We start from the raw sequence: 144179 nt of genomic DNA on the forward strand, positions 1-144179 counted from the left end.
TTGCCATCCTTTTTCTTAACCAAGACGACCGGAGCGCCCCATGGGCTGTTAGATGGCGATATAATGTCCGCAGCCAACATGTCTTCCACTGCCCCCCGCACGTGTTCTCGCTCCGCAGGACTCATCCGATGCGAATTTAATCGAATAGGGGCAGCATCGCCCGTCTCAATGTGATGGTAAAGCAACGATGTGCGGCCCAAATCCAAATCATCGGAGCTGAACACATCGGAATATGTCAACAACAATTTACGCAGCGCACCACGTTGCTCCATGGACAGGGAAGAATTTCCGTCACATAAATCAGCAACCCAACGATTATCCGAACCCCTTGGCTCGGAAACCCCAGCAACCACTCCCCGGCTATGCGGACAATCATGCGTCGCAAACGCCGTAGTGGCATGTGCCACAACCGTACCGGCCGGAACACGGATGTTTTCCCCCCCCGCATTAAGCACCTGTAAAAACGGTAATTGATCCGGCCGGACGATGGTCTGTGCCCCCACTAACGCCAACCCGGTTGTTATCGTGGCGGACGGTGACAACAAGACCCCTACTGCTCCTAGCCGATCAGGCAGGGGCTTCCGATACCGCAAGGGTATAAGCATCTGTGTACCAGGTGGGATGTCCACAGATGCGACGGACAGCGCCTGCACTTGTACGGCCGAAGCAGGTCGCCCCCAGGGCGACGGCAGAAACGAGATTTGACGGCCCACCCGCAGTTCAATACAATTCTCATTGATTTTGATCAAAATGGGCATCTTAGCTAAAAAATCGGTGCCTAACAAACAAGGAACCGCCAAAGATCTCGATATTAACACAACGCCCGAGGCCGACACATCCCCAATAGATATCTTAGCATCCACCTGGCCCACGATACCCATGCTACCCCCGTTCGCAGCGACGCACGACCCATAAACCGGACGCACAGCCCCCGGCGGGATGCCCAACAGATGGAAAATGACATCCGAAATAATAGTCGCAGACGCGCCGGAGTCGACCAAAATGCGTACGTCCACCCCTTGTATAGACCCCGGTACAGTGGACGAACCCGTAGCGGCCGCGACGACTCTCCGTGCCAACTTGCGCCACTGCGTGACCGAGCGACAAGGCCCCATCGAAGGGCTTTCTTTAACAACAACATTAGGATGGTGCAACGAAGGCGATGGGTGAGGTGTAAAGCCTTGCCGGGTGTCTGGTGCGTGCCGACATGCCTGTTTCGGAGGATCTTTAGTCGACTTGTCCGGTACCGAGGCCTCCTGCTGCGGCGGAGCCGGGAAGCGGGCCCAGCAGTCTCTGGCGTAGTGGCCCCTACGCCCGCAGCGGAAACATTCGGCCTCGTTGCGCCGAAGCGCAGGCCTTGCCTCCTGACGGCCCCGTTCCGGTAGCGCCGCGCGCGGCCTCGGCCCGCCGCGTCCCGTCCATGGAGCGGAGGCGGCCGTCAGCTGTTGAGGGCCCCGGTCATCCGGAACGTAGACAGCCTGCGCAGGGTTCCACCCCAGCGCATCCCCTTCTTTGACGGGCCCCCCCGTCCACGCCGTCACTTGTTTCCAGCGATGGAGGTTGAATTGCGCATCGAGACACTTAGCAGCCGTCCGGGAAGTTAGCTTCTCATGCCCACACACAGGCATGGGGATCCCTAGATCCCGAGACAGCTCCAACATTTTCCCTAATATGAGAGGCTCGAGCAGGTCCTGTGGCGTCTCAGGATAAGCTGCCATGGCCAGCTCCAGCACCGCACCCCTGAACGCCACGGGCGACTCCTCTGGTGCTCGTTGTCGTTGAGCGAATCGCCGATGCGCATCATCTGGTGGCTCATAAGCGTCGGCCATTTCTTGAAAAACACCACGTAAAGTTGCCTTCTTATCGGTCGTTATGGAACGGAAAAATCGGACAGATTCGTCGTCCAGGAGAGTCGGCAACACCTCCAAAGCCTCCGCATCGGTCCATCTTGCTGTGCGTACCGCCGCCAAGAAGCGGCAGGCAAACGCGCTCCAGTCCCCACCGACGGAAAATTCTTTAACTGTGGTAAGGTGGCGACTCCGACTCCTCTTCCCGCCGTCTTCCAATGGTGGTGGTTGTGGTGGCAAATTCAAAATGGCGTCGGCCCGCGGCGTGGCCAAGATGGCGGTTTGGCGCTGCGGAGCGCGCAAGATGGCGGCTTCTTGCCGCGTGGCCAATGGCGGCGGCAGGACAGGCAACGTGGCGGCCCGCGGAGCACCAACTGCGTCCTCCATCGTCCCTGGCGCGACGAGATGGCATAAATGCGTCAGGACGTCCTTAAGTGCCTCCAGTTGTACCGCCATCGCTTGCCATCGTTGATCAGCGTCTGATTATGTCGACGGACCCGCCACCGCGCCGACATCCTCCACTCTCGTTCCCGTGCTCGCCTCAGCAGGGCTCTCCTCCACCACCCCAATAGAAACCGTGGTTGGAGGGAGTTCGTCGTCGTCGGACGAAGAAGCCGATGCAGGCGCCGGATTAACTTTCTTCCTCACTTGTTTCGACATGCCGTTGCACTTCCGACACCAGTGTAATAAACGACTGGACCACGATGTCTGGCTCAGTGTCCTTTATTCGGTTCGTACTGTATTCCCACACGGCTGTCTCTACTCTGTAGCTTCTCCACGGTGCTGACTCCGATGTCGGCCCGATCCACAACAGCAGCCCCGCTGCTGTTACTCTCACACAGCCCCCCTTGGCAGTACTCGCTGCAACTCCTCTCTCCTTCGTCCTCTCTGCAGCTCTGACAGCCTCGTGCTGTCTCTCCCTCTCCTCTCCTGCTACACCTGGCAGCCACACCGCTGCCTCTAACACGCAGCTCTTCTGGCTGTCTTCTCCGCAGCTGCACACCACTCCGTAGCTTCCGCCTGTCTTCGGGGTTGGCTCCCGATGGCCGTCGGTGCCCCCCCCCTCTTCTCACTCGCCCGCGTGGCCTCTCTCTTTTCCGCTCACACCCCGACTGACTTCCCCTTCCGGTTTACCCGCTTAAGGACCCGAACCTTCCACCCACGTCACATGGCTCCACCCCCCGTGACGTCACATCCGGAAGGTCGCTTACGCCCGCATTACACAAATATACAAACACAGACATCATTTAAACCGTGATGATGGTTACAAACTGAGTAATCATTGGAAGGATGTGATTAACCATGCAAAAAATATTTAACTACACATATTTTGACCATCTTATTTGACAGACAACTATTCTTGAGTTACTGTACAGGTTACTGATAGACAGCCAGTTTTGTTTTACCAGGTTTAGCTTCTTTTTTCACACACTGGTTTCCTGCTATAAGTTTTACCCACCAAACAACATAGCAGGAGGCTGTTTCTTCCTGACCTGCTTTTGTGCTTTTACCATCTACATGGCAGAGGCTCGGTCTCATTTGCAGCAGTTTGTTATGTAGGCTAGCCCTAGTCTCAAGCCGCACCTCACCATAATAAAGGCTCAGTCCTTTGTTATGTAGTCTAGCCGTAGTCTCAAGCCGCACCTTACCATAATAATAAAAAGTGGGCCGTTCCTGGCCCATCCCCCCCCCCCTCAACCATTATATATACGGAGTGGTATCTCTTGTAATCTCTCATTTACTTGATACAGCCATCGTGCTGTGACGGTTCCACCTGAAGACGGAAGCTTGTGTTGCCTCCGAAACGTCGTGATTTTTATTTATATTTTATTATAATTTCACTTTTATTAATTTTAATTTTAATTTTTTACCTACGTGACTTTACCGAAAAAACCTAAGAATATGAATCCTTGCAGTCACGAAAGCTTCAAATCTAGAACATATTCCAGGACTTCAACAGTTAACAGAAATACCAATACTTTGACTATCCAGCCACTTAAGCAGCCATTTCTCAGTATCCACCTGCATGGGGTCGAAAGAGGAATTGTTGTCAGGGATCATTACATCCAGCCATCTCTCGGGATCCAACTGCATGGGGTCGAAAGAGGAATTGTTGTCAGGACTCATTAAATGCACTACATCCATCCATCTCTCAGGATCCACATGTATAGGGTCGTAAGATGCATTTTTTTCAGGACTAATTGCAGCATTTTGCATTACGTCTTTTGATTTCACGGTCCTCTCCAATGGAGAACAATTGAATGGATTCTCACCCAAGTGACTGTTAAGCGTTGATTGCCGTGCAAATGCCTTCCCACACACAGAGCAATTGAATTGCTTCTCGCCCGTGTGTGTTTTCTGATGACTGTGAATAATTGAATTCCGTGCAAATCCTTTCCCACACAAAGAGCAATTGAATGGCTTCTCACCCGAGTGTGTTTTCTGGTGACTGTGAAGATGTGCCGATTGTGCAAATGCCTTCCCACAGACAGAGCAATTGAATGGCTTCTCGCCAGTGTGTGTTTTCTGGTGACTGTGAAGATGTGCCGATTGTGCAAACGCCTTCCCACAGACAGAGCAATTGAATGACTTCTCATCCGTGTGTATTTTATGGTGACTGTTAAGATGTGATTTGCGTGAAAATGTCTTCCCACACACAGAACAATGAAGGAAGGGGTTTTTTTTTGCAAAACTTTACTCGTGGCACGGGAATGACAAACAACATGGAGTGACTCATTCAGAGAAACAAAAAACGAATGAAGGGGGTGTAGGAGCGTGGTGTAAGGTGCAGAAAGCTGTAAGTCACAGGTATTATTCGAATTGGGACAATGACATTAGCACCCAATGGTGGGGTCGTTTGGAATTATGTTGTGTTGATAAAAGATGAAGTTCTCGACGTTGCATTTCATACACTTTACATTCAATTGTTATTTTTGGAATTTTCAATCTGCGTGTCTAGCAACAGAGCTTCGCTAATCTAGCCATTGAGCTGAAGCCTGAATAAAAATGTTAATGTCACCGCATAATTCGAGTTAATTTGCTAATATTCACCCTGAATGTGCTGCAAGCTGCTTCCAGTTGAAAGGCGTTACAAGGGAAATGCAGTATTAAAATTGTGATTTGTACTTTGAGGTGCAAGTTTATAACGTGCTGATCTTGTTTTATAAATTATTTAAGGACACTCGTGTTGATATGGGCGCGTCAGAACAACCGAGGTGATTTGTTATATTTAATCCACGAAATTTTTTACAATTGCTGTAATACACTTTAATGATTATCGAAATGGTAAAGCTTGTAAGAGTGTGTGTAATTACACTGCTGTGTATGTACACGTGTCTTTGAATCGTGTGTGTACATGTGTTTGTTGTAAGCATTGTACAGTTAGCGAACGATCAGATGACTTTTAAAAATCTGATTTGTATTAATCTGCAAACAAATATTAACGTTAATATTGCTGTGCATGCACACTCGCGGGTGTGTATGTATTTCTGCGTTTATGTATACCATAAACCATAACATAGGAAACACCACAACAAGACTAGCACTCGTGTGTGTACGTACACGTATGTTTGTGTATATGTGTAGTGGTGGTGTTGACGTGGGCCGACTGTGACAGTGATGGATCACGGGGCGGCGCGGGGTGCGAGGTTGGGCACGCGTTGTGGGCGTGGTGTGGACGCGCGCGCCGGGAGTGACAGATGACGGGCGGCGCCGCGTGGGTGGTGAGGCACGCTGAGATGTGGGAAAACAGGATCGTAGCCAGCGCCCAGTGATTGGTCGAATAGGATGGGTGCTCGCAGCGACGTCCGCAGGTGGGGTATAAAGGGGGACGCGCGAGAGCACTCGGGGAGAGTTACCCAGTTGAAGACCAGAAGACGGAGCTGAAGACCTAGTGCCCCGAGACCCCTAGTCCCGCCGTCCTTGTAGGGACCGGGGCCTTGTGTGGCTCGGAGGCGAGACTGTGGGACCCGGGGTCCGACGCCCACGTGGGTCGGGCTGGGGACCCACAGTCAAGACGGACACCCCGGGCAGGGAGTGTCCCGAGTAGCTCAGTGGGCGTTAGTCGCCAGGGTAGCTAAGTGGGTGTTGGTCACCCGAGTAGCTCAGGGGCGTTAGTCGCCGAGTAGCTAAGTGGGTGTTGGTCACCCGAGTAGCTCAGTGGGCGTTAGTCGCCGAGTAGCTAAGTGGGTGTTGGTCACCCGAGTAGCTCAGTGGGCGTTAGTCGCCAGGGTAGCTAAGTGGGTGTTTGTCACCCGAGATACTAAGTGGGTGTTTGTCACCCGAGATACTAAGTGGGTGTTGGTCACCCGAGATACTAAGTGGGTGTTAGTCACCTGTGAACGAGTTTGGTAAAATAAAGAGTGTGTTACCCGTGAAGTCGTCTCCCGCCGAGTTACTACATTACAACTGGCGTCAGAAGTAAACCTGTCTTCAAGAAGAATGGACACGAGGAAGACTACCCGTACCCACGAGCGAGGTCGGGACGACGACGGTGTACCGGGGACACCAACCTCGGGAGGAGAGGACGAGGAGTTGCCGCCGATGCAGCACTTCGCGGTGATGGCCGACGCTCCGCTCGCCTCCGACACCAGCCTCCAAGACGCACACTCCCGGTTGGCGGAGTTGCTACTCGCCGCCGCCGCTGTCTTGGCGGACATCTCCATTCCGGCGAGCGGAAAAACGGCTGCGGGAGTGGTGGAGAAAGCGACGTTGGAGGGATCCCGCCAAAAGGCGCTTCGCGCCAAAAGTCTGGAAGTTGCCGCCGTTTTTGAGGGGCCGCCATCGATTGGCGGGAAGCACGGACACCACGTGGCCGGAGACCTCCGCTCAGCGCAGCCCACGTCATCAGCGCGCCGGAGCTCTCCATTTTGCGCCTGACAACCGAGCCGACATTTTACACAACTACAGCGGAGCGCGGGAAAATCTCTCCGACGTCGACGACGATCGGGTCCTCCAGCAAAGATTGCCCGCGCTGTCGGCGTTCAAGGCGGATGGGGGCGACTGGGGAGCCTTCCAACGAAGGTTCCTCGCTCATCAGGAAATGTCGGGGTGGTCCGACACCACTGCCCTGCGTGCGTTGCCAGCGATGCTCGACGACGACGCGCTTGCAGCCTTCACATCTGCTGCAAGGTCGTCCCGCTCTATGCTCCAGGCCGCACTACACCTGATGGCGAAGGTGTTCGGACCGCCCTCCACCTGTCGCCACCAGTTCTACGATCGGCGGAAGGTGGCTGGAGAAACGACGCTCGCCTATCGCACGGCACTGCTCGCCTTGGCGGACGCAGCTTTTCCCCGCATGGACAAGGAGGGGAAGGACGCCATGGTGACGGAGCAGCTGCTGGCGTTGGCCCACGAGTTGGGGGTCCCCATCAATGTGGCGGACGAAATGGATATCTGCTCCCTGGCGATCGCCACGAGCATTCACGCGTACGAGGTCCTCAAACGCAAGCCGGGGGTCGTCTGCAAATGGGCGGGGAACGCGGCACTGGCCGCCACGATCGCCGAACCTCAGCCAGCTGCGGATCAGGAACAGGCCTTCGCTGCATCGCGTCCGGGGGAGTGGAGAACGGGAGGTCGTTCGCCCACACGTTCATCCCGCAAGCTGGAGCAACCGAAACCTACGACGTCCCTCGTCGTCTGCTACAACTGCGGCCTTCGGGGTCACGTCGCAGCCGGGTGCCGGGCCCCGCGTCAGCGCGCCACAGGACCACGTCGGGACGACGACCAGGCCCACAAGTCATCCCAACAAAACCCGGCAAGTCGCGGCACCTCACACGCTCGGTCCACAAACACGGCACATTCGGGTCGCCGCTTGGCGGTGGGGGGTTCGCGGCTGGGTGCCGGGGGTTCACTTCGGCGATGGGGGTCCGTACACGGCCCGCAAGCAGTCGAGTGGTCCGAATTGGCCCACAGGATAGTGGCTGCGTCGGCCGGGTCGTCCGTGGTAACGGGGTTTATTGACGGGGTTGAGGTCCGGGTGCTTGTGGACACGGGTGCGTCGGCCACTATCATCTCGGACCTTATTTATAACATTCTTCCCGTCCAAAGTAGACCCCTTCTGCCAGTGGACGTGCCATTTTATGCGGCGAATGGGGGATCCCTGGGGATCATCGGCCAGATTCGGGCGACTATTTGCATTGGTGACATCAAATTGGCGGGCCCTATTTTTGTATCATCATCGCTGGCCGTTCCCTGTTTGCTAGGTACGGACTTTTTGTCCAAAATGCCCATCAAAATTCTCATAGATCAGGCCTGCATTGAGCTTCCGTCAGGTCGGCGGGTTGCGTTCTTGACGAGCCCTACCAAAGTACGCACGGTTTGTGCGACGGTGCAGGCGCTGGCAACTCAGACTGTACGGGTGCCCCCGGGATCGCAAATGTTGGTACCCCTTCGGTTGAGGAAACCACTCGAGGTGGGTGCGGAGGCACAGGGGGTGCTGTTGGGGCCGTCTAACAGGGCCAGAAGGGGCCTCGACTTAGCGGTTGCTCAAACCATGGTGAGAGGGGACAGTGAGCCGTTCGTAATGGTCCTGAATACGGGGTCGCGGCCGGCCGTAATTGCGCAGGGAACGGTGCTGGCTCACGCCGCGCCGCTGCCCGTTGAGGAACGGCTCGTGGCTCAAGCAGATTTCACTGTCGAGTCGCATCCTCCAAGTGATGAGGGGACAGAGTGGTTGGACTCGTTGTGTGCCGGTTCTGCTAACTTGTCCAAAGTGCAATTGGGAGCATTGAGGGGTTTGCTACTTGAGTTTGCTGACGTGTTCAGCAAACATAAGTACGATATCGGCTGCACTGACCTGTTGCGCCACCACATAGCTACAGGGGACGCGGCCCCTATTCGTCAGAATCCCTTCCGGCTCAGCCCAGCCGAGAAGGAGCATGTGCAATCGGCGGTTAATGATATGTTGGCGGCCGATATCATTTCGCCCTCTTCTAGTCCGTGGGGTGCTCCTATTGTGTTAGTTAAAAAACAGGACGGGTCCTTGCGGTTTTGTGTCGATTTCCGCCGCTTAAACAAAATCTCGATGGCGGATGCGTATCCGCTCCCCAGGATGGATGAGTCGCTGGATGCCTTGGCGGGAGCACAGTTTTTTTTCCACACTCGATCTGCTTTCCGGATTTTGGCAATTGCCACTCGATAACGAGTCTAAACCTAAAACCGCTTTCCGGACACCTGGTGGCCTATTTGAATTCAACCGTTTGCCCATGGGCTTACATTCCGCTCCCGCCACGTTCCAGAGACTCATGGAATTGGTTTTGTCGGGCCTCCAATGGGATACCTGTTTGATTTATCTCGACGATATCATCGTCTTCAGTCGGACTTTTGAGGAGCACCTCCAGCGACTGAGAGCGGTGTTCCTCAGGATGCGTTCCGCTAAGCTTAAATTTAAACCGGCTAAATGTTTTCTGCTTCGGGAATCGGTCAGGTATTTGGGCCATATCGTGAGTCGTTCAGGGATCTCGCCGGACCCTGCTAAGACGCACTGCGTCGGCTCATGGCCAACGCCAACCTCGGTCACGGAGGTTCGCAGTTTTATTGGTTTCGCCTCCTATTACCGTCGTTTTGTCAAGCAGTTTGCCACCATAGCCAGGCCCCTGCACGCTTTGACGGCTAAGGGTGTGCGGTTTCACTGGGGGGCAGAAGAGGAGGCTGCGTTCTGCTCCCTTCGTGACGCCTTGGTGCAGGCTCCCCCCTTGTGTTACCCCGATTTCACACAACCGTTTTTGCTTGACACAGATGCCAGCAACACGGGTATCGGGGGAGTGCCCTCGCAGGTGGTCGGGGGGGTTGAACGGGTGGTCGTCTACGGAAGTAGAGTTCTTTCCCCCGCCGAACAACGCTATTGCGTGACTCGTCGTGAATTGTTAGCGATTGTGTTTTTTACACAGCAATTCAGGTCCTATCTTTACGGCCGTCATTTTACGGTCCGTACGGACCATGCGGCTCTACAATACGCTATGCGCGTGGCACAGCCATTGGGCCAATTGTCCCGATGGTTGGTGGTCCTTCAGGACTACCAATTCACGACGATTTACCGCAAGGGATTGCGACACTCAAATGCGGACGCCTTGTCGCGGTTGCCACCGTGCACGGACTGCACATGTTTGTTGGGATCGGCGCGGTGCAAACCCCCGGTCGCCGACACCCCGGGAGTTTCGCTCGCCGCCACTGACACCCCGGGGGTCGACGCCCCCACGGGGAGGGATTCGCTGTTGTCGTTGCCCCTCATTGAGTGGGGCCGTCTCCAAATGTCCGACAGCTCCCTACTTACGCTACGTCGAAAAGTTGGCGCTCCCGAGGTAGGGGATGCGCGGGTCGGTTCCTGGGTGTGCAGACAGGGCCTTTTGATGAGGTGGGACAACATGTCCCGGCGTCACGTGCTCGTTGTGCCTGTTGCTATGCGGGGTAGGGTCGTTCTGGCAGCTCATGAACGGCTCATGCATCTGGGTTTTCACAAAACGCTCGCCCTAATCCAGCGAGACTATTATTGGCCGGGGATGGGTAACGACGTGGCGAATATTCTTAAGGGATGCGTAGGGTGCGCCAAAAGAAAACCGCCACCATTGGCAGCTAATCCACCGCTGCAATCCATTCAAGTTTCGCGCACAAACGAATTGGTTGCGTTGGACATCTTGGGGCCCTTTCCTGCTACACCGAGGGGAAATAGGTTCCTGCTGGTTGGCGTGGAATACTTCACCCGATGGCCCATGGCATGGCCACTCGCCAACCAGTCGGCTGCAGCGGTGGCGGACGCCTTCGTCCAGGGTTATGTTTTGGACAAGGGCGCCCCCGAACGCTTGCTGACGGATCAAGGAAATAATTTTTCGAGCGTTTTGTTGCGCGAGGTGTGCGACCTGTTGGGTACAAAGAAAGTGCGTACTTCCCCCTACCACCCGCAGACTGACGGGATGGTTGAGCGTCTGAACAGGACGATTACGTCTATGTTGTGCCAACAGGTCTGCGACGATCAGGTTGATTGGGACTTACAGGTGCCAGGGGTACTCGCGGCCTATCGAATGGCCCCTCATGCGGCGACGGGGTTTTCCCCATTTTTTCTTATGTATGGGCGGGAGGCCGATCCGGCCATGGACGTCCAACTGGGGATTTCCCAGCCACGTGCAAAATCAAAATTGGCAGACCACATCAAATTTAATATCGCCAAATTGACTGAAGCGCGGGAGGCGGCGAGGTTGAATTCGCGGTCTCGGCAAATCGCGAACGAGAGATTGCATGGGCGGAGGGTGCATACGCATGATTGGAAACCAGGCGATAAAGCCTGGCTGCATTGTCCACATGCACCGTTGGCTACGTCCCCCAAATTGTTGAGACCTTGGAGGGGACCGGTGGAAATTGTGCGGGTTGCACGACCCCAGAGTATACAGATTAAATGGGAAAAACGCCGTTGGTACGTGCACCCCTCCCGACTGAAGCCCTATGCGGCACCGTGTGACCCCGTTCTGTGCCGTAACGACCGGGCGTGTGATGTGACCGTCGACTTGGGGAGGGAGGTGTCGCAGGCTGATCCTCACGTGTCTCCACCTGACCCACCCCCAGGTGCCTCGGGCTTGACGGCTGCTGACCGTCGGGAACCTGAACCCCGCGGCACGCACGGGTCCTCGATGCCTGGCCAATGTCTTCCTGAACTGCCGGCGCCACCGGACGTTCAACCGCGTCTGGTGCCGTACGACGGACCGGCAAGGCGGACTCGGGCTAGGGCACAACAATTTTCATGAAGACATTTTTTTTCGACACCGAGCTCGCCCGGTGTTCCCCTCTGCCGGGGTAATGTCCCGTTGTAGGGGCGCTCGGAAAGAATGCTGCACGAGTCGAGAGAGAAAAAAAAAAAATTTCCATTTATTTTTCTTTCTGCATACACATTGCTATTGTCACTCGCCGGATTGTATATATTGTTCTGTTGTCGCGGTGGCATTGGTTGATGGTTGCAGATGGTAGTGTTCGCGTTGTGTTGTGTTGTTACGTTAGTTGTTGTTCTTGTTGTTGTGTTGTGTTACGGGGCACACAGGGGGGTTTGTATATTTTTATAGCAGCCGGGTCGGCTGCGAGCCGACCCGTGTTGACGTGCGCCGACTGTGACAGTGATGGATCACGGGGCGGCGCGGGGTGCGAGGTTGGGCACGCGTTGTGGGCGTGGTGTGGACGCGCGCGCCGGGAGTGACAGATGACGGGGCGGCGCCGCGTGGGTGGTGAGGCACGCTGAGATGTGGGAAAACAGGATCGTAGCCAGCGCCCAGTGATTGGTCGAATAGAATGGGTGCTCGCAGCGACGTCCGCAGGTGGGGTATAAAGGGGGACGCGCGAGAGCACTCGGGGAGAGTTACCCAGTTGAAGACCAGAAGACGGAGCTGAAGACCTAGTGCCCCGAGACCCCTAGTCCCGCCGTCCTTGTAGGGACCGGGGCCCTGTGTGGCTCGGAGGCGAGACTGTGGGACCCGGGGTCCGACGCCCACGTGGGTCGGGCTGGGGACCCACAGTCAAGACGGACACCCCGGGCAGGGAGTGTCCCGAGTAGCTCAGTGGGCGTTAGTCGCCAGGGTAGCTAAGTGGGTGTTGGTCACCCGAGTAGCTCAGGGGCGTTAGTCGCCGAGTAGCTAAGTGGGTGTTGGTCACCCGAGTAGCTCAGTGGGCGTTAGTCGCCGAGTAGCTAAGTGGGTGTTGGTCACCCGAGTAGCTCAGTGGGCGTTAGTCGCCAGGGTAGCTAAGTGGGTGTTTGTCACCCGAGATACTAAGTGGGTGTTTGTCACCCGAGATACTAAGTGGGTGTTGGTCACCTGAGATACTAAGTGGGTGTTAGTCACCTGTGAACGAGTTTGGTAAAATAAAGAGTGTGTTACCCGTGAAGTCGTCTCCCGCCGAGTTACTACATTACATATGTATGCAGGTACAAACGTTCGTGTTCGCAATATAACGCAATCCTTGTGTACATACACTTATGTGTACACTGCTGTGTATGTGTAGGACTCGTACTGACGCGACAACTTCTTTGTCTTTCTCGTTCCTTTATTACGCAAATAGTTCACATCTCCGACAGCATCACTCAATGTTCCTCCATATTCTTCAATGCACAACTTTTTATCGACCTCACTCAACGTCCCTCCGATCGCTCGCTCCGCTGCTTCACTCGCTCTCTCTCCACCAAGGTCCGTTACTCTGCTGCTTCACTATGCTGTACTCGCTCTGTCCTTGCTAATCTGTCCGTACTCTCTATATCCACTGCTACCGTATACTGTATTCTCTTTATCCACTGCTACCTTATACTATACACTCTTGTCCACTGCTACCTTATACTATACAATCTTGTTCCAGGCACCAACTCCAACGCTAACTCCAACTTCGACTCCAACACTAACAATGACTCCTGTATCTCTATACGCTCACTGCCTTTATCCCCGAACCAATCAGCCCCAATTAATTATGTCATCCCCCGCTTCGCTACTCGCCCCCAGGCCCTCAGCCTCACGTGATACTGTTATCGTAGACACCCCGGCGCCAGTCATCAACCACTCACCCTCTCGACCAATCACCCGCCAGCGTCCTCAGTTACCCCTAACACCTGCAGCGTCCCTTAATTACCTCGCTCCCTTAATTGGCGCAATAACAACTGTATCGCGCGCCCCACTGTCCGTGTCCCCGGTTGCCCCCACTGTTCGCTGCATGTTCGTATCACAACCAAACGTGTGACGCGTGTTATCTCAAGTCCTACATATGTACACTGCGTTGTATTTCTGTATGTATATACACCCCTATATATGCACACTCGTATGAATGCCCACCGCTGTATATACACAGTCGTGATTGGATACACACTCGTGTGTGCATGTCTACTCGTCCGTGTTTTTTAAGGAAGGATATGGTATCAATAACGTACGATCAGTCATCTTTCAAACAAATCAGGTCTTTATTAATCTGCAATAATGTTTACGTTAAAACCCCCATGACATCTTTATTAATTCGCTTGGTCAAACAGTTAAGGAACTAGGAAAATTATTTCACTTTCAAGAATTCAACAGTTATAACAGTTTTAACAACAGTTATAAAATATTCTCAAATCAAACACGTAACCGTCGATTAATCATTCCCAATTGACGTCCTTTTCAATGGGACTACAACGGACCACAAAAAACACCTTAACGTGACGAGGTCTAAAATAAACTTAAACACTCAAGAGACGGAACTCAACACAAAACACCACGACAAAATGAATAACAGAAATGGGCAAATCCTAAAACAAGAGAGTACACATAGGTATTAGCATAATGACCACATTAGCTTAGGAACGCTGATAAATATGCGGATTGTAAATGACCTAAATCAACAATTGAATGCAACGTTCATGAAAGGCGAAGTCGAGAACTAAGGATTTTGATCCCCAGGATTATGAGAGATATTTTACAAATGCGAAGGGTAATCTGAACCAGTACGCCATAGCACATGCAAATTAATGGAAGTATGAACTTGAAAAAGACTTGACGCACATCAACAATATTAATTACATCGCTACACTCATTGAACATTTGGTGCTGATTGATCTTAAACAACGAGTGTACCAAGAGTTATCAAACTGAACCTGAGGCCAAGTTTCTCAATATCAGTTGTAATTCAATGCAGAATACATTAGAATGTCATGCTTTATTGTCATCATTATAAAGTACTTCAGTGTTATAATAGTGGCGGCGTTAAAGTAAGCCTGAAAAAGTAGGCACTAACCAAAAGCGCTACATTTCTATCCCCGCGGTAACCCCACAGTCCTGCCGAGCTGCTACTTAGAGCTGGAAGGTTTCAGGAATTCAACAGCTAAAAAATCAATACATAAACGTCAAATAATCATAATGTGTATATATTGATATATATATTAATCCATTGAGAGGGCAGATCCAGCAGTGGATAGTGTGATTCTAATACGACCACAATGTGATACTAGTGATTATAATGCAATTCAAATCCCGCAGCCCGCAGTTCGCATATAGATACATACAAAATGTATTCATTCGAGCACAGTGTGATTCTAATATTGCATATTATGCAAGGCATATGACTAATCGGCCTTGCTCGCATCCCTACACTGATGTTCACCTTCAGTGCAGCAGCTGTCATTGAGGGAGGCGACGGAATGGATGGAGGGACATGAGCCTGGAAATGGAGCTGTTGATGTTGCTGGAGTACGGAAGGCGGTACAAGGTGGAATGTGATGGTGAGTGAGTGAGTCTGATGGGTGCAACGTGGATGAGAGGTAGTGGGTTATGGGGGCACATGCGTGAAGTGGTAAAATGGGCATGGCTGAGGATAAGTGAATGGTGGTATGGACAGAGGTCTGGTGGCCGAATAGTTGAGTTGAATGAGGAGCACAGCATAGGGCTGGGGTATAGATGTAGTTAGATGCATATGGAAAGCGAGACTACAGCGCCTGGTCAGAATTAGGGTCGTAAGATGAAGAGGATCGGGGGATTGGGAGTGGGATAGAGGCTGCGGAATGAACCGGAAGGATGGTGGAGACAGTGGAAGAGAAAAAGCAATGGAAAAGAAAATGGACCTGTGGGCAGATCGAAAGGAGGAAAGCAAGGATGAGAGTCTAATGTGGAGAGGGAGTTTGCTCCTTGGTGCAACGGGGCAAAAAGAGAGAAAGAACGGAAGCGAAACTGGGCGTAAGGAGGCGAAGGAACAGATAGGAAACGGGAATATTAAATTGTGTGTGGGTGTATGTACATGCGAGTGTATGTGTGTACTCGTGTGTGTGTAGTGGAACGCACTACTTATTCGAGTATAGCCTCGTGTGCAAAGACATTGAGGGGATACGTGGTAAAGGATGCGCCACCACAACAGGGAACTACAGGGAAGACTCCCCACTTGTGGTGCTGACTGAATGCAACAATCGGCATGGAGTGGACAGAGCCCCTACAGCTCGTGGCTGTGACGTAGTGAGCCACAGCCACGAGTTGCCAGGTGAGGGTAGAAGTATGAACTTGAAAATGACTTCATGCAAATCAACTAAACTAATGTCTTCACTACACTCATTGAATATTCCCTGTGTACGTACAGTGCTGTGTATGTAAACTCGTGTGTGTATGCGCATTCGTGTATGCATGTGCACTCGTGTGTGTATGTGTAGGACTTGAGAAAACACGCGTCACGCGTTGGGTTGTGGTACGAACACGCAGGGGGACAGTGAGGGCAAACGGGGACACAGGGAGCGGGGCGCCATACTGTTAGTATTGTGCCAATTAAGGTGTTAAGGTAATTAAGGGAGGCCTGCAGGTGTTCGGGGTAATCGAGGACGCAGGCCGGTGATTGGTCGAGAGGTGTGAGTGTCTGAGATTGGCACCGCGGTGTCTACAACAACAACATCACGTGATGCTGGGGGCTGGGGGCAAGTAGCGAAGCGGGGGATGATCTAATTGATTGGGGCAAATTGGTTCGGGGATAAAGGCAAAGAGCGTGGGGAGAAACGGGAGTTGGTTGTTGCCTGGGACAAGAGACAGAGAGAGGAAGAGACGGAGCAGCAGACAAGAAAGTATAGTATACGGTAGCAGTAGACAAGGAAGTATAGTATACGGTAGCAGTAGACAAGAGAGTATAATATAAGGTAGCAGTGGACAGAGGGAGATAGTGTATGGTAGCAATGGATAAAGAGAATACAGTATAGGATAGCAGCGGAGTAACGGACCTTGGAGGATAAGCTACGACGGAGTGAGACGGCAGGGAGAACAAAGAGCGACCGAGCTGGAGAGAGAGAGCAGAGGGGGAGGTCGCTGGAGGAGAGAAGCAGAGGGAGAGCGAGCGAAGCGAGTGAACGGAGGGACATTGAGTGGTGTGGATGGGGAGTTGTGCGTTGGAGAGAATGGAGGGACATTGTGTGATGCCGATGGAGGAGATGTAAACTATACGCGTTAATAAAGAACCAAGAAAGACAAATAAGCTGTCGCGTCAGTACGAGTCCTACAACTGGAGTCAGAAGTGATCAAAAGAACTACACCGATATGTCGAAGAAAGTTACAAAAAGAAGAACTTACCGGCAGACTCGTCGGCCGACAGCAGCGACACGGACGTGATACCCCCGTCAGGATTGGAGGCTCCCGCTCCCCCGGTGGACACGGCTGACGGGGCGCCGCCATGGGACAAGGGCGTCCCGAACGACGAAGCTGAGCCGAGCCCACCTCACGTATGGAGAGCTGCAATGGCCTGCGTGGGAGGCCAGGATGGCGGCGAAGGAATTTGAACAGTTTATGCAAACGATACGGACGGCGCCGACGGGATCGGATCAGCGGCCGCACGAGCTCGTCACATCTGCGGAAGCTGGCGGTGCAGCGGTATCTCCCGATGCGCCAGGTGCAGGTCTGGACGCCGAGGAGGAGCCGGAGTCGCTGACTTCGAGCACGCGACGCCGACTGCATGTGGAACGCTTTGAGGTTCAAGTCGGCGACTGGACGGCATTTACACGACGGTTTCGGGCAGCGTACGAGTCGCTCGAGTGGACGGAAGCTGAAGCGCTACTTTATTTGAAGCTTTTGTGACTGCAGGATCCATACTCTTTGGCCTTCCAAAAATCCACAAAGTAGGTACCCCGCTCTGTCCTATCGTCTAAACGATTAACTCACCCACCTACAAACTGACCAGATTTCTGTCTAAGACCCTGCTTCCTTTCACTGACAAGTCCACCTCAACACACGGCAGATCTGAAACACGGTAGGACCAATACCTCTGCCGTTGCTGATCATTGTTTTAACGCTGTGGGCTGACACGAAATAGATTTTTCCAAGACGGAGGTACTCTGCAAACCTACCGGCTCCCTTCAATGCTTTGTTCATGAAGCCATCCAGATATGTAAACAGACACACCTTCAACTGAGAGGATGGGTACAAACTGAGCAATCATTAAAAGGACGTTATTAACCATTATTAACCGTTATTAAGCATAACTGACTGTGTTTCCATCCAACCTGCCTATGTCAGCTGTTATTTCGACTCTCTGTCTCTCTCTCTCTATGCATCTCTCTTAGATCTCTCAAGCTCACATGTCCGTTGCATCGCACTCTCATTCTCGCATGTCCTTTGGATTACACCCGTTGGGTTGCACTCCCTCGTTGAGGAGGCCGCTCTACTTCTCCTTGTTTTCTACAGTTACATGCTAATGTCTCACATTAACATCATGCTAATCCATCATATTAACATAGCCACTTCCGTGCCCTCATTGAGGAGGCTGCTTTCCTATCTTACATTTACATGCTAATTTCTCACATTAACATCACTAGCCCCGGCCACTTCTTTATGACCCTTGAGCTACACCCATTTCAAACCTTTTAAAACAGTCTGCCTGAGCAGGAGACCATGCTTTCCCCACCTCATTATGGATGCTTGTGTTACGCCCGAAACGTCGTGATTTATTTTAAACCTATGTGACTTTACCGAAAGAACCAAAGAGTATATATACAGTACGTAATACAACATTTACCGCACGAACCAAATCAAAGCGCGTGAGTCTGTTAATCGTTACAGTTATATAAAATTATACGTCTACGTTACTGTCTCCGTTAGATTACAAAATATGTTACAATCATTATATCAGTGTTTTTAAGTAAATCCCCGAGCTAGCGGGCCTGAATTCTTCCACTGATGTTCACCTTCGGTTGAGGCAAAGGTAACGACCACTCCTCGCCTCCAGTTGATGGGGTGGCGAGCCCACAGTAGCCTGGGGCTGACAACTTCCACATCTCACTGCCACGTTCCTATGAAAAAATACGGCATGGGATCTTTATGTTCACTCTGAAGCAGACAACGCATCGTATTGTACGGTTCATGCACCTGCAGCAATAACCAGGATCAAACCATGACCTCCTCAACCTGACCCCCGTGAAGTTTTTTTTTGAAAGTGCAAATGCTTTAGCCCACAGAGCAATTGAAGGGCTTCTCGCCCGTGTATTTTCTTTTAACTATTAGCAAATGAACACGATGCACACAACATTATGCAGAGAGATGCAAATTTTTATTCAAACGGAAGCGTACAACTATGCAGTGAAATGTAAATACGTATTAAGGTATAAGTACAATGGCCAGATTAGCTAAGCTATGTTGCTAGATATGCGGATTGTAAATGTAAAAATTAACAATTGAATGCAGAGTTCAATTTAGGCCAAGTCAAGAACAAAGAATTTTGATGCAATAGCGGAGTTATAAGAGGCTTAAAATCAGACCTCAAGACCATTTTGAGAGCATTTTACTGTGGATAGACGCTCGATTCATCCCTCTTCAGATTACCCTTGTCCTGCGAGACCCAGCCGAGCGAGCACGATTGCGTGGCGACTGATTGTCGACTTTGATTCGGGAGAGTTAGTGGCGATCTCTTCAGACAGGTTACATGGACATCGATAAGCTCTGCATCACCAAGTAAGTGTCTATGTTAGTTCATGAACTGGTAATCGGGTGTGTAGTCCGACTTATGAGACCTTAATTTGTCTTGGTTATAAGTGAGTGAGTTCGTCTGGCGATTAGCAACGCCAGACATCTACGCATCTGAGAATGGTCATTTAACTCTCACAACACCAGCGACTTTTACACTGCTCTGAAGAATCAGTCACATAGAGCAAAGACATTCACAACAGCGCCACGCACACACGGACGAGACGCCATTCAATTGTTCGGTGTGTGGGAAGGCATTTGCATGGAAATCAAATCTTCACACTCTGTTTGTGAAAAAATAAGAGTCGTCTGTGGATGTCATTGCGTTATTCTTATTCACACACTGGTAACTCAGAAGTGTTTGCTTATTTCAGGATTATAACAATTTTAAACTTCGAAAGATCGTTGGCATCGTCTAGTAGTTTGTTTATTGGAATGTGTGGTCTATAATGGAGTAGTGTTATGTTCTCAAAGCTAATAACGTGGGTGTATTGCCTTGTTTTAGGATTTGTGGTCCTATTGGATTACTTGTTGACGTGGTGTGATGGGCAGTGGTTATGAGAGGGTTCACTGATTGATTTTACTGTCGTGGTCATGTTGAGCTCATATTTCTTAAAGTTAGATTTCATGTTATTTAATAATTAAACTATTTCAGATATTTTTTTCAGGATGTACGTGGATGTCGCCTTCGTTTGTCCAATGTGTGATGGCTTGGATATGTGGACGAATGGCTTCAATCGATAAGCAAGTCAATGTTCAATCATAATTTTATGTTTCCGTATTGATTTTGATTTTTTAACTGAATTCGTGGACGTGAAAGGCTTTGCCTAGTAATGAATAAAGATTTCGATATTAATTTCAACGCTAATATTCTTGCATATCAATAAAGAACTGATTTAGTTTTCAAGATGACTGATCGTCCGTTGTTGCTACAATTTTCATAAGAAAATATTGCGGAGCCGAGTTTCACGTGAAGCATCTCCATCACACAAGTCTATCCTCACTGACAGCTCCTCCACCCAACCATCCGAAGTAGAATAGAATACACAGCGGTGTTCAAATACACACGCACGAGTGTACACACCGGTGTGGAGATGCACAAATGAGTGTAAATACATAGTGGTTTAGATACATACACAAGTGTAAGTACACACAGAAAAGTACATAAACACAAGTGCACATAAACGCCAGTGTCCATACACAGGTATTGCGTTCCACCACACACATGTGAGAACACGCACGATTGTTCATACATATGTAACGGTGTAAAGACTGCAGGAGACGAGTTGACGGAGGCAGCACGTATTTATTATAACACTCTACAGAAACAATCAGCTATACATCTTCTTGGTTCTTTCGGTAAAGTCACGTAGAAGGGAAGTAATAAAATAATAAAAATAAAACATAATAAAATAATTCTCACGACGTTTCGGCTACAACGCAAGCAGCCGTCTTCAGGTGAAGAATGAGACACTGCCAAGCTTGGAGCTTATATATAAGCTGGGTTGGAGGTGGAAGAAGAGCGCCTTAACAAAAGAATGTGCACACCAAGAGGAACCCAGCATATTCATGGGAAATGCGTAGGAGGTGGGCGGGTTCAAAGTCATATTATGCCCATGCATTATGTAGGATTAGCAGCATCAAAGGGGGGGGGGGGGTAGGGGTAGCATTAACAAAGGGAGGGAATGTTAATAGTATGTAGAAGCAATAAAACATGTCAATGAGAGCGGTGGCAGGAGACCCGCAGCGGAGCAAATAATTCATTCCCTGTGGAGAACACAAGATACACAGTCAATGCCAATGAGTGGACTACGGTCTGAAAGTCACCGTAAACGTGAACACAATCAGTTAAGATCCGAAATGGTTTATTACATCCTTCCAATGATTGTTGAGCCAGAATCCATCTTCTCGGTTGAAATTGTCTCTGTATATGTGGATCGCCTCATGAACGAATCTCTCATGGTAGCCACATGGCTTGCAGAGAACATCTGTCTTGGAGAAGTCAATGTCATGTGAGCCCACTGAATTGTAACAGTGATCTGCCACGGCTGAGGTGTTTGTCCTACCGTGTTTCAGGTCTGCTTTATGTTCACGGATGCGGTCCGAGACATGTCGTTTGGTTTCTCCAATGTAACTGCTACCACAGAGGCAACTTAGTTTATAGACGCCAGGGTACTGTATGTCTGGAACCACATCTTTTACAGACGGGACCAGATCACGGATTTTATGTACTGTGTTGAATCGGACCTGGATCTTGTGTTTAATTAGGATTTTGGAGATATTTTTTGTGACCCCAGCAATGTAGGGTAAGGTCATGGTTTTGAAAGGCTCATCAACAGGATCCTTCTTGATGGTTGGAGTGATGGCTTTGCGGATTGTGTAGTCGGCGTAACCATTAGCCTTAAGAGCTTGGCGTACGTGTTTGAGTTCACTGGCAATGTGTTCCTGGTCGGAGATGCATTGGGCTCTATGGTATAGAGTCTTGATGAGGGAGTTCTTCTGGGATAGATGGTTTTAGGTAGGCATCCGTATGGGTGGCTTTCCTGTAGACAGAATGGATCATTGAACCATCAGGTCTCCTTTTAATTAGGACATCCAAAAAGGGTAGCTTGCCATCTTTTTCGACTTCCATGGTGAATCTGATGGCTGGGTGTATGGAGTTGATGTGGTCGAGAAATTGGTCTAGAGCAGGCCGGCCATGTGGCCAGATGACAAAAGTGTCATCTACGTACCTCTTCCATAAGGTTGGGTGTAGAGTGGCAGTCTGGATGGCGCCAGTCTCAAATTTCTCCATGAAAATGTTGGCCACAACCGGAGATAGAGGGGAGCCCATTGGGGTGCCCTCAGTTTGTTTGTAGAAAGTTCCATTCCAGGTGAAGTATGTATTGGTTAAGCAGTGTCTCACCAGGGGGGTACCCCAGTATTCAGTCCTTGATGAACCAAGTCTTCAATGATTGCGATGGTGTCAGGTACATGAACTTTGGTGAATAAGGAAACCACATCAAAACTGACAAGCAGGTCGTCTGGGGACAGGGAAATCCCCTTGATTGTCGATACCAGGTCAGTAGAGTTTAGTACCGCAGAGGTGGTTTTTCCAGTGAAAGGCCGTAGGATTTCAGACAAAAAACGAGCCAGTTTGTAGGTGGGGGAGTTGATAGTAGAGACAATGGGACGAAGAGGTGTATCTTCTTTATGTATCTTTGGCAAGCCGTATAATCTTGGTGGCCTGGCTGCAGAAGGTTTCAACGAGAACTGTTTGGTCTGATCAATTAATACGGTTGAAGCAGAAATGATTTTGTTAGTTTTGGAGACGAGGCTGTTGGTGGGGTCTCTTTTTATTTTTGTATAGCTGCCATCGTTGAGTAGCTCTTGAATTTTATTGTTGTATTCTATTTTGTCCATGATGACAGTGGCATTGCCTTTGTCGGCTGAGAGGATGACAATGTCATCCCTCTTTTTTAATTGAGCTAATTCAAAACGCTCATCTTTGCTGATGTTGCTAGCAGGCATCTTAGCGTTTTTGAGGGTTGCAGAGATTTCAGATCTTGCTACGTCTGCAGCGATGTGACTCATGCCCTTGAGAGCTACATCTACTCGGGCAATTATATCATTAACTGGTATGTGTCTAGGTGTGACTGCAAAGTTTAGTCCTTTAGCTAAAACGGATTTCAGACCTTCAGAAATAATTTTGATAATGTTGAAGTTTTCTGCCAAGATAATCTGTCGAAATTGAGAGAAAATAAAAATAATGTTAACCTTTCGGATAGCTAAAGGCTTAGTGCTGCTTGGAAGCGAGTCAACAAAAAATGATGTCCCTTTAAATGCATGCCTATACAGGTCACCATTCGCCAATTGGGAATAGCTGTGAGCAGACAAAAACAGGTACTATTTTAGTGCACGCAAACGACGGAAGGTTAAAAAACATGTGCATGCATAATGTGCATACATAATGTGCATGCATAATGTGCATGATCATAATGTACGTTGATTTAAATATGGATACATCGATTGTTAATTGATACCCTTTGTGCCCCCTCCGACCTTCGCTCGTGAAGGGCTCACAAGTGACGCCAACACATCTATCCCTCTATTTAAGAACCAAAACAGGATTTCTCAACATATCTGGCAATCTTCTGATGTTGCTAGTTGTAATTACTGGAAAAACGTCGTACTCAGATTGTAAATGATGTGGATTTACTCTCCAACACACCGGTATGCCAAACTATTAACGAATTGGAATGTTCTGTTTAAGTGACATACCTTAATCATTGCCTGTGTCGGGTTGTGACCGGTTTAACGATACATTTATATTAAGTGATCTAACCAAAACAAACCCTGTATAATGGTTTTGGTCGCGAGAGCCTATGTGTTAAAATTACACACGCGTATGTACTGTATATGCACTCGTGTGTACGTTCAAGTATGTTTGAATATGTATTAAAATCGTGTTTATTCGCACATTCTTGCGTGTGTATGTGGAACGCAATCCTTGTGTACGTACACTGCCGTGTATGTAAAATCGTGTGGACGTACACTACTGTGTATGTCTGTATGTGCACTGCTCTTTATGTACACTGGTGTGTGTATACACTTCTGCGTTTAAGCACATTCCTGTATGTATGTGTAGTGGTGGTATTGACGTGCGCCGACTGTGACAGTGATGGATCACGGGGCGGCGCGGGGTGCGGGGTTGGGCACGCGTTGTGGGCGTGGTGTGGACGCGCGCGCCGGGAGTGACAGATGACGGGGCGGCGCGGCGTGGGTGGTGAGGCACGATGAGATGTGGGGAAACAGGATCGTAGCCAGCGCCGAGTGATTGGTCGGATAAGTGGGTGCTCGCAGCGACGTCCGCAGGTGGGGTATAAAGGGGGACGCGCGAGAGCACTCGGGGAGAGTTACCCAGTTGAAGACCCGAAGACGGAGCTGAAGACCTAGTGCCCCGAGACCCCTAGTCCCGCCGTCCTTGTGGGGACCGGGGCCCTGTGTGGCTCGGAGGCGAGGCTGTGGGACCCGGGGTCCGACGCCCCCGTGGGTCGGGCTGGGGACCCACAGTCGAGACGGATACCCCGGGCAGGGAGTGTCCCGAGTAGCTCAGTGGCGTTAGTCGCCGAGTAGCTAAGTGGATGTTGGTCATCCGAGTAGCTCAGTGGCGTTAGTCGCCGAGTAGCTAAGTGGGTGTTTGTCACCCGAGATACTAAGTGGATGTTGGTCATCCGAGTAGCTCAGTGGGCGTTAGTCGCCAAGTAGCTAAGTGGGTGTTTGTCACCCGAGATACTAAGTGGGTGTTTGTCACCCGAGATACTAAGTGGGTGTTTGTCACCCGAGATACAAAGTAGGTGTAAGTCACCTGTGAACGAGTTTGATAAAATAAAGAGTGTGTTACCCGTGAAGTCGTCTCCCGCCGAGTTACTACATTACAACTGGCGTCAGAAGTGAACCTGTCTTCAAGAAGAATGGACACGAGGAAGACTACCCGTACCCACGAGCGAGGTCGGGAAGACGACGGCGTACCGGGGACACCAACCTCGGGAGGAGAGGACGAGGAGTTGCCGCCGATGCAGCCCTTCGCGGAGATGGCCGGCGCTCCGCTCGCCTCCGACACCAGCCTGCAGGACGCACACTCCCGGATGGCGGAGTTGCTGCTCGCCGCCGCTGCAATCTTGGCGGAGATCTCCGTTCCAGCGGGCGAGAAAACGGCTGCGGGGTTGGAGGAAGGAGCGAGGCTGGCGGGATCCCGCCAAAAGGCGCTTCGCGCCAAAAGTCTGGAAGTTGCCGCCGTTTTCGAGGGGCCGCCATCGATTGGCGGGAAACACGGACACCACGTGACCGGAGACCTCCGCTCAGCGCAGCCCACATCATCAGCGCGCACCGGAGCTCTCCATTTTGCGCCTGACAACCGAGCCGACATTTTACACAACTACAGCGGAGCGCGGGAAAATCTCTCCGACGTCGACGACGATCGGGTCCTCCAGCAAAGATTGCCCGCGCTGTCGGCGTTCAAGGCGGATGGGGGCGACTGGGGAGCCTTCCAACGAAGGTTCCTCGCTCATCAGGAGATGTCGGGGTGGTCCGACACCACTGCCCTGCGTGCGTTGCCAGCGATGCTCGACGACGACGCGCTTGCAGCTTTCACATCTGCTGCAAGGTCGTCCCGCTCTACGCTCCAGGCCGCACTACACCTGATGGCGAAGGTGTTCGGACCGCCCTCCACGTGTCGCCACCAGTTCTACGATCGGCGGAAGGTGGCTGGAGAAACGACGCTCGCCTATCGCACGGCACTAATCGCCTTGGCGGACGCAGCTTTTCCCCGCATGGATAAGGAGGGGAAGGACGCCATGGTGACGGAGCAGCTGCTGGCGTTGGCCCACGAGTTGGGGGTCCCCATCAATGTGGCGGACGAGATGGATATCTGCTCCCTGGCGATCGCCACGAGCATTCACGCGTACGAGGTCCTCAAACGCAGGCCGGGGGTCGTCTGCAATTTGGCGGGGAACGCGGTACTGGCAGCCACGATCGCCGAACCTCAGCCAGCTGCGGATCAGGAGCAGGCCTTCGCTGCATCGCGTCCGGGGGAGTGGAGAACGGGAGGTCGTTCGCCCACACGTTCACCCCGCAAGCTGGAGCAACCGAAACCAACGACGTCCGTCGTCTGCTACAACTGCGGCCTTCGGGGTCACGTCGCAGCCGGGTGCCGGGCCCCGCGTCAGCGCGCCACAGGACCACGTCGGGACGACGACCAGGCCCACAAGTCATCCCAACAAAACCCAGCAAGTCGCGGCACCTCACACGTTCGGTCCACAAACACGGCACATTCGGGTCGCCGCTTGGCGGTGGGGGGTTCGCGGCTGGGTGCCGGGGGTTCATTTCGGCGAGGGGGGTCCGTACGCGGCCCGCAAGCAGTCGAGTGGTCCGAATTGGCCCACAGGATCGTGGCTGCGTCGGCCGGGTCGTCCGTGGTAACGGGGTTTATTGACGGGGTTGAGGTCCGGGTGCTTGTGGACACGGGTGCGTCGGCCACCATCATCTCGGACCTTATTTATAACATTCTTCCCGTCCAAAGTAGACCCCTTCTGCCAGTAGACGTGCCATTTAATGCGGCGAATGGGGGATCCCTGGGGATCATCGGCCAGATTCGGGCGACTATTTGCATTGGTGACATCAAATTGGCGGGCCCTATTTTTGTATCATCATCGCTGGCCGTTCCCTGTTTGCTAGGTACGAACTTTTTGTCCAAAATGCCCATCAAAATTCTCATAGATCAGGCCTGCATTGAGCTTCCGTCAGGTCGGCGGCTTGCGTTCTTGACGAGCCCTACCAAAATACGCACGGTTTGTGCGACGGTGCAGGCGCTGGCAACTCAGACTGTAAGGGTGCCCCCGGGATCGAAAATGTTGGTACCCCGTCGGTGGAGGAAGCCACTCGAGGTGGGCGCGGTGGCACAGGGGGTGCCGTTGGGGCCGTCTAACAGGGCCAGAAGGGGCCTCGACTTAGCGGTTGCTCAAACCATGGTGAGAGGGGACAGTGAGCCGTTCGTAAGGGTCCTGAATACGGGGTCGCGGCCGGCCGAAATTGCGCAGGGAACGGTGCTGGCTCACGCCGCGCCGCTACCCGTTGAGGAACGGCTCGTGTCTCAAGCGAATTTCACTGTCGAGTCGCATCCTCCAAGTGATGAGGGGACAGAGTGGTTGGACTCGTTGTGTGCCGGTTCTGCTAACTTGTCCAAAGTGCAATTGGGAGTCGACGCTCCCACGGGGAGGGATTCGCTGTTGTCATTGCCCCTCATTGAGTGGGGCCGTCTCCAAATGTCCGACAGCTCCCTACTTACGCTACGTCGAAAAGTTGGCGCTCCCGAGGTAGGGGATGCGCGGGTCGGTTCCTGGGTGTGCAGACAGGGCCTTTTGATGAAGTGGGACAACATGTCCCGGGGTCACGTGCTCGTTGTGCCTGTTGCTATGCGGGGTAAGGTCGTTCTGGCAGCTCATGAACGGCTCATGCATCTGGGTTTTCACAAAACGCTCGCCCTAATCCAGCGAGACTATTATTGGCCGGGGATGGGTAACGACGTGGCGAACATTCTTAAGGGATGCGTAGGGTGCGCCGAAAGAAAACCGCCACCATTGGCAGCTAATCCACCGCTGCAATCCATTCAAGTTTCGCGCACGAACGAATTGGTTGCGTTGGACATCTTGGGGCCCTTTCCTGCTACACCGAGGGGAAATAGGTTCCTGCTGGTTGGCGTAGAATACTTCACCCGATGGCCCATGGCATGGCCACTCGCCAACCAGTCGGCTGCAGCGGTGGCGGACGCCTTCGTCCAGGGTTATGTTTTGGACAAGGGCGCCCCCGAACGCTTGCTGACGGATCAAGGAAATAATTTTTCGAGCGGTTTGTTGCGTGAGGTGTGCGACCTGTTGGGTACAATGAAAGTGCGTACTTCCCCCTACCACCCGCAGACTGACGGGATGGTTGAGCGTCTGAACAGGACGATTACGTCTATGTTGTGCCAACAGGTCTGCGACGATCAGGTTGATTGGGACTTACAGGTGCCGGGGGTACTCGCGGCCTATCGAATGGCCCCTCATGCGGCGACGGGGTTTTCCCCATTTTTTCTTATGTATGGGCGGGAGGCCGATCCGGCCATGGACGTCCAACTGGGGATTTCCCAGCCACGTGCAAAATCTAAATTGGCAGACCACATCAAATTTAATATCGCCAAATTGACTGAAGCACGGGAGGCGGCGAGGTTGAATTCGCGGTCGCGGCAAATTGCGAACGAGAGATTGCATGAGCGGAGGGTGCATACGCATGATTGGAAACCAGGCGATAAGGCCTGGCTGCATTGTCCACATGCACCGTTGGCTACGTCCCCCAAGTTGTTGAGACCTTGGAGGGGACCGGTGGAAATTGTGCGGGTTGCACGACCCCAGAGTATACAGATTAAATGGGAAAAACGCCGTTGGTACGTGCACCCCTCCCGACTGAAGCCCTATACGGCACCGTGTGACCCTGTTCTGTGCCGTAACGACCGGGCGTGTGATGTGACCGTCGACTCGGGGAGGGAGGTGTCGCAGGCTGCTCCTCACGTGTTTCCACCTGACCCACCCCCAGGTGCCTCGGGCTTGACGGCTGCTGACCGTCGGGAGCCTGAACCCCGCGGCACGCACGGGTCCTCGGTGCCTGGCCGATGTCTTTCTGAACCGCCGGCACCACCGGACGTTCAACCGCGTCTGGTGCCGTACGACGGACCGGCAAGGCGGACTCGGGCTAGGGCACAAAAATTTTCATGAAGACGTTTTTTTCTCAACACCGAGCTCGCCCGGTGTTCCCCTCTGCCGGGGTAATGTCCCGTTGTAGGGACGCTCGGAAAGGATGGGACACTGCACGAGTCGAAAGAAAATTTTTTTTTTTCCATTTATTTTCCTTTCTGCATACACATTGCTATTGTCACTCGCCGGTTTGTATATATTGTTCTATTGTCGCGGTGGCATTGGTTGATGGTTGCGGATGGTAGTGTTCGCGTCGTGTTGTGTTGTTACGTTAGTTGTTGTGTTGTGTTACGGGGCACACAGGGCGGTTTGTATATTTTTATAGCAGCCGGGTCGGCTGCGAGCTATGTGGTAGGGGGTGATGTAGTGGTGGTATTGACGTGCGCCGACTGTGACAGTGATGGATCACGGGGCGGCGCGGGGTGCGGGGTTGGGCACGCGTTGTGGGCGTGGTGTGGACGCGCGCGCCGGGAGTGACAGATGACGGGGCGGCACGGCGTGGGTGGTGAGGCACGATGAGATGTGGGGAAACAGGATCGTAGCCAGCGCCGAGTGATTGGTCGGATAAGTGGGTGCTCGCAGCGACGTCCGCAGGTGGGGTATAAAGGGGGACGCGCGAGAGCACTCGGGGAGAGTTACCCAGTTGAAGACCCGAAGACGGAGCTGAAGACCTAGTGCCCCGAGACCCCTAGTCCCGCCGTCCTTGTGGGGACCGGGGCCCTGTGTGGCTCGGAGGCGAGGCTGTGGGACCCGGGGTCCGACGCCCCCGTGGGTCGGGCTGGGGACCCACAGTCGAGACGGATACCCCGGGCAGGGAGTGTCCCGAGTAGCTCAGTGGCGTTAGTCGCCGAGTAGCTAAGTGGATGTTGGTCATCCGAGTAGCTCAGTGGCGTTAGTCGCCGAGTAGCTAAGTGGGTGTTTGTCACCCGAGATACTAAGTGGATGTTGGTCATCCGAGTAGCTCAGTGGGCGTTAGTCGCCAAGTAGCTAAGTGGGTGTTTGTCACCCGAGATACTAAGTGGGTGTTTGTCACCCGAGATACTAAGTGGGTGTTTGTCACCCGAGATACAAAGTAGGTGTTAGTCACCTGTGAACGAGTTTGATAAAATAAAGAGTGTGTTACCCGTGAAGTCGTCTCCCGCCGAGTTACTACATTACATATGTATAGTGGTTCAACTTGGAGGCAGTAAAAATATTTAGGCACTTCTTTTATTATACTGACAATCTCCCTCCACACACTATCCAGTCGCGCTTAGGCTATACACACCCTAGCGGCCTAGCCTATACACAACAGCTTCGATGTACGTGGTCGAAAGTTTGAGTGACTGGGCACTTAGGCTGCAGTCGGCTAGGCTCTTCTCGCAAAATATTCCCCCAGGGAGTGTGTATTTGCGCCGCGAATAGATACAGAGCATCGGTGTGGTGTCTGTAATTTGTGGAGCGACTGCGTGGGGGAACGCACTGCGAGGGTGGATGCGGACCCGCGGCACGGGCGCGCGGTGAGGTCATCGCTCGCAGGTGGGGAGCGCGAGCGTGCTGCTGGAGGCTGCGTTAGCGACAGCTGTGGTGTGCGCGGGGTAACTCCGTGCGGCCGTGAGCCAGCAGCGCGAACATGTCTCTCAGAGCGGGCGCTAGCGCGGGGGGCCCGCTCACTCGGTCGGCGGGTGCCTGGCGACAGGCGGCCGACGAGGGGGAGGAGGGAGCGGAAGAGGCCGACGTCGCGCCCCCCCTGCCTGGTGAGGGCGGTGGGGTGGACGTCGGCCTCCATAACTCTCCACAGCGCCACACACACACTGACAAGAAGGCAATTGCACGTAAATTGCATCTTCACAGGCACCAAAAAGCACCTGGGCTAGAATGCATTCATTTGTTATGTGTGTATTAAGGCATTTGCACGAAAACAAATTATATTATGCTGAATACAGCAATGCATGCGATTCTAATTCATTCTCTACTAATGCTCCAGACGGATTCAATTGCTAATACTATTTTGCTCGTTTTCAGCTTGGCCTCACATGCAGCTTAACTCTTCGAACACGCGTTCTCGGAGATCTAGGAGCACCGTATGTTCAATGAGTAGTGAATTCACAAGTGTATTTAATGTGCATTAAGTCTTATTCAAGTGCATAGTATTTACTTGCCTTTTCCAGAGCACCACGGTTCGGATTTTCCTTCCCATTTGTGATATATCTCTCAATCCCTTCTGGGGATCCAAATCCTTCGTTTTCGACATTGCCTTTCAAGAAGTTTACATTCAATTGATTATTTTTTAATTTACAATAATATTTATCAACATACCTTGCCAAATGTAGGCATTGTGCTTATTACTACATACTGCACAATTATACGCTTCCATTTAAATAAGGATGCGCATTTCCCTGCATAATTACATGCTTCTTGTTCGATTGGACATTACAGGACATTCCACAGTGGAACACTGCTGCCAGTTAACAGGTAATACCAGCGAAATACAGTCGCAGAATAACAATGGCGATCTCGAGTCTGCATTGCAAATTGTGATTTTCACAAATTTCTGAATGATCCACCAACCCTTGCCTCCCAAAACAGTGCATCACAGGTGCGGTCCGTCTGGAATAGAATGAAACAAAATGAATAGAATGAAGTTACTATAATGGAATTAATAGAGTGGAATCCAGATGGGGTTGCTGTATATGGGGGCTTTCCATAGAGGGATTGTGTTTGCAATTCAAAGACAAAGACCACCCATACAGCTTTAATAGACTGTTAGCGAGCACCGCCTATGAAGGCCGGCACGGCACACCAGGGTTTGCATGGTCAACACCACGCCAGCCTGGCCACCGTTGTCTTCCCATTGCTGATGTTTAATACAATCGTTTAAGACTGAGTCGAACAGGGCCGTTTGGATATAGAACTTGGTTGCTAATAAAGTGAGGTTGCCGTATTCGTGACTCTGGAAAACAACGCACTGGCGACTGCACCCCGACAACAACCGCCGTTCACCACTAAGTGCACCGAGCACGGCACAAGCACCTGATGCGAGGTGCAGTGGTGGTGACGTCACCACGGTGCTTGTGCCGTGGTGACATCACCACCACTGCACCTCGCATCATAGAGCCTCATGCACCGTGCCGAGGCATGAAGTCTTCATGCCTTGCAATCAGTGTGTCTACTTGGTGTTAAACATCTCAACACCTCCTGTGTTATTGCCAAAAAGGGTAAAACAATGTCCTTCTTGTGGTATGAGTGTATGTAGCCATTCATGCATCAACCAGTGTACGCAAGTGACAAAAATTGACATTCATCACGAACAATCAGTATTCTATTCTAGACGTCAGAATAATTCCTTCTGTCAGCCACTAATATCTGCTACAGAATCTCCTGTTAATGTAATGTGACCCAATAACAGCATGCATGGATTGAGAATATAAGAGTAACACAGAAAATAAAACGTCTATAGGGGGTGCAGAGCCCAGGGCAAATCTCACTGTGGACCCCGAATGCCTTCATGACTCAATCTGCTTTGCCCCCTCCCCGCCTTCTTACGTTCACCTGCCCCGCCTGGCAGAGACCTGCTAGATGGCAGATATAACTTGACAGAGGAAATTTGTGTGTTTGGTTCATTGTTAGTTTTACGTCAACTGTGACTGGACTGAAAGGATTTGAAGATCAGGCAATATTTAACTTCCCAGCTTCAACAGCTTTTCTGATGACGTGCACATTTACAGCCCTCTCCGCACGCATCGCGCCGTGGTGTTTATTTGACCCTAATGTTCACAATGGTTGAGTGAAGATTGGGAGCACTGGCGTTGGAGGAGAGTACAGTACATATACATGGGGTGTGTTTGTGTGCACACGCTTGTCTTTGTAGGCACATTTATTCTATTACAAGTGTAGTGAGTCTAACTGAGTCGCATACCTTGTCTTGGGAGCAACACTATTTATTTCACCAACTCAACATAACACAACACAACCTACACTTGGGTGTTGAATGCCTAACTAGCCACGCTACGGCAAAAATAGACACGGTTCGCTATCCCAGCCCGGACCACAAGCTGGGTCCTGGACCACATGGCTAGAGGCTTCTTTAACCCGACGTGGATTTTCTTCACCAGCAATTTGAAGAACCTCGAGCCCCTCACGGGGCCCCTGTTATATCGGCTTGGGCTGGGGCTGGCTCCGCCCCTTGCCCCGCCCACCTGCTAGATTTCTCGAGCTCTTTCCTGAAGGCTCCCGAGAGCTCTTTTATACCACGTGACCGCCCAGCGGCCCCCGTCCACCGGTGGCCACCCTCCAATATTCCAATATCATCCGGTCACGTATCGGCAGGTCAATCAGCGTATCATGTCCCAACGTGACCCTGGCTGGCTGACACTACCTCTCGCTCCCTCACCGGGAGCCCGCACCGCACACTGCACGTGGTGCCTCCTTGCTGACCAGCGCTCACCCAAATCTCGCTAGGACTGGTACTATGCCCAGTAAGCGGGCTACACATAATGCAAACACATTATATGCGTGGCTTCGAAAGCCCGGGACCACACAGTGACATTCACAGACACTACATCACCCTCCACTCCGTAGCTTCCAGACGTCCCGGCTGCCAGCTCCCCCGCAAGTAAGCAACCGACGTACAATTATACAGAACAACAAACAAGTGTGCTCCAACAATAACAGAACAGCGCAATAAATTACCCAAACCCAGCTGTACAGTATATACACCGAGAGAAAAAAAAAACACACACAACAGCGAGAGAAAAAGAATGAACAACCCAACAATCGCGTCGTACAAGATCCATAAAATCAACATCTCCCACCCACAACGCGTAACAACGCCCGGTGAGCTCGATGGCGAGCAGAATCAGCCAAATACTCGCCACGACTCATGCGAGCGCGACAACCCATGATGGTGTGGGAGTGTGCAATACGCGGGGATCACGCGATTCGAGTCTTTGAACGAGTCCGTGATGCCATCCCTCCAGGCAGGTTGGGCTCGACCACCCTGGAAGGGCCAGGGGGAACAAGATATCAACCCGACGAAGCCAGCTCTTCATGAACAGCAGTAGGCCGGGTCGTCGGGTCCTTCACGTCCAGAGCACGCGAGGCCGACATGAGCGGCCGCGTGCGAGGCATTAGTTGCTCGGCGCCTGGGGGCGGAACAGAAACACTTTCCTAAGGACCCACGCCCTAGCTCATGGGGCACACCCGACACTCGGCCCCTGTGATATGGAGATGAAACAAACTCACACAGCGCAATAAACAGCTTCAGACGAGAGGGGTGTACAAACCAGCTCCACATACCAAACCGAATCTGGACACATTGTGGCCGCACGACCCGAACCACATCAACCTGCCCTCTCCATGGTTGCAGCAATTTGGGAGATGTGCCCACCGGCACTTGCGGACAATGCAACCAGGCCCTGTCCCCCGGCGACCAGTCGCACAGGGAAACACAGGCACCTTTGAGCCGCTCGTTGGACAACTGTCTGGCCCAAGAGTTAACACAGCAGCTTCCCGCGCCTCGGAAAGTTTGGCAAGCATGAACGGAATTGAATCAGCAGTTTTGGACACCTTCGGAGCGGGCGCGGCTTGTAACTGCACATCAATGGGATGGTCATACTCCCTCCCATACATCAAAAAGAAGGGAGAGTAGCCGGTGGACGTGTGAGGGGTCATCCTATAAGGGGCGAAAACCGCAGGAATATGCAAGTCCCAATCGACCTGTGACTCGCTGACCAAGTGACTCAATATGGAAGTAAGAGTCCGGTGTAGGCATTCGACCATGCCATCCATTTGCGGATGGTATGGCGACGTGCATACCTTTTTCATCCCCAGCAATTTGCAAACCTCTCACAGCAGCTTGGACGATTTAGTTTTGCCTTGATCTGTTAAGAGGCGCTCGGGGGCACCCTTATCCAGAACATAGCCATTGAGGAATGCCTCGGTAATTGTCACCGCTGATTGATTCGGGAGTGGCCAGGCCATAGGCCAGCGTGAGAAATACTTAACGCCCACGAGCAAGTACCTATTTCCACGCGCGGAAGTAGGAAACAGCCCGAGAATATCGAGGGCAACAATTTCATTTACACGCGACACCTGGATGGATTTCAGTGGAGGGCAACATGATCTCGCTGGCGGCTTCCGCTGGGCAAATTGCACACACCCCTTAAGCAGATCCTCGACGTTGGAGGCCATGGCCAGCCAATACAAATCCAACTTAAGAGCGTCCAGCGTCTTTTGCACTCTGAGATGCAACAACCGTTTATGCACAATCTCTTTGGTTCTTTTGGTAAAGTCACGTAGATAGAATAATAATAGATCAAGACGTTTCGATCGCAACACAAGCAATTGTCATCAGGTGGGACAACCACAGCAAGAAAAAACTGCTCAAATAGGTGAGAGATCTGTCGTGGCATGAGGTTATATATGCCTCTGCTGTAGGGGGGAGAGAGAAGGGGGGAGAAGGCGGGGCAGAAAGTGGACCCCGCGGCAGCACCCGGGTCACTGGACTAAAGTGGAAGACCGTGGCAGCACTGAAGAGATTGGCTGCAGGGGGGAGAGAGAAGGGGGCGGGAGGTAAGAGGCGGGGCAGAAAGTGGACCCCGCGGCAGCACCCTGGTCACTGGAGTATAGATCGGAGAGAGATGCACAGAGAGATAGAGAGAAAGACACACAGAGAGTCGGAAATAACAGCTGACATAGGTAGGATAGAAACATCACAGTCAGTTAAGACTTTACCTGGTTAATAACGTCTTTGCAATGATTGCTCAGTTTGTACCCATCTTCTCGGTTGAAGTTGTGTCTGTGTTTATATATCTGGATGGCTTCATGAACAATCTCTGATAATAGCCGGTGGGTTTGCGGAGTACCTTCAAACAACCTCGCCACGCAGGGCGGTATGGACAACAATAGCATAACGGCGCAATCCTCCGTCCCAATACATGAGCAGCCCGCCCCACAGGACAAACGAGGTGACACCTCGTGGAGCCATGCCATCGGCAGTCTCTTTGACACGCCGGTGCAACTTAAGGAGGGACGCGTCCTCCGCCTGCCGGAGTCCCCACAACTCATAGTCCAACCCCAAAATCGCATCCCGTGTCCGCGGCTGACGCAACAAGATGGGAGGGGGAGGTTGAGTCGGCCGGTCGACAACAACCCGCACGAAAAATCCTGCAGGATTTCAAGCCAGCGTGACAATTGATCGCAGGGCTGATCCACGCTCACCGTGTACTGGAGCGCCGCGTGATCAGAGCGCACCTCGAAATGTCGCCCGTACAAGCACGGCCGATACTGTTGCACAAAAACCACAATGGTCAATAGCTCCCGGCACGTTACGTAGTACCGCTGCTCGGCCGGAGACAACACCCTGCTGCCATACGCTACCAGGTGCTTCCACGCCATTTACAACTTGGGATAACACCGCAACAATGCCGGTATTACTGTTGTCCATGTCCAACACGAATGGCAACGAAAAGTCGGGATAACGCAGGGGAGGGGTGTTAACCAGCCCATCACAAATAGAGCAGAATGCAGCTTCCTTCTACCCCTAATAAAATGTTTGGCCCTTACAGTGAGGGAAAAAAGTATTTGATCCCCTGCTGACTTTGTACGTTTGCCCACTGACAAAGAAATGATCAGTCTATAATTTTAATGGTAGGTTTATTTGAACAGTGAGAGACAAAATAACAACAACAAAATCCAGAAAAACGCATGTCAAAAATGTTATAAATTGATTTGCATTTTAATGACGGAAATAAGTATTTGATCCTCTCTCAATCAGAAAGATTTCTGGCTCTCAGGTGTCTTTTATACAGGTAACGAGCTGAGATTATGAGCACACTCTTAAAGGGAGTGCTCCTAATCTCATCTTGTTACCTGTATAAAAGACACCTGATCACAGAAGAAATCAATCAATCAGATTCCAAACTCTCCACCATGGCCAAGACCAGAGCTCTCTAAGAATGTCAGGGACAAGATTGTAGACCTACACAAGGCTGGAATGGGCTACAAGACCATCGCCAAGCAGCTTGGTGAGAAGGTGACAACAGTTGGTGAGATTATTCGCAAATGGAAGAAACACAAAAGAACTGTCAAAATCCCTCGGCCTGGGGCTCCATGAACTACACGGGAGGGTCTTGTCAATGATCTAAAGGCAGCTGGGACCATAGTCGCCAAGAAAACAATTGGTAACACACTACGCCGTGAAGGACTGAAATCCTGCAGCGCCCACAAGGTCCCCCTGCTCAAGAAAGCACATATACATGCCCGTCTGAAGTTTGCCAATGAACATCTGAATGATTCAGAGGACAACTGGGTGAAAGTGTTGTGGTCAGATGAGACCAAAATGGAGCTCTTTGGCATCAACTCAACTCGCCGTGTTTAAAGGAGGAGGAATGCTGCCTATGACCACAAGAACACCATCCCCACCGTCAAACATGGAGGTGGAAACATTATGCTTTGGGGGTGTTTTTTCTGCTAAGGGGACAGGACAACTTCACGGCATCAAAGGGACGATGGACGGGGCCATGTACCGTCAAATCTTGGGTGAGAACCTCCTTCCCTCAGCCAGGGCATTGAAAATGGGTCGTGGATGGGTATTCCAGCATGACAATGACCCAAAACACACGGCCAAGGCAACAAAGGAGTGGCTCAAGAAGAAGCACATTAAGGTCCTGGAGTGGTCTAGCCAGTCTCCAGACCTTAATCCAATAGAAAATCTGTGGAGGGAGCTGAAGGTTCGAGTTGCCAAACGTCAGCCTCGAAACCTTAATGACTTGGAGAAAATCTGCAAAGAGGAGTGGGACAAAATCCCACCTGAGATGTGTGCTAACCTGGTGGCCAACTAGAAGAAACGTCTGACCTCTGTGATTGCCAACAAGGGTTTTGCCACCAAGAACTAAGTCATGTTTTTCAGAGGGGTCAAATACTTATTTACTTCATTAACATGCAAATCAATTTATATCATTTTAGATATGCGTTTTTCTGGATTTTATATTCTTAGGTTTTTTCGGTAAAGTCACGTAGGTAAAAACATTAAAAAGTAAAATAAAATAAAAATCACGACGTTTCGGAGGCAACACAAACGTCGTGATTTTTTATTTTATTTTACTTTTTAATGTTTTTACCTACGTGACTTTACCAAAAAAACCTAAGAAAATGAATCCTTGCAGTCACGAAAGCTTCAAATCTAGAATTAATGCCCTCTACAGGGAGGAATTCCACCTATCTGTTAGAGTTTTTAACAGACAACGAGACGAGAAGTCACAGCTTCTCGAGACGCTGGCCTTCCTCAAGAGATGCCGAGATAACAAGGTAATACCCATCGACGGAGTGGTAGCTCCTGCAATCTCTCATTTACTTGATACAGCTGTCGTGGCTGTGACGGTACCACCTGAAGACGGAAGCTTGTGTTGCCTCCGAAACGTCGTGATTTTTATTTTATTTTACTTTTTAATGTTTTTACCTACGTGACTTTACCGAAAAAACATAAGAATATGAATCCTTGCAGTCACGAAAGCTTCAAATCTAGAATTAATGCCTTCTAAGGGGAGGAATTCCACCTATCTGTTAGAGTTTTTAACAGACAACGAGACAAGAAGACACAGCTTCTCGAGACGCTGGCCTTTCTCAAGAGATGCCGAGATAACAAGGTAATACCCATCGACGGAGTGGTAGCTCCTGCAATCTCTCATATACTTGATACAGCTGTCGTGGCTGTGACGGTACCACCTGAAGACGGAAGCTTGTGTTGCTTCCGAAACGTCGTGATTTTTATTTTAATTTACTTTTTAATGTTTTTACTTACGTGACTTTACCGAAAAAACCTAAGAATATGAATCCTTGCAGTCACGAAAGCTTCAAATCTAGAATTTCTGGATTTTGTTGTTGTTATTCTGTCTCTCACTGTTCAAATAAACCTACCATTAAAATTATAGACTGATAATTTCTTTGTCAGTGGGCAAACGTACAAAATCAGCAGGGGATCAAATACTTTTTTCCCTCACTGTAGCTCTCAAGGCATGGAGAGGTGTTTGCTATAGATGCGAACCCCGTGACAAATCGGTGATAATAAGAGGCAAAGCCGATAAAACTGCGCACCTCACTGGCCGAGGTGGGGGTCAGCCACGTCCGAACACAAGCAGTTTTTTCCGGGTTTGTCATGATTCCCGATTCGCTGACTATATGGCCCAAGTATCGAACCAATTTTTGGAGTAGGTGACATTTTGGGGCTTGAATTTCAGGTCAGCAGCACGCATCTTAACGAAAACAGCCCGCAGGCGATCCAAATACTCATCTAACGTGTGACCGAAAACAATGACTAGAGGCCCGCCAAAACCAATTCCATCAAACACTGAAAGGTGGCCGGCGTGGAGTGGAGCCCCATCGGAAGTCGGTTAAACTCGAACAATCCTTTTAGTGTTCGAAAAGCCGTCTTGGGCCTTGAAGCCTCGTCAAGCTTCAACTACCAAAAGCCCGACAGAAGGTCAAGGGTGGAATCGTCCATATGAGGCAAGGGGTATGCATCCAAAACAGAAACCTTGTTAAGCTTGCGGAAATCGACACAAAACCACAAACTGCTGTCGTGCTTCTTAACAAGGACAATCGGAGCACCCCATGGACTGGTGGATGGCGAGATGATATCTGCGGCCAACATCTCATCAACCACCACCTGAACGTGTTCCTTAGGCGGTAACGAAAGTTTGTCAACCCATAGCAACTGGGTGTGTTCCGTGACCTCCTGCCAGCGAGCGTTCAACACTTCACGTATTCCTAAAAGAGCACAAGCGCCATAGTAATGTCACCATCACTGCACCCCAGCTCACATAGATAATGTTTTTATTCCATAATGTTGATACCGGCAATATCAGTTTCAAATGCATAACTGCCTATCCCACGCTATTGATGATTTGATATTTGCATTGACCTTGTGCTGTTCACTTGTTGGCGTTGTTCTCTCGTCTAGAACTGGTCAGACAATGAAGACATACAGGATACTGTAGTTCTGGTGAATGTCAATCAATTGCAAGGACAATTTGAACATTATGTGTTTTAATGTTTTACTACACTCATGATATGTGATGAAATCAGCCTTGTAATAGGTGCCTATTTGGTATTTGAAAATATTAGCACCTCCTTTGTTCTTGCCTAAAAAAAAAAAAATACCTTTCTTCTTTCATCAGAATGTGTAGAAGCTTGTGGTTCAACCAGTTTAAAGTGCTCACCTAAGTAACAGAAGCTGACATTCACCACAGACAATCAGTGTTCTAGTCAAGATGTCAGAGACGTTCCATCTGTCAGCCACGAAGACCTGGAACAGAATTTCGCATTAATGTTGCATGCCCAGTAACAACATGGATAGAGAATATAAGAGTAAGAAAGAAAATAAAAACTTGTTTACTGGTTTGCTGCACCCAACGCTCTGCATAGGGTCTGCGGGGCCCAGGGCAAATCTCACTGCAGGCCCCTCAATGCCTTTAAACGAATTCAGAAATATTACATCTGATAGCCTGATGTCAAAAGGAAGCTCTCTCTCATCCCTACTATTTACCTTGACTCTGGAACCATTTTCTGAAAGGGTCAGGAATAGCCAGAACATTTCCGGAATATGGTATGGCCAACGTGAAAAATAATAAAATAACTTCTACGCAGATAACATCCTGATAATGCTTACCTACCTGGAGGAGTCAGTCCCTGCTGTTTTGGATCTGATGGATGAATACGGTAGAGTATCGGGATACCAGCTGAACGTGGCTAAATCAGAGCTGATGCCCCTCTCACTATCATCCCCAAAACACCCGAGTGCTTGTTGTCCTTCAAGTGGTGCCCAATCCAAATCATATACCTAGGCGTCGCAATCCCATCTTCATTTAATTAAATCTTCCAGAAAAAAATGTCTGACCCCTGCTGCAAGAGATTGAAGCCTCACTGTTTGCTTGGACAGCAGTCCACCTCTTGCTCTTTAACAGACTGCACCTGATAAAATGATGGTCCTCTCCACCTAAGGATAGTCCCCCTCCCGCATGCTGAGAATCTACTTTAAGACTCTCCACTCCGGATCTCTTCCTTCATATGGAACTGAAGACTTGTATGTATCGACTACCTCTGCCTCACACTACCGGTTATAAAGCGGATTAGCTCTCCCAAACTTTGAAAAATACTACAAACAGTGGGACTGCAAAATATGAAACGCTGACTAAGAGATGGGAAGAAGAGTTGGCAAACCATGCTCTCTTGTAAGATTAGCCATCGCTGCAACCAGTAAGAGAACTAAAGGGATAAAACCAATACGGATGGTCGCCAATACTTTGGGAGTCTGTGAAGACAAAATCAATCTCTTCGCGCCCCCCCCCCCCTACACAGTAAATAGAGCCTTTGGGTTAACATGACGCTGAGATTAGGGGGGAAATACATTGTAAGGACCAGCTGGAAGGAATCAGGTATAGAGAGGGTCGGATACCTTTTAACTGGAGAGAGAGGTGCTGTCTTTGAATCATGTGGAAGCTAAATAAAAAATCCTCGTCCCCACTTTTCCAGTCTACCTTCCTGGCGTGGAAATTTCACAAATATCCGTGTGATTCACCGGCCCTTGCCTCAACAACACTGGATCACTTGCGTGCATGATCACCCTGACTGAATAACAATACAGTCACTTAAGGAAATAATATTGTTGGAGCATATCTATCGCCAGTGAAATGTCTATGCTCTCCACGATCAACAACTGACCAGTGTGGGAAGGAATGGTCAAATAGCATCCATGACCAACATTGTCTGTGGAAGCCATAATCAGGCAGTGAATTGGGACATGCGTACGAGTGCACAAACTTGTGTTTGTAGATACGTATTTATTATGTGTTGTCACAGATGCCATGTTAACGCAGCCATCTCACATTCAAATTTTGTAATACCTTTTTAATTTCCTCTTCTGCACAATTACAGAACCGGAACAGAACATCAATTAGCACAGCATTCTTAACAACAGAGTGTGTCCCATCGGCCTTGATTCACGCCTAAGGTTCCTTATACATTTTTAAGGAAATTACCTGGAACGGGGTGGGGGGAGGGCAGTGTCGGCAGGCTGGTGGAAAGTAGACTTGGCTTGAATGAGAATGATTTCCCAGATTTAGAAAAATTCCAGCCGTTTCCTCCCCACTTAAAGCTTTCGTGACTGCATGAATTCATATTATTTGGGTATTTCGGTAAAATTACGTAGATGGGTTCAAATAAAAATAACAAAAAACTACGACGTTTCGATAATAACACAAGCGTTCGTCATCAGGAAGATAAACGACAAACGATTGTGTTGCGATCGAAACGTCGTAGTTTTTTTGTTATACTTTTGTTATTTTCTTTGAACCCATCTACGTGGCTTAACCGAAAAACCCAAATAATATGATTTCCCTCCCCACTTATGTCCGAGGTGTTGTAGACAGGCGAGTTAGAATATCCAACTGGCCCAGTGCGTTGTCGATGGTTTACAAAACTGAATGTAATGCGAAATACATTTACGACGTGTATAAGGCCACCCATTTATTGATTTACGACACAATGTTCATTTACGAACCATCTTTGCACATAACTGAACACATTTGGACAGTGATGTTTCGACTTTGCAAGGTAGTAGAAAGTCAGTGAGTTATTTTTCAAAAGGGCACATAAGCACAGCGAAGAACAAGACATGTTAACGATACATAATTTTAAACATTAATAAAATATATATTTTGTCAATTTATGTAAACATTTCATACTCAGTCTAGCCCATGGTCAGTAACTTAACCCCCATGTATAAAATTGCGTCTATAACAACATAGCATCTGAAACATGATTATAATTTACGATGGGGTTTATAGGGACTCATTGTGTCCTGAACGCGGCGACCGTCTGTGATACTATTTTAGTTTATGAACATATAATTAGCCAAAATGTGATATTAACGGCAAACTTTGAATTTTATTGAGATTTCGGATATTTACGGCAATCTTCAAATATATTCTTCCCCGACTTCTAAGACTTTAAGCTTCACTTCAAAACCAGTGATATTTACCGACTTCCATCTAAGAACTTCAGTAATCTCTGTAATTTCCTCTTTTATAGCCTGAATGATAACTTCAGTGATGCACCATGCATTGAAAACCATGCCATCGTTGCTTCTACAAAGTACTGTTGATTTGATCAATTCAATGACGATGAACAGTTGCCCTGGTGAAGAGAGTATACAACACTTCAAAAACAGTGGATAATTAATTCATCAACTGGCTCAATCCTTCTGGATAACCGCCTCACTTACTCAAATTGAAGGCTGGCTCGTGCATTACGCTGTTTCATAATTTCAATTCAAGTAATGGACTCTGCAATGAAGCACGCTATACCATCTGGACAAGGAAGAATTACATCATCAAACCAATGGTTGCAAATTGACCTCACTACCAGAAGGAGCTATTCATCACTCAAATTTATCTGGCTCCAGATGAAAATAAACAACTTCTTGATTACACAAAACAATTCCAATTTCGCACTTTTTGTCACTGCTGACAAGTCAAGTACAAACGCTGCAGACAATTGTTTATAGGCTTTATCCGTAACTTAATCTTCATGCAAAGTCCTTAGAGGCATTGTGCAAATTGTGCTTTGGAAAATTTAGTTCATTATTTTTAATATAGCAGTTAATTTATATGGCTGTGGGGAAGTTGATTGTTGTAAAGCCCACATGTATGGGCTATAAAGAAGTACCATTGTCCTAAACGTTGTCAATAACTTTTCCTGTAAAGGCGGTGTTAGAAATGAATGTGAGTTTGTTATGGCACACAAAATAACTCAAGTGCACGAGCGTTTTCAAAAAATAATAATTATACATTGTTCCAACTAATTTATGTATATCCATGTGCCTTCTTCACGTGCTGGTCGTGACACTCTTACAGGATTGACGCCACTTGTGCACACACTCTGGAGGGGAAAAACATTCGTCAAAGTGGAGAGACTTTATTCTGTGTTGAACATTATCACAACGGGCTTCTCCTGAGCAATGCATGTTGGGCGACACGATCTTAAGAATGCATTCCACACAACGCTGTTTCCAATAATATTTGCACCGTTAATTAAATCCCACTCGTATAGTATGTGGATAAATGAAAGCTCGACCAGATGCAGAGTAAACACAAATAATTGTCAAAGAAGCATGCACCAAATGCAAATAAATTTACAATTAGAAGTCTATCGATATAAATGCGATGTAAATAGCAAACTAAGGACATATGGCAACCGCAAAAAAACATTTATACGTTTTAAATTTAAAAGAGTAAATGTGTAATCATTATAAATCAAACCAAATTACTATATACTATCGCTTTATACTTTCCAGGCAAACGCATCGACTCCATCTACCAGCTATTGGTGAAAACACAAAGCCGACTCTTGCGTCCTCAAGATGCGAAACGGTTTCCTGCTCTATGACTTAACATCCCACCTCAGATACTTTCCTCAGCCAACATCATTTGCAAAATGTAAAAAAAAAAACAATTCACACATTCGATATTTGAGAGTGGTGGTGCACACTTTTAGTTCAGCACTTTGGAAGCAAGAGTTGGGGGATCACGCAGGTGCATGACAATATCCATCCCACAAGTCTGCGAGGTGACCAGGATAAAGGATTGCCACAATGAGGCTTGCAGACTTTTGAAGGCTAACCCCTCATATGCGTGGCTTCTATCGGATTCTTCATTTTCGTTCAACAGCAAAACAAACATCCGAATGTGGGAAGCTTCTAAAAAGTGGGGAAAGTCAGCGAGGCTTCATAGAGCAAATTCACCGAGTATGCATTTATATATGTGTAGTGATACAGCGCCGACTGCTGTCCAGCAGCGGCAACTGCAGTGGACAGTTAGAGCACTCGCCGTTGACCATATACACGGCTGTGTGTGCCTGCAGGGCGGAGGAACTGGGGCAAGACTCACGGAAGACCTCAGCTGGAAGCCCCTGGAACCCGCTAGTGGGTTCAAGAAGGGAGGCGCGGCCAGGGCAGAGCCAGGCCGCGCCAAGTATAATAAAAGGGCCAATCAGTAAAAAAAGTGTCACGTTGACAAAAGACAAATAGTTCACTGCTTTAGCCCACCGGTGTGTTGAAGCGTGAAACCACAACATTTACAATTTGAGTACGACGTTTCGCTGGTAATTGCATCCAGCATCATCGGGCAATTCGCCAGAATGGTGAGGCTCTGCTGTGTCTCCCGTTCTTATATAGAGCAGCAGCAGGGTGACGTCATCATTAACTCATTAACTCATCAGGTGCAAAGATTTGAGGGGGGGGGTTATTGTAATTATATACTTGATTAGTAATAAGGCTATTGTTACGATGCGAGTTGTAGATTAGTACTCATTTGGAATGTGTTCTATTGTGATTATGCTACATTAATAATCAGTTAGTGCTTGTTTCCCTTATAAGGAATTGTAATGCATCTTATTTAATAATACGCTTCCAGGCCGCACTAAGCCTGTAGCTGTCTGAGCGATTAAAGTTATTTCTGTTTCTCTCAATCTCAATGGATTCTCTAATTAGTCTTTGCCAGTAGTAACTAGTTTTACACAACACTTCAACGTTGTCAAAATCAATTGAGTGTCCCTGTTGACAAGCATGTTCTGCCACTGCCGACAGTTGTGTTTGCGATAGTTTAATATTTCTCTGGTGTTCTTTTAGTCTTACACTAACGTTACGCCCTGTCTGTCCAATATAGCATCTGCCACATACACAATTAATCCGATATACACCTTCTGTTGATAATTTAGGTAATTCGTCTTTAGTGCACGTTACTAATTGTTGAATTTTGTGTACTGTACCAAATCTTACTGTAATGTTTTGCTTTTGCAAAACACGGGCTAATTTGTCAGTTACTCCTGAGATAAATGGTATTTTTATTGTTTTAATAATCTGATCGCTTTCAGCAGTGTTGCTTTGCGATCGTGATTTGGCATTTAGTGCTCTGTTAATTTGAGCATTATTGTAGCCATTCTGTCTTAGTGCTTCTTTAACATGTTTAATCTCTCTCACTAGACTTTCATCATCTGACACTGTTTTAGCCCGATGTATGAGCGTCTTGATTAGAGAGGATTTCTGAGCTGGGTGATGATGCGATTTCGCATTAGTAACGTGCACTAAAGACGAATTACCTAAATTATCAACAGAAGGTGTATATCGGATTAATTGTGTATGTGGCAGATGCTATATTGGACAGACAGGGCGTAACGTTAGTGTAAGACTAAAAGAACACCAGAGAAATATTAAACTATCGCAAACACAACTGTCGGCAGTGGCAGAACATGCTTGTCAACAGGGACACTCAATTGATTTTGACAACGTTGAAGTGTTGTGTAAAACTAGTTACTACTGGCAAAGACTAATTAGAGAATCCATTGAGATTGAGAGAAACAGAAATAACTTTAATCGCTCAGACAGCTACAGGCTTAGTGCGGCCTGGAAGCGTATTATTAAATAAGATGCATTACAATTCCTTATAAGGGAAACAAGCACTAACTGATTATTAATGTAGCATAATCACAATAGAACACATTCCAAATGATTACTAATCTACAACTCGCATCGTAACAATAGCCTTATTACTAATCAAGTATATAATTACAATAACCCCCCCCCTCAAATCTTTGCACCTGATGAGTTAATGAGTTAATGATGACGTCACCCTGCTGCTGCTCTATATAAGAACGGGAGACACAGCAGAGCCTCACCATTCTGGCGAATTGCCCGATGATGCTGGATGCAATTACCAGCGAAACGTCGTACTCAAATTGTAAATGTTGTGGTTTCACGCTTCAACACACCGGTGGGCTAAAGCAGTGAACTATTTGTCTTTTGTCAACGTGACACTTTTTTTACTGATTGGCCGTGTCGGGTGGTGGAGGGTTACGACACATTTATAAATAACGCGATCTAAACCCAAAAATCGTTGATTATGAACAATATTGGTCGCGAAAGCCTACGTGTTAAACTATAATAAAAGGATCGAAGAGCAAGAGCTCGGGGCTGCCGGTTCTGGGAGTGAACTTGTCTCATTGTCTCTGTCGTCATCGCCGCTTTCATCGCTGCCACCTTCACTAGATAATTGTGCAGCCGGACAGTTATTGGCTCTGTCGGTCGATGCCGTCAGTGCAACACGGTTAGGGTTGTGTCTAGGCCGGGCTGTACAGCAACGTGAGCGAGAGAGGAGGCGACCCTGTGTGCGAACGGTCGGAAAGGTGTAACAATAAAGAAGGTGCTTCTTGCAACGGCCTTGTCTCCGACTTGTGCTAAACTATATATGTATTCTAGATTTGAAGCTTTCGTGACTGCAAGGATCATACTCTTTGGTTTTTTCGGTAAAGGCACGTAGGTAAAACAATCAATAACATAAAATAAATGAAAACAACTAAATTAAATTACGACGTTTCGGAGGCAACACACGCCTCCCTCATCAGGTGTAAAAAAGGGCACAGCAAAATAACTGTAGTGAGAGTTATTTGTGATGAGACATTGATATATAGGGTAAGAGGAGGGGGAGGAGCCAAGGAGGATGGGCGCAGGATGGGGGGGGGGGGGATAGAGCCAGGAAGGTGATAGAGAAGGAGGACGGAGCCCCGGATGGGGGAGGGGGGACGCAGAGCGGGGGAGAGTCGCGGTTGAGGATTAACATGGTTAATCACATCTTTCCAATGATTGCTCAATTTGAATCCATCTTCTCGGTTGAAGTTATGTCTATGTTTGTATATCTGTATGGCCTCATGAACAAATCTTTGGTGGTATCCAGATGGCTTGCAGAGTACCTTGATATCTTGTGTTGCCTCCGTAATGTCGTGATTTAAGTTAGTTGTTTTCATTTATTTTATTTTATTGATTGTTTTTCCTACGTGTCTTTACCGAAAAAAACAAAAAAGTATATATGTATTGTTCACTTTATTTTCAACATTGATGCTTTTATGTATTTACCACTTTATTTTTATGTTCTGTAGACCTAATATTTATCCACTGATGTTTTTTTTGTATAGCCATGTGACATTATGCCCATATTATCTATTGATAATCACAGCTGTGTGATCAGGAAAGATGTTGAGCCTCAGAGTGCCTGAACAATTTAATGACATCAGTTAGTCAAATAAACCACTGAACAATTCCACATATATTCTTGGTTCTTTCGGTAAAGTCACGAAGAAGGGAAATAACAAAATAATACAAATATAAAACAATACAAAATTCCCACGACGTTTCGACTGCAACACAAGCAATCATCATCAGGTGTGAAATCCACAGCAAGAAATTTTGAAAAAAGTGGCGGGTTTTTCTAACGTCAGCACCACAGACAGCGATTTGGCAGTTATCCAGATGGACGAATCCATCTATGTTCGGAAAAGAGGAGGGGGGAGCAGAAAATGGAATACGGTCTGAAAGTCACTGTAAGCGTGAACACAATCAATTAAGACCTGAAATGGTTTATCAAATCCTTCCAATGATTGCTAAGCCAGAATCCATCTTCTGTATTGAAATTGTCTCTGTTTTTATATGTGAATAGCCTCATGAACGAACCTCTCATGGTAGCCAGATGGCTTGCAGAGAACCTCTGTCTTGGAGAAATCACATATAGTTTAGGAACCTGATTATTGTTCTGTACTCTGTAGATCAACTGGTTGGCCTGCTGGTCAATCACTGTCACACACAATTTAATGTTTTACCCACCACCCGTGCCTCAAAAGCTCTTAGTGTCAGACGTGCACAGTAATTTATATAAAGATTCTAGATTTGAAGCTTTTGTGACTGCAAGGATTCATATTCTTAGGTTTTTTCGGTAAAGTCACGTAGGTAAAACATTAAAATTAATAAAAGTAAAATAAAATAAAAATCACGACGTTTCGGAGGCAACACAAGCTTCCGTCTTCAGGTGGAACCGTCACAGCCACGACAGCTGTATCAAGTAAATGAGAGGTTGCAAGAGCTACCACTCCGTATATACAATGGTTGGAGAGGGGGGAAGGGCCAAGTACGGCACACTTTTTATTCATATGGTAAGGTGAGGCTTAAGAGGGTGAGCCTTTGTTATGGAGAGGTACGGTTTGTGACTAAGCCTGGCCTACATAACACCCACACAGATTCCTACTTGAAACCGGATTCCCACCACCACCCATCTCAAAAGAATTCTCTCATCAAAACGCTATACCACAGAGCCCATGGCATTTCTGACCAACACCACCTGGCCGGTGAATTAAGACATGTACATCGGGCCCTCAGGATGAACGGATACTCTGACCGCACTATCCGCCAAGCTGTTTCTCCCACCACACAGAAACAGCCACATGAAACTCCAACCAAAACTATCACGTTACCATACATAGCAGGCGTGACCAAAAAGATCTCCAAAATTCTAAACAAACATAAGATCCAAGTCCGATTCAGTACAGTGCATAAAATCCGTGATCATGTTTTCATCTGTGAAGGATGTCGTTCCTAACTTACAGTATCCTGGAGTCTACAAATTTAGTTGCATTTGTGGTGATTGCTACATTGGAGAAACGAAACGTCATGTTTCTGATCGTGTCCGCGAGCACAAGTCAGATCTGAAACACGGCAGAACTGATTCTTCGGCCGTTGCCGATAATTGCTACAACTCTGTGGGCTCTCATGAAATTGTCTTTTCCGAGACCAAGGTTCTCTGCAAACCTCCTGGCTACCATCAAAGGTTTGTACACGAAGCCATACAAATATACAAACACAGACATAATTTCAACCGTGATGATGGTTACAAACTGAGTAATCATTGGAAAGATGTGATTAACCATGCAAAAAAGATTTAACTACACTTATTTGGCCAATCTTATTTGACACAACTATTACAGGTTATTGATAGACAGCCAGGCTTGTTTTACCATGTTTAGTTGTTTCTTTTTTCACACTATTGTTATGTAGGCCAGGCTTAGTCACAAACCGTACCTCTCCACAACAAAGGCTCACCCTCTTAAGCCTCACCTTACCATATGAATAAAACGTGTGCCGTTCTTGGCCCTTCCCCTCTCTCCAACCATTATATATACGGAGTGGTAGCTCTTGCAATCTCTCATTTACTTGATACAGCTGTCGTGGCTGTGACGGTTCCACCTGAAGACGGAAGCTTGTGTTGCCTCCGAAACGTCGTGATTTTTATTTTATTTTACTTTCATTAATTTTAATGTTTTACCTACGTGACTTTACCGAAAAAACCTAAGAATTATATAAAGATGTTTTCAGAGTAATGCTGCAGTGACTCGGAGGTCTTAAACATACCCCTCACCCCATATATATCCAGTGAATGGGCTCTCATCCACAGAGCCCAATCAATGCATGAACTCCAATTTAGAGAAACGTTGTTGTCCTATTACAACAGTATTTTAATAACAGCGCAACCTTGTCCGGCTATCAACATGGGCACGTGGGAGCTCTGGTCCTTGAATACAATGGTCTCAGTGTGTCAATGACGCCTCCCCTGTTTGAACCAACTGGTGATATCTGGATTCAGTGCTTTTTTTCGCCAGTCTGTATGTGCTGTCCACTGTCTCAGTGGTGATTATCCATATCTGTCCACTCTAAACCCATGTCTTCACGATGTACTCGCTTTGATTTTGTAATGTCTATATGGGTTGATGGAGCAAAAGGTTGACTTCACAGTAATACGATCTTGTGGTCAAGGTAGAACAGATAGACGTGATCGTGCAGTGCTGTTTCATGGTTCTTATATCTTGGACGTTAATTTGGTGTATTGTTGTAGATATCTGTACTTTGCCCTCTTGCAAAAAAACGCTTGTATGGATATAGTTGAGGACAGTTTAACACGGAGGCTATCGTGACCAATATCATTCATAATACACGTTTTTTGTTTGGGTTAGATCACGTAAAATAAATGTGTCGTTAAACCCACCACCACCCGACACAGCCAATTAGTAAGGTTTGTCACGCAAACAGATCATGCTAATTCGTTACTGCAGGGGAGCGCTTCGGACGATCAATGGTGTCTCCAACCATCACCATGTAACAACACCCGCAAACACAAAAAAGGCTAGGTTCAGCCAATAACTAATATGGCCTGCCGAGTGCGACAACCAACTGATGGTGTCGGAGTGTGTGTGCATGGGGATCAGGAAAACCGAAGAGTATTTGATCAAGTCCTTGTGGCCAGGGCCCCGGGGGAATTTGCAAATGTCCCGTCGAACCCGGATCCTCACGAAGAGCAGTCGGCTGGGCAGACGGGCTCTCCTCTCCTGAATCCAGTGGAGATGGCACAGGTGGCAGCTTGGGGGAAGTTAAACACGTTGCACCTTCGGGTATAGTAGAGTGGAGAACGGTCAGGCGGATGATGGCTGTGGACCGGGGAGGCGTCGTTGCGCTACGCGGCAGCCCGACGAGACGTGTCTCGGCAGGCCACAGTTGTAGCAACACTACGAGTCTGTTCCCAGGACGAGTAGAGGTCTCCCGCCATCGTTGTTGTTCATCTCGTCGCACTATGCCATCCCCTCGCCATCCTCCGCTTTGAGTTCAAGCACAGGTTTGAATCGATGGGCTCCACATCTTCGGGTGTGTCCTGCGCCTCACGAGGCACGGTACACGCCGCCAACCCCTTATGCCGTTGCAAGAGCATGTGCGCCTTGATGCATCTTGCATCCTTGAGATAAGACAAGTCGTCTTCATCGACAACCGGCAGGATGATGTTGAGGTCCTTTGCCAACGTCAACAATCTCTCGAGGACCAGCAGGTCGACTCCGTCGTGGTCCATCTTCGGGAAGGCAGCCTTTGCTAGCGCCAATATTGAACTATGAAAGGCGAGGGGTGTTTCGGCCTCCCCCCTCCTCCGTGCAGCAAACTTATGGTGCACATTTGACGGCGGTTCGTAGATTGCCGCCATTTGCGCAAAGGCGTGATATAACGTGGCCCTCTCTGATGGCAGGATGGTGAGAAACGCCGCCAAGGCATCGTCGTCAAGTGCAGCGGGCAGTGCTCTCAGTGCCTCTGCCTCTGTCCACCCCGCCAAGTCACAATTCATCTGGAACCGGCGTTTGAAGGAACACACAGTTGCCTCTGGTGGATGTAAATTATTTAACAAAGGGCAGTCTTCGTCTTGAGAGATGGAATGTCCACATGCGAGATCAACGCAGTCTCAGATTTGGCAGGCTCTTCGATCTGCTCAGCCATAAAAATGGCGGCCGTTTGCGTGGGCTGCATCATGAAGGTTCCCCATAGGCGGTAAATAGCGACGGGATGTTCAGTGTTACGCGGCTCCTGTTGCAGTCTCCTCCACCACTGGCTCTTCGCAGTGTAGCCCCGCAACGATCGACGACATGGCTTGGAGGAGTTCTGCGAGGTGGGAGTTAGCTGTGCGGCGCTCCCTCCCCGACAGCGGTGAGCTGTCGCTTGGATGGTCTATGTGATGCTCCGCCGACGGCGCCTCACTCCCTTTTTCTAGCGTTGCCACCCCCGGGGCTGTTTGAGGGATAACTTCGTCGTCTTCATCATCCGAGGTCCTGGTATGTAGTCTGCGTCGCGTAAACATAACCTAACTCAGCTAGCTTACTAATAAAATAATGTTTGGCCACTGAAGACACCAGTGGTAGTGAGTTCAACTGAGTTGCAGACGTACTCTTGGAGGCAATACATGTATTTAACACCAACATAAACCTATGACGTTTCCATCGCAACACAAGTGATCGCAACATAACACACTTGTGTTGCGATCGAAATGTCGTAGTTTTTAGTAGGTTTTCATTATTTTCTTTGAACCTATCTAAGACCCAAATAATATGAATTCCTGCAGCCACGACAGCTTTAAGTCAAGACTCTTTTTTAACTTATGGTGAGTGGACACCGGCCACTAAAGTGTGGCTGTAGATTCGATTTGAATGTCCACCAATGTGTTTAATGGGGTGGTGACGTGGAAGAGCAAGAGCACGTTTGCTTCCAGTGGTATTCCCTGTTAAGTATGAAAACGTGACAAATGTCATCAAATTGGCAACATAACGGTGGTAAGTATCCTCACAGTCAGAATATCAGCAGCAATATCAGAAACAACCTTCAAATCATCAAAGCCAAAATGTAAATCGGATCATCGCTGAGCATCATGCAGCTAAACATTGAAGGGATATATCATGAAATAAAGACTACCTCACAAAGGCGCTGAAAATCGATTCATATTGAAGCAATCGTGCTCCAAGATACACGCATGGAGGATGAGGGCGACCGTTTAAAGATCAATTAATATATTAAATGCCAAGCATGGAATCGCTACTTATGTCAAGGACGACCTTCAAACATCTCTGTAATATATATCAACATCAGCGACACCACAGTGGTGAATGTGTACAAGGCGCCAAGCATGGAATGGCCTTGCCCTGCACTGCCACCACTACACCTGACAGTCCACATTGGGGACATCAAGATAGATACACCCTGCAAGTGTGAATCTATACAACTCATTGACCTAAAAGTAAACGTATAAAAGGTTTCATCGTGCGTTAAATAAATTAACTTGCTTTGACGTGAATGGATAACCAGGATGCAGCTACGTTTTGTATTTGTCGAGCTCAGTACAAACAATCAGAGAAGGTTGCGATGGCACCACCACTGATCCGTGAACGCGTCATGTTAAACAACCCAAAGAAGTCGGAATCACGAAGGGAATCCACTCACTATTGTAACACACGAGGACACGCACACACTTTATGACTGTACGGATCTGAATTCAGTCTTATCGCCATGAAAACACCTGCAATAAAAAAAGAGTGTGGGTAGCAGGGGAGTTAGCGGGGGGGGGGGGGGGGATCGGAGAGCGTTGCGGCAAGGGGTATTGAGTAAGATTAGAGGAGGTGAGAGGAGCAGGAAGCCAGGTGTTTAAATAGCGGTAGCGGACAGACACGGAAACCCGAGACCTTCAGAGGCAAATATGTGCACGGTGAACATCTTCAGCCTCCTGCTGGTCCTGCTGCTCAGTGAGGGTGAGTATCTCGCAGACTCACAGACTCACACAGACAAAGACAATCGTTCTAATATAGCCTTACCGGTGTTGCACGTGAGCGGGTATCGAATTTCGATTCATAGCACAGAGTGCTAACCGCTACTATATCGCTCTCCCCAGACATTAACACACAAAGACATACACACACAGACAGATTCAAACGCAATCACACACATACACTGTGTCATATATATACAAATATACTAAGTAACTTGCACATACACATACAGACACTCACACACCACTTAATTTCTCAGACTCATAAATACAAACGACACGAACACAGAGAAAGACTCAAAACAACTTACACGCATACAAACAGACACAATGACAAAGATTCCCCCATATAGCCTGTAACAGACTATTGGAGCAAGTGCTGTTAGCGAACACCTATGGAGGCCTGCACGTCACACGAGGTGGTGGGTGGCCAGTACCATGGCGATGTTTACACACAACACCAGGTACTCATTTGAGGCTGAGTCGACCTTGGGGAGGTCCATGACCGGTTCAGAAAATCGTCACTGGTGTTGCCCGTGAGCGAGAATCGAACTCGGGTCATCAGGTTTGTAGCGCAGTGCGCTAACCACTACAATACCACTCCCCACTAGACATACACATATATTGACACAAACATACGTACACAATGGAATTCTGATTCACCCCAATGCATAAACACTTATACATGGAGTTGGCGAAACATCGCAATATATGACCACAGAGCTTGGGAAATTGTTGGAGATTGAGTGTTACCTTTCCTGCGCGCATTGGTTTTCTGCGGGCACTCCAGTTTCCTCCCAAATGTATAAACACGAATTTAAAGAGTTCGTCCAACATACAACTATAGGACCTTGCGTAATTATTAACGTCGGTACTGGCTGCTCTTCGCACTTGTCTGTTGTTCCCCGCACCTCTAAATCACCCTCTCTTTAATAAATAAAAAAGTGGGTTACACATTCTGAATTATGAGATTAATATCATGTTGCTTTCTCCGTGTCCCAGGTCTTATCTCAGCCCAGGAGGATGGAGCTGTGTTACGGCGCAACCTGAAGCTTCAAGGAATCAAAATTAACCTCCAGCAGGGCCGTATCGTCAACGGTGAAGAGACGGCACGCAACAGCTGGCCCTGGCAGGTGAGAGTACACCCCCACCCCCAAACCTCCGGTGTGCTGCGTGGTGACATGGCCCTTTATTAATGCTACCCCTATCCCCTCCCTTTGATGCTGCTAATCCTGCATAATGCACGGGCATAATATGATTTTAAAGCCCCCGCCCACCTCCTACGCATTTCACAAGTAGTACTAATCGCATATCTGCATTTCCCATAAATATGCTAAAATCCTATTGATATGCAAATTATTTTGTCAAGGCGCTCTTCCCCCCCCCAACCCAGCTTAAATAGACGCTCCAAGCCTGGGGTGTGTCATTCAGACTCTGTCTTCTCGACAGACCTGTTCTTCACCTGAAGACGGCTGCTTGCGTTGTAGCCGAAACGTCGTGAGAATGATTTTATTATGTTTTATTTTTTATTATTTTTATTGTTTCAATTCTACGTGACTTTACCGAAAGAACCAACCCTGCAGTCACGAAAGCTTTAAATCGAAATTTAACTATGTTTCGCTTGAATCCAGGGGCCTGAAGACTGAACAGGGTTGATAACCAATAACACGTGTAAATCAGGAAGCGTTTTAAGGATCCTTAATGGAAGTTTTTGTGTTAGCATAAATATATAAATGTGTCGTTAAAACCCACCACCACCCGACACAGCCAACTAGTAAGGGTTGTCACGTAAAGAGAACATGCCAATTCGTCACTAGTACAGCACACCGGTGTGTTGGAGAGCCAAGCCACAAAATGTACAAACTGAGTACGACGTTTCGCCAGTAATTACAACTAGCTTCATCAGGTGGCAGCAAGATTTGTGAAGTCGTACTGTTTCGTTCCTTATATAGATGCGTAGATGTATTGACCACCCTTCTACGCTCTTGCACACTGTGGGGGGTGGGAGGATTACTGAGTCAAGGTACATTATGCATGTGCATTATGCGAGTCCTTTGAACTTGTCCTTCCTGTCTATTGTGTCTATTAAAATAGCACTACCAATGGTAATCCCTATTGAAGTACGCTGCCCTTTGTCGGCTTGTATTTAAACAATATATTATTTGATTATTCGCTTCCACGCAGCACTAAAACGGAAGCTATATGAATGGTTAAAGTTATTTTGATTTATTTTAATTTGGATAGATTCTCGAACTAGTCTTGGCCAGTCGTAGCTAGTTTTGCACAAAACTTCAACATTATCAAAATCAATTGAGTGTCCTTGTTGGCACGCGTGTTCTGCTACTGCTGACAGTTGCATTTGGGAGAATTTAATATTTTTCTGATGTTCTTTTAGTCTCGAGCTGATCATTCGTCCTGTTTGCCCAACATAACATTTACCACACGTACAGTTATTCCTGCACACACTTTCTGTTCATAGCGTTGGTAATACATCTTTAGTACAGAGATATTAAATTCTGCATTTTATGTACCGTGCCAAATCTGACTCGGATCTTTTGTTTTTCAAAACATCTGGCTAGTTTAATAAATGCCAACAAAGGGCAGCGTACTTAAACAGGGATTGCCGTTGGTAGGGATATTTTAATTAATACAATAGACAGGATGGACAAGTTCAAAGTGGTCGCATAATGCACATGCATAATGTACGTTGGCTCAGTCCATCCACCATCCCACACATTGTGCAAGAACACAGAAGGGTGGTCATACATCTACGCCTCTATATTATATAAGGAATGAAACAGTAAGACTTCTCGACAAATATGGCTGTCACATGATGAAGCGAGTTGTAATTACTGGCGAAACGTCGTACTCGGTTTGTAAATGTTGGCATGTTCTGTTTACGTGACAACCCTTACTACTTGGCTGTGTCGGGTGGTGGCGGGTTTTAATGACACATTTATATATTTACGCGATCTAACCCAAAAACCTCTATTCTGGCTGACATTGGTCGCGAAAGCCTACGTGTTTTCAGGATCATTTACCGTTTCTCAATATCAGGAACCCATTACCGATGCCAATGTAATTTTGGTAATAAATGCACTTATTGTGAGTGGTACTATTGTTTCAATTGCCGCGCTAGGAGATGGAATAGATTGATGGCCCGTGGATGGCAGGTTCTGTGTGCTAACCTTTACATGGTGAATTATTTTAGTGCTGGTTTTTCGTCGCCAAGTTTTGCATAAATACCCCTGTGAGCAAAGTGACCTTATTTATCTAGGCTAAGTTCATGGTCACAATTTAAACCTCTTACTCGAGTTTTGTTTATAGTTTAGAGATGTATCGCTGCCCTCAATTACAGACAGATGGACAGAGCTAAAAAGTTAATACTTCATTGAATCTTAATCAAAGCTTCTTAAAATTATTTGTGCACCAAACGCAATGCATGGTTTAAGCTGCGTCTCACAGCCGCTTGTGTTGTACACGTGTACACATCATGCAGATGCCATACTTCTTCCTCTTTTTGTTAACACAGCTGCTAAGCACAGACACAAAGGCCCAACATATCAAGAGGTCAGGAATGAACAGCAGCGTGAACGAGTTTTTTTGTTTTGAGCAAGGTTGTTATTATAAGCGCTTGGAAGGAGAGACAATTATGGGAGGGAGTTCCAAAGAGGAATGCGAGCGAAATAGCAAAAAGTGTTGTGGGGGAGTGGGTCAGTGAATAGGTGGGTGAGTTAGAGGGTTGTAGGAGCTAGTGAGTGAATGTGTTTTTATTATGATACGATCATCTTCTTTGGGTCTTTCGGTAAAGTCATGTAGATAAGTTAAAATAAAATAACCAAAAATAACAAAAAACTACGACGTTTCGACCGCAACACAAGCGATCGTCATCAGGAAGTATAAAGAGGGGGAAAGCTGCTGAGGCAGACTATTTTTTAAATGGTTAAAATGGGTGTAGCCCAAGGGTCATAAACGAAGTGGGCAGGGCTGGTGAATTCAGGTTATCTAGTTCAAATTTGAACTAGATAATTTAGACAAGACTCTCCTGAAACCACACTTAACATTGACGGAAAAAAATGTCTACATCTGATTGGGAACATGTAGATAACAGGACAGCCTCTTCAGCCGCACTCAATGTCAGCTAAATGCAAAGATAACCTGATTTCCACGTTCAACCTCCTTTCCAAGAAGAAGCCTGATCCCCACGTTAAAAAGTTAAATATTGACAAGAATATTATCAATCAGAATAACAGTCTAATTTCTGACAGCCTAAAATCGGTTCTAGCTAAAGGGCTAAATTTCGCAGTCACCCCTAAACACATCCCAGTTGATGATATAATTGCCCAGGTTGACGTAGACCATAAGGGTTTGGGACACATCACTGCAGACGTGGCAAGATTGGAAATTGCTGCAATCCTCAAAAACGCTAAAACACCTATTAGCAACATCAGTAAGGATGAGCGCTTTGAGCTTTCCTAATTAAAAAAGAGAAATTACATCGTCATCATCTCAGCTGACAAGAGCAATGCCACAGTCGGCATGGACAAAACAATACAATAACAACATTGAGCACCTACTTAATGATGGTAGCTATAAAATAATAAAAATAGATCCCACCAACAGCCTCGTTACGAAAACCGTCAATATCATCACTGATTCGACATCTTTAATCGAACCAAGCGATTTTCTTTAAAACCCTCTGCTGCCAAACCACACAGATTGTATGGCTTATCAAAAATCCATAAACAGGGTACACCCCTTCGTCTATCGTCTCCACTATTGACTCACCCACCTACCATTGGCCCGATTTCTGTCTGAGACCCTGCAGCCATTCACTGACAAGACCACCTCAGCTGTACTTATCTCAGCTCACTTGGTATCGTTAATTAAGGACATCTCACTATCTCCAGGTGATGTGCTCGTTAGTTTCGATGTAGTCTCTTTTTTACCAAAGTTCCTGTGCCAGCCACCATTGCAATTATTGAAGACTTGGTCCAACAAGGACTGAATGTTCATGTACCGGCCCTGGTGAGACCCTGCCACACCAACACTTACTTCACCTAGAATAGAACTTTCTACAAACAAGTTGAAAGCACCCCATTGGGTTCTCCCTTATCTCCAGTTGTAGCCAATGTTTTCATGGAAAAATTTGAGACAGATTCCATCTAGGTATCCACTCTACGTCCGTCCTTGTGGAAGAGGTACGTAGATGACACGTTTGTCATCTGGCCACATGGCCGACCAGCTCTGAACCAATTCCTCAACACATCAATTCCATACACCATCAAATTCACCATGGAGGTGAAAAGGATGGCAAGCTACCATTATTGGATGTTTCAATCGAAAGGAGACCAATTGGCTCAATGGGACACTCTGTCTACAGGAAAGCCACCCGTACAGATGCATATCTAAAACCTGACACCCACTACCATCCTTCCCAGAAGAATTCCATCATCAAAACTCTACACCATAGAGCTCGATGTATTTCCGACCATCATCACCTAGCCAATGAACTGAAACATGTGTAGTGACATAGAATGGTCACTACTGTGTCGGCCTGTACGAGGGCTGGGGGCCCCAAGGGGGTGCCTGGGGGGTCACGTGCTGGAGGGATCCGGACCTTCCCAGAGGTGGGGGAAGTGAGGCGTGTCCTGGGAAGGGAGGCGTGGCCTGAAGAGAGCCAGCCACGCCGGGGCGGAGCCAGCCATGCCAAACCAGATATAAGCGTGGTGTGAACGCAGAGCGAGGCTGTTGTACTGTACTCCAAAGTGAAGACATCATCGGTCGTCAAGTCCCGAGTCGTCGTCCTGGGCCAGGCAGGCCGTTGCCTGCCTGGTCCAGTCTGTGTCGTGTTCCAGAGTGTTAGTGAGTTGAGGAAGGTGGTTACCACCTTATGTACAGTGTTATATTACTTACCGTTTAATAAATAGTGTTGCCTCCAAGCTGCGTGTGTGTGCACCTAATTCGGTCTTACTACACATGTACACCAAGCTCTCAAGATGAATGGATATTCAGACTATACAATCCGTAAAGCTATCACCCCAACCATTTGAGGACCCAATCAAAACCATCACCTTGCCATACATAGCAGGGGTCACCAAAAAGATCTCCAAAATCATGAGCAAACACAAGAACCAGGTTCGATTTAACACAGTACATCAAATTCATGATCTGATCCCATCTGTGAAGCATGGGATTCCTCTTCTTGGTTCTTTCGGTAAAGTCACGTAGAAGGGAAGTAATAAAATAATAAAAATAAAACATAATAAAATAATTCTCACGACGTTTCAGCCACAACGCAAGCAGCCGTCCTCAGGTGAAGAACATGTCTGTCGATAAGACAGAGTCTGAATGACACGTCCTAGGCTTGGAGCGTCTATTTTAGCAGCTTAGGTGAAGAACATGTCTGTCGATAAGACAGAGTCTGAATGACACGTCCTAGGCTTGGAGCGTCTATTTAAGCAGCTTATCAACAGACATGTTCTTCACCTGAGGACGGCTGCTTGAGTTGTGGCCGAAACGCCGTGATAATTATTTTATTATGTTTTATTTTTATTATTTTATTACTTCCCTTCTACGTGACTTTACCGAAAGAACCAAGAAGATGAATCCTTGCAGTCACGAAAGCTTTAAATCGAAATCATGTGATTCCTGACATACAATACATACCACAGCATCTACAAACTAAGCTGTGTCTGCGACAGTAGTTACATTGGGGAAACTAAGCGATATGTCTTGGACTATGTTCATGAACATAAGGCAGATCTGAAAAACGGTAGGCCCAATACCTTGGCCATGGCTGATCATTGTTTTAATGTGGTGGGCTCACACAAAGGTACTTTGCAAACCCACTCGCTATCAACAAAGATTCGTTCATGAAACCATCCGCATATACAGACACAGACACAACTTCAATCGAGAAGTCGGGTATAAACTGAGCAATCATTGTGTAGAGGTGGTACGTACCGGGGTGTAGCGAGCCATTACGTAGCCGGTGTCTACATCACGGTCCGTGCATGGGGTGGCTACATCGACGTCCGCATACAGCCCCGCCCCTCGGGGGGCAGAGGGGTATATAGGGCGGTGCGCGAGAGAGCTCGGGGAGTCGTTGGAGCCAGTGAAGAAGGAAGACGGAGCAAGCTAGATAATGCCCTGGGACCCCTAGCCCCGCCGCCCTTATCAGGGCCGGGACTCTGTGTGGCTCAGTGGTGAGACCCTGGGAACCCCTGGCCCGACGTCCTTATCAGGGCCAGGTCCGATGGGCCAGTGGTTGGGACCCGTACCCTGGCTAGGTCGGGTCAGATAGCCTCCTCTAGGAAATACATAGCCGGAGGACCTGAGAGCGTAGCCAGTGTCAGGCACGCGTAGACGTAGGCTGTGTTCCTAGGCTGTATAGCTGACTGTTACTGTAGAGTGTTATAATAAATACGTGTTGCCTCCGTCAACTCGTCTCTTGCACTATTTACACCGTTACAATTGTAAAGACGTTAACAACCAGTTTAAGTCATAACTGGCTGTAATGTTCCCATCCTACCACCTTCCAATGTTAGTTGTTATTTTTGGCTCTCTGATTTTACATTAACAGTTTACATTTTCCACACTAATGTAATGGGTTCCGGAGACACTTGTAGAGGTAACTTCTTTATTACAATACAACACTCCAACAGTCCTGATACTTTGTTACAGCCTAGGTACACAGCCTATGTACACAGCCTAAATACATTACTCTGGCTACGCTCTGGGGTCCTCCGGCTACAATTACCCTAGGGGAGGCTACCTGACCCGACCCAGCCAAGATGCGGGGCTGGACTCTGGCTTCCTCGGAACTCGCCCTTACAAGGACGTAGAGCTGGGAGTCCCAGAGTCCCACCACTGGCCCTCACAGCGTCCCGGCCCTTACAAGGACAAGCAGGACGAAGGGGTCCAGGGTCCTAAGCTGGCTGGCTGGCGGGTCTTGGGTCTTGAGCTGCGACTGGCCCCGATCGGCCAGGGAGCTGCCCTTTTATGCCTCGTCCTCAACGAGGGGTGGGGTTGTGTGCGCCCCCAGATATCCCACAGAGCACACACAGCCCCCCGTTGGTGGCGCCAAGGGGCTTAACTGTCTGGGGTGCCTGGGATCCTAGCGCCTGGCGCTGAGAGCTTATCTGTCTAGGGTCCCAGAGCCCCCAGCAGTCCCTCCCCTCTTATGGCACTACACTAACACAGCCATCTCGCTCGCCAAGCTCAGTGTTGCTGCTCAGCAATAATCCATTAACATGCTAATCTCTCACATTAACATCGCCACCTCTGCGCCCTCGTCGTGGAGGTCTCCCTCCCATCTTACATAAACATGCAGATTTCTCACTTTAACATCACTAGACCCGCCTACTTCGTTTATGACCCATGGGCTACACCCATTTTAAAGCTTTTAAACAGTCTGATTCAGCAGCTTTCCCCCTCTCATTTATTCCTGATGACGATCGCTTTTGTTGTGGTCGAAACGTTGTAGTTGTTTGTTATTTTTCTTGTCATTTTTTGATATTTTCTTTGAACATATCCACGTCACTTTACCAAAAGACCCAAATAATATGAATTCCTTCAGTCATGAAAGCTTTAAGTCAAGATAAGTTTATCTGTATAAATTTAACACTTTGGCTTTCACGACCAATGTTATGACTCATAATTACGTTTGTGTCATAAACCCTCCTCCACACAAGCAACGAATAAAGTTATCACGTGAACGACAGTGAAAATTTCTTACTGCTTGTCACAACAATGTCATGTAGCCAGAACTGTGAAAAAGTCCTCCAATCTTGGACCTTCAATAGACAGTGTAACGTTATTAATGGGTGGCCGCAAGGGAGCATGGAGTGGCTGGAATTATTTTATTCTATTTTACAATATCTCATGCTATATATGGAAATGTAACGTGATAAAACAAGTACAATTACCTGTACTTCATGGCAATGTTAGATTATCATACATGACGTGAGATATGTTAATTAGGTAATCGCTTTGGTGACTGCATAACAACTCGAACCAAATTGTTTTTATCCTTTATAGTATTGCAGTAGTTTATCTGTGATCCTTCTTTGCCACTTGCTTGTGTCATTGCAACAATAAATTAGTAAAAAAATTGCGCATGTGGTCTGAAAGGTTAATTACATGCTTTTCACACTGCTTGTGGCGAAAGACACTCAATCAGTTAAAATACATCAAACTACCTATGAGCACCCCCATTGACTTGAATTTGTCCAATATTGTCACATTCACTCTTACAACATCAACGTCCCTGATGTTAATGATCTGCGTTTTCATTCTGAAATTAGCTATTCATACTTCCAGGGTCCTGTAATATGTATTTTTTGCAGCTACCAGTCTCAAATGGCGAGAGTGATGATAAGCTAACTGGTGTAGTCCACGCCCTAGGAGCTGATGAGTCCACTGACTGGAGAAACAAAAACAGCTCCACTCTCCATTTGTGCCCTTTGACGCCCCATATGGAAATTAAAATTGCAACCTCGACATTAATTCAAAACTGTCCACCCTGGATATCTGGAGAGACCATCACTGGTCTGTCTAAACCCTACTGGTCCTCGTTAACAAATCCACAAATTACCTAAATGACCACTGAGTTATTTAACTGCTTCCTGTAGCTTCAGAAGTGCCTCATTATCTCTACTAAAAGTTACATTTCTTAAAACTTTGTTTGGTAAAATAAATTTTCCGCGTTGCTGATCCACAATTCTGGAATTGCCTTGCCGCTCATGTACAGCTCCCTTTTTTTACTTCTCGATTAAACCTATACTTAACTTATTTTTTGCCTCTTGCTGTCATATTTTCACTCGTTTTGGTTGGCATACTTTTTTGTTTATGATCGTTACATTCCTCGTGACTTGAGAAACAATTGTTAAGGATTATTGATGTCTTCATTTGAAGCTTTCGTTACCGCAGGAATCCATACTCTTTGGTTCTTTCGGTGAAGTCACGTAGGTAGAAAAATATTATATTATGACGTTTTGATCGCAACACAAGCGACCGTCATCAGGTGGAACAGATAGAGCAGGAGAACTGCTGACATAGGAGAAAGAGTTGCTGCAACAAGAGTTTACATAGGATTTTGGTGGGCTCAACCCAAGGGTAAGTGGGCGGAGCTAGAGAAGGAATTTGTAAGTAAATGTAAATGTGAGAGATTAGCATGTCAATGTGAGACAGTTCCAGCCACAGGAGGCGGCTAGGCCACCTCACAGATATTTAACCTGGTGATGTACTCAGAGAGTCGGAAATAACAGCTGACCTCGGCAGGTAGCATGGAAACATCACAGCCATTTGAGACTTTACTTGTTAAGACGTTATTAACCAAGTAAAGTCTTAACTGACTGTGATGTTTCCATCCTACCTGCCGAGGTCAGCTGTTATTTCTGACTCTCTGTGTGTGTGTCTCTCTCTCTGTGCCTCCCTCTCATTATATGTACTTCTTGGTCTTAGGGGGTTGTCATTGGCACACCTCCGGTGGCTTGGCGATTGCTGCTGTACTTGCGTACCACGGATTTCCCGTGTAAAATTGCCAGGAACTGGCTAAACAGGCCCACATATGCAAACAATCAAATAAATGCAACACTTAACCTGTTTGTATCTATATTGGTCGTTGTGGGTCTCTATGCATATCTATGAGTATTGGTGTATCTTTATATTACCTATTAAATAAATTTTTGTCTGTATGTCTGTGTGTGTGGCTGCGCACTTGCAAAGGATTTGGATCTCAAATGGTGGGGTTGACGTATAAAAAAATTGCCAAGTACCACGCCGTAAGCCCCGCGGTGAGGAAGCGCTATTCCTTTTTCACATCTGTCAACTTAAAAGTTTCAGTTTCATTTATTAGGTATAACCCTATGAGCCATGCGGCTCTTGACTTGGGTGCAACCCCGAAAAACAAAAATATAAACAAGGAACATCTTAAAGTGACTACACGCAACAGAAAAATGCTGGAAAAAACAGCAACGTCTTCCAACGTTGTGTGCAAAAATCCCGGGTGGATGCAAATCAAACAATAACAACCACAAGACAATTTAGATTAAAGTTATCAGGCTAACTCTGTACTACAACAAACACACATGGCTAAACCAAAACTTTTTAAAATCACCAAAATAAAGCTATAAAAACAATGTAACAGTGACCATAGGAACTGTGATTCAAATTTAACAATAAACAATATACATAACATGTATGACCAAACTTAGCAGCCATAGCTGGCTGCTTGAGTCACTCTATAACAGCAGGAGTATCAGTCGCAGAATCAAACATTTTCAAGACACCTTTAAAGATCAGCACACTATAATAAAAATGCAAGATCACACTTAATTAAAGTACTTTAATTAGCAATTCTGTGCAGTTTCCGTACATTTATTTAATTATTATGGTCCAGTGTAATGTCCCCCCCCTCACTCCAATGCGTGCAGTTTCTACTATAGACACTGTAGAAATTTAAATTATAGCGCTTGTATAGTATTATTGTAGCGCGGCTGGGGGGATGGTGGGGGGGGGGGGGGGGGGTCCAGCACCCAGCCTAGCATGGTGCCACCTCGTCCGGCTGGGCAATCTAGGTGAGTCCGGGGGCTCTGCATGGGTATAGGCCTCACCACACCACTTTGTCAGGTGAGTACTTTGAGTTATACAGTCTATATATACTGCTATAGAGTCAGCATGTACTACTAAAGTGACAGCAGGTACCACCGCAGTAAGTATACACTGCTGTAATCATAGCAGGTAGAACCACAGTATGCACTGCTGTAGTGAAAGCAGGTTCCACCACAGTATGCACTGCTGTAATAATAGCAGGTCCCATCACAGTCATGATGCATTGCTGTTATCATAGCAGGTACCACCACAATCAGTATGCACTGCTGTAATCATACAGGTTTTATGCACTGCTATAATCATAGCAGATACTACCACCGTATCTACTGCTGCAATCATAGCAGGTACCACCACAGTCAATATGCACTGCTGGAATCATAGCAGGAACCACCACAATTCGTATGAATGGCTGTAATCATAGCAGGTGCCACCACAGTCAGTATGCACTGCTGTAATCATACAGGTTTTATGCACTGCTATAATCATAGCAGATACTACCACGTATCTACTGCTGCAATCATAGCAGGTACCACCACAGTCAATATGCACTGCTGGAATCATAGCAGGAACCACCACAATTCGTATGAATGGCTGTAATCATAGCAGGTGCCACCACAGTCAGTATGCACTGCTGTAATCATACAGGTTGTATGCACTGCTATAATCATAGCAGATACTACCACCGTATCTACTGTTGCAATCATAGCAGGTACCACCACAGTCAATATGCACTGCTGTAATCATACAGGTTTTATGCACTGCTATAATCATAGCAGATACTACCACCGTATCTACTGCTGCAATCATAGCAGGTACCACCACAGTCAATATGCACTGCTATAATCATAGCAGGAACCACCACAGTCAGTGTGCACAGCTGTTATTATAGTAGGTACAAGCACAGTCAGTATTCACTGCTATAATCATAGCAGGTACCACCAGTCAGAATGCACTGCTGTAATTATAGCAGTTACCACCACAGTCAGTATACACTGCTGTAGTGCAAGAAGGGATCACCACAGTCAGTATGCTCTGCAGTAATCATAGCAGGTACCACCACAGTTTGCACGGCTGTTATCATAGCTGGTACCACCACAGTCATTATGCACTGCAATCATAGCAGGTACCAGCACAGTTAGTATGCACTGCTGTAATCATAGCAGGTACCACCACAGTATTTTCTGCTGTAATGATAGCAGGTACCACCAAAGAATGCACTGCTGTAATCATAGCAGGTACCACCACAGTATTTTATGCTGTAATCATAGCAGATACAACCAAAGTATGCACTGCTGTAATCATATCAGGTACCACCTGTAGGCACAGCTTTCTTGTACCAAAAAATAAGCTACACCTTGTGGGAGCAATACGTCTGACGCGTGTTTGAGTTGTCTTAAATAAAACAGTTTCTTTATTTCTTAGTTGCACAAAAACGAGCGGTTTCTCAAGTGATGTCTTTGCCTGTTTACGTACTGTATCATGTTGTTGCACGGTCAAAGACCCCCCCCCACCTCCTACGCATTCCACAAGTAGTGACTAATCCCATATCTGCATTTCCCATAAATATGCTAAATTCCTCTTGATATGCAAATTCCTTGTCAAGGCGCCCCCTCCCCCTCCAACCCAGCTTAAATATATGCTGCCAAGCATGGTGGTGCCCATTCAGACGCTGTCTTTCCGACAGACCTGTTCTTCACCTGAGGACGGCTGCTTGCATTGTGGCCGAAACGTCGTGAGAATTATTTTATTATGTTTTATTTCTATTATTTTATTATTTCCCTTCTACTTGACTTTACCGAAAGAACCAATAAGATATAACCAGTCTATCAACAAATGTATGACAGATGTACATCAAATGTATACACAGAAATAATACGTTCACTTTTTGTCTTATGGCTCTTACATTACCAGCCCCTAATTAGCTAGGCAGGGAGCATACCAATTAACTTTTCCTTAAGAGCCACACAACTCTAAATAATAAGCTTTACTTATAACAATAATAAGTTCTTGTATTTCTGCCACTTATTGGCTTTCTTGAGCCTTCTCTTTATCTTATACGTATACGTTCATATTGCTTCTTGTAACAGACAGAGCTTTGTAATAGATCGATCTAGTGTGCTGAACTTTTTTTTAACACACACACACAATGGACTGAACCGTTGGCGTCTGGCATGGTCTTGATAATTCTTCTGGCTGAAGCGGATTAGGTCGATTTCAGCCTGGGTCAAAATTTTCACTGTCAGCGGTTCCTTTTCCATTGTTGCTTTGAGTTTCTGCATGCACTTCAGTCGCTGTACCGGAAAAATTTACATCTGGTACTAATATAATGGGAGGCTGATCAATGCCCAGGTGCGGTCAAGGGATGGCTCCCTATTGGTCAACCACGTTATGTATGCCGATGACCTGGTAATTGCAGCTCACTCAGAGGAGGAGTTGGAGGCGCTGCTGCTGAAATTGGAGTGTGCCACAAAGAGGTGGGGCCTTACCATCAGCCCCACCAAAACGAAAAACCTACCTGGGTATTTTGTACCATCGGGCACTCCACCCCCACAACTCCCAATCGGTGATGGGGCAGTTGTGGAGAGAGTGGAGAGTTACCCGTACCTGAGCAGTGTGCTCATGACCGGCTCCGGTTTAACAGCAGAGGTCTCACTCCGAATAAGTCGAGCGCATTATCTTTTCATCGGTTGCGTAATGCTGTGCGGAAGCTACCTGGTCTGTCACTCCGCACGAAGCTTCGGGTCTTTTCGGCCACAGTAATTTCCTCCATTCTCTATGCTGGCGAAACGTGGACACCCCTAATGGAAGATCTTCGCCAGTTAGAAACATTTAGGCTGGCCTGCCAACGATCATTCCTGGGTTTAACCAGGCTGGATTGTGTGAAGAGCTCACAAATCCTCAAGAGATCTGGACGAAGTCCCATCGGTGAGCACCTCCGGCAGGCAAGGCTGCATTGGCTGGGCCATGTAGCCCGCATGCCCAATCACCGCATGCCCAAACAGCTTTTGTTCGGCCAGATCGAGGGGGCTAAGCGGGCGCCGCACAGGCAAGAGAAGAGATGGAGTAACGTGGTACAGGAGTATGTGGAGCTGAGTGGACTTGCCGATGACTGGTACCAGCGGTGTCAAAATTGGCCTCTGTGGAGGAATCTCGTGAAGGACGCTACTGGGCAGTTGGAAGCAGTCGCCCTCCAACAACAACAGACGGCGGAGGAGTGACGCTCACAACAACGAGCGGAGCGCCGGGTGGTGAAAGCGCAGCAAGTTGTCACAGTAGGGGGCACAGGTGGTGCATCAGCCAGTCATCTCGGTCATCTCAGTCAGTCGACTCGTGGCACCTGGGTCTGCCCCGTGACCTCCTGCCAGCGGGCGTTCGACACTTCACGCGGCCTCAAGGTGGCCTGGCAAAAGAGTTGTGGTGACGTCAACGCCACTTAGTGGTGAATGCCGGTTGTTGTTGTGTGTGTGTGTGGCTAGATGTGTTTGTGTGTGTGGGTCGATATCTGTGTGTATGTACGTCGATGTGTGTGTCTTTTTTGCCTGGTCAACGCCGGGTACTTCCCGCTAGTGAGTCTATATATCTCTCTGTGTCTCTATGCATCTTTCTGATAATCAATGTATTTCTATGAGCCTCTTTGTATCCCTATGTGTCTCTGTGTATCTATATTCATCTGTTCGTAAAATATCCAAGAAACTGGCTAAACGGTATCATTCGCAAAAATAAATCAAATAAACTCAAAACTCATGAACAGCAGAACGAATCAGCTCTTAAACAGATCTCTCTGGAACGCCAAAGATGCTTCACGTGGATCCCTCGGTCCCTGCTGCTCAACCCTGCAGTCTGGTGGCTGAACATAGCAAGGGTGAAAATCTATACTGTATCGTACTGAACATGATCTTGAATGGCAAATTTCTGCTGTGCTTTTCTGATATAAAACAGCTTCTCACGTATATTGTAATGTCATTGCAGATTTCACTCGCGACTGCATGGTTTCCTGAAAGTCCTAATGATATCTACCACACGTGCGGAGGCGTCTTCCTCAACAGTAACTGGGTGCTGACTGCTGCCCATTGCATCGAGTGAGTGAGCCATTCACTGCAGACACCACACATTACCAAGTGTGATCCTGGAACGTTAAGACGTCACGTCTAACTCCTGACAAAATCTCAGCCCAGTGACACATTTTAATTACTTATCCAAGAAGACGGACTGCATGGTGACTGGTCCGTTTCCAGCACCATTCACTGATTTCTCCCACCACGGCAAAGTACGTTCCAGGGAAATTGGCAGCATGGCACACGTGAGGACACGTGAGGGTACGACAAAGCGACGTGGAAGATTTTTTAGGTAATTCTAGATTTGAAGTTTTCGTGACTGCAAGCATCTTTGGTTTTTTCGGTAAAGTCACGTAGGTAAAAAATAAAATAAAATCAATAAAAAATGAAAAAACTAAATTAAATCACAAAATATAATAAGATAAAATAAAAACAACTAAATTAAATCACGCCGTTTCGAAGGCAACACAAGTCTCCGTCATCAGGTGTGACTGCTCCAGCAAAATTACTGTAGCGTATAATGAGAGCTATTTAGAGACGCATGTTTATATAGGGTACGAGAGGGGGGGAGGAGCCAAGTGGCCGAGGGGGGGAGAGCACGTGAGCACGCGGCATCGCGGGCGGTTGGGCAGGGGGATTGACTGAGTTAAGCCGATAGATAAGCATAATTTCCTTTGTGATGCTGGCGTGAGGGTGAGGGCAAGGGGAGCGCCTGTACATCGAATGGGTGGCAGAAACGGGTGGGGGGAGACGGGGGGGGGAACATTTTTTTGCGCTATTGAAACCCAGTTGTACATCAAATATCTTGGTGATGTTGGTGTATAAAGCTGGAAGACTGGAAATATGGATATGCCTGTAAACAATAAGGCAGCTAAAGTTTAACTTGGTTAATTACATCCTTCCAATGATTGCTCAATTTGAATCCATCCTCTCGGTTCAAGTTATGTCTATGTTTGTGTATCTGGATGGCTTCATGGACAAATCTTTGGTAGTATCCAGGAGGCTTGCAGAGAACTTTGGTATCGGAGAACACAATATCATGAGAGCCCGCAGTGTTATTACAGTGGTCAGCTACGGCAGAAGAAATCGTTCTGCCGTGTTTCAAATCTGACTTGTGCTCGCGAATGCGGTCAGAAATATGTCATTTCGTTTCCCCGAAATAACAATCACCACAGATGCAACTCAGTTTGTAGACACCAGGGCACTGTAAGTCAGGAATGACATCCTTTACGGATGGGATCAGATCATGGATTTTGTGTACTGTACTGAATCGGACCTGGATCTTGTGTTTGTTTAGAATTTTGGAAATCGTTTTGGTAACGCCTGCTATGTATGGCAACGTAATGATTTTGATCGGAGTCTCAGGGGGTTGTTTCTCCCCGGTAGGAGAAACAGCTTGGCGGATAGCACGGTCCGAGTATCCGTTCATCTTGAGGGCCAGATGTACATGTTTTAATTCACTGGCCAGGTGGTGTTGGTCAGAGATGCAGTGGGCCCTATGGTATAGTGTTTTGATGAGGGAATTATTTTGTGCGAGATGGTGGTGGAATCAGGCTTCAGGTATAAATCTGTGTTCCTGTAAACAGAATGTCCCAAAGAGCCATTGGGCCTCCTCTCAAACAGAACATCCAAGAATGGTAGCTTGCCATCCTTCTTCACTTCCATGGTGAATTTGATGGATGGGTGTATGGAGTTGATGTGGTCTCGAAATTAGTTCAATGCTGGGAGGCCATGTGGCCAAATTACGAAAATGTCATCCACATATCTCTTCCACAGGAAAGGACGCAGGGTGGATGTCTGGATGGCGTCTGTTTAAAATGTCTCCATGAAAACATTGGCGATCACTGGTGACAAGGAGGAACCCATAGGGGTACCCTAATTTTGTTTGTAGAAGGTACCATTCCAGGTGAAGTACGTGTTGGTGAGGCACCAGTGCAGGAACATCAGGGTTCAGTCCATGTTGAACTAAGTCTTCAATTATTGTTATGGTGTCAGGCACTGGAATAGAGAGACCACATCAACGCTGACGAGGACATCATCATGAGACAGTGCAATGTCCTTGACTAGAGAGACCAAGTGAGATGAGTTAAGTACTGTTGAGGTGGTCTTGCCAGTGAAGGGAAGCAGAGTATCCGATAGAAAACGAGCTAGTTTGTAGGTAGGTGAATTGATCGTGGACACCATGGGCCGTAGTGGGGTACCTTCTTTATGGATCTTACTCGCATAGCTCTGCTTAAATCTATGTTTATCTCAGCCATACCATCACATTAAAGAGTTTAGCTACGCAACACCAATTTATTCCTATATAAAACAACTTAATGGTGGTGAGATGTTAACTTCCTTGCCTGGTATACAGATGGTTGTGGATTCAATCCAGAGCCTAAATCATGTATATTTGGAGTTTCATGTTATCCCCGTGGTTGCGTGGATTTTTCTCCGGGCCTCCGGTTTTACCCTCCACATTTAAAAACATACCCAGAAAGTATTTGGCTGCTATGAATTTCCACACAATAAGCCACTTCATTGAGCTATCATTTGTGGCCATGTTGCTTCTGAAAAAAAGCTATATAGCTCAGTGGGCATTACCTGTAAAAAAATAGTAAAATTTGACCTTCCACACTCATGGTCATCCAGATGGTAAATGCAGTGAAGTTGTCTCTGATTACATTACACATACAACCAACACAGACTCAGCATAGCTGCATAGTGCATTATATTCACAACAATTCAGATTGGAGAACAGCACTGTGGCCTCATGCTGGCTATCTCTATGAGGAGGGATTAGAGGCCTAGGCTGGATCATTTCTCCTGCCCGAACCCTTTGGTTCTTCCAAAACGCTGCTCTCGGAGTCGCATTGGTATCTACCACTGTTTGCACCCGGATGAGAAAATTGCACAGGGTAAAATCCCACTGCCATCATCCATGTGGACATTATATTCACTACGTTTAAAACATTCTTAATTTAGTGAGATAAAAACAAATGTGCGAGTTACCTGCACTTACAGCTGGGTTCACTGTTCAGCTCACTCCTGCTGATGGTGGTGTTGGACGAGCTGGGAGAAGTTTATGCTTAGTGACTGTCTGCACGGAACTGCCTCCAGAGCTTTTATCCACCAAGACTCTGCCATGCATCTCCTCCAGACCCGTCTTCTCGCATGTTTAAATTGTTTTGTCAAGATTTGTTGAAACGAGCTGCTGATTCAGTCGGGCATCAGAAGGTGATTGGCCAACCATTCGAGCAATAATTTTCTCAAGTTCAGGAAACTTCTTTCATCCACCAGCTCACAAAGAGATAATGCACCGCCCTACAGTTTATCACAACAGTGAAGACGGTTCAAGCGTACCCGTTATACACTGCGTATGAATACATACTTCTAAGATGGTCTTGATACATTGGGCTGTTTGGCTAACCTGGAGGAAACCATGCAGACAAATTCCAAAAGAGAACACCAGTCGCCATCCATCACTATGCGGTGGCATGAAACCACGTGCTTGTGCCAGGGTAGGTGCACTCTCAATAGAAGGTCACGGGTCAAACCAACAGAAGGTGTCAATAATAACTGACTGAGATGACTGACAGATGCACTGCCTGTGCTCCCCACTGTGCCAATCAGGAGTATTTTCTGCGCATTGTTGTTGCAGGGAAACTGCCTAAAACGTATTGTTAGCATCTTCTGTGCGCCTCCTTCATAGAGGCCGATCTTGATATCGCTGGCACCAGTTGTCGGCAAGTCCGCTCAGCTTCACATCCTCCAGTACCATATCAGTTCATGTCCTCTCTAGCCCATGCTGTGCCCATTTAGTCCCATCTGTGCGGCCAAACAGAAGCAGCTTGGGCATGTGGGGGCTGGGCATATTGGCTACATGACTCCACCAACACCGCCTGGAGGAGCTCGCTGATAGAACTGTGCCCCAATATCTCAAGGATATTCGAGATTCTCAAACAATCTAGTCTGATTAAAGCCTAAATGTATAGAACCAGTGCAGATTTCCCTTTGAAGAGATCCGAGTTTCATCAGCATAGAGAAGGAACGGCCTAACTGTGGCCGAGATGACTCGGTGCCCTGTATAGAGCAATAGGCCACATCGATGCCTCTACCCCCACTTGCCACTTTCATCTGTTCAATATTCGAAAAATCCGTCTCCTCATCTTACTCTCTGCTGCTAAACTCCTACTGAACATCTGTGAAAAGGAGCTTCATAGCTCATCATATGTCTCAATGATAAACAAAGTCTGATTCACTCCCTCGTTTTCGCTCACCTTGACTATTGCAATCCTCTTCTGCTCGGCCTTCATGCCTACACCTTCACTTCTCTCCAACAGTTGCAAAATTCCGCATCCTGTATAATTTTAGCCTCCCCGACAGTTCCCATAAATCTGCTCTACTTTCCCAACTCAACTGTCTCCCTATCTACTGTCACCGTCTGTTTAAATGTCTCACTCTAATTCATAAATCCACCATTGTCTTGCCCCACGTTATATTGCTTATCTTATATCTTATGATGTACTATCCCTCCATCTATGCTCCCAATCTCGAATGTCCCTCTCAGTGCTTCCCTCCCATTGCACCCAGTCATGCTCTTGTTCCTTTTCCTTTCTTGCTGCCCATTAATGGAACCAACTGCACATAAAACAATTATTTTCCCTAACCTGCTTCTCCCTGCCCTCGCCCTGCAGCTACCACCATGACAACACCAACCCTTATCACTATCTCTATTACTACCATAAAACCTATCACTACCCCAACCTCTCCTTAACCACTCCCACCTGTCCTCCTGTTACCACAACTACAGCACCACTTTTAATAACACTACTCTTTATTTTAGCCATCATCTAAGGTACGATTTGATCATTTTTGTGAATCGCCCTGGTTGAAGGTGCTATATATAAAACAAACGATAATATCTTGATTTGAAGCTTTCGTGACTGCAGGAATCCATATTCTTTGGTTCTTTCGGTAAAGTCACATAGGTATAAAATAAAATAAATCACGACGTTTCGGGCACAACACAAGCGTCCATCATCAGCTGGGAAAGCATGGTCTGCTGCTGAGGCAGACTATTTTAAAAGGTTTGAAATGGGTGTAGCTCAAGGGTTATAAAGAAATGGCTGAGGCTAGTGATGTTAATGTGAGAAATTAGCATGTAACTATAAGATAGGAGAGTGGCCTCCTAAACGAGGGCACGGAAGTTGCTATGTTAATGTGAGGGATTAGCATGATGTTAATGTGAGAAATTAGAGGGCACGGAAGTGGCTATGTTAATGTGAGGGATTAGCATGGTGTAAATGTGAGAAATGAGAGGGCAAGTAAGTGGCTATGTTAATGTGAGAGATTAGCATGATGTAAATGTGAGAATTTAGCATGTAACTGTAGAAAAGAAGGAGCAGAAGAGCGGCCTCCTCGACGAGGGAGTGCAACCCAACGGGTGTAATCCGAAGGGCCTGTGAGTATGAGAGTGCAATCCAAAAGACATGTGAGCATGAGAGTGCAATCCAAAGGCATGATAGTGCAATGCAACAGACATGTAAGCATGATAGATCTAAGAGAGAGGCATAAAGAAAGATACACAGAGAGTCGAAATAACAGCTGACATATGCAGGTTGGATAGAAACATCACAGTCAGTTAAGACTTACCTGGTTAATTACGTCCTTCCAATGATTGTTCAGTTTGTACCCATCATATCGGTTGAAGTTGTGTCTGTGTTTATATATCTGGATGGCTTCATGAACAAAATCTCTAATGGTAGCCGGTAGGTTTGCAGACTACCTCCGTCTTGGAAAATTCAACTTCGTGTGAGCCCACAGCGTTACAACAATGATCGGCAATGGCAGAGGTATTGGTCCTACCGTGTTTAAGATCTGCCTTGTGTTCACAAACGCGGTCCGAGACATGTCGTTTCGTTTCCCCAATGTAACTGCTGCCGCAACTACAGCTCAGTTTGTAGACACCAGGGTATTGCATTTCAGCATTCACATATTTTACAGATGGGGATAAATCACGGATTATGTGTACTGTATTGAAACGAACAACCACATCAATTCCGTACACCCGTCTATCAAATTCACCATGGAAGTGGAAAGGATGTCAAGCTACCATTCCTGGATGTTTTGATCGAGAATAGACCGGATCACTCGTTGGGACATTCGGTCTACAGGAAAGCCAGCCACACGGATGCCTATCTAAATTCTGACTCCCACCACCATCCAGTCCAGAAGAATTCCATCATCAAAACACTACACCATAGGACCCGTTGTATCTCCGACCTGCACCACCTAGCCAGTGAGTTGGAGCACGTACGTCAAGCTTTCAGGATGAACGGATACTCGGACCGTAGAATCCGCAAAGCTGTCTCACCAGCCATGCGGAGACAACCTTCTGAGAATCCAACTTAAACCATCACTTTACCGTACATATCAGGGGTTACCAGACAGATTTCCAAAATCTTAAACAAACACAAGATCCAGGTTTATTTCAATACACTACACAAAATTCGTGATTTAATCCCATCTGTAAAAGATTTGATTCCTGACATGCAATACCCTGGTGTTTACAAATTGAGCTGTGGTTGTGGCAGCAGTTACATTGGGGAAACGAAACGACATGTGTCGGACCGCGTCCGTGAACACAAGGCAGATCTTAAACATGGTAGGACCAATACCTCTGCCATTGCCGATCATTGTTTTAATGCTGTGGGCTCACACGAAATTGATTTTTCCAAAACGGAGGTACTCTGCAAACCTACCGGCTACCTTCAGAGATTTGTTCATGAAGCCATCCAGATATATAAACACAGGCACAACTTCAACCGAGAGGATGGGTACAAACTTAGCAATCATTGTAAGAACGTTATTAACCAGAAAGTCTTAACTAACTGTGATGTTTCCATCCAACCTGCATATGTGAGCTGTTATTTCGACTCTGTGTCTCAATCTCAATGCCTCTCTCTTAGATCTCTCATGATCACATGTCCGTTGCATTGCACTCTCATGCCTTTTGATTACACTCTCATGCTCACATGTCTTTTGGATTGCACTTTCATACTCACCCTGATGATGGACACTTGTGTTGCGCCCAAAACGTCGTAATATATTTTATTTTATACCTATGTGACTTTACCGAAATAAGCAGAGAGTATATAAACGATAATATAGCAACCACTCAGCATTTTGAAGCTGATGAAAGATAATGTAGTTTTACTGATTCAGAGGTAGACCCATGCTGCCAATTGTTAACTGCTTATAAGCACATTGTCCAAATATAGAATATCCACAATTATCTCCACAAACTGTCTCATCACTCAGAAAGAGATGAGGGGTGGATTAGATGACATAAAATCCCCAGGGTTGTGCTTTGTTTTGGTGGTGATGATGGTGTAGTGACTCACTTGGAGACACTAAGAGTAGGAGGCACTGTGTTTATTAACACGGCCTGACAGTTAACATTTTATAACTCGTCACTATTTGAAGCACAGTTCCCAGTCAGGACAGCTGGTAGACTGTCTGTGGCCATACCGAGATGCTGAAGCCAAACCATGCTGACAGTATAAGAGATGCCCCTCTTATACTGTCAGCATCACCTAGCTACAGCCCCGACCACACCCCCTTCTGGAAACCTTATAGCGGGTTCTGGGTGTGCACTTTCCGTGACCCTTCCCCTAGATCCTGGTCTATTGCCTGGCCTGCTGTCAGCCAGTGCTGCTGTAAGCTGCAGATCCCCGTCCCCACCAGCAGCCAGCGCTATGCTGCTACGTGACCGATTCTATGTCACTACATCGGTAAGGTTCAATTTATTCGTGGCATGATCCAGGTTAAGCAATATAATCTAAAACTGATTTTTAGAGTGAGCAGCAATTACAAAAAATCTGTATGCATAACATGGTGCTATTCGTTCACTGCACCCGGGCATAAATCAACCTACTATTTTATCTGTATCAGATGGACCTTCCTCTGGTGCAGCGAAGAAAAGTGTCTTAAAATACATGGTCAATTTTTTTTTTGCATTGTGTAGGGGCCAGTGGATATCTGTGTCGTATCCCTAGGTTAACAAAAAATGTTTCTGACTCCCAACCATATCCAGAGGGTTAAAGATGCAGAAAGCATGACAATTAACAAGAGCCCTGGCCTATTCGTGGTATCACAGGCCAAGACCAGGTCAATAAACCAGGAATACAGGTCTTGTTAAAATCCCCTACACCTCTGCTGTAGCAGATGGATCGAGAATATGGCATCTGTGCAGGACCTCCCCAGTCTGAAACTACTTTGGGGCTCTTATCGTGCTTGGTGAGGCCAATACTAGGCTCACACTAATAAGGGAGATGCCCTAGTTGTTGTTGCAATCAGCGAGATTATCCTTCTTAAACCTACAGTGCATCTGTAATAACAGCCATAGAGGGTTCACGTGGGGATTGGCTTGCCGGTCCTGCTTTGTAGCCAATAAGGGTTGAGATAGGGAGCGTGGGCCCGGCGTGATCACGGCATGTCATCAGGAGTGATTGGCCCAGCCATTCGGGGCCCCAGCTAATGGGGATCCGGATGAGAGGCGTGGTCCCGGGAGTGACAGGGAACCATCGAGAACGGTCGAGGCTGTCCATGGAGGATTGGCTGGGGGGACCACGTGACGAAGGGATTAAAGGAGAGTGAGAGAGAATGATCGAGAGCAGACTGGGAAAGGAACAGGGCGAGAGCCACGCGCGAACGGGGCTCCGGGTGCCACGTGCGCGGTGGGAGCTGGTGTGAAGTCTGCCCGCTCTCTGTTGTCTGCCAACAACGGAGCGTGTGTGAAATAAGTGTATCGTGGAGTTGAAAATAAAGAGGACCGATTCCGAAGCCGTCTCCGAAGGATTATTACATTGGAGTCAGAAGTGCTTCTGCGACTGTTTGGACGATCGTCAAGATGTCCAAGCACCCCAGAAAAAAGAACCTGCCCGTGCCTCTATCAGAGGAAGAGGTCGAGACGGATGAAGATGAGCTGTTGGGAGCTACAGCCCCTTTGCCGCCTGCTGATAATATTCTCCTCAACGTCTCTCAGCGTCGACCGGGGGAAGATGCGACCACTGCAGGAACAAAAGACGAGTGGCGGCTGATGGCGGAGCAGATTGAGTCATTACGCGCCATTCTGCTTAGCCTGGTGACCGCGGTGGCGTCCTCACCAGCTGCGGGTCGCCAGATCGCCGATCAGCTGGACGCCGCGGGAAGTGCGCTTGCCACCGCGGACATCGCCTTCCACAAATTAAAGAATTCATCGCCGGGGGCGATTGGAGTGCTTTCACGTGGCGCTTCGAGTCAGCTTTTAGATCCGTCAATTGGACGGAGGATGAAGCGCTGGGAGCGCTACCTACACTGCTCGACGATGTTTCTCTGGGGGTCTTCTGCTCCATCCCGGCGTCCAAGAAGAAGACACTGCAGGACGCTTTCGTAGAGATGGCGGAATTTTATGACCCACCGACGTCAGCCACCAGAAAATTTATGTCGCGTCGCCAAGCATCGGAGGAATCGCCGTTGGCTTATCGTGGGGCGTTGATGGCGCTGGCCATGGCCGCCTACCCCGACGCGACGGCCGACCATTTGGATCCTCTCATCCTCTCCCGTATGCTAGAGTTGGCTCAGGAGCTCAACATTTCGCTACCATTGTGCGGCCACGAACCGCTTACATCGCGATGGGTGGCGCGCTGCCTGGACGCTAAATTTAACATTAAGCGTTGGGACCAGATGGTGGCGTGGACGGGGAAACCAGAAATCGATGGGCCGCCCTTGGGGTGGTCTCCACGACTGGTGGTCCACTGCTCCGATGACTCGGGCGACAACGACATGCTGGCTGCTGCTGTTCCGCATAGGATTCCGGGACGGCGGCTGCGCGACCAGCGTGGCGACTACATGGGCCATCCACGCGCAAGGGCCGGGTCGTCCGACCGCCGGCCGACGTCGGCTGCGTGCTTCAAGTGCGGCAGACGGGGCCATTTCGCCCGTGACTGCCGCTGCCGACCTCTGCTGTCGCCTCTTCCGCCAAGGGGACCTCCATCTCCTCCACCTGCTGCGGAGCTGCAACAACCTCGGGCGAGTCGGCACAAATCGGACACCCGGCAGGTCTTGTCACATCACTCATCCACTCGCACTCATTCTTACACTCCTGAGGATAATTTTACTTCTCCTGCTACATTTACGCGCTCTGCTACACAGTGGAAAAAATTGGCTCGCAGGGTTGTGGCTGCGGCGTCGGGCTCGTCGATGGTACGCGGTACCATCGACGGCGTTGACGTCCGTATCTTGGTGGACACGGGCGCGTCGGCCACCATCATTTCAGATGTTATTTTTCATTTGTTGTCCATTCCTACGTCGCGGATACGCAGGGTTAATGATGCGTGTGTCGCCGCGAATGGGGGAAGCATGGGTATCTGTGGCCAGGTAGATGTGAGCATCGCTATCGGAAATATTACCGCCGCTGGACCTGTGTTAATCTCTCGCTCACTAGCTGTTCCATGCTTACTCGATACTGATTTCCTGCGTCGGATGCCGCTGAGAATACGGGTCGACCAGGACTGTTTGGAAATGCCGGGGGGTCGTAGAATGGCGTTCCTGCCTTCCTTGTTAGACAACGCGCCTACAGGTAACGCAGTTACTGCCGTTATTGCTGCTACGGTGGAGGTTCCGTCGGGAGCACAGATGCTAATTCCGCTGCGGTATCGAAAACCCCTTCGAATGGGAAGGGATGCGAAAGGCGTGCTGCTATCCCCATCTAACTCGGTATCTAAATCCTTTTCTTTGGCGGGGGCACAAACGATCGTGCGACCAGGTCAAGCACCTTTTATACAGGTGTTAAATGGGGGACCTGACCGCGTTATTGTTCCGGAGGGGTCGGTGCTGGGTCACGCCACTACCGACTTCGCCTCTTGCGACGAAGCGCCGCGCGCCCGGATGCCCGCTGGTGGGCCCCCGCACAATCGTTTTCAAGAACGCTGGATTGCAGATTTATGCGGAGATAATTCTTCCTTGTCGAACGAACAAAGGAACGCCCTGCGTTCATTATTACTATGGTACACTGATGTTTTCAGCAAAAAGGATTTGGACCTCGGCCGCACGTCGCTTTTGTCGCACCATATTGACACCGGTGCGACACCTCCCATCTGTATGCACCCTCATCGCATGAGCCCGGCGGAAAGGGAACACGTGCGCGGAGCGGTAGATGAATTGCTGGCGGCGGATATTATTTTGCCGTCCAACAGCCCTTGGGCCGCGCCCGTCGTTCTGGTAAAGAAAAAGGATGGTGGTACGAGATTTTGCGTTGATTTCCGCCGGTTGAACAAAATTTCGGTGGCGGATGCGTACCCCTTACCGAGGATGGATGATTCATTGGATGCTTTATCGGGTGCTAAATTATTTTCCACCCTTGACCTGTCCTCGGGCTTCTGGCAGCTTCCCCTCGACGATGAGTCGAAATCCAAAACGGCATTCCGCACGCCGCAAGGTCTCTTTGAATTTAATCGGTTGCCTATGGGCTTGCATGCGGCGCCGGCGACGTTTCAGCGGCTCATGGAATTGGTGTTGGCTGGACTACAGTGGGAAACGTGCCTCACATATCTAGACGATATAATTGTCTTCAGCCGCACGTTCGAGGAACACCTCCAATGCCTAGAGACGGTTTTTCAAAGAATGCGTGCGGCTGACCTTAAGTTTAAACCTAAAAAATGCCACCTTCTGCAACACTCCGTCCGTTACTTGGGTCATATTGTCAGTTCAGACGGCGTATCCACTGACCCTCTGAAAACTAAATGTGTACGAGAGTGGCCCACACCCACTTCGGTGGGTGATGTTCGGCGGTTCATTGGGTTCGCTTCCTATTATCGCCGCTTTGTTAAGAACTTTGCGACGTTAGCAAAACCATTACACGTTCTGACTGGCAAAAATCAAAGGTTTAAATGGGGAGCGGAGGAGGAAAGTTCTTTTGTGGCACTTCGGGACCACCTCGCCACGGCGCCCACGCTAGATTACCCAGATTTCTCACAGCCGTTCATCCTTGATACGGATGCTAGTGATATCGGCATTGGGGCCGTTTTGTCGCAACGTAAGGACGGGGTTGAGCGAGTGGTGGCGTACGGCAGCAGGGTTTTATCCCCTGCGGAAACACGCTATTGTGTGACAAGACGAGAACTTTTGGCAATTGTCCACTTTGTTCGATTGTACCGGCCGTACCTGTATGGACGGAAGTTCCTAGTTCGCACCGATCATGCGGCTTTGCAATACTCCTTGAAATTAGATCAACCATCAGGCCAATTGGCTCGGTGGTTGGAATCGTTACAGGAATTTTCCTTCGATATTACATACCGCAAGGGGGCCCGTCACGCGAACGCTGACGCGCTCTCAAGGCTGTCGCCCCTTCCTCCGTGCACTTGCCTGATGGGCACGCACCGCTGTGCGGCACCGCCCACCTCGCCTTGTCCGGTTATGGGGGCGATAGCGAATGAGGACGACGCAGGGGCGAAAGCGAAGGAGGACGACCAGCAGGGGTCGGTGGACACTGATGATACCTTACGGCTGCCGCACGCGGTCTGGTTACGTGAGCAGGAGGCTGATGCCTCGCTGTCTCCGCTACGGAAATTGATAGGGAAACAGAAATCTCAATTGGCGGGCTGGAAGTGGCAGATGTTCCGAGGCAAGTCGGGATTGTTAATGTGTACTGACGGGTTGTCTGACTGACCACGCTTGGTGGTGCCTACTTCGCTTCGCTACGACCTGCTCCGTGCTCTGCACGCTGATAAGTTGATGCACCTCGGCGTCCAAAAGACTTTGGCCGCAATGCAGAAGGATTTTTTTTGGGTCGGTATGACGGCAGACGTCAATGACTTTGTCCGCTCATGCCAGGATTGTGCAAAGAGGAAGCCGCCTCGGAACCCCTATGTACCACCGTTACGTTCCATTACGGTGTCCCGTATCAACGAATTGGTTGCTCTCGATATTCTGGGCCCGTTTCCCCCGTCGGCGAGGGGCAATAAATATTTTTCTCGATGGCCGATGGCCTGGCCTCTGCCCGACCAGACGGCAGCGTCCATTACCGACGCTTTCTTGAACGGGTATATCATGGACAAAGGGGCACCTGAGAGGCTACTCACAGATCAAGGGCGGAATTTCTCTTCTAAATTGCTTAAGGAAGTTTGTGACGCGCTGGGTACGAAGAAAATTCGCACTTCTCCATACCACCCACAAACAGATGGTATGGTGGAATGATTCAACCGTACCCTCTCGGCTATGCTTTGTCACACGGTCAGTGAAAAGCAAACCGATTGGGACCTGCACATACCAGGCATATTAGCGGCTTACCGCATGGTTCCACACACGTCCACGGGATACTAACAATTTTTTTTTATGTATGGCCGTGAAAATGTTCCACCCATCGATGTGCAATTGGGTAAGCCGAGTAAACGACCGTCCCGTTCCTTGCCTGACCACGTGCGTGATTCACTTGAACGAGTAACGGAGGCGCGAGAGGCTGCCCGGTGTGCGACGGCCCGTGCCCAGGCAAGGAACGAACGGTATGCGCGTCGATCGCATACTCGCATGCCTTGGTGAGTGGGGGACCTGGCGTGGCTCCACTGCCCCCAGGTACCGGCGGGCACATCCCCCAAACTGCACAGGCCGTGGCGGGGGCCTATGACGCTGGTAGATGTTCGGAACTCGCAGAGTATCCGCGTTCAGTACGGAAAACGGCGGTGGTATGTCCACTCCTCACGACTTAAACCCTATGTTGACGCGCGTATCGGCCCTTCATCCCCACTAGTTGACCTGCCGGGTTCCGCCGAGCCGACTACGCCGATTGCCACACCCGTTGATCCCAAGGGGGACTGTGTTGTGCCTCCTACAGATGAACAGGTTCTGAGGGCTGAGGAAGCCCCAGCCGCCCCCCCTCCAACGGGGCCTGCCCTGGACGCGACCAAGGACCAACAACCTACTTCTTCTTCGAGCCTACCACCTCCTGTCCATCCGGAAGCAAAGCGACCATGCGCGTACGCGGTCGAAATCTCTTCCGTTTCGTTAACGTTTGATCGTTTCGCTAAATTCCCTGTCGGTACTGCGCTGCAGGGGCGCCCTAATGTATGTCGTGATTTTTGTATGGGTGACTGTTTTAAGTGTTGTTAGGTGCGGGGACGCCGGCTCACCCTCGTATTGTTAAACGCACCTTGGTGCCCTAATAAGATGTTTCGGAATTGGTTCATCACCCTTTCCCAGCCGAGACGGCTATTTTTTTTCAACGGGGGGGGGGGGGGGGGTGATGTAATAACAGCCATAGAGGGTTCACGTGGGGATTGGCTTTCCGGTCATGCTTTGTAGCCAATAAGGGTTGAGATAGGGAGCGTGGGCCCGGCGTGATCACGGCATGTCATCAAGAGTGATTGGCCCAGCCATTCGGGGCCCCAGCTAATGGGGATCCGGATGAGAGGCGTGGTCCCGGGAGTGACAGGGAACCATCGAGAACGGTCGAGGCTGTCCATGGAGGATTGGCTGGGGGGACCACGTGACGAAGGGATTAAAGGAGAGTGAGAGAGAATGATCGAGAGCAGACTGGGAAACGAACAGGGCGAGAGCCACGCGCGAACGGGGCTCCGGGTGCCACGTGCGCGGTGGGAGCTGGTGTGAAGTCTGCCCGCTCTCTGTTGTCTGCCAACAACGGAGCGTGTGTGAAATAAGTGTATCGTGGAGTTGAAAATAAAGAGGACCGATTCCGAAGCCGTCTCTGAAGGATTATTACACATCCTTCAATTCCTATGAAACCCATCCTATGGAATCAATCGATTGTAATAATGTCATATAGCGTACCCTGCTCACAATTGCCACCCTTCTTCAGCAGTTTTCTTGCGAGGTCATCTTTTCACCGTACTTTACTTGGTCTCAGATTTCAGATTGCTATTGGATCTTCCACAATAGATGGTACATCAGCCAGCCACTCATATAGGGGGTGGTTATTTACTCACATGTTTTAGGCAACATCATTCCAGACGGGGCAAACACACCTTAACCCATGATTTTATTTGAGTTCTACTCAAGACGTCAAATATTGCTTTGCACACCTGGAAACCTGTTTCTGGGGTTTAGAGATCAAATCATCACCTTTTCCATACTATTTGGTTATTTCTGTAAAGTCACGTAGGTAGAAACGTCGTGATATATTATTTTTATTTATTATTTCTCTACCTACGTGACTTTACCGAAAGAAACAAAGAATATGGATTCCTGCAGTCATAAAAGCTTCAAATCAAGAATTATCCCTTTTTCCCTTTAGGACTTTTAATGGGTGTGGTACTGAAAGTTACGTATTTGTAGTGTTGTCTGTGCGTGCGGGTGGCATGCATCTCACACACAGTCAACCGGAGACGAGGTGGTTGCAGGAGGTACCGCTCTGCCCTCTTAATTCGTTGTTGCCGAGCTCCTGCCACTACTCGGGCCCCCTCTCTCTCTCACGCACGACCCCACTGCCATGCGCCCTATCCCAGACACGACCCAGTCCACGTTGCACCGACGGCGTCGACCGGGACAGCCAACTACTGTCCGGCAGTGACGAGGGCGACAACGATGACAGTGACAAGACAAGTCTGATCCCAGAATCGGCAGTCCAGAGCTCTCACTCTCCACTGCTTATATTCGCCTTGGCGTGGCTTGGGTCCGCCCTAGCCGTGCCTCCCTTCTCGAACCCTCTAAAGAGTTCCAGAGGCTTCCATACGAAGTCTATAATGAACTATGCCCCAGTTCCTCCACTTGCCGGCACACCCGCGTATACGCTCAGCGGCGTGTGCGCTAAGTGACCACCTGCAGTTGCTGCTGCTAAAAACAGTCAGCGCCATGTCACTACATCACCATCCCCCCTCCATTAAAACAATCAGCCATCCTGGCTGTCAACACAGCAGCAGCAACTGGCGGCAGGTAGGGCAACACCCTTAAACCGAGGAACCTCAACAACAACAAAACAAATTCCTCACAATCCATTTACAACCGCAACATATCTCGCATCAACACCACGTTTCACTGCTCCCCTGTGCCCCCCCCCCCGATAACAAACCAACAGTTTCTTACACGACGTGCTCAAATTAGCGAATCGGCGACTCTCTCACAGCCCCCCCGCAGCACCTCGAGCTCGCGAATTGGCAAATCGCCTCTGTTTCCCCTTTTACCCAGGCCATAACCACAATTACCCTTCACCCCCTCTCAGTGCATGGGAGAATTCCCCTAATCAGTGATGTAGCTCACGTGATCTGGTCCAGGGGTGAACGTACAAACTCCACACAAAAAGCAACTACATCCTTGCTGACCATCGAACGAAGATGGTCACTGCATCACACATTTTCAGATGCACTTCTGCAGTCATCTGGATTGCTTTTCCTTCTGATATTAGGAAGCCATTGGAGATAGGCACATTTAAATCTAGAATGTAAGCTCATTTCTTTAGAACTGATTTTTGTTATTAGTCTGATGTCCTTTCCCTGTACCCCCAATTAGAATGATTGACTATGCACCATAAGAATGAAGTTCAACATATATACATACATGCAAAGGCACAAATGTGAACACTGTGCCAACCTGCCACCCAGGTCTTACGTAGATACCCATAAACTTACACAATGAGAGGCGTGTTTAAAAGCAGTTCTCAAGTGTAATTAATACATGGTCTCAATGTGATCACCAATGACTGTACAAAAACATCTTCTTTCGCTGAATTCCAGCTTCCATGATGAAAGAAAATGTGGTTGACTATCATGCATCAGACATTTCGGCCACATGGTAGCGCCGGCTGTTATTAAGTGAGCATCCGATCCTTGTACCTCATTAATGCTTCCCATCTCCTGATGCACTTTATCTCCCACAGCACGAATTATTCTCAGTCCGTGTTTCTTGGAAAACATAATTTGCAAATGGTTGAAGAGGGACAACTTCATGTGCAAATCAAGAATATACGCATCCATCCGAGATGGAATGCAAAATTTCCACAATATGGGTACGTATATACACGTATAGCACATTTGTCCATCCACTGCTGGATGAGGGCTTCTCACACCTTTGCGGGATGTCTGTGTGATATGGGCATGGAGGTGGGGAATATATATTTTCTTACACTTTGAAAGTTGTTAAATAGTTTATTTTGTGTTACTGGTATCCACATGCAACAACATGGTAAAGAATAATCAGTTACAACTGGCGGGAACTAGTTGTGTAATCGACTGGGAGAGTATTGCTCACCTGTGTGGGGACGCAGAGCTCACACTCGAGTTATCGACATGCAACTGAACATCGCAATGCGTGCCATCTCAGGTATGCTGAAGTCGACGCCGACCCAGTTGCTCCCAGTGCTTACCCACATTGCTCCCCCGCAAATCTGTCGTGAAACAGCAGCCGTACGATACATTGGGAGATACATCCAGTGCAGCCTGTTTGCCTAAAACCATGCCACCCCCTCCGGATCACGAGCAGCCTCACTCCACGTCACAAATACAATGAAGGCAAGAGATGGAAGCAAGTCTTGACTGTGGCCGATGTTAAAAATAAACATCTCATACAGGACCCTACCACCAAACCTCCCGGTTTCAACCTTCTACGTCGCCAATGGTCGACTATCAACTGAACCAGGACCGGGCATGGCCGATGCGGCCATCTGATGCACAAATGGTGCATCAAAGATTCGGCAGCCTGCGAGTGCGGCCACCAACTCCCAAATGGTTTACCACATTGTAAACAGCTGCTGTCTTCACTCCTTTAAAGGTGGAGCGGACGAGATCTACTCTGTGTCTGAACGGACATTGAGTGGATAACAAATATAAAATTACATATTTAAGCTGCTGCTATGAATCCACACGAAAGAAGCAGAATAGTTTTCTGTATATAGAGGATTGTATAGTGCAATAATGACGAGTTTCATATTGTATTAACTAATAAACAAATGGAGCTGCCATATTGGTAGAATGGTTACCACATTGGACTGGCAATCCAGAGGTCCGCAGTTTTATTCGATCTCCTGGCACGACAGTTGAAGAAATTGACATATTGCTTTTCACCTCTACCCACCTAGCAGTTAAAATGTATGCAGCGCAATCAATTGGCAGGTCCTATGTGATGACATTAAATGTGGGTAAATACACCTCTCCCCACCTAACATATAAAGTGAACCAAATATCCTATAGAGTTTCTTCTATCGGCGACCCTTCCACCAGCAGTGGCGTGAGCAATAACTTGTAGGGCAAACCCTTACCTTGTAACTCGGAAATAAGGGCAAATGTATACCGAGGTGGCTTAGATAGGTGCCTTGCAGTGAATGGAACCGTTTGTACCATGCGACTTGAATTATTCTGAAAGCGATTACCCATGTATAATTCCTCATGCACTGTTACCATAAACGCCGCTTCCCCTTCGTCTATCGTCCACTCACCGTGCCTCCACCACCCCATTCCAGGTTTGACATTGCACTCATTGAGCTCGATGAATCTGTGCCGATCACCAACACGATCCAACCTGCGACCCTGCCCTACCCGGGACATATCCTGTCCAACGACCCCGAGTGTTTTGCGACCGGCTGGGGAAGACTGTCAAGTAAGAACCAAACAAACAACGCATTTTATTTGGTAACGTCTGTCTTTTCCAGGATCAACAAAGGTCCATCGTGGTTCTCTATTTGTGTAAATAATGCCAGCACAAAGCAATTGCGTTTATACATATGTAGTGGTGGTATTGACGTGCGCCGACTGTGACAGTGATGGATCACGGGGCGGCGCGGGGTGCGGGGTTGGGCACGCGTTGTGGGCGTGGTGTGGACGCGCGCGCCGGGAGTGACAGATGACGGGGCGGCGCGGCGTGAGTGGTGAGGCACGATGAGATGTGGGAAAAGAGGATCGTAGCCAGCGCCCGGCGATTGGTCGAATAAGTGGGTGCTCGCAGCGACGTCCGCAGGTGGGGTATAAAGGGGGACGCGCGAGAGCACTCGGAGAGAGTTACCCAGTTGAAGACCCGAAGACGGAGCTGAAGACCTAGTGCATCCGAGTAGCTCAGTGGCGTTAGTCGCCGAGTAGCTAAGTGGATGTTGGTCATCCGAGTAGCTCCGTGGCGTTAGTCGCCGAGTAGCTAAGTGGATGTTGGTCATCCGAGTAGCTCAGTGGGCGTTAGTCGCCAAGTAGCTAAGTGGGTGTTTGTCACCCGAGTACTAAGTGGATGTTGGTCATCCGAGTAGCTCAGTGGGCGTTAGTCGCCAAGTAGCTAAGTGGGTGTTTGTCACCCGAGTACTAAGTGGATGTTGGTCATCCGAGTAGCTCAGTGGGCGTTAGTCGCCAAGGAGCTAAGTGGGTGTTTGTCACCCGAGATATAAAGTAGGTGTTAGTCACATGTAAACGAGTTTGATGAAATAAAGAGTGTGTTACCCGTGAAGTCGTCTCCCGCCGAGTTACCACACTACAACTGGCGTCAGAAGTAAACCTGTCTTCAAGAAGTATGGACACAAGGAAGACTACCCGTACCCACGAGCGAGGTCGGGACGACGACGGCGTACCGGGGACACCAACCTCGGGAGGAGAGGACGAGGAGTGGCCGCCGATGCAGCACCTCGCGGTGATGGCCGACGCTCTGCTTGCCTCCGACACCAGCCTCCAAGACGCACACTCCCGGTTGGCGGAGTTGCTGCTCGCCGCCGCTGCAATCTTGGCCGAGATCTCCGTTCCAGCGGGCGGGAAAACGGCTGCGGGGTTGGAGGAAGGAGCGAGGCTGGCGGGATCCCGCCAAAAGGCGCTTCGCGCCAAAAGTCTGGAAGTTCCCGCCGTTTTTGAGGGGCCGCCATTGATTGGCGGGAAACACGGACGCCACGTGGCCGGACACCTCCGCGCGGCGCAGCCCACGTCATCAGCGCGCGCCGGAGCTCTCCATTTTGCGCCTGACAACCGAGCCGACATTTTAGACAACTACAGCGGAGCGCGGGAAAATCTCTCCGACGTCGACGACGATCGGGTCCTCCAGCAAAGATTGCCCGCGCTGTCGGCGTTCAAGGCGGATGGGGGCGACTGGGGAGCCTTCCAACGAAGGTTCCTCGCTCATCAGGAGATGTCGGGGTGGTCCGACACCACTGCCCTGCGTGCGTTGCCAGCGATGCTTGACGACGACGCGCTTGCAGCCTTCACATCTGCTGCAAGGTCGTCCCGCTCTATGCTCCAGGCCGCACTACACCTGATGGCGAAGGTGTTCGGGCCGCCCTCCACGTGTCGCCACCAGTTCTACGATCGGCGGAAGGTGGCTGGAGAAACGACGCTAGCCTACCGCACGGCACTACTCGCCTTGGCGGACGCAGCTTTTCCCCGCATGGATAAGGAGGGGAAGGACGCCATGGTGACGGAGCAGCTGCTGGTGTTGGCCCACGAGTTGGGGGTCCCCATCAACGTGGCGGACGAGATGGATATCTGCTCCCTGGCGATCGCCACGAGCATTCACGCGTACGAGGTCCTCAAACGCAGGCCGGGGGTCGTCTGCAATTTGGCGGGGAACGCGGGTACTGGCAGCCACGATCGCCGAACCTCAGCCAGCTGCGGTGCAGGAGCAGGCCTTCGCTGCATCGCGTACGGGGGAGTGGAGAACGGGAGGTCGTTCGCCCACACGTTCGCCCCGCAAGCTGGAGCAACCGAAACCTACGACGTCCGTCGTCTGCTACAACTGCGGCCTTCGGGGTCACGTCGCAGCCGGGTGCCGGGCCCCGCGTCAGCGCGCCACAGGACCACGTCGGGACGACGACCAGGGCCACAAGTCATCCCAACAAAACCCGGCAAGTCGCGGCACCTCACACGTTCGGTCCACAAACACGGCACATTCGGGTCGCCGCTTCGCGGTGGGGGGTTCGCGGCTGGGTGCCGGGGGTTCAATTCGGCGAGGGGGGTCCGTACGCGGCCCGCAAGCAGTCGAGTGGTCCGAATTGGCCCACAGGATCGTGGCTGCGTCGGCCGGGTCGTCCGTGGTAACGGGGTTCATTGACGGGGTTGAGGTCCGGGTGCTTGTTGACACGGGTGCGTCGGCCACCATCATCTCGGACCTTATTTATAACATTCTTCCCGTTCAAAGTAGACCCCTTCTGCCAGTAGACGTGCCATTTAATGCGGCGAATGGGGGATCCCTGGGGATCATCGGCCAGATTCGGGCGACTATTTGCATTGGTGACATCAAATTGGCGGGCCCTATTTTTGTATCATCATCGCTGGCCGTTCCCTGTTTGCTAGGTACGGACTTTTTGTCCAGAATGCCCATCAAAATTCTCATAGATCAGGCCTGCATTGAGCTTCCGTCAGGTCGGCGGCTTGCGTTCTTGACGAGCCCTACCAAAATACGCGCGGTTTGTGCGACGGTGCAGGCGCTGGCAACTCAGACTGTAAGGGTGCCCCCGGGATCGAAAATGTTGGTACCCCGTCGGTTGAGGAAGCCACTCGAGGTGGGCGCGGTGGCACAGGGGGGGCCGTTGGGGCCGTCTAACAGGGCCAGAAGGGGCCTCGACTTAGCGGTTGCTCAAACCATGGTGAGAGGGGACAGTGAGCCGTTCGTAAGGGTCCTGAATACGGGGTCGCGGCCGGCCGAAATTGCGCAGGGAACGGTGCTGGCTCACGCCGCGCCGCTACCCGTTGAGGAACGGCTCGTGTCTCAAGCGGATTTCACTGTCGAGTCGCATCCTCCAAGTGATGAGGGGACAGAGTGGTTGGACTCGTTGTGTGCCGGTTCTGCTAACTTGTCCAAAGTGCAATTGGGAGTCGACGCTCCCACGGGGAGGGATTCGCTGTTGTCATTACCCCTCATTGAGTGGGGCCGTCTCCAAATGTCCGACAGCTCCCTACTTACGCTACGTCGAAAAGTTGGCGCTCCCGAGGTAGGGGATGCGCGGGTCGGTTCCTGGGTGTGCAGACAGGGCCTTTTGATGAAGTGGGACAACATGTCCCGGCGTCACGTGCTCGTTGTGCCTGTTGCTATGCGGGGTAGGGTTGTTCTGGCAGCTCATGAACGGCTCATGCATCTGGGTTTTCACAAAACGCTCGCCCTAATCCAGCGAGACTATTATTGGCCGGGGATGGGTAACGACGTGGCGAATATTCTTAAGGGATGCGTAGGGTGCGCCAAAAGGAAACCGCCACCATTGGCAGCTAATCCACCGCTGCAATCCATTCAGGTTTCGCGTATAAACGAATTGGTAGCGTTGGACATCTTGGGGCCCTTTCCGGTTACACCAAGGGGAAATAGGTTCCTGCTGGTTGGCGTGGAATACTTCACCCGATGGCCTATGGCATGGCCGCTCGCCAACCAGTCGGCTGCGGCGGTGGCGGACGCCTTTGTCCAGGGTTATGTGTTGGACAAGGGCGCCCCCGAACGCTTGCTGACGGATCAAGGGAAGAATTTTTCGAGCGTTTTGTTGCGCGAGGTGTGCGACCTGTTGGGTACAAAGAAAGTGCGTACTTCCCCCTACCACCCGCAGACTGACGGGATGGTTGAGCGTCTGAACAGGACGATTACGTCTATGTTGTGCCAACAGGTCTGCGACGATCAGGTTGATTGGGACTTACAGGTGCCGGGGGTACTCGCGGCCTATCGAATGGCCCCTCATGCGGCGACGGGGTTTTCCCCATTTTTTCTTATGTATGGGCGGGAGGCCGATCCGGCCATGGACGTCCAACTGGGGATTTCCCAGCCACGTGCAAAATCTAAATTGGCAGACCACATCAAATTTAATATCGCCAAATTGACTGAAGCGCGGGTGGCGGCAAGGTTGAATTCGCGGTCGCGGCAAATTGCAAACGAGAAATTGCATGAGCGGAGGGTGCATACGCATGATTGGAAACCAGGCGATAAGGCCTGGCTGCATTGTCCACATGCACCGTTGGCTACGTCCCCCAAGTTGTTGAGACCTTGGAGGGGACCGGTGGAAATTGTGCGGGTTGCACGACCCCAGAGTATACAGATTAAATGGGGGAAACGCCGTTGGTATGTGCACCCCTCCCGACTGAAGCCCTATGCGGCACCGTGTGACCCCGTTCTGTGCCGTGACGACCGGGCGTGTGATGTGACCGTCGACTCGGGGAGGGAGGTGTCGCAGGCTGATCCTCACGTGTCTCCACCTGACCCACCCCCAGGTGCCTCGGGCTTGACGGCTGCTGACCGTCGAGAGCCTGAACCCCGGGGCACGCACGAGTCCTCGATGCCTGGCCGATGTCTTCCTGAACCGCCGGCACCACCGGACGTTCAACCGCGTCTGGTGCCGTACGACGGACCGGCAAGGCGGACTCGGGCTAGGTCTCAACAATTTTCATGAAGACGTTTTTTGCTCTACACCGAGCTCGCCCGGTGTTCCCCTTTGCCGGGGTAATGTCCCGTTGTAGGGACGCTCGGAAGAAAAGGGGACGCTGCACGAGTCGAAAGAAATTTTTTTTTTTTTTTTTTTTTTTTCCATTTATTTTTTTTTGCATACACATTGCTATTGTCACTCGCCGGTTTGTATATATTGTTCTATTGTCGCGGTGGCATTGTTTGAGGGTTGCGGATGGTAGTGTTCGCGTCGTGTTGTGTTGTTAGCTTAGTTGTTGTTCTTGTTGTTGTGTTGTGTTACGGGGCACACAGGGGGGTTTGTATATTTTTATAGCAGCCGGGGCGGCTGCGAGCTATGTGGTAGGGGGTGATGTAGTGGTGGTATTGACGTGCGCCGACTGTGACAGTGATGGATCACGGGGCGGCGCGGGGTGCGGGGTTGGGCACGCGTTGTGGGCGTGGTGTGGACGCGCGCGCCGGGAGTGACAGATGACGGGGCGGCGCGGCGTGAGTGGTGAGGCACGATGAGATGTGGGAAAAGAGGATCGTAGCCAGCGCCCGGCGATTGGTCGAATAAGTGGGTGCTCGCAGCGACGTCCGCAGGTGGGGTATAAAGGGGGACGCGCGAGAGCACTCGGAGAGAGTTACCCAGTTGAAGACCCGAAGACGGAGCTGAAGACCTAGTGCATCCGAGTAGCTCAGTGGCGTTAGTCGCCGAGTAGCTAAGTGGATGTTGGTCATCCGAGTAGCTCAGTGGCGTTAGTCGCCGAGTAGCTAAGTGGATGTTGGTCATCCGAGTAGCTCAGTGGGCGTTAGTCGCCAAGTAGCTAAGTGGGTGTTTGTCACCCGAGTACTAAGTGGATGTTGGTCATCCGAGTAGCTCAGTGGGCGTTAGTCGCCAAGTAGCTAAGTGGGTGTTTGTCACCCGAGTACTAAGTGGATGTTGGTCATCCGAGTAGCTCAGTGGGCGTTAGTCGCCAAGGAGCTAAGTGGGTGTTTGTCACCCGAGATATAAAGTAGGTGTTAGTCACATGTAAACGAGTTTGATGAAATAAAGAGTGTGTTACCCGTGAAGTCGTCTCCCGCCGAGTTACTACATTACACATACATTTCTATGCGTATGATATCACCCTATATTCTCTTGAATCTTCTGTCCTCAATTTACAAAGGAAACTGCAAAATGATTTCATTATTATCCTAGATAACCTAATGGCATTAATATTTATATTAAAGGCAACCGCCATTAAATACCCAAATGTCCAAATTCATCAACCACACTTTCTTTAACTCTTTGCAGTTCATCCATTTAAAACGCTGTTCTCTCTTAAAAATACCTCTGGATCTGACTTGATTCCCACCTAAAATGTAGTTTTTTAGATTCATAAACACGCCAAAAAAACCAAAGACTCTGAGAGTGCATAATTTCATCAGCATTAGTTTCTAAACACTAAAAAAACTCTGGAACATTGTCAACATTCAGTGTCTTATCAGCAGTCTGGCTTCCTTAAACCAATGCTGGTCAAATTATACATTGCGAGAAGGACGTGTGGCTGATGAGATGTATAAAAAACACACATTTTTTATGTGTAGGGAGGCATATTGTCTGCTGATCTAAAATATTGTTTAAGTACATTTGATATTCACGCTATTATTATGACACGAGGATATCATGAATGTGCTATTTTAAGATAGTCTGCAGTAATTGCACAGTAGGGGTCATGATGCTATATCTCAATTGAGCAATTATCAGCTAATGTTTGTTTAAATTTGGGACCCCGACGCTGGCACACACCGTCCTACTGTTTTCAAATTATGTTATGGGATGGTTAATGTGCACTGTGACACAGACAGAGCTTGGTTAATACACCTAGAGTTATAACCAATGTGTCCTGAATATTTCTAACCACAAACCTCTTCAATAAGATGATAGTATTATGGGAACCTCATTTGCCAGTAAAAATATGATAATTGGTTTTTTACCCTTCTATCTGGCAACAAAACTGACACCTTTATACAAGGAGTCATGTTTGTATAGACCGCAATACCTGCAGTCATAATACAAACAAAAGACATAACTCTGATAATGTGCACTGTCCTTGAAGTTGATTGGTCCACACCAGAGACAGCTTTCCTTAGAGCCTAGTCTCACATTGGTTGGACCAGATGACGCCAAACTGCAGGTATTGCAGTCTATACAAACATGACTCCTTGTAAAAAGGTGTCAGTTTTGTTGCCAGATAGAAGGGTAAAAAACCAATTATCATATTTTTACTGGCAAATGAGGTTCCCATAGTGTAGATGCTTGCCCCGAGCTCTCATACTCGGATGGTGCATTGTCTTTGAGTTGTGCGCCTTTTGGCGTCATCTGGTCCAACCCATGTGAGACTAGGCTCTAAGGAAAGCTGTCTCGGGTGTGGACCAATCAACTTCAAGGACAGTGCACATTATCAGAGTTATGTCTTTTGTTTGTATTATGACTGCAGGTATTGCGGTCTATACAAACATGACTCCTTGTAAAAAGGTGTCAGTTTTGTTGCCAGATAGAAGGGTAAAAAACCAATTATCATATTTTTACTGGCAAATGAGGTTCCCATAGTGTAGATGCTTGCCCCGACCTCTCATACTCTGATGGTGCATTGTCTTTGAGTTGTGCGCCTTTTGGCGTCATCTGGTCCTACCCATGTGAGACCAGGCTCTAAGGAAAGCTGTCTCGGGTGTGGACCAATCAACTTCAAGGACAGTGCACATTATCAGAGTTATGTCTTTTGTTTGTATTATGACTGCAGGTATTGTGGTCTATACAAACATGACTCCTTGTAAAAAGGTGTCAGTTTTGTTGCCAGATAGAAGGGTAAAAAAACAATGATCATATTTTTACTGGCAAATGAGGTTCCCATAGTGTAGATGCTTGCCCCGAGCTCTCATACTCTGATGGTGCATTGTCTTTGAGTTGTGCGCCTTTTGGCGTCATCTGGTCCTACCCATGTGAGACCAGGCTCTAAGGAAAGCTGTCTCGGGTGTGGACCAATCAACTTCAAGGACAGTGCACATTATCAGAGTTATGTCTTTTGTTTGTATTATGACTGCAGGTATTGCGGTCTATACAAACATGACTCCTTGTAAAAAGGTGTCAGTTTTGTTGCCAGATAGAAGGGTAAAAAACCAATTATCAAGATGATAGCATGCTACGGCTGGGCCATGTCACCGCCGTTTCTTTTTTATGTATATGTAATGTAGTAACTCGGCGGGAGACGACTTCACGGGTAACACACTCTTTATTTTATCAAACTCGTTCACAGGTGACTAACACCTACTTTGTATCTCGGGTGACAAACACCCACTTAGTATATCGGGTGACAAACACCCACTTAGTATCTCGGGTGACAACCACCCACTTAGCTACTTGGCGACTAACGCCCACTGAGCTACTCGGATGACCAACATCCACTTAGTACTTCGGGTGACAAACACCCACTTAGCTACTCGGCGACTAACGCCACTGAGCTACTCGGATGACCAACATCCACTTAGCTACTCGGCGACTAACGCCACTGAGCTCATCGGGACACTCCCTGCCCGGGGTATCCGTCTCGACTGTGGGTCCCCAGCCCGACCCACGGGGGCGTCGGACCCCGGGTCCCACAGCCTCGCCTCCGAGCCACACAGGGCCCCGGTCCCCACAAGGACGGCGGGACTAGGGGTCTCGGGGCACTAGGTCTTCAGCTCCGTCTTCGGGTCTTCAACTGGGTAACTCTCCCCGAGTGCTCCCGCGCGTCCCCCTTTATACCCCACCTGCGGACGTCGCTGCGAGCACCCACTTATTCGACCAATCGCCGGGCGCTGGCTACGATCCTCTTTTCCCACATCTCATCGTGCCTCACCACCCACGCCGCGCCGCCCCGTCATCTGTCACTCCCGGCGCGCGCGTCCACACCACGCCCACAACGCGTGCCCAACCCCGCACCCCGCGCCGCCCCGTGATCCATCACTGTCACAGTCGGCGCACGTCAATACCACCACTACATCACCCCCTACCACATAGCTCGCAGCCGACCCGGCTGCTATAAAAATATACCAACCGCCCTGTGTGCCCCGTAACACAACACAACAACAAGAACAACAACTAACTTAACAACACAACACGACGCGAACACTACCGTCCGCAACCCTCAACCAATGCCACCGCGACAATAGAACAATATATACAAACCGGCGAGTGACAATAGCAATGTATATGCAAAAAGGAAAATAAATGGAAATTTTTTTTTTTTCTTTCGACTCGTGCAGTGTCCCCTTGTTCTTCCGAGCGTCCCTACAACGGGACAGTACCCCGGCAGAGGGGAACACCGGGCGAGCTCGGTGTAGAGAAAAAAACGTCTTCATGAAAATTGTTGAGACCTAGCCCGAGTCCGCCTTGCCGGTCCGTCGTACGGCACCAGACGCGGTTGAACGTCCGGTGGTGCCGGCGGTTCAGGAAGACATCGGCCAGGCAACGAGGACCCGTGCGTGCCCCGGGGTTCAGGCTCTCGACGGTCAGCAGCCGTCAAGCCCGAGGCACCTGGGGGTGGGTCAGGTGGAGACACGTGAGGATCAGCCTGCGACACCTCCCTCCCCGAGTCGACGGTCACATCACACGCCCGGTCGTCACGGCACAGAACGGGGTCACACGGTGCCGCATAGGGCTTCAGTCGGGAGGGGTGCACGTACCAACGGCGTTTCCCCCATTTAATCTGTATACTCTGGGGTCGTGCAACCCGCACAATTTCCACCGGTCCCCTCCAAGGTCTCAACAACTTGGGGGACGTAGCCAACGGTGCATGTGGACAATGCAGCCAGGCCTTATCGCCTGGTTTCCAATCATGCGTATGCACCCTCCGCTCATGCAATTTCTCGTTCGCAATTTGCCGTGACCGCGAATTCAACCTTGCCGCCTCCCGCGCTTCAGTCAATTTGGCGATATTAAATTTGATGTGGTCTGCCAATTTAGATTTTGCACGTGGCTGGGAAATCCCCAGTTGGACGTCCATGGCCGGATCGGCCTCCCGCCCATACATAAGAAAAAATGGGGAAAACCCCGTCGCCGCATGAGGGGTCATTCGATAGGCCGCGAGTACCCCCAGCACCTGTAAGTCCCAATCAACCTGATCGTCGCAGACCTGTTGGCACAACATAGACGTAATCGTCCTGTTCAGACGCTCAACCATCCCGTCAGTCTGCGGGTGGTAGGGGGAAGTACGCACTTTCTTTGTACCCAACAGGTCGCACACCTCGCGCAACAAAACGCTCGAAAAATTCTTTCCTTGATCCGTCAGCAAGCGTTCGGGGCGCCCTTGTCCAACACATAACCCTGGACAAAGGCGTCCGCCACCGCCGCAGCCGACTGGTTGGCGAGCGGCCATGCCATAGGCCATCGGGTGAAGTATTCCACGCCAACCAGCAGGAACCTATTTCCCCTTGGTGTAGCCGGAAAGGGCCCCAAGATGTCCAACGCTACCAATTCGTTTATACGCGAAACCTGAATGGATTGCAGCGGTGGATTAGCTGCCAATGGTGGCGGTTTCCTTTTGGCGCACCCTACGCATCCCTTAAGAATATTCGCCACGTCGTTACCCATCCCCGGCCAATAATAGTCTCGCTGGATTAGGGCGAGCGTTTTGTGAAAACCCAGATGCATGAGCCGTTCATGAGCTGCCAGAACAACCCTACCCCGCATAGCAACAGGCACAACGAGCACGTGACGCCGGGACATGTTGTCCCACTTCATCAAAAGGCCCTGTCTGCACACCCAGGAACCGACCCGCGCCTCCCCTTCTTCGGGAGCGCCGACTTTCCGACGTAGCGTAAGTAGGGAGCTGTCGGACATCTGGAGGCGGCCCCACTCAATGAGGGGCAACGACAACAGCGAATCCCTCCCCGTGGGGGCGTCCTCTCCCGGGGTGTCAGTGGCGGCGAGCGCAACTCCCGGGGTGCCGGCGACCGGGGGTTTGCACCGCGCCGATCCCAACAAACATGTGCAGTCCGTGCACGGCGGCAACCGCGACAAGGCGTCCGCATTTGAGTGTCGCAACCCCTTGCGGTAAATCGTCGTGAATTGGTAGTCTTGAAGGACCTCCAACCATCGGGACAATTGGCCCGATGGCTGTGCCACGCGCATAGCGTATTGTAGAGCCGCATGGTCCGTCCGGACCGTAAAATGACGGCCGTAAAGATACGGCCTGAATTGCTGTGTAAAAAACACAATGGCTAACAATTCACGACGAGTTACGCAATAGCGTTGTTCGGCGGGGGAAAGAACCCTACTACCGTAGGCGACCACCCGTTCAACCCCCCCGACCACCTGTGAGAGCACCCCCCCGATACCCGTATTGCTGGCGTCCGTGTCAAGCAAAAACGGTTGTGTGAAATCGGGGTAACACAAGGGGAAAGCCTGCACCAAGGCGTCACGGAGGGAGCAGAACGCAGCCTCCTCTTCCGCCCCCCAGTGAAACCTCACACCCTTAGCCGTCAAAGCGTGCAGGGGCCTGGCTATGGTGGCAAATTGCTTGACAAAACGACGGTAATAGGAGGCGAAACCAATGAAACTACGAACCTCCGTGACCGAGGTTGGCGTTGGCCATGAGCTGACGCAATGCGTCTTAGCAGGGTCCGTCGAGATCCCTGAACGACTCACGATATGGCCCAAATACCTGACCGATTCCCGAAGCAGAAAACATTTAGCCGGTTTAAATTTAAGCTTAGCGGAACGCATCCTGAGGAACACCGCTCTCAGTCGCTGGAGGTGCTCCTCGAAAGTCCGACTAAAGACGATGATATCGTCGAGATAAATCAAACAGGTATCCCATTGGAGGCCTGACAAAACCAATTCCATGAGTCTCTGGAACGTGGCCGGAGCGGAATGTAAGCCCATGGGCAAACGGTTGAACTCAAATAGGCCCCCAGGTGTCCGGAAAGCAGTTTTAGGTTTTGACTCGTTATCGAGTGGCAATTGCCAAAATCCAGAAAGCAGATCGAGTGTGGAAAAAAACTGTGCTCCCGCCCAGGCATCCAGCGACTCATCCATCCTGGGGAGCGGATACGCATCCGCCATCGAGATTTTGTTTAAGCGGCGGAAATCGACACAAAACCGCAAGAACCCGTCCTGTTTCTTTACTAGGACAATAGGAGCACCCCACGGACTAGAAGAGGGCGAAATGATATCGGCCGCCAACATATCATTAACCGCCGATTGCACATGTTCCTTCTCGGCTGGGCTGAGCCGGAAGGGATTCTGACGAATAGGGGCCGCGTCCCCTGTAGCTATGTGGTGGCGCAACAGGTCAGTGCAGCCGATATCGTACTTATGTTTGCTGAACACGTCAGCAAACTCGATTAGCAAACCCCTCAATGCTCCCAATTGCACTCCGGACAAGTTAGCAGAACCGGCACACAGCGAGTCCAACCACTCCGTCCCCTCATCACTTTGAGGATGCGACTTAACAGTGAAATCTGCTTGAGCCACGAGCCGTTCCTCAACGGGTAGCGGCGCGGCGTGAGCCAGCACCGTTCCCTGCGCAATTACGGCCGGCCGCGACCCCGTATTCAGGACCATTACGAACGGCTCACTGTCCCCTCTCACCATGGTTTGAGCAACCGCTAAGTCGAGGCCCTTACTGGCTCTGTTTGACGGCCCCAACAGCACCCCCTGTGCCTCCGCACCCACCTCGAGTGGCTTCCTGAACCGAAGGGGTACTAACATTTGCGATCCCGGGGGCACCCGTACAGTGTGAGTCGCCAGCGCCTGCACCGTCGCACAAACCGTGCGCACTTTGGTAGGGCTCGACAAGAACGCAACCCTCCGACCTGACGGAAGCTCTATGCAGGCCTGATCTATAAGAATTTTGATGGGCATTTTGGACAAAAAGTCCGTACCTAGCAAACAGGGAACGGCCAGCGATGATGATACAAAAATAGGGCCCGCCAATTTAATGTCACCAATGCAAATAGTCGCCCGAATCTGGCCGATGATCCCCAGGGATCCCCCATTCGCCGCATAAAATGGCACGTCTACTGGCAGAAGGGGTCTACTTTGGACGGGAAGAATGTTATAAATAAGGTCCGAGATGATGGTGGCCGACGCACCCGTGTCAACAAGCACCCGGACCTCAACCCCGTCAATGAACCCCGTTACCACGGACGACCCGGCCGACGCAGCCACGATCCTGTGGGCCAATTTGGACCACTCGACTGCTTGCGGGCCGCGTACGGACCCCCCTCGCCGAATTGAACCCCCGGCACCCAGCCGCGAACCCCCCACCGCGAAGCGGCGACCCGAATGTGCCGTGTTTGTGGACCGAACGTGTGAGGTGCCGCGACTTGCCGGGTTTTGTTGGGATGACTTGTGGCCCTGGTCGTCGTCCCGACGTGGTCCTGTGGCGCGCTGACGCGGGGCCCGGCACCCGGCTGCGACGTGACCCCGAAGGCCGCAGTTGTAGCAGACGACGGACGTCGTAGGTTTCGGTTGCTCCAGCTTGCGGGGCGAACGTGTGGGCGAACGACCTTTCGTTCTCCACTCCCCCGGACGCGATGCAGCGAGGGCCTGCTCCTGCACCGCAGCTGGCTGAGGTTCGGCGATCGTGGCGGCCAGTGCCGCGTTCCCCGCCCATTTGCAGACGACCCCCGGCTTGCGTTTGAGGACCTCGTACGCGTGAATGCTCGTGGCGATCGCCAGGGAGCAGATATCCATCTCGTCCGCCACGTTGATGGGGACCCCCAACTCGTGGGCCAACACCAGCAGCTGCTCCGTCACCATGGCGTCCTTCCCCTCCTTATCCATGCGGGGAAAAGCTGCGTCCGCCAAGGCGAGTAGTGCCGTGCGGTAGGCGAGCGTCGTTTCTCCAGCCACCTTCCGCCGATCGTAGAACTGGTGGCGACACGTGGAGGGCGGCCCGAACACCTTCGCCATCAGGTGTAGTGCGGCCTGGAGCGTAGAGCGGGACGACCTTGCAGCAGATGTGAAGGCTGCAAGCGCGTCGTCGTCAAGCATCGCTGGCAACGCACGCAGGGCAGTGGTGTCGGACCACCCCGACATCTCCTGATGAGCGAGGAACCTTCGTTGGAAGGCTCCCCAGTCGCCCCCATCCGCCTTGAACGCCGACAGCGCGGGCAATCTTTGCTGGAGGACCCGATCGTCGTCGACGTCGGAGAGATTTTCCCGCGCTCCGCTGTAGTTGTGTAAAATGTCGGCTCGGTTGTCAGGCGCAAAATGGAGGGCTCCGGCGCGCGCTGATGACGTGGGCTGCGCTGCGCGGAGGTGTCCGGCCACGTGGCGTCCGTCTTTCCCGCCAATCGGTGGCGGCCCCCCAAAAACGGCGGCAACTTCCAGACTTTTGGCGCGAAGCGCCTTTTGGCGGGAATCCTCCACCGTCGCTTCCTCCACGACCCCCGCAGCCGTTTTTCCGCTCGCCGGAACGGAGATGTCGGCCAAGACAGCGACGGCGGCGAGTAGCAACTCCGCCAACCGGGCGTGCGCGTCCTGGAGGCTGGTGTCGGAGGCAAGCGGAGCGTCGGCCATCACCGCGAAGTGCTGCATCGGCGGCAACTCCTCGTCCTCTACTCCCGAGGTCGGTGTCCCCGGTACGCCGTCGTCGTCCCGACCTCGCTCGTGGGTACGGGTAGTCTTCCTCGTGTCCATACTCCTTGAAGACAGGTTTACTTCTGACGCCAGTTGTAATGTAGTAACTCGGCGGGAGACGACTTCACGGGTAACACACTCTTTATTTTATCAAACTCGTTCACAGGTGACTAACACCTACTTTGTATCTCGGGTGACAAACACCCACTTAGTATCTCGGGTGACAAACACCCACTTAGTATCTCGGGTGACAACCACCCACTTAGCTACTTGGCGACTAACGCCCACTGAGCTACTCGGATGACCAACATCCACTTAGTACTTCGGGTGACAAACACCCACTTAGCTACTCGGCGACTAACGCCACTGAGCTACTCGGATGACCAACATCCACTTAGCTACTCGGCGACTAACGCCACTGAGCTACTCGGGACACTCCCTGCCCGGGGTATCCGTCTCGACTGTGGGTCCCCAGCCCGACCCACGGGGGCGTCGGACCCCGGGTCCCACAGCCTCGCCTCCGAGCCACACAGGGCCCCGGTCCCCACAAGGACGGCGGGACTAGGGGTCTCGGGGCACTAGGTCTTCAGCTCCGTCTTCGGGTCTTCAACTGGGTAACTCTCCCCGAGTGCTCCCGCGCGTCCCCCTTTATACCCCACCTGCGGACGTCGCTGCGAGCACCCACTTATTCGACCAATCGCCGGGCGCTGGCTACGATCCTCTTTTCCCACATCTCATCGTGCCTCACCACCCACGCCGCGCCGCCCCGTCATCTGTCACTCCCGGCGCGCGCGTCCACACCACGCCCACAACGCGTTGCCAACCCCGCACCCCGCGCCGCCCCGTGATCCATCACTGTCACAGTCGGCGCACGTCAATACCACCACTACATATACACTACAACAACACTAATTATTATTTTGTATTTGTCACATTGATTGCATTTCATCAGCCGGGGGCCCATTGCCCTCCACTCTTCAACAAGCGAAGCTTCCCTTTATCAGCTACGCCAAATGCAGCAGCAGCGAGTATTGGGGAACAACAGTGAAGCCCAGCATGATCTGTGCAGGGGACAGCCTTCACTCTACTTGCAACGTGAGTGTAATAGTTACACACACTCTTCATGCAAATAAATTATTAACAAGAGGACGCTGACTTTGTGTCAGTCAACAGAGGCCATTGCAATTCCAATGCAGCAAAACACCTGCTAGTCGGATTTCGTATTTTTCTGCACCAGGTTGTCTAAATTATATAATTATTTCACATAGCTTCCACACAGTCTCCGTGCGAGGAAGCTATCCCTATCTGACACTATGCTTGCCACGTGTGTCCAGTGAATTGCAGCTCCCTGTTTGTAATCGTTTTAGAATCTCAAGCTCCACATGTTTTCCACTATAACTCCTCTGCAGCGTTTTTACTGTGTTCGTGAAATATTATTTTCATGAGTGCACTGTGGGATTCATGACTTGCAGGGCGACACACCTGAATGGTGATTACTGTACATAACCACACTATGCCACACAGTACAAAATAAACCCAACCAAGTATATCACCGTAGTTTTAATTACTTTCTTTGACAGCATTTCACAGTGTTTACGGTAAAATGCGTTTAGAATGCATGCTAATGCATTTGATATGTTTTTGTAATGTTAGGCGTGTTGGGTAATGAGACTCGCCCAACTCATTGGGGCTCTGGTGGCTCGGCACGAGGATATCTAAGCCCGACCTGTCTTCCTGGCTTCACGCTGTGCTCAGGCCCCTATTTTCCGAGCCCCGTGAGTGCTACTCACAAATGCTGTGCAGTTGATTCCCATAATGCTGTACAGTTTCTTCGACGCGTGGTGTAGGCTGCTAATCCCCATCTGTTCCATCTGGCTGTGATGTATCGGATATTGTTGCCACCTCGCAAATGCTTTGTTTTTGTCGGTGTTCTTGTTTCCTCCCACATGCAATCACTCGTTTAATTGGCATGTCTGCGGTTCCTCCTTATTCCTCCGCACCTTTCATATTCCCATGCGCTATACGATGCCAATAGTCATGAATAATGCTGGATACAACTAAGTAATTGTGACTATTATTACAATTGTCCTTATATGCAGGGAGACTCGGGGGGCCCTCTGAACTGTAAGACGGACAGAGGGTGGGAGGTGCACGGCCTCACGAGCTTCGGGTCTTCTTTAGGCTGTAACTTGGACACAAAGCCGAACGTCTTCACCCGCGTATCCAGCTACAGTGCCTGGATCACCTCCATCACGGGGATGCAGTTCCCCACGACGGTGTGTAACTCATAACGAGCCTGCGCGTCTCTGTACGAGTCTGTGCATCTCTTTGGTCTCACTCACCTACTCACTCACGCATACAGAAAATCACTCACACAGATAATTATCACTCACCCGCTGATTCATACGAAGAATGACTCACTCACTCAACTCAAGCCCCACTCTCCATCTCCCGCCCTCCCCTCTGCATTCGTGACGGCAATGTACGACGGACAGACGTCAGCTGCCCACCCCAGCCCTCTCAAATCCTTCACAGGCGCATGCACAGTTGGGCAAACAAACACTGAGACATACGGTAGACACGCAGACATGGAGATACATGCTGGGACATCCACAAACACGGAGACAAACAAAGAAACAGACACAAGAGGCTCGGAGAGACACACAAAGACACGGAGACACATGTAAACATATACAAGATAAAGACACACACCGACATAGATAGAGTCACACAAACAGGAATACACACAAAGAGACGTGGAGATACACACAGCTATACCCAGAGAAGTGGAAGCACAAGTCAGACATGCACAGAGGCACACACAGTCAAAGAGACTCACACAGGCAGTTGGGGATATTCTCATCGCGAATTTTTGCAGTGCCACATACTTTTCTTGCTTTTGGTGAAGTGAGTAGGAGAAGGGTTATTCGATTTCTCAGCTACAATTCATCCCCACGCACTCATCCGGGCCCAAAGTGAGTTTTTTGTTTTGTGTGCCGTGAAAATCGAGTGTGCTCGAAAGTGAGTGCCATAGAATGAAAACAATTGGGAAGTACTACTTTACTACTTGGATAATACATGGCTTAACTCATAGAAAATATGTGGCCCATTCTATGGAGAAGCCCTGACCCAGCCCAAGCAGATGACGTGGCCCAGTCCATGGAAGAAACGTGGCCCAGCCCATGGAGGAGACATGTCCTAGCCAATGGAGGTGGAAGAAGATAGCAAACTCCTCAAGCCGGACGTACGATTTGAGCACAAAGCTCAATGTATAATTGTCCACAGCGCTCATAGATAGAGAGCCACACAGAAAGTGGCACCACCAACAACAACCACTATTTGCCACTACATGGCAGTGATGTCACCACGGCGCTTGTGCCATGCTAGGTCCACTTTGAGGCCACGTGGTGTATCGAAGGCTTTTTGGCAGGTCACAGGACAGACCCAGATGCCATTGTTTGACTAACATATGACGTTAACTGCCAAGGCACCCAGCTTATTGTTACGAGCGTCGCTCCTGCAATCTTCTTTTTTTTGCTGGAGGGCGACTGCCTCCAACTGGCCAGTAGCGTCCTTCATGAACCTCCTCCACAGAGGCCAATCTGGACATCGCTGGTACCACTCATTGGCAATATCCAATCAGCTTAATATCCTTCTGTAACACGTCAGTCCATCTCTTATCTAGCCCTGGCTGCGCCTGTTTAGCCCTATCTATCTGGCCAAACATAAGCTGCTTGGGGATGTGGTGGTTGGGCATGCAATCTAGATGATTGAGCCAACGCAGTCTCGCATGCTGGAGGAGCTAATTAATTTCAAGGATATGGGAGTCTGTCACACAATGCACTTTGATACAAATTCAAGAAAGATCATAGGCAGGCAAGCCTGAATGTTTAAAGACAGTGCAGACATTCCCTTGGAGGGCTTCATGTTTTGTAAGCTCAGAGAAGAGAAGGCATCACTGTGGCCAAGAACACTCGCAGCTTCATATTGATAAATAGACCAGGTAGCTTCCACACAGCATTATTCAGCTGATGAAAAGATAATTACACTTGACGGATTCAGAGTGAAACCTCCCCTGCCACACCAGAGCTGGTCATAAGCACACTGCCTAGGTATGAACTCTTCTCTACTCTTTCCACAACTGCCCCTTCCCTCATAGAGAGTGAAGGGGGGTGGGACATTCAATGACATAAAATACACAGGTAGGTGCATTTTTTTGTGGGGCTGATGGTAAGGCCCCATCTCTTAGTATGATTCTCCAGGTGCATGTCCAACACCTTCTTAGAGTGGGCAGCAACTACCGAATATAGTTTACCAATAGGGAGCCATATCTTGACCATACACGAGCATCGATCAGCCCCCCAATGTATATATATATATACCGGTACATCCATGGAAAGTTTCTCGAACTACGTGGTCAATTAAGATATAAAATAGTGAAATAGTGAACACTGGCTCCAACTCCTTGTCACCATCATGCAAATATGTAATTATTTTGAGCAGAGGGTCTGGGACTGCAAGATCAGGAACGATAATCCAGAGTCCTGGCATATTGATTATACACTAGGCCTTGACCAGGTCAAGAAAGCAGAGATATAGGTGCTATTGAACTTCTGTAAACCTCTACTGCAGTAGACAGACATAAAATGGCATCTGTGCAGGACGACCATGGTCGGAAACCATACTGGGGCTCCACAACGCTCTCATTAGTATGTATGTCTGGCAAGGTGTTGTTGAATAATCCTTTCCAGGACCTTTCCTGGCACACTTAGGCTGAAGATGCCCCACCCCCACCTTTTTTAAAGATGGGGACCACCATGGCATCTTTCCAGTCCTTTGGAACCTGTGCTGTGAACCAGACAGACTACACACACTCACACTAAAGCTCTACAGCATGGGGGGAGAACATAACACATCCAGAAAGAAACGCGTCTGAGTCGGTAATCAAACCTAGGTACTTCTTGCTGTCATACACTACGCTTCCAGATTACCATTGTTTATTTTTCGGATGGTGATAGGTGTGGTGCTGCAAATAACTTTTTTGATAGAGTGAAAGAGTGAGGTGTGATTAGGAAGAGGGGGGATGATCCCAATTCTAGTTGCAAACAATGATTAAATTCTCGCTTGCAATTTCTATTAGTTCGGTGTACCAGGGTATTGTGGGTGTGAGTGGGATCCTATATGAATGCTTGCCAACCACAGTTAAAGTAAGGCGGGCATATTTTACAGATAACAAGCCAATGGTCATTGGAGAGACCACGGTAGGTCCTGGTGTGAAGGACATGGGACTGCATTCTCTGATCTGTCACGATGTAGTCCAGTAAGTGTTCTTGTTTGGGCCTGGCATTGATCAATGATGTCGTGTGGATATTCTGATGCTGGAAACAGTGTGTTGCTGATTACGAGCCCATGGGTTACACAGAAGTCGAACAACCTCATACCGTTGTGATTGTGCTAAACTGGACCTTGCTTCGAATAACTTTGGCCCAAGTGCATGTGACGTGACCCATTCGGGAATTAAAGTCACTATCAAGTTAAATATATACCGAGGGGGCACTTTATCCAGCTCCTGGGAAAGGAGGCCATCGAAAGCATCTGACTTTTGCGCTTTCCTTGTGTACCTCCACTGATGGTTATCTTATTTTGATGTGTAAGCCACCACCAATACCATTTCTCACCTCCTGTTAATGGGGAGGCGTGTCCACAACAGTTCGGAACTTACAGCTTCCTACACATCGTCTCCACACTCCTATGTCCCCTTCATTATTTGGTTATGAAGTAGAACCACTCAATGTTGTTTGCAGTTTTTTTCCCCAAGTGAAAAACTGTCCACCTGTCATGGTGACTGGAACCAGAACCAGTCAACCTCCTGTATACAGAGGTTCCAGCTCGCGAGAGACGAATGGAAGCCTCTCCTCCACAGTGAGCGCTTGGACATTCCACACTGACAACTTCATTATTTTTTTTTATATCCGTAGGGAGGGGTAGAGTCTGGCTTTGGCCCGAAGGCGCCTATATCCCTAGGGCCTTCAGTACAAGCTTAATTCGGAGTTTCCTATGTGTGTATGGGTACGAAGTAGTGTCAGGTGGAGCAGTTACCACCCCTTGCAAATACTCATCCCCCATATAGCCTTAACGGACTATTGGGGCAAGTGCAGTTAGTGAGCACCAATGAAGGCCGGCATGGCACAATAGGGGTGGGTGATCAACACCACGCTCGATTGCGTTTGCTTCCCCAGTGGCGATGTTTTTACACACCACACCAGGCACTCATTTGAGGCGGAATCGACTTAGGAGAGGCCCACGATCGCTAAATACACATACATATATAGACATACACACCCCTGCTCACACTTACTTCAGCCTCAACTCAGCCTTACCACACACACCTCCAATTCACTATTCACCATTACTCAGGTCAAACTCACGGCGTTCACCTTCACACCATGCCTCACACTCATACATGCCAATTTACACCACATACTACCCTATATACTACACTATGCACACACTATATCACACAGACTATACCATCTTTTTTACACTACTGTACATAATATTTAATTCTACACCACTTTACCCATCTACATCCTGCTATATATTCCTGCAGTGTATAGTGCTCCCACATTAAATATAATAACACGTGCATATCAACATGTGCACAGATGCACAGATACAAAACATACACTAATATAGACCCAGAAACACGCAAATACTTTGTTATTTAAGAATCACCCGAACGCAAACTCACAAAACACATGCACGATGGTCATGTTCTTCATGTTGCAGATGATATTGATAATAAATGTATTATTAATGTTGTGGATGATGATATTATTCATGTTGGTGATGGTGATTTTCATAATTAGGTTCTTTTTTTGCTGATCAGAATGATGTTGATCATAATATCACTCTTGCTTATGATGTTAATGATGATATTAATAATACTGCTGATGATCTACAGGCATCACCAACAACGACCAGGGATTGGTCCCCAACGACCAAGAATTTGTTGCCAACGACCAAGAATTGGTCTGCAACGACCAAGAATATGTTCCCAACGACCAAGAATTCGTCTTCCCCTCCTCGCAGTGTGATGATGTGGGAGTTCACCGCATCAATCCTCATCAGTATCGCACTGATGTTCTGTGAGTGGTAAACATAGCCACACGCATCACTACAACCATCGTCGTAATGATAAGGGTTCAAGTGTCAAATTGAATGTGTGAAAAGGTCAGAGCACAAGGTGAGAGACCAAGTGAGAGATCAGGATATAGTCGAATTTGCAAAAGTGACCTGGGGCATTCGTCTGTTGTCAGTAGGGGGCGATGATTGCAGCTGTGTGGTCAACGTATGTCACCCCAAGTGGCAGCTTTGTCTATGCATTAGTTTGAAAGTATGGGGCGCTGAATGTTGTTTAGTGGTTAAAAACGAAACAGGGGGATTTCTCCACAAACCTGGCTGTCACCTGATGATGCTAGTTGTAATTACTGGCAAAACGTCGTACTCGAATAGCAAATGTTGTGGAATTACTCACCAACACACCGGTGTGCTACACTCGTAACGAATTGACACGTTATGTTAACGTGACAAACCTTACTAATTGGCTGTGTCAGGTGGTGGCAGGTTTAACGACACATTTATATTTATATGATCTAACCCAAAAACCTCTAATATAGTTTAGCCTATAGTGCTGTCCTCGTGTAATTGTCTGCTGCCAGTAAGGGGCAATGATTGATGCTGTTGTAACCGCAATGGAGTAAATAACGTCATCATTTTCTCTTTTTGGAAATTTGGACCATATAATGGAGACACTCTAATGAGGATTATAATTGAGTCACTGTGGGAGTATATGAGTCCCTGTGCGAGTCCATATGTATGTGTGGGAGTTGGTGTGTTTATGTATGGGAATCCGTGTCTTTGTCAGTCCTTGTGTCTTGTTGTGAGTTTGTGCGTCTCTCTGTGAATCTGCATGTCTCTTTGTGAGTTTCCGTCTCTAACCGTGAGTGCATGTGTAATAAAGGACTCGATCCTGGGTCTCTGTCTCCGTTGTCCTTTATTCGGGTTCTTTCCACTTGTCCCACACGGCCCTCGCTCAGAGTCTCCCCCGCTTGGCAGCTCGACCTCTGCCTTCGATCCCGTAGCCTTTCGCGCTCCTGCAGCTCCGCTGCAGATCCCTGGTGCAGCCCTCCGGCTGCTCTCACTGCAGCTCCACCGCTGCTCCCCGTTCCTCCATGCTCGGTCACCGCTGACTGGCCGTGCCGAGTCTTACCGTGTGTGGCGATCTCGCCACTCCCCAACCTCAGCCCTGCGTGGCCTCTGTGGCGATCTCGCCACTCTACAACGTCCGCCCTGCGTGGCCTCTGTGGCGATCTCGCCACTCTCTGTCTCTATCCCCAACTCTCTCTTCCACCCCGCTGGCTGGCGCCGTCATGAGCCCCTCAGCCACCAGGCTGAGGCACGGCGACCACCCAACGTGTTCTCCACTCTTCACTCCCCCGACTGACCCAGATGTCTTCCTGTCTCCCCGCTATAACATCTCCCCCCACGTGACCCTGACTCCTCCCTCTCGGATCGTCACATCCGACCCGCTCATTTACGCCCGCATTACACCACCCTCCCCCGTAGAGAAAATTCCAGCCGTCCTCGGCTGAAACAGAACAAAATAATGCGGGCGAAGGCATCACAATCAGGAGTCCCCCAGACACAACGGAGATTATAACAACAACACAAGTAACGAAAGGGGAGGGATCAGCAACCGGAACAGAACAACAAGAATAATAATAGCACAAAGCACAACAATGGCAACCGACACGCAAGAATGGCACACGCGCACAACCCAGAAATGTGGTGTCTTAGAGCGTGTCCATGTTGTTGTTCCATCCGCTCGGCTCACGTCAAACATCAAAGAGCAAGTGGTAGGCAAGAATGACGAACGGGCGCTCAATTGCTCCTTTAAGTCCTCATCCAGTTAGCACACCAGGTAACACCCAGTGTGGCAGGCGCCGAAGATCTGTGACGAGAAGGAGAATCCAATCCCCTGAGGCACAGCACAACAACGCACATCCGCATGTCGTACACGACAGCCACCCGGCCCCAGGGTAGTGGAGATGATGTAATTCCGGCCCGTTTAAGAAAACCCCAATAATTACCCAAAATAAACGCGATGGATGCCCCAGTATTTACATTTTAACAACAATATTATTTACACGTGACAACAACAACAAAAAAATGTCCTGCTCTTGCCCACCAGCAGTCCTCCCTTGAGGACCAGCACAGACATCTCACGGTCACAGCATGTACCCACGGTCACTCTCAACAAAACCCCTAGTCGCACACCCTCGCGTGGAGAGAGCCACGCTCCCCAGAGGTAACGTTTAACTCGCCCTAACCCTCACCATGGTCGTCAAACCATAGCAACATCCACTGATCATACTCTCGGCTAGTGCAATTTTGGGGATGAGCAGCAACTCGGCCATGCTCCTCCCTTACTATCCCATCAGCGATGGACACACACCAGCATCTTATAGTCTGACGCTTTATAGCCAAGGGAAGATCAATCCCTCGGCAAGGCCAGACACCAACGACTCCCCCCACGGGGCAATGTTCTCTTATAGATTCAATAACGACCTAACCCAAATCCCGTGAGCCCCCGGCACACCAGGTTCAGTCTGCCACCGCACAACTGAACCATGACTCCCCGAGCCATATGAGCACATGGCCCATTAGTTTGAGACATTCCACGGAGGTTTCGCCTCCGGGCTGTCAGGTCAGCCATCAGCCATAGGCCGATGTGACCACAACTCGTGCATCACCCAATCAACAATGGCAGGCATAACAGATAGAATATTTGCCCCACCGAGGTTTTTCCCGCGCGCTCAAAATGGCGGCCCCCTTCGCCAAGCGCGTTCTCGCAATATCTCGCGCGCACTCAAATGACGGCCCTTTTGCGCAAAGCGCATCGTCGCCATACCCCGCGTGCGCGCAAAATGGCGGCCCAACGTGCGAACACGTGGCCAGTTTTCTCCGTGCGTGCACCCCAGCTGCCCTTTGCTGGGGGTCACAAGACGCATCCCCCGTCACGTTGTAACAACCCCACCAACGATAGAGGCACAGCCCCAGCTTGCTGCGCACAGCAGTCATATCGGGGAAATTTTAACCAATATTTTACCAAAACACATTGGTTACACACACCAACCCGCAAAGCAACTCCTGGCTGCATGCAATCAACCGAATGAGCGACGCCACTTGGCGCCAATTTACGGTCCCATCACCCTTAACATCTGAGCCACCCACAACGGCGTCATCGCGCACCCTCATCGCGCGCTCTCTCTCTCAAAAAGCGCAATTACCTATAATATACACGCAATATCGTGTGCATAAACACCCACACAACCAAATTTTTGGGTCCCCCTCGAATTTGTTACCAATTTCCAAACAGGTACACACAATTAATAACACTCCCAAACCCAATAGTCAACCAATGCATTGCACCCCGTAACCGTACAGAACGGTGTAAACAGCACATGCAGTCAGCATATCGCGATCACACGCGTACATTTAAGCACAATAGCAAGCAGATCTGCAGGCAACCAACACACCATTAATCCTGTCGTAACTTTGCAGCAACAACACAAATATTCTCTCTTGCAAACAACCACATCGCACACAGCACCTCGCAGCACAATACACCAAAAATAAATATTTTTCAATTAAGCCCGTCGCACACGGTAACCCACGAGATGGTACAGCGCAGGATACCCGACGCTCCCGAGTTAATAATTAACTTCGCCATCAAGATAACAACTCCACACCGCAGCGCACACACACTATTTGACACTCAGCAACAAGCAGATAGCGCGTCCATCGTCAACACACACACATACACACAGCCCGAACCGCGCTCCGCACACTCGAGACATGAGAAAAATCGCCCCCCGGCACACGAAAGATGGGTGAGGTGTGTGTTAAGGCCGGGTGCGTATCGTTATGACTCGCCCGGGGCTGCAGCAAGCAGAGGACGGCAGGGTGGTAACTTGAGACGCCTCGCAGAACTCGAACGATGACTTGACTGCTCCGTTGTCTCGCATTCGAGCCAGGACGGGAGAGCTCCCGCCCCAGCAGCTGCAGCGTCGTCGTCCTCTCCTCGCAGCTCCTCCTCGCAAAACAGCAGCTCACAGCAGGCTGCTCACCCCGCGGCACCCCCAGATTTCAGCGCAAGGCCGCCTCTCCGCCGCGATGTTGAAGATGGCGGCGTCTTCCCGCCGCGGTGAAGACAAGATGGCGGCTTCCCGCCGTTTCTCCCCTGCCACGCCCAAGATGGCGTCTTTGTGTCGCGTGGCAGATGGCGCTGGCAGCGCAGGCAAGGCGGAGGCCTGCGGATCACTACCAGGCCTCCCCGATGCCGTCCTCGTCGTGACGAGCTCACACAGTTGCGCCAGCACGATTTTCAAGGTCTCCAGCTGCGCCGCCATCTGTCTCCATCGTAAGTTGGCGTCCACCGGCGCAGATGGGTCCACCGACGCGGCGACATTTTGCTCACCCGGACCCGTACTCGTTCCAGCACGGATCACCTCTTCCATCGCAGGCAGGTCCACCGCCTGAGGAAGGTCGTCGTCGTCGGATGATGTAGCAGATGATGGCGCAGGAATATTCTTTCTTCTGAGCTGTTTTGACGTGCCGTTTCACTTCTGACACCAGTGTAATAAAGGACTCGATCCTGGGTCTCTGTCTCCGTTGTCCTTTATTCGGGTTCTTTCCACTTGTCCCACACGGCCCTCGCTCAGAGTCTCCCCCGCTTGGCAGCTCGACCTCTGCCTTCGATCCCGTAGCCTTTCGCGCTCCTGCAGCTCCGCTGCAGGTCCCTGGTGCAGCCCTCCGGCTGCTCTCACTGCAGCTCCACCGCTGCTCCCCGTTCCTCCATGCTCGGTCACCGCTGACTGGCCGTGCCGAGTCTTACCGTGTGTGGCGATCTCGCCACTCCCCAACCTCAGCCCTGCGTGGCCTCTGTGGCGATCTCGCCACTCTACAACGTCCGCCCTGCGTGGCCTCTGTGGCGATCTCGCCACTCTCTGTCTCTATCCCCAACTCTCTCTTCCACCCCGCTGGCTGGCGCCGTCATGAGCCCCTCAGCCACCAGGCTGAGGCACGGCGACCACCCAACGTGTTCTCCACTCTTCACTCCCCCGACTGACCCAGATGTCTTCCTGTCTCCCCGCTATAACATCTCCCCCCACGTGACCCTGACTCCTCCCTCTCGGATCGTCACATCCGACCCGCCCATTTAAGCCCGCATTACACGTGTCAGTGAGTCTGTGTTTTTGTGCGAGGCCGTGGCTCTATTTTAGCCTCGTGTAACTGTTGTGTCTGTGTTTTGCAGGCATATGAAGTGCTGCTGCTTGTTTTCAATGTACGCAAGGATTAAACACCTCAAATACACATGTACCAGATTATAAGATATACCTACGACACATATGTGTTTTGGGAAGTTGAGCATGGTTGATTCAAATGAGCTCGGAATTGGGGAGTTAAAACGTGGGACAATTATCATTATTCGTACATTAACATAAGTAATATTTATACGAATATTAGATTAACATACTTATATATATAAACACTAATTTACGTTAAAGTGATTATTAAAATAACATAGAACCAATTATTGGCCGAGCTCTGTGAGCAAATCAATTCTCTCCACCACAAATTACACGCCAGTTTCCACATTTAGTGACAGCAGCAAAGTCAATGTTTCCTTGAACCATTGGTTCAGTACAAGCAAAACTCTGGACCGTTTTGACATTCAGAGTCTCATCAGCAGATACAGACTTGCTTTGATTCCATATATTTGTAGTGGTGGTGTTGACGTGCGCCGACTGTGACAGTGATGGATCCCGGGGCGGCGCGGGGTGCGGGGTTGGGCACGCGTTGTGGGCGTGGTGTGGACGCGCGCGCCGGGAGTGACAGATGACGGGGCGGCGCGGCGTGGGTGGTGAGGCACGATGAGATGTGGGAAAACAGGATCGTAGCCAGCGCCCAGCGATTGGTCGAATAAGTGGGTGCTCGCAGCGACGTCCGCAGGTGGGGTATAAAGGGGGACGCGCGAGAGCACTCGGGGAGAGTTACCCAGTTGAAGACCCGAAGACGGAGCTGAAGACCTAGTGCCCCGAGACCCCTAGTCCCGCCGTCCTTGTGGGGACCGGGGCCCTGTGTGGCTCGGAGGCGAGGCTGTGGGACCCGGGGTCCGACGCCCCCGTGGGTCGGGCTGGGGACCCACAGTCGAGACGGATACCCCGGGCAGGGAGTGTCCCGAGTAGCTCAGTGGCGTTAGTAGACGAGTAGCTAAGTGGATGTTGGTCATCCGAGTAGCTCAGTGGCGTTAGTCGCCGAGTAGCTAAGTGGGTGTTTGTCACCCGAGATACTAAGTGGATGTTGGTCATCCGAGTAGCTCAGTGGGCGTTAGTCGCCAAGTAGCTAAGTGGGTGTTTGTCACCCGAGATACTCAGTGGGTGTTTGTCACCCGAGATACTAAGTGGGTGGTTGTCACCCGAGATACAAAGTAGGTGTTAGTCACCTGTGAACGAGTTTGATAAAATAAAGAGTGTGTTACCCGTGAAGTCGTCTCCCGCCGAGTTACTACATTACAACTGGCGTCAGAAGTAAACCTGTCTTCAAGAAGTATGGACACGAGGAAGACTACCCGTACCCACGAGCGAGGTCGGGACGACGACGGCGTACCGGGGACACCAACCTCGGCAGGAGAGGACGAGGAGTTGCCGCCGATGCAGCACTTCGCGGTGATGGCCGACGCTCCGCTTGCCTCCGACACCAGCCTCCAGGACGCGCACTCCCGGTTGGCGGAGTTGCTACTCGCCGCCGCCGCTGTCTTGGCCGACATCTCCGTTCCGGCGAGCGGAAAAACGGCTGCGGGGTTGGTGGAGGAAGCGACGTTGGAGGAATCCCGCCAAGAGGCGCTTCGCGCCAAAAGTCTGGAAGTTGCCGCCGTTTTTGGGGGGCCGCCACCGATTGGCGGGAAAGACGGACGCCACGTGGCCGGACACCTCCGCTCAGCGCAGCCCACGTCATCAGCGCGCGCCGGAGCTCTCCATTTTGCGCCTGGCAACCGAGCCGACATTTTACACAACTACAGCGGAGCGCGGGAAAATCTCTCCGACGTCGACGACGATCGGGTCCTCCAGCAAAGATTGCCCGCGCTGTCGGCGTTCAAGGCGGATGGGGGCGACTGGGGAGCCTTCCAACGAAGGTTCCTCGCTCATCAGGAGATGTCGGGGTGGTCCGACACCACTGCCCTGCGTGCGTTGCCAGCGATGCTTGACGACGACGCGCTTGCAGCCTTCACATCTGCTGCAAGGTCGTCCCGCTCTACGCTCCAGGCCGCACTACACCTGATGGCGAAGGTGTTCGGGCCGCCCTCCACGTGTCGCCACCAGTTCTACGATCGGCGGAAGGTGGCTGGAGAAACGACGCTCGCCTATCGCATGGCACTACTCGCCTTGGCGGACGCAGCTTTTCCCCGCATGGATAAGGAGGGGAAGGACGCCATGGTGACGGAGCAGCTGCTGGCGTTGGCCCACGAGTTGGGGGTCCCCATCAATGTGGCGGACGAGATGGATATCTGCTCCCTGGCGATCGCCACGAGCATTCACGCGTACGAGGTCCTCAAACGCAAGCCGGGGGTCGTCTGCAAATGGGCGGGGAACGCGGCACTGGCCGCCACGATCGCCGAACCTCAGCCAGCTGCGGATCAGGAGCAGGCCTTCGCTGCATCGCGTCCGGGGGAGTGGAGAACGGGAGGTCGTTCGCCCACACGTTCACCCCGCAAGCTGGAGCAACCGAAACCTACGACGTCCGTCGTCTGCTACAACTGCGGCCTTCGGGGTCACGTCGCAGCCGGGTGCCGGGCCCCGCGTCAGCGCGCCACAGGACCACGTCAGGACGACGACCAGGGCCACAAGTCATCCCAACAAAACCCGGCAAGTCGCGGCACCTCACACGTTCGGTCCACAAACACGGCACATTCGGGTCGCCGCTTGGCGGTGGGGGGTTCGCGGCTGGGTGCCGGGGGTTCATTTCGGCGAGGGGGGTCCGTACGCGGCCCGCAAGCAGTCGAGTGGTCCGAATTGGCCCACAGGATCGTGGCTGCGTCGGCCGGGTCGTCCGTGGTAACGGGGTTCATTGACGGGGTTGAGGTCCGGGTGCTTGTTGACACGGGTGCGTCGGCCACCATCATCTCGGACCTTATTTATAACATTCTTCCCGTCCAAAGTAGACCCCTTCTGCCAGTAGACGTGCCATTTTATGCGGCGAATGGGGGATCCCTGGGGATCATCGGCCAGATTCGGGCGACTATTTGCATTGGTGACATCAAATTGGCGGGCCCTATTTTTGTATCATCATCGCTGGCCGTTCCCTGTTTGCTAGGTACGGACTTTTTGTCCAAAATGCCCATCAAAATTCTTATAGATCAGGCCTGCATAGAGCTTCCGTCAGGTCGGCGGGTTGCGTTCTTGACGAGCCCTACCAAAATGCGCACGGTTTGTGCGACGGTGCAGGCGCTGGCAACTCACACTGTACGGGTGCCCCCGGGATCGCAAATGTTAGTACCCCTTCGGTTCAGGAAGCCACTCGAGGTGGGTGCGGAGGCACAGGGGGTGCTGTTGGGGCCGTCTAACAGAGCCAAAAGGGGCCTCGACTTAGCGGTTGCTCAAACCATGGTGAGAGGGGACAGTGAGCCGTTCGTAATGGTCCTGAATACGGGGTCGCGGCCGGCCGTAATTGCGCAGGCAACGGTGCTGGCTCACGCCGCGCCGCTACCCGTTGAGGAACGGCTCGTGGCTCAAGCAGATTTCACTGTAAAGTCGCATCCTCCAAGTGATGAGGGGACTGAGTGGTTGGACTCGTTGTGTGCCGGTTCTGCTAACTTGTCCGAGGTGCAATTGGGAGCGTTGAGGGGTTTGCTACTCGAGTTTGCTGACGTGTTCAGCAAACATAAGTACGATATCGGCTGCACTGACCTGTTGCGCCACCACATAGCTACAGGGGACGCGGCCCCTATTCGTCAGAATCCCTTCCGGCTCAGCCCAGCCGAGAAGGAACATGTGCAATCGGCGGTTAATGATATGTTGGCGGCCGATATCATTTCGCCCTCTTCTAGTCCGTGGGGTGCTCCTATTGTCCTAGTAAAGAAACAGGACGGGTCCTTGCGGTTTTGTGTCGATTTCCGCCGCTTAAACAAAATCTCGATGGCGGATGCGTATCCGCTCCCCAGGATGGATGAGTCGCTGGATGCCTTGGCGGGAGCACAGTTTTTTTCCACACTCGATCTGCTTTCTGGATTTTGGCAATTGCCACTCGATAACGAGTCTAAACCTAAAACTGCTTTCCGGACACCTGGTGGCCTATTTGAATTCAACCGTTTGCCCATGGGCTTACATTCCGCTCCCGCCACGTTCCAGAGATTCATGGAATTGGTTTTGTCGGGCCTCCAATGGGATACCTGTTTGATTTATCTCGACGATATCATCGTCTTTAGTCGGACTTTCGAGGAGCACCTCCAGCGACTGAGAGCGGTGTTCCTCAGGATGCGTTCCGCTAAGCTTAAATTTAAACCGGCTAAATGTTTTCTGCTTCGGGAATCGGTCCGGTATTTGGGCCATATCGTGAGTCGTTCAGGGATCTCGACGGACCCTGCTAAGACGCATTGCGTCAGCTCATGGCCAACGCCAACCTCGGTCACGGAGGTTCGCAGTTTCATTGGTTTCGCCTCCTATTACCGTCGTTTTGTCAAGCAATTTGCCACCATAGCCAGGCCCCTGCACGCTTTGACGGCTAAGGGTGTGAGGTTTCACTGGGGGGCGGAAGAGGAGGCTGCGTTCTGCTCCCTTCGTGACGCCTTGGTGCAGGCTCCCCCCTTGTGTTACCCCGATTTCACACAACCGTTTTTGCTTGACACAGACGCCAGCAACACGGGTATCGGGGGGGTGCTCTCACAGGTGGTCGGGGGGGTTGAACGGGTGGTCGCCTACGGTAGTAGAGTTCTTTCCCCCGCCGAACAACGCTATTGCGTAACTCGTCGTGAATTGTTAGCGATTGTGTTTTTTACACAGCAATTCAGGCCGTATCTTTACGGCCGTCATTTTACGGTCCGTACGGACCATGCGGCTCTACAATACGCTATGCGCGTGGCACAGCCATCGGGCCAATTGTCCCGATGGTTGGAGGTCCTTCAAGACTACCAATTCACGACGATTTACCGCAAGGGATTGCGACACTCAAATGCGGACGCCTTGTCGCGGTTGCCTCCGTGCACGGACTGCACATATTTGTTGGGATCGGCGCGGTGCAAACCCCCGGTCGCCGGCACCCCGGGAGTTGCGCTCGCCGCCACTGACACCCCGGGAGAGGACGCCCCCACGGGGAGGGATTCGCTGTTGTCGTTGCCCCTCATTGAGTGGGGCCGTCTCCAGATGTCCGACAGCTCCTTACTTACGCTACGTCGGAAAGTTGGCGCTCCCGAGGTAGGGGAGGCGCGGGTCGGTTCCTGGGTGTGCAGACAGGGCCTTTTGATGAAGTGGGACAACATGTCCCGGCGTCACGTGCTCGTTGTGCCTGTTGCTATGCGGGGTAGGGTTGTTCTGGCAGCTCATGAACGGCTCATGCATCTGGGTTTTCACAAAACGCTCGCCCTAATCCAGCGAGACTATTATTGGCCGGGGATGGGTAACGACGTGGCGAATATTCTTAAGGGATGCGTAGGGTGCGCAAAAAGGAAACCGCCACCATTGGCAGCTAATCCACCGCTGCAATCCATTCAGGTTTCGCGTATAAACGAATTGGTAGCGTTGGACATCTTGGGGCCCTTTCCGGCTACACCAAGGGGAAATAGGTTCCTGCTGGTTGGCGTGGAATACTTCACCCGATGGCCTATGGCATGGCCGCTCGCCAACCAGTCGGCTGCGGCGGTGGCGGACGCCTTTGTCCAGGGTTATGTTTTGGACAAGGGCGCCCCCGAACGCTTGCTGACGGATCAAGGAAAGAATTTTTCGAGCGTTTTGTTGCGCGAGGTGTGCGACCTGTTGGGTACAAAGAAAGTGCGTACTTCCCCCTACCACCCGCAGACTGACGGGATGGTTGAGCGTCTGAACAGGACGATTACGTCTATGTTGTGCCAACAGGTCTGCGACGATCAGGTTGATTGGGACTTACAGGTGCCGGGGGTACTCGCGGCCTATCGAATGGCCCCTCATGCGGCGACGGGGTTTTCCCCATTTTTTCTTATGTATGGGCGGGAGGCCGATCCGGCAATGGACGTCCAACTGGGGATTTCCCAGCCACGTGCAAAATCTAAATTGGCAGACCACATCAAATTTAATATCGCCAAATTGACTGAAGCGCGGGAGGCGGCGAGGTTGAATTCGCGGTCGCGGCAAATTGCGAACGAGAAATTGCATGAGCGGAGGGTGCATACGCATGATTGGAAACCAGGCGATAAGGCCTGGCTGCATTGTCCACATGCACCGTTGGCTACGTCCCCCAAGTTGTTGAGACCTTGGAGGGGACCGGTGGAAATTGTGCGGGTTGCACGACCCCAGAGTATACAGATTAAATGGGGGAAACGCCGTTGGTTTGTGCACCCCTCCCGACTGAAGCCCTATGCGGCACCGTGTGACCCCGTTCTGTGCCGTGACGACCGGGCGTGTGATGTGACCGTCGACTCGGGGAGGGAGGTGTCGCAGGCTGATCCTCACGTGTCTCCACCTGACCCACCCCCAGGTGCCTCGGGCTTGACGGCTGCTGACCGTCGGGAGCCTGAACCCCGGGGCACGCACGGGTCCTCGATGCCTGGCCGATGTCTTCCTGAACCGCCGGCACCACCGGACGTTCAACCGCGTCTGGTGCCGTACGACGGACCGGCAAGGCGGACTCGGGCTAGGGCTCAACAATTTTCATGAAGACGTTTTTTCTCTACACCGAGCTCGCCCGGTGTTCCCCTCTGCCGGGGTAATGTCCCGTTGTAGGGACGCTCGGAAAAAAGGGGACACTGCACGAGTCGAAAGAAAAAAAAAAAAAAAAAATTTCAATTCATTTTCCTTTCTGCATACACATTGCTATTGTCACTCGCCGGTTTGTATATATTGTTCTATTGTCGCGGTGGCATTGGTTGATGGTTGCGGATGGTAGTGTTCGCGTCGTGTTGTGTTGTTACGTTAGTTGTTGTTCTTGTTGTTGTGTTGTGTTACGGGGCACACAGGGCGGTTTGTATATTTTTATAGCAGCCGGGTCGGCTGCGAGCTATGTGGTAGGGGGTGATGTAGTGGTGGTGTTGACGTGCGCCGACTGTGACAGTGATGGATCACGGGGCGGCGCGGGGTGCGGGGTTGGGCACGCGTTGTGGGCGTGGTGTGGACGCGCGCGCCGGGAGTGACAGATGACGGGGCGGCGCGGCGTGGGTGGTGAGGCACGATGAGATGTGGGAAAACAGGATCGTAGCCAGCGCCCAGCGATTGGTCGAATAAGTGGGTGCTCGCAGCGACGTCCGCAGGTGGGGTATAAAGGGGGACGCGCGAGAGCACACGGGGAGAGTTACCCAGTTGAAGACCCGAAGACGGAGCTGAAGACCTAGTGCCCCGAGACCCCTAGTCCCGCCGTCCTTGTGGGGACCGGGGCCCTGTGTGGCTCGGAGGCGAGGCTGTGGGACCCGGCGTCCGACGCCCCCGTGGGTCGGGCTGGGGACCCACAGTCGAGACGGATACCCCGGGCAGGGAGTGTCCCGAGTAGCTCAGTGGCGTTAGTCGCCGAGTAGCTAAGTGGATGTTGGTCATCCGAGTAGCTCAGTGGCGTTAGTCGCCGAGTAGCTAAGTGGGTGTTTGTCACCCGAGATACTAAGTGGATGTTGGTCATCCGAGTAGCTCAGTGGGCGTTAGTCGCCAAGTAGCTAAGTGGGTGTTTGTCACCCGAGATACTAAGTGGGTGTTTGTCACCCGAGATACTAAGTGGGTGTTTGTCACCCTAGATACAAAGTAGGTGTTAGTCACCTGTGAACGAGTTTGATAAAATAAAGAGTGTGTTACCCGTGAAGTCGTCTCCCGCCGAGTTACTACATTACATATTCATCACAACGACGCTCATATTACGTTGTTGTTGTGTATTGAAAGTTTGTCTTTTTAACTATTTTCTTGAGTTCAGTGATGCTATATACATCCACTTGGAATAAAAGATTTAAAAATTTAATGAGAGTGATGATTATGATTGTGATGGAGTCCATCGGTTGTGCTCGAATCATGTGGACATGATTGCTGTGATAATGAGGGTGCGTCTATTCCACTCAACCAACGGCTACAAGTGACTCCCTGGTGGACTATGACTACACCAAATACATAAATAACCAAACAATTTGCCTCATTCATGTAAAATCTGTCCCTCAATGTACAGAATAAAGTTATGCTTATGTAGTGGTGGTGTTGACGTGCGCCGACTGTGACAGTGATGGATCACGGGGCGGCGCGGGGTGCGGGGTTGGGCACGCGTTGTGGGCGTGGTGTGGACGCGCGCGCCGGGAGTGACAGATGACGGGGCGGCGCGGCGTGGGTGGTGAGGCACGATGAGATGTGGGAAAACAGGATCGTAGCCAGCGCCCAGCGATTGGTCGAATAAGTGGGTGCTCGCAGCGACGTCCGCAGGTGGGGTATAAAGGGGGACGCGCGAGAGCACTCGGGGAGAGTTACCCAGTTGAAGACCCGAAGACAGAGCTGAAGACCTAGTGCCCCGAGACCCCTAGTCCCGCCGTCCTTGTGGGGACCGGGGCCCTGTGTGGCTCGGAGGCGAGGCTGTGGGACCCGGGGTCCGACGCCCCAGTGGGTCGGGCTGGGGACCCACAGTCGAGACGGATACCCCGGGCAGGGAGTGTCCCGAGTAGCTCAGTGGCGTTAGTCGCCGAGTAGCTAAGTGGATGTTGGTCATCCGAGTAGCTCAGTGGCGTTAGTCGCCGAGTAGCTAAGTGGGTGTTTGTCACCCGAGATACTAAGTGGATGTTGGTCATCCGAGTAGCTCAGTGGGCGTTAGTCGCCAAGTAGCTAAGTGGGTGTTTGTCACCCGAGATACTAAGTGGGTGTTTGTCACCCGAGATACTAAGTGGGTGTTTGTCACCCTAGATACAAAGTAGGTGTTAGTCACCTGTGAACGAGTTTGATAAAATAAAGAGTGTGTTACCCGTGAAGTCGTCTCCCGCCGAGTTACTACATTACATTTACATATCCCATCAGCCACATGGTCTGCCATCTTTGAGTGCATCTGATCAGCACCATTGGTTCAACACATGTGTAGTGACATTGAATGAGTCACTGGGAGATTTGTAGACAATGTAATGAGGGGTAGCAGCCCGTTCTACCAGTTGGACCTGTGGGCAAGGCACGGAGCCCTCTGGGGGGTCCAGAGGGGTGCGGGGCCGAGGGCGGAGCCTGGCCATGCTGGGCAAGATAAAAGGTGAGCTCCGACTCACAGTTGGGGTTGCTGCGATCTGGAATGGAACTCGTCAGGCAATCGTTGCCGTGATCATATCTTGCCAGCCAAGCCTGCCTGCGTACCAGCCTGAGTACCTGTGAGGGACCCTAGTCGTCGGGCCAGAGGTTGCCTCTCCAATTCTGGGGCGTATGGAGTCCGACCATGCTGTCGAGGCGAGCCAAGGTGACCGGGCTGGTTCGACTGCTGCCGAGGCGGAAATGGCTGCGACGCGACTACCTGGAGGATGGAGGTCGGTGGAGGAGGGCGATGCAGCCCAGGTGGCAACCCCGACCGGGAGGCGGCAGGCGGGGGGAGGACACCTGGAGGCAGTGGGCCGCGGAGAGGCACCGGCGCAGAGAGGGGTGGTCTCTGACAGGCTGAGCGAGAATTCTGCGGAAACTGAGGCCTCTGCTGGCCAGCGGACGCAAGGCAATCCCAGCGAGGCCATTAAGGTAGATGCTGGACCTGTGGGGGCAGGACAGAACCAGGAACGAGTGGGGCATTGGTGCGGTGGACCTGGGGTGAGCTTCACACCGGTCCATGCTAAGTGACACAACCGCGTACGGTGGCCTTCAAGGAGGATGCCAGAAAGTGACCATGGACCGTTCGATTTTTGTACGACCAGTAGTGTTGGGGATTCTACAAGTCGAACCAATGGACCTCTCTTGTTAGATAGCTTTGATGGTAGCTTTAGGACGAGTAACCTATTGCAGCGTTTCGTGACTCGTTTTTGAGGAAAAGGCAGGAGAGAGGCCTCTGTCGCTGCTTAAATTGCAATTATTGTCAGAATTGGACACGAAAATAGTGACTGTTTTCCTATATAATCTGGCACTGCCAGATCACGATGTAGAAGTGTGGCTGCGACAGCAATGCCATCTGTTGTCGAGTTACAAGCGGATACGAAACTCATTAGGCATCTGGATGGGTGCCATACAGTGGCAGGTGAGGCTGAGAGTGGCGAATGGGGCCCTGCAGCATGTCCTGACCGCGCTTAACATTGGCGGTAGTAGGAGCTATGTAGTGTACGATGGGCAACCCAAACTTTGCAGAAGATCTTGAGTAAGAGGCCATCTGGCAGCAGCGTGCGAGGCGTGGATGTGCTACCGCTGCAAAGCGCTGCACCACATAGTGGAAGAGTGTAGAGTACTGGCACGGTGTAATCTTTGTGATGGAACAGCGTTTCGTCTATTTAACGTATACGTCCCGACGCGATATAACCGAGCGAGTAGAACTGTGGGATAGTATGGCGGCCCTGCTGGTTACACGGAGGCATGTCATCTTAGAGGGGGGGGGATTTAAATTGCCCGCTCTGCCCATCAGACGTGCTGCCTACATCCGGGAGTCTGAAGATAGACTCTTCTTCTCGGAAACTAGGTTGTCTGGTTAAGGACTTCGAATTAATTGACACTTATCGGTTGTTGCACCCAACGCACCCGGGATTTACTTGGACAAATAGTTCGGCATTTTACTTTCAAGAATAGATTTTATTTTTGTTTCTGATTTTAAAATTAAAGCAGAGTATGTGGAGACTGAAACGTTTTTATCGGACCACAAGCTGATTGCAGCGAGGTTTCGAATTCCAGGTGGACTCGGGTTGGGGAGATGGATTTGGCAGATTAATACGAGTCTCTTGGTAGAAGAGAATGTGACGAGGGTTTTTTATCAGCTGCGCGCGGTGAGGTAACCGCTCGCAGGTGGGGAGCGCGAGCGTGCTGCTGGAGGCTGCGTTAGCGATAGCTGTGGTGTGCGCGGGGTAACTCCGTGCGGCCGTGAGCCAGCAGCGCGAACATATCTCTCCGAGTGGGCACTAGCACGGGGGGGGGGGGCGATCACTCGGTCGGCGGGGGCCTGGCGACAAGCAGCCGACGAGGGGGAGGAGGGAGTGGAAAAGGCCGACGTCGCGCCCCCCCTGCCTGGTGAGGACGTTGGGGTGGACGTCGGCCCCCACAACTCTCCACAGCGCCACACACTGACAAGAAGGCAATTGCACGTAAATTGCATCTTTACAGCCACCAATTGTTCTGTGTATTAAGGCATTTGCACGGAAAACAAATTAAGTGTGTTATGCTAAATACAGCAATGCACGCAATTCTAATTCATTCTCTACTAATGCCCCAGACGCATTGAATTGCTCGTAATATTTGACTCGTTAATTTGATCTGTATCGAGTCTTCTTCAAGTGTTCCATGGTTCGGATTTTCCTACCTATTTGTGATTTCTCTCTCAATCCCCTCTGGGAAATCAAATCCTTTGTTTTCGACATTGCTTTTCATGATCTTTGCATTCAATTGATAATACACTATAACCTCTACACAATAACACTATCAACGAGTTACACCATAAACTGAGGTGAGGGATTATCGCATTAGACTTTTATAATCTCGCTGTTCGTATGTCTATGCTGTCGTCGTATTAGAATCACACTGTACTCTTATGTATGTCATATGTGAACCGGAGGTCAGCTATGCGAACTGGGGGGGGGGGGGGGGGGTTAGAATTGTAATTAATCAAATCACTCTGGTCATATTAGACTGAAACTATATACTACTGGATGAATGTGCCATGTGAATGGAATCTAAAAACTATGTACAGCATATATTTTGGGACTGTCGATAAAGTCACGTAGAACAAATACCGAAAGACCCAGCGAAAATGAATTCCTGCAGTCACGAAAGCTTTAAGTCAAGATTGGATAATACAACATCTACCACACGAACCAAATCAAAACGCGTGAGCTATTAATCGTTACACTTGTATAAAATTATGTGTACGTGACTGTCTCCGTTATATTAAAGAAATGTGTTACAATTTTTATATGAGTTTTTTTAAGCAAATCCCCTCGCTAGAGTAACTGAATCCCTCCACTGATGTTCATCTTCGGTGGCGGCAAAGGCAACGACCACTCCTCGCCTCCGGTTGATGGGGAGGCGAGCCCACAGTAACCTGGGGCTTAAAGCTTCCACATCTCACTGCCACGTTCTCAAGCCCCCTTCAATTTTTTTAAAGAGCCATCCCTAAGGTTTGATATTCCGCTGCCACGAGTAAATTCCTATGAAAAAGTACGGCATATTCTAATTATGTTCCCTCTGAAGCAGACAACGCAACGTATTGTACGGTTAATGCACCTACAGCAATAACCAGGATCAAACCGCCAACCTCCTCAACCTGATGCCCGTGAATGTTTTTTGTTTCTGAAAGTGCAAATGCCTTAGCCCACAGAGCAATTGAAGGGCTTCTCACCAATGTATTTTCTTCTAACTATTAGCAAAATAACGATGCGTACAACTATGCAGTGAAATGTAAATACGTATTAAGGTATAAGTACAATGGCCAGATTAGATAATCTGTTAGATATGCAGATTGTAAATGTAAAAAAATTTGAATTGAATGCAAAGTTCATGATAGGCCAAGTCGAGAACAAAGGATTTGGATGCAAGAGGGGAGTAATAAGGGGCTTAAAATCGGACCTCAAGACCATTTGGAGAGGATTTTACTGCTTTAAACGCTTGACTCATCACTCTGCATATTACCCTTCTGTGAGACCCAGCTGAGCAAGCACGATTGCGTGGCGACTGGTTGTCGACTTTGATTCGGGAGAGTTAGTGGCGATCTCTTCAGACAGGTTAGAGGTACATCGATAAGCCCTGCATTGCCAAGCAAGTGTCTATGTTAGTGGATTAACTGGTAATTGCGTATGTAGTCCGACTTACGGGACGTTAATTTGTCTCGGTCGTCTAGCGATTAGAGAAAACACATCACGCAACGCCAGACATTCACGAAGCTGAGTAGGGTCATTTAACTCTCACAACACCGGCGACTTTTACACTGCTCTGAAGAATCAGTCACATGGAGAAAATATATTCTCCACAGCACCATGCACACACGGGCGAGAAGCCATTCATTTGCTCGGTGTGTGAGATGGCATTTGCATCGTCTTAAAATCTTCACCAGACAACACACGGGCGAGAAACCATTCATTTGCTTTCTGTGTTGGAAGGCATTTGCACAGAAAGCAACTCTTCAGTCACCAGAAAACACACACGAGCGAGAAGCCATTCGATTGCTCGGTGTGTCGTAACGCATTGCACAGTCTTCAAATCTTCACCGTCACCAAAAAACACACGGGCAAAGAGGACATGACACTGAAGAAATAACCGCAGCGTTGGGTGTATATTTATTGCACGTGAAACGCGTAAATTAAATGTCCCCCGTGAGCTCGACCGAACGTGCATCACTTGGCAGGGTCCGCCCCCCCAACCCAATTGGCGTGAGTTGGTACGGCCGATGTCGCGCAAAAATAAATAAAGAAATTATATTTCGAAATCCCACTAAATCACTAATTTAAGGGTGACGGACGTGAAAAAGGAATAGCCTATTCCCACTGCGGGGCTTAGGGCAAGCTGCTTCGCAATTTTTTCTACGTTAACTCCCCCCCCCCCCCCCCGTTCGAGAACCAAATCTCTCGCAAGCGCGCGCAGAGACTTTTATATGTAAACTAGCGGTAAGTACCCGGCGTTGCCTGGGCGAAAAAGGCAGACACACACATGGACTTGCACACAGACATCGACCCACACACATAGAAACGCATAGACTTACACGCACACATGCACATATAGACTCACACACACACATATCGACTTTAGAGACACATGTGGTTACACACAAATCGACTCGCACATACATACTCAACAACAACCGCCATTCGCGACTAAGTGGTGTTGACGTCACCACGACAATTGTGGCAGGCTATGTGCACCTTGAGGCCACGTGAAGTGTCGAACGCCCGCTGGCAGGAGGTCACGGGGCAGACCCAGGTGCCACGGGTCAACTGACTAAGATGACTGGCTGATGTGCCTACTGTGCTAACTTGCTGTGCTTTAGCAACCTGGCGCTCCGCTCGTTTTTCTGAGCGTCGCTCTTCCGCCCTCCGTTGTTGCTGGAGGGCGACTGCCTCCAACTGCCCAGTAGCGTCCTTCACGAGCCTCCTTCACAAAGGCCGATCTTGACACCGCTGGTACCAGTCATCGGCAAGTCCACTCAACTCCACGTCCTCCTGTACCACATCACTCCATCTCTTCTCTAGCCCGTGCCGCGCCCGTTTAGCCCCCTCGATCCAGATTAACAAGAGCTGTTTAGGCATGCGGTGGTTGGGCATGCGGGCTACATGGCCCAGCCAACGCAGCTTTGCCTGCCGTAGGAGGTCACCAATGGGATTTTGTCCAGATCTTTCATAGATTTGTGAGCTCACACAATCCAGCCTGGTTAAACCCAGGATGGATTGTAGGCAGGCCAGCCTAAATGTTTCTAACCGGCGAAGATGTTCCATTGGGGGGGGGGGGGGTCCAAGTTTCGCAATCGTAGATAAGGGAGGGGATGACCGTGGGCAATAAGTCCTGGAGCTTCGTGTGGAGCGAGAAACCAGGTAGCTTCCACAGTGTTATGCAGCCGATGAAAAGATAATGTCGCTTGACCGATTCGGAGTGAGACCTCTGCTGTTAAACCGAAGCCGTTCATGAGCACACTGGCCAGGTATGGGTAACTCTGCACTCTCTCCAACTGCCCCATCATCAATTGTAAGCTGTGGGGGTGGATTGTCCGATGGTACAAAATACCCAGGCAGGTGATTAGTTTTGATGGGGCTGATGGTATGGCCCCACCACTTAGTGGCAAGCTCCAGGTTCAGCAGCAGCGCGTCCAACTCTTCTGAGTGAGCATTAATGACCAGATCATCGGCATACATAATGTGGTTGACCAATAGGGTGCCATCCCTTGACCACACCCGGGCATCGATCAACCTTCCATTGTATCTGTACCAGATGGGAATTCTTCCGGTACAGGCATTGAAGGCTTAACAAACTACATGGTCCAAATATATAGAAAACTTGCGGTAAGTGCCTGGCGTTGCTCGGGCGAAAAAGGCAGACACACACATGGACTTACACACAGACATTTACCCACAAACATAGAAACACATCGACTTAGACGTACACACACATATATGGTTAAACCCAAGATGGATCGTTAGCAGGCCAGCCTAAATGTTTCTAACTGGCGAATATGCTCCATTAGGGGGGTGCACGTTTCGCAAGTGTAGAGAAGGGAGGGAATGATCGTGGCCGAGAAGACCTGAAGCTTCATGCGGAGCGACAGACCAGGTAGCTTCCACACAGCGTTACGCAACCGATGAAAAGATATTGCCGCTCGACTGATTCGGAGTGAAATCTCTGCTGTTAAACTGGAGCCGGTCATAAGCACACTGCCCAGGTATGGGAAACTCTCCACTCTTTCCACTACTGCCCCATCACCGATTGGGAGTTGTGGGGGTGGAGTGTCCGATGGTACAAAATACCCAGGCAGGTGCTTAGTTTTGGTGGGGCTGATGGTAAGGCCCCACCTCTTAGTGGCAAGCTCCAGGTTGAGCAGCAGTGAGCAGAAATCACCAGAGCATCGGCATACATAATATGGTTGAGCAATAGGGAGGCATCCCTTGACCGCACCCGGGCATCGATCAGCCTCCCATTGTATCTGTACCATATGGTAATTCCTCGGGTACAGCCATTGAAGGCTTCACGAAATAATGTGGAGCCAGAGGACATCCCTGTCACACCCCAAGGTGTAGAGGGAATGGCTCTGACTGACGGCCACGTAGTTTGACGCGGGGCCGCTCAGCATCATGAAGGTCCTTAAGGATCGTGAGCAAAGTTTGAGGGACTCCGAAAGCAGGGAAAACAACCCAGAGGCCAGGCCTACTGATGGTATCATCAGCCTTGAGCAGGTCAATAAAGCACATACATTCACTCACACGCACACATGGACCTACAGACACGCAAAGAAATTGACTTACACTGACTGACATGGAGCCATGCACACAAAGCGACTAACACAGACGCCCATGGACTGACACATACAGACATATCGACTTACACACACACACATATGGACTCACACACGCATAGACATTCACTTTAGATACACACACATGGAGTTACACACACACATATCGATGTACACACATACAGCGACTCGCACACACACACACACACATCAACTCACACACATATGTGGACTCGTGCACACATTGACGTAAACACACGTACTTACACACACACATGTATTTACACACACACATACATAGACTGACACACACATTGCCCTCCACACACATAGACATATGGTCTGTGACACACAGACATCTACTTTTAGATATACACACATGGATTAACACACACACATCGACTGACACACATAGACACACAAACGCACATTGACTTACACACTCAGATGGAGCCATGCACGCAGATCGACTTATACACACGCATTCACTTAGACACACACACATGGAGTGAAACACACAGGTATGGACTTACACACGCATGTGGACTAACACACACAGCGACTGATATGCGCACAAATGGACTGACACACACAAACACTTGTACGTATGCACACATGGGGCGTTGTCCGTTTGAAAAAGACAGACACACACATGGACTTACAGACATGGAGCCACACATATAGAAACCCATCGAGTGACATGCACACAAACATTATCATTGTAATATTTGTAAACTTATTTGTTTAATAATAGTAAACAATAACCTTAAATTCTTAGCGAAAAATGCAATAAAATAGTACTTTACATTGACGTGGTGACGCCTCGTCCCGTGCAGAGCTCGCGGCCTCGCCTAGTTTGGCAAGCCGGAGGAGGTGAGACGTTGCCAGGCTGCGAGCTGGGCCGCTACCCCCCCCCTACAGGCACGCAAAGAAATGGGCGTACACTGACTAACATGGAGCCACACACACAGCGACTAACACACGCACATAGACTCACACATACATAGACTGCCACACACATTGCTGTACACACACAGACAATTGGACTCTCACACAGACATTAGGAACACACACATGGAGTTACACACATCAACTCACACACTCATTGACTTACACACACATCGAGTGACACGCACACATGTATAGACTTACACGTGGACTAAAACACACACACATTGACAGACACACACGCACATTGACTTGCACACTGTCATGGAGCCATGCACACGCATCGACTAACACAGACACAGCGACTGATACACACACATGGACTGACACGCACACTTGGATTGCCACACACACACAAACACATCGACGTACACACATCAGGCGTTGTCGGTTCTAAAAAGACACACACACATGGACTTAGACACATATGCATGGACCTACATGCACACACATATGGACTGAAACACACACATCGGCTCACACACACATGGACGTGCACAGCAATCCCCGATGATGGCACAGCTATCAGTATCGCAGTACTATGTATTAGTAAATAGCGTATTATGCACACGAGTGGGTAATGTACACACACAGCAGTACACACCCATGTGCATAAACACGGCACCATAATAGGATAGCGGGGTTTCGTTATTATTTTCACATGTTAACCAGACGATCGACATCGTAGATGTCCCACAAACTGAAGTACGTTATGCATTGAATTACTAATAATATTGCTAATATTTGGCCTCCTCTTGGGCTTGCCCTTACGTTCAGCTTGAAATCACTTGGTACACTCGTTATTGAATATCAAGGAGCACCATATGTTCAATGAGTGTAGGAAATAAAATAGTTTTATTAATGAGCATTAAGTCTTTTTCAAGTCCATTTTTTTGCTTTTGCCATAGCCCACTCGTTCAGATTCTCCTCATCATTCGCGGGATGCCTCTCATAATCCCCGCTAGGATCCAAATACTTTGTTCTCGATTTTTGTGAATTTTAAATCCAATTGTTAATTTCAGAAGTTACAATCCGCATATCCAGCAATAAACCTCGCCTAATCTGGCCATCGTGCTTAAGCCTGAATACTATGTATCTCTCACTGCATAATTGTACGCTTCTGATTGAATAACTCCCTGCATAATTCCGTCAATTGCGTTAATTAGCACATTTTCACCCCGTAATAACATTATACTGGTGATTGTAGGTTTTTCCTGGACGTAGAACTATATACGATCATTTAAAATTATTACATTTGCTGTCATGAACTTAGAATAATCATCTGAATGGTTTAGCTTGTAAGCATTACAACGTAATGCAATAAATACAACCATAAACTTTCAGTCTGTAGCAGACTTTCTCCCGTGTGTATGTACACTGCTTTATGTGTCTACACTGCTGTGCATAGTATAATGCTGTACACTCTTGTGTATGTATACTCGAATAATTTTTATAATGTTGAAGTTCTGTGTAAACTAATCGAAATTGAGAGAAATATTTTCTTTTTACACCTTTTGGATAACTACAGGCTTAGTGCTGCTTGGAAGCGAGTCAACAACAAATACTCTGTTTAAATGCATGCCGATACAGGTCACCATTCGTCAATTGGGATTATCTGTGAGCAGACAAAAACAGGTACTATGTTACTGCACGCAAACGACATGAGGTACAAAAACCATGTGCATGCATTATGTGCATACATAATGTAGGTTGATTAACATAGGAATAAAGCAATCGGTAATGGATACCCATTGTGCCCCCTCCGGCCTTCACACGTGAAGGGCTCACAAGTGACGCCATCACATCTATCCCTCCATTTAATAAACAAAACAGGATTTATCCACATATCAGGCTGTCGCCTGATGTTGCTAGTTGTAATTACTGGATAAACGTCGTACTCAGATTGTAAATGTTGTGGATTTACTCTCCACTATTAACGAATTGGCATGTTCTGTTTAGGTGACATACCTTAATCATTGCCTGTGTCTGGAGGTGGTCGGTTTAACGATACATTTATATTTACGTGATCTAACCCAAAAAAACCTGTATAATGGATTTTGTTCGCGAGAGCCTATGTGTTTAAAAGTAAACGCGTATGTATATGCACTCGTGTGTACGTTCAGGTATGCGTGAATATGTGTAGTGTTGTAAATAAAGGCGGATGACTTCTTCCCAGGCCACTTTTTTACAGTCTGTTTTACAACACTTGTTTTTAGTTATGTCGAGGATCCGCCGTCCATCGCTCGTTTGCTCCCTCACTTGCCGCGTCCCTATCCTATTCTCTATGGCTGCCGTGTCTCGCTGTCTCAGCGACAGAGGTCGCAACCGGGTACCCGATACCCGTACCCTACCCGATACCCGTCTACCCGTACCCGGTCGGGTACGGGTACCCGTTTGCGACCCTGGTGCGGCCGGGTACGGGTAGGCCGTGAGTCACTGGTGAGTCACCGTTTGTCACTCATTTCCCAACGTCTTGTCTCTTCTCACAATTCAAGTTCCTAGAATCAACCCACCCACGCCTGCAACATGGGTTCATCCCAGAGGTCGCAATCAGGTACCCGATACCCGTACCCTACCCGTACCCGGCCGGGTACGGGTAGGGTACGGGTACGGCCGGGTACGGGTACCCGTTTGCAACCCTGGTGCGGCCGGGTACGGGTAAGGAATCAAAACCCGTTTGCGACCTCTGCTCAGCGGGTTGACACCACGGCAGCCGCGGCGTTAAGCATGCTGAAGTACAGACTGCGCTCACGCCTTTAGCGCCCTACTCCTGATCTGTACAGGGCCTGTGTCTCGCTGTCTCAGCGGGTTGATATCACGGTAGCCCCGGGGGTCAAGCGTGCTGACGTACGGACTGCGCTTGCCCCTAGCGACCCTATCCTAGCCTACCCAGGTCCACACAAAACTACTCTCGCCCAGGAATACTCTAACTAGCTTGTGTGGGTCCAGCTTCAGTTTATCTTGTCTTCTGTCTTCATCATACTGCTGCTCGGGCTCGTTTTCCTGTCTTATATATCCCTCGTAACCCTTTCCAGAACATTCTCCAGAAGATCCCTCTATGATTGGCAGATACCGGTCTTTTAAATTTCGGTCCACTTCCCCCCTTAATTATCCCAATGGTCATCCTGACCCTGGCTGCTCTCGACCTTACCATGATGACGCTCACCAACCACCTCTTCTAGGTGCCGAACGGGGACATGCAGCCTTTATCGAATATGCGCACGTTGAACCACTACGTTACCCCCCCCCCTCCCGTGAAGTAAAAGCTAGCCGCCCTGGCTAACCCACAACCAACGCAAAGCGCGATTAGTGGCACGGATTAACAACAACAACAACATTTTCACACCGTAACGCAATCAGTGGCCCGGGTATAAACCAACAACAATAACAACAGCAGTAACAACGATCTGCTGCAAAAATAGGTGAATGTATAGTGGAATGCTCCCTCAGTGCCCTCAACGGAAGGCCATTCCCCGGGAGTGGGTTCCAGCTGCCGGTCTGTCATCCCTGATTGGGTCAACTTGGGGCAAGGGAGGGGAACACTCGATACTTGACAAGGAGCCATGTCTCATCCTCGTTGCGACCTTCCCCTCGTGAAAGTGGTCATTCGCCGGCGCGCTGGCACCCTGCTTCCATGTGTCCTGGGGTGCATCCCGAGGTCGCAGCTGGCCGACCGGCTCCCATTCCAAGAACCTGCCAGCCAGCTCGTCCCGTGCTAATTGTAGCGGTCCTGCAGGCACACGAGGGGCAGACCTCTGAGGCGCGTCCACATGCAACCGTACCACAGGCCTGTGGGACACATCCAATACAGGCCGCTTCGGAATGGGGGATAACGCATCATACGGAGGAACTAATTTATTTAGGCGCGACAGGTTAACGTGCCATTGGCGCCGGCAAAAGCAAATACGTACACTCTGGTTTCCACAATCTCGACGGGACCCTTCCAGGGCCGATGGAGCTTTGGCGATGTGCCCACTGGCACCCTGGGACAATGCAGCCAGGCCTTGTCCCCCACTCGTCAGGGCTCCTGCAGGGTGCAACCGTAACAAAAAAATAGAAAATCCAAGAAAATACAGCAAAATATTGCAGAAAAAGCACCGTACACCAACACTGTGTGCAAAAATCCCAGTGGGATGCAAGTCAAACAACAACAACCACAAGACAACTTAGATTAAGGCAATCAGTCTAACTCTGTACTACAACAAACAAACATGGCCAAACCGAAAAACTTTTCAAAAATGACCAAAATAAATCCATAAAAGCAATGAAACAGTGATCATAGGAACTGTGACCGAATTTTCACAATAAACGACATAAACAACATGTACTACCAAACTCTGCAGCCACAGTTGGCTGCATGAGTCACTCCACTACAGCAGGAGCATCAGTCGGAGTGTCAACATTTTTCAATGCACCTTTAAGATCAGTGAGGCCTCTCTTGCCTCTCAATCAGTCTGTCTAACATCACCTGCATGGGGACAGGTATGGCCGACGTCTTCCCCGGTGCACGCACACCCACCTCACTAGGCAGGGGCCTCGGGCTCTCATCCGTACATTAAATAAAATAGTGAATACCCCGTCGAGGCATGTGGGGCCAATCTGTAAGCGGGGGGCACCCGGAACTTGCAGGTCCCAATCGTGCTGCGCTGCATTCACCTTTTGGCATAGCATAGACGTCAGTGTCCTATGCAGGCATTCGACCATCCCGTCGGTTTGCGGGTGGTAGGGGGACGTCCGAATCTTTTTCGTCCCTAGCGAATCACACACCTCCTTAAGCAACTGGGAGGAAAAAATATTACCCAGTTCGGTGAATAGTTGTTCTGGTGCGCCTTTATCAAGGAAATATCCCTGCAGGAAATCCTCAGTGATTGAAATCGCAGATTGGTCCACCAATGGCCACGCCATAGGCCACCGGGTGAGGTACTCGACCCCTACAAGCAAGTATGTGTGGCCTTTCTGGGTAATGGGAAATCGACCCAAAATATCCAGGACAACAATCTCTATAACACGGGAGACCTGTATGGATTGTAATGGCACCTGGTATGGCTGTGCAGGCGCCTACCGCCGCGCGCACTCGTGGAAAGATATAATGAATTGATGCATGTCGTTTTGCATACCTGGCCAATAAAAATCTTTGCACATGGTCAATGCGGTCTTTTTTTCATCCAAATGCATACGTTTTTCGTGTGTATCATGAATGAATTTGGCCCCGCAGACACAAGGGCAAAACAATGCAGAACTTCTGCAGTTCGACATCCCATCGCACGAGGAGTCCGTCGACAAGCTGAAGCATTGGGAGATCCTCTGAACCTTTAGAGTGAGAAGCCCAAAGCCTCATCTTGATCAAGGAGAAATCCTCCACTTGCAGGCGCCTCCAATTGGCCAATGCATGGCACAATATGCCGTTTCTCTGCGTGAGAAACCCATCAGCTTGGACCGAATCGGCTGCGGCGGCCATCACCGGAGCCGCCTGCAGCTGTGGACCGCACCGTAATAAGCCTTCTGCACACCTACAGGAGCCTGATGGCTGCGGCAATCGTGACAATGCGTCTGCGTTGACATGACGCATCCCCTTCCTTTGTTGGACCATAAAATAATATCCTCACAGGATTTTGAGCCAACAGGCCATTTGGCCGGAGGGCTGGTCAACCCGCAAGGAGTATTGCAGTGCCACATGGTCAGTGCGGACCAAGAAATCCCTGCCGTACAAGTACGGCAGGTACAGTTGTATGAAGTGCACGATGGCCAGCAGCTGCTTGCAAGTTGCGCAATATCGTTGCTCTGCAGGAGACAACACGTGGCCGCCGTATGCTACAACATTCTCAACACCTTCTTGGTTCTTTCGGTAAAGTCACGTAGAAGGGAAGTAATAAAATAATAAAAATAAAACATAATAAAACAATTGTTTTGTTTTATTATGTTTTATTTTTATTATTTTATTACTTCCCTTCTACGTGACTTTACCGAAAGAACCAAGAAGATGAATCCCTGCAGTCACGAAAGCTTTAAATCGAAAATTCTCAACACCGTTGACCGTTTGTGACAAGACGGCACCTATGCCAGTGTCACTGGCATCGGTGTCGAGGGTAAACATCCTGGAAAAATCTGGGTATCCAAGCGGCGGTGCGTCTACCAATGCGCCTCGAAGCATCTCAAATGAACGCTGTTCCTCTTCGCCCCACAGGAACTGCTGACTCTTAGTGGTCAAAGTATGCAGCGGCCTTGCGAACGTTGGAAATTTTTTGACAAATCAGCGGTAGTATGACACAAAACCCACAAAGCTACGTACCTCTGACACTGTGTTTGGGACGAGCCACGTGTGTACACAGCTCGTTTTGTCCAGATCGGTAGCGACTCCCGATGCATTCACAACATGATCCTAATATTTACCAGATGTTTTCAGCAATTGGCACTTTTGGGGCTTAAATTTCAATTTGGCGTCCCGCACTAAGCCAAATACGGCAAGCAATCGCTGTAAATGCTCGTCAAAATTTTTACTGCAAACAATGACGTCGTCTAGATATATCAAACATGATTCTCACTGCAATCCGGACAATACGAGCTCCATTAAACGTTGGAAGGTGGACAGCGCGGAGTGGAGTCCCATTGGGAGCACATTGAAATGGAACAACCCTTGCAGTTTTCAGAAGGCTGTTTTCAGCTTGCACTCCTCGTCTAGGGGCAGTTGACAAAAGCCCAATAAGAGATTGAGGGTCGAGAAGAATTTTGCACCAGACAGTGCGTCCAACGAGTCGTCAATGCGTGGAAGCGGGTATGCATTGGCAACCGAAATCTTATTAAGTTTTTTTTTTAAATAGACACAACATTGCAGGGAGCCATCGCGTTTTTCAACCAGCATGATGGGCGCCCCCCATGGGCTGGTGGAGGGAGAGACGATCTCCTGTTCCAGCATTTCATTCACAGTTTTCTGAATGTAGTCTTTTTCCAGTGGGCTCATTCTATGAGAATTTAGCTGAATTGGGGGCGCATCCCTCGTGTCAATGTGATACCGCAACAGGGATGTCCGACCAAAATCACATTTTCCCGAACTGAAAACATTTCTAAATTCCAAAAGTAGTTTATGGAGACGCGACCGCTGCTCACGTGTCAGATCGTGATTATACTCATACAACCTCCGCAATCATTCACACTCCTCATCACACGGCGGCAATGCATCCCCCACTCCCGTTGCCATGCACACCTCCACGTCCGAACCTGACACTGCCGTCGCGTGTGCCAACAAGGTTCCCTCTTGAATGACAATGGGCTCGTGCCCCCGCATCGACAATCTGCATGAATGGGTCGCGATTTTCTGACACCACTGTTAAAGCCCCAACCAAGAGGGTGTCCGTGACACAGCACTCGAATGGGTTAGCAATACCCCTTCAAGCTGGTTTCTCAAAAGCATTTTCATGGCTCGTGGAACATGTGTAATGTAGTAACTCGGCGGGAGACGACTTCACGGGTAACACACTCTTTATTTTATCAAACTTGGTTACAGGTGACTAACACCTACTTTGTATCTCGGGTGACAAACACCCACTTAGCTACTTGGCGACTAACGCCCACTGAGCTACTCGGATGACCAACATCCACTTAGTACTCGGGTGACGAACACCCACTTAGCTACTTGGCGACTAACGCCCACTGAGCTACTCGGATGACCAACATCCACTTAGCTACTCGGCGACTAACGCCACTGGGCTACTCGGATGACCAACATCCACTTAGTACTCGGGTGACAAACACCCACTTAGCTACTTGGCGACTAACGCCACTGGGCTACTCGGATGACCAACATCCACTTAGCTACTCGGCGACTAACGCCACTGAGCTACTCGGATGACCAACATCCACTTAGCTACTCGGCGACTAACGCCACTGACTAAGTCTTCAGCTCCGTCTTCGGGTCTTCAACTGGGTAACTCTCCCCGAGTGCTCTCGCGCGTCCCCCTTTATACCCCACCTGCGGACGTCGCTGCGAGCCCCCACTTATTCGACCAATCGCCGGGCGCTGGCTATGATCCTCTTTTCCCACATCTCATCGTGCCTCACCACTCACTCCGCGCCGCCCCGTCATCTGTCACTCCCGGCGCGCGCGTCCACACCACGCCCACAACGCGTGCCCAACCCCGCACCCCGCGCCGCCCCGTGATCCATCACTGTCACAGTCGGCGCACGTCAATACCACCACTACATCACCCCCTACCACATAGCTCGCAGCCGCCCCGGCTGCTATAAAAATATACAAACCCCCCCTGTGTGCCCCGTAACACAACACAACAACAAGAACAACAACTAAGCTAACAACACAACACGACGCGAACACTACCATCCGCAACCCTCAACCAATGCCACCGCGACAATAGAACAATATATACAAACCGGCGAGTGACAATAGCAATGTGTATGCAAAAAAAAATAAATGGAAAATTTTTTTTTTTCTTTCGACTCGTGCAGTGTCCCCTTTTCTTCCGAGCGTCCCTACAACGGGACATTACCCCGGCAGAGGGGAACACCGGGCGAGCTCGGTGTAGAGCAAAAAAACCGTCTTCATGAAAATTGTTGAGCCCTAGCCCGAGTCCGCCTTGCCGGTCCGTCGTACGGCACCAGACGCGGTTGAACGTCCGGTGGTGCCGGCGGTTCAGGAAGACATCGGCCAGGCATCGAGGACTCGTGCGTGCCCCGGGGTTCAGGCTCCCGACGGTCAGCAGCCGTCAAGCCCGAGGCACCTGGGGGTGGGTCAGGTGGAGACACGTGAGGAGCAGCCTGCGACACCTCCCTCCCCGAGTCGACGGTCACATCACACGCCCGGTCGTCACGGCACAGAACGGGGTCACACGGTGCCGCATAGGGCTTCAGTCGGGAGGGGTGCACATACCAACGGCGTTTCCCCCATTTAATCTGTATACTCTGGGGTCGTGCAACCCGCACAATTTCCACCGGTCCCCTCCAAGGTCTCAACAACTTGGGGGACGTAGCCAACGGTGCATGTGGACAATGCAGCCAGGCCTTATCGCCTGGTTTCCAATCATGCGTATGCACTCTCCGCTCATGCAATTTCTCGTTTGCAATTTGCCGCGACCGCGAATTCAACCTTGCCGCCTCCCGCGCTTCAGTCAATTTGGCGATATTAAATTTGATGTGGTCTGCCAATTTAGATTTTGCACGTGGCTGGGAAATCCCCAGTTGGACGTCCATGGCCGGATCGGCCTCCCGCCCATACATAAGAAAAAATGGGGAAAACCCCGTCGCCGCGTGAGGGGCCATTCGATAGGCCGCGAGTACCCCCGGCACCTGTAAGTCCCAATCAACCTGATCGTCGCAGACCTGTTGGCACAACATAGACGTAATCGTCCTGTTCAGACGCTCAACCATCCCGTCAGTCTGCGGGTGGTAGGGGGAAGTACGCACTTTCTTTGTACCCAACAGGTCGCACACCTCGCGCAACAAAACGCTCGAAAAATTCTTCCCTTGATCCGTCAGCAAGCGTTCGGGGGCGCCCTTGTCCAACACATAACCCTGGACAAAGGCGTCCGCCACCGCCGCAGCCGACTGGTTGGCGAGCGGCCATGCCATAGGCCATCGGGTGAAGTATTCCACGCCAACCAGCAGGAACCTATTTCCCCTTGGTGTAACCGGAAAGGGCCCCAAGATGTCCAACGCTACCAATTCGTTTATACGCGAAACCTGAATGGATTGCAGCGGTGGATTAGCTGCCAATGGTGGCGGTTTCCTTTTGGCGCACCCTACGCATCCCTTAAGAATATTCGCCACGTCGTTACCCATCCCCGGCCAATAATAGTCTCGCTGGATTAGGGCGAGCGTTTTGTGAAAACCCAGATGCATGAGCCGTTCATGAGCTGCCAGAACAACCCTACCCCGCATAGCAACAGGCACAACGAGCACGTGACGCCGGGACATGTTGTCCCACCTCATCAAAAGGCCCTGTCTGCACACCCAGGAACCGACCCGCGCCTCCCCTTCTTCGGGAGCGCCAACTTTCCGACGCAGCGTAAGTAGGGAGCTGTCGGACATCTGGAGGCGGCCCCACTCAATGAGGGGCAACGACAACAGCGAATCCCTCCCCGTGGGGGCGTCCTCTCCCGGGGTGTCAGTGGCGGCGAGCGCAACTCCCGGGGTGCCGGCGACCGGGGGTTTGCACCGCGCTGATCCCAACAAACATGTGCAGTCCGTGCACGGCGGCAACCGCGACAAGGCGTCCGCGTTTGAGTGCCGCAACCCCTTTCGGTAAATCGTCGTGAATTGGTAGTCTTGAAGGACCTCCAACCATCGGGACAATTGGCCCGATGGCTGTGCCACGCGCATAGCGTATTGTAGAGCCGCATGGTCCGTCCGGACCGTAAAATGACGGCCGTAAAGATACGGCCTGAATTGCTGTGTAAAAACCACAATGGCTAACAATTCACGACGAGTTACGCAATAGCGTTGTTCTGCGGGGGAAAGAACCCTACTACCGTAGGCGACCACCCGTTCAACCCCCCCGACCACCTGTGAGAGCACCCCCCCGATACCCGTATTGCTGGCGTCCGTGTCAAGCAAAAACGGTTGTGTGAAATCGGGGTAACACAAGGGGGGAGCCTGCACCAAAGCGTCACGGAGGGAGCAGAACGCAGCCTCCTCTTCCGCCCCCCAGTGAAACCTCACACCCTTAGCCGTCAAAGCGTGCAGGGGCTTGGCTATGGTGGCAAATTGCTTGACAAAACGACGGTAATAGGAGGCAAAACCAATGAAACTACGAACCTCCGTGACCGAGGTTGGCGTTGGCCATGAGCTGACGCAATGCGTCTTAGCAGGGTCCGTCGAGATCCCTGAACGACTCACGATATGGCCCAAATACCTGACCGATTCCCGAAGCAGAAAACATTTAGCCGGTTTAAATTTAAGCTTAGCGGAACGCATCCTGAGGAACACCGCTCTCAGTCGCTGAAGGTGCTCCTCGAAAGTCCGACTAAAGACGATAATATCGTCAAGATAAATCAAACAGGTATCCCATTGGAGCCCCGACAAAACCAATTCCATGAGTCTCTGGAACGTGGCGGGAGCGGAATGTAAGCCCATGGGCAAACGATTGAATTCAAATAGGCCCCCAGGTGTTCGGAAAGCAGTTTTAGGTTTAGACTCGTTATCGAGTGGCAATTGCCAAAATCCAGAAAGCAGATCGAGTGTGGAAAAAAACTGCGCTCCCGCCAAGGCATCCAGCGACTCATCCATCCTGGGGAGCGGATACGCATCCGCCATCGAGATTTTGTTTAAGCGGCGGAAATCGACACAAAACCGCAAGGACCCGTCCTGTTTCTTTACTAGGACAATAGGAGCACCCCACGGACTAGAAGAGGGCGAAATGATATCTGCCGCCAACATATCATTAACCGCCGATTGCACATGTTCCTTCTCGGCCGGGCTGAGCCGGAAGGGATTCTGACGAATAGGGGCCGCGTCCCCTGTAGCTATGTGGTGGCGCAACAGGTCAGTGCAGCCGATATCGTACTTATGTTTGCTGAACACGTCAGCAAACTCGATGAGCAAACCCCGCAATGCTCCCAATTGCACCCCGGACAAGTTATCTGAACCCGCACACAGCGAGTCCAACCACTCAGTCCCCTCATCACTTTGAGGATGCGACTCGACAGTAAAATCTGCTTGAGCCACGAGCCGTTCCTCAACGGGCAGCGGCGCGGCGTGAGCCAGCACCGTTCCCTGCGCAATTACGGCCGGCCGCGACCCCGTATTCAGGACCATTACGAACGGCTCACTGTCCCCTCTCACCACGGTTTGAGCAACCGCTAAGTCGAGGCCCTTACTGGCTCTGTTTGACGGCCCCAACAGCACCCCCTGTGCCTCCGCACCCACCTCGAGTGGCTTCCTGAACCGAAGGGGTACTAACATTTGCGATCCCGGGGGTACCCGTACAGTGTGAGTCGCCAGCGCCTGCACCGTCGCACAAACCGTGCGCACTTTGATAGGGCTCGACAAGAAGGCAACCCGCCGACCTGACGGAAGCTCTATGCAGGCCTGATCAATAAGAATTTTGATGGGCATTTTTGACAAAAAGTCCGTACCTAGCAAACAGGGAACGGCCAGCGATGATGATACAAAAATAGGGCCCGCTAATTTAATGTCCCCAATGCAAATAGTCGCCCGAATCTGGCCGATGATCCCCAGGGATCCCCCATTCGCCGCATAAAATGGCACGTCTACTGGCAGAAGGGGTCTACTTTGGACGGGAAGAATGTTATAAATAAGGTCCGAGATGATGGTGGCCGACGCACCCGTGTCAACAAGCACCCGGACCTCAACCCCGTCAATGAACCCCGTTACCACGGACGACCCGGCTGACGCAGCCACGATCCTGTGGGCCAATTCGGACCACTCGACTGCTTGCGGGCCGCGTACGGACCCCCCTCGCCGAATTGAACCCCCGGCACCCAGCCGCGAACCCCCCACCGCGAAGCGGCGACCCGAATGTGCCGTGTTTGTGGACCGAACGTGTGAGGTGCCGCGACTTGCCGGGTTTTGTTGGGATGACTTGTGGCCCTGGTCGTCGTCCCGACGTGGTCCTGCGGCGCGCTGACGCGGGGCCCGGCACCCGGCTGCGACGTGACCCCGAAGGCCGCAGTTGTAGCAGACGACGGACGTCGTAGGTTTCGGTTGCTCCTGCTTGCGGGGCGAACGTGTGGGCGAACGACCTCCCGTTCTCCACTCCCCCGGACGCGATGCAGCGAAGGCCTGCTCCTGCACCGCAGCTGGCTGAGGTTCGGCGATCGTGGCGGCCAGTGCCGCGTTCCCCGGCCATTT

The 144179-nt window shown here is 50.0% G+C and overlaps 1 protein-coding gene across 3 annotated transcripts; it reads left to right on the forward strand.

The window, feature by feature from the left end:
* Window positions 1-53324: 53324 nt before the first annotated feature.
* LOC144737490 (elastase-1-like) lies at window positions 53325-114507 on the forward strand. Of its 3 annotated transcripts, XM_078620207.1 has the most exons (9): window positions 53351-53481; window positions 54501-54631; window positions 69084-69193; window positions 86019-86147; window positions 87597-87733; window positions 103015-103157; window positions 104162-104338; window positions 109027-109210; window positions 114442-114507. In XM_078620207.1, exons 1-9 carry the CDS (start codon window positions 53430-53432, stop codon window positions 114447-114449), a joined length of 1071 nt encoding a protein of 356 aa, XP_078476333.1. In that variant the 5' UTR covers window positions 53351-53429; the 3' UTR covers window positions 114450-114507. The 3 variants fall into 3 exon arrangements, with proteins under 3 accessions (XP_078476334.1, XP_078476333.1, XP_078476332.1); XM_078620206.1 differs by lacking the exon at window positions 114442-114507 and having other exon boundaries at window positions 109027-110311; XM_078620208.1 differs by lacking the exons at window positions 86019-86147; window positions 87597-87733; window positions 103015-103157; ... (1 more) ...; window positions 109027-109210; window positions 114442-114507 and adding exons at window positions 79006-79255; window positions 83025-83422 and having other exon boundaries at window positions 53325-53481.
* Window positions 114508-144179: the final 29672 nt, after the last annotated feature.

The sequence above is a fragment of the Lampetra planeri genome, chromosome 70 (assembly GCF_965212315.1).
Source record: "Lampetra planeri chromosome 70, kcLamPlan1.2.h2, whole genome shotgun sequence".
In the NCBI taxonomy this organism is placed as follows: Eukaryota; Metazoa; Chordata; class Hyperoartia; order Petromyzontiformes; family Petromyzontidae; genus Lampetra; species Lampetra planeri.

Excerpts from the sequence above, each read along its gene's own strand:
- LOC144737490 (XM_078620206.1), top strand. The coding sequence starts at position 53,430 with ATGTGCACGGTGAACATCTTCAGCCTCCTGCTGGTCCTGCTGCTCAGT. Across the intron at positions 87,734-103,014 it reads CGGCTGGGGAAGACTGTCAA|CCGGGGGCCCATTGCCCTCC; the intron begins GTAAGAACCAAA and ends GCATTTCATCAG. Across the intron at positions 104,339-109,026 it reads GGATGCAGTTCCCCACGACG|GCATCACCAACAACGACCAG; the intron begins GTGTGTAACTCA and ends GATGATCTACAG.